The 117,992-nt window shown below is 46.3% G+C and overlaps 9 protein-coding genes across 24 annotated transcripts; 7 read left to right on the forward strand and 2 right to left on the reverse strand.

Annotated features, from left to right (window-relative positions):
* Nucleotides 1-6,914: 6,914 nt before the first annotated feature.
* tmod1 (tropomodulin 1) lies at nucleotides 6,915-20,496 on the reverse strand. Of its 3 annotated transcripts, none has more exons than XM_062478888.1 (11): nucleotides 20,145-20,496; nucleotides 16,081-16,340; nucleotides 14,658-14,814; nucleotides 14,229-14,345; nucleotides 12,138-12,227; nucleotides 11,867-11,997; nucleotides 11,234-11,317; nucleotides 10,973-11,116; nucleotides 10,586-10,730; nucleotides 9,242-9,341; nucleotides 6,915-8,553 (listed from the first exon to the last, which is right to left on the reverse strand). In XM_062478888.1, exons 2-11 carry the CDS (start codon nucleotides 16,201-16,203, stop codon nucleotides 8,535-8,537), a joined length of 1,110 nt encoding a protein of 369 aa, XP_062334872.1. In that variant the 5' UTR covers nucleotides 16,204-16,340; nucleotides 20,145-20,496; the 3' UTR covers nucleotides 6,915-8,534. The 3 variants fall into 3 exon arrangements, with proteins under 3 accessions (XP_062334872.1, XP_062334871.1, XP_062334873.1); XM_062478887.1 differs by having other exon boundaries at nucleotides 11,234-11,341; nucleotides 20,145-20,484; XM_062478889.1 differs by lacking the exon at nucleotides 9,242-9,341 and having other exon boundaries at nucleotides 11,234-11,341; nucleotides 20,145-20,482.
* Nucleotides 20,497-21,040: 544 nt separating this feature from the next.
* Nucleotides 21,041-33,052, reverse strand: tdrd7a (tudor domain containing 7 a). Its single transcript, XM_062478240.1, has 19 exons — nucleotides 32,926-33,052; nucleotides 32,272-32,480; nucleotides 31,639-31,783; nucleotides 31,268-31,541; nucleotides 30,991-31,064; nucleotides 30,524-30,768; nucleotides 29,456-30,427; nucleotides 28,980-29,143; nucleotides 28,513-28,708; nucleotides 27,929-28,040; nucleotides 26,561-26,769; nucleotides 26,188-26,322; nucleotides 25,991-26,074; nucleotides 25,519-25,653; nucleotides 24,294-24,398; nucleotides 23,645-24,001; nucleotides 23,105-23,292; nucleotides 22,657-22,817; nucleotides 21,041-21,569 (listed from the first exon to the last, which is right to left on the reverse strand). Exons 2-19 carry the CDS (start codon nucleotides 32,470-32,472, stop codon nucleotides 21,349-21,351), a joined length of 3,978 nt encoding a protein of 1,325 aa, XP_062334224.1. The 5' UTR covers nucleotides 32,473-32,480; nucleotides 32,926-33,052; the 3' UTR covers nucleotides 21,041-21,348.
* On the forward strand, nucleotides 31,630-38,080 carry gfi1b (growth factor independent 1B transcription repressor). Of its 2 annotated transcripts, none has more exons than XM_062478907.1 (7): nucleotides 31,630-31,813; nucleotides 34,608-34,707; nucleotides 35,139-35,315; nucleotides 35,481-35,704; nucleotides 35,952-36,089; nucleotides 36,449-36,614; nucleotides 37,381-38,080. In XM_062478907.1, exons 2-7 carry the CDS (start codon nucleotides 34,611-34,613, stop codon nucleotides 37,557-37,559), a joined length of 981 nt encoding a protein of 326 aa, XP_062334891.1. In that variant the 5' UTR covers nucleotides 31,630-31,813; nucleotides 34,608-34,610; the 3' UTR covers nucleotides 37,560-38,080. The 2 variants fall into 2 exon arrangements, with proteins under 2 accessions (XP_062334891.1, XP_062334890.1); XM_062478906.1 differs by lacking the exon at nucleotides 31,630-31,813 and adding an exon at nucleotides 33,900-34,222 and having other exon boundaries at nucleotides 37,381-38,079.
* Nucleotides 38,081-43,341: 5,261 nt separating this feature from the next.
* gtf3c5 (general transcription factor IIIC, polypeptide 5) lies at nucleotides 43,342-49,237 on the forward strand. 2 transcript variants are annotated; one of them, XM_062478851.1, is made up of 11 exons: nucleotides 43,342-43,931; nucleotides 44,391-44,589; nucleotides 44,751-44,946; nucleotides 45,311-45,509; nucleotides 45,716-45,820; nucleotides 45,971-46,085; nucleotides 46,361-46,441; nucleotides 46,666-46,739; nucleotides 47,635-47,717; nucleotides 48,201-48,343; nucleotides 49,080-49,237. In XM_062478851.1, the coding sequence occupies exons 1-11, from the start codon at nucleotides 43,713-43,715 to the stop codon at nucleotides 49,235-49,237; spliced, it is 1,572 nt and encodes a 523-aa protein (XP_062334835.1). In that variant the 5' UTR covers nucleotides 43,342-43,712. The 2 variants fall into 2 exon arrangements, with proteins under 2 accessions (XP_062334835.1, XP_062334837.1); XM_062478853.1 differs by having other exon boundaries at nucleotides 43,345-43,931; nucleotides 45,314-45,509.
* Nucleotides 49,238-49,927: 690 nt separating this feature from the next.
* On the forward strand, nucleotides 49,928-61,267 carry cel.2 (carboxyl ester lipase, tandem duplicate 2). 4 transcript variants are annotated; one of them, XR_009932221.1, is made up of 12 exons: nucleotides 49,928-50,004; nucleotides 51,426-51,573; nucleotides 51,663-51,782; nucleotides 51,886-52,083; nucleotides 52,251-52,381; nucleotides 53,491-53,598; nucleotides 54,039-54,153; nucleotides 54,302-54,488; nucleotides 54,709-54,912; nucleotides 55,293-55,502; nucleotides 55,752-56,014; nucleotides 61,235-61,267. XR_009932221.1 is itself a non-coding variant. In XM_062478848.1 (12 exons), exons 1-12 carry the CDS (start codon nucleotides 49,942-49,944, stop codon nucleotides 55,996-55,998), a joined length of 1,671 nt encoding a protein of 556 aa, XP_062334832.1. In that variant the 5' UTR covers nucleotides 49,928-49,941; the 3' UTR covers nucleotides 55,999-56,266. The 4 variants fall into 4 exon arrangements, 2 of the variants coding, with proteins under 2 accessions (XP_062334832.1, XP_062334831.1); XR_009932222.1 differs by lacking the exon at nucleotides 61,235-61,267 and adding an exon at nucleotides 56,078-56,266; XM_062478848.1 differs by lacking the exon at nucleotides 61,235-61,267 and having other exon boundaries at nucleotides 55,752-55,928; nucleotides 55,989-56,266.
* Nucleotides 57,466-61,209, forward strand: LOC134034394 (bile salt-activated lipase-like). Its single transcript, XM_062478948.1, has 11 exons — nucleotides 57,466-57,617; nucleotides 57,788-57,935; nucleotides 58,117-58,236; nucleotides 58,348-58,545; nucleotides 58,659-58,789; nucleotides 58,883-58,990; nucleotides 59,303-59,417; nucleotides 59,532-59,718; nucleotides 60,166-60,369; nucleotides 60,619-60,828; nucleotides 60,984-61,209. Exons 1-11 carry the CDS (start codon nucleotides 57,555-57,557, stop codon nucleotides 61,168-61,170), a joined length of 1,671 nt encoding a protein of 556 aa, XP_062334932.1. The 5' UTR covers nucleotides 57,466-57,554; the 3' UTR covers nucleotides 61,171-61,209.
* A 2,284-nt stretch (nucleotides 61,268-63,551) lies between the features above and the next one.
* On the forward strand, nucleotides 63,552-69,415 carry LOC134034342 (bile salt-activated lipase-like). The gene is made up of 11 exons (XM_062478849.1): nucleotides 63,552-63,708; nucleotides 64,396-64,543; nucleotides 65,222-65,341; nucleotides 65,456-65,653; nucleotides 65,858-65,988; nucleotides 66,082-66,189; nucleotides 66,275-66,389; nucleotides 67,066-67,252; nucleotides 67,631-67,834; nucleotides 68,081-68,290; nucleotides 69,046-69,415. The coding sequence occupies exons 1-11, from the start codon at nucleotides 63,646-63,648 to the stop codon at nucleotides 69,227-69,229; spliced, it is 1,668 nt and encodes a 555-aa protein (XP_062334833.1). The 5' UTR covers nucleotides 63,552-63,645; the 3' UTR covers nucleotides 69,230-69,415.
* Nucleotides 69,416-71,798: 2,383 nt separating this feature from the next.
* zgc:92275 (cholesterol 7-desaturase nvd) lies at nucleotides 71,799-82,772 on the forward strand. The gene is made up of 7 exons (XM_062478862.1): nucleotides 71,799-72,399; nucleotides 77,528-77,716; nucleotides 78,002-78,180; nucleotides 78,362-78,487; nucleotides 78,813-78,932; nucleotides 80,069-80,245; nucleotides 80,419-82,772. The coding sequence occupies exons 1-7, from the start codon at nucleotides 71,976-71,978 to the stop codon at nucleotides 80,578-80,580; spliced, it is 1,377 nt and encodes a 458-aa protein (XP_062334846.1). The 5' UTR covers nucleotides 71,799-71,975; the 3' UTR covers nucleotides 80,581-82,772.
* Nucleotides 82,773-86,913: 4,141 nt separating this feature from the next.
* On the forward strand, nucleotides 86,914-115,373 carry grin1a (glutamate receptor, ionotropic, N-methyl D-aspartate 1a). Of its 9 annotated transcripts, XM_062478825.1 has the most exons (23): nucleotides 86,914-87,605; nucleotides 89,821-89,955; nucleotides 91,141-91,317; nucleotides 94,145-94,207; nucleotides 94,923-95,020; nucleotides 95,412-95,533; nucleotides 96,707-96,881; nucleotides 97,115-97,259; nucleotides 97,494-97,580; nucleotides 98,095-98,230; nucleotides 99,082-99,209; nucleotides 99,851-100,015; nucleotides 100,822-100,940; nucleotides 101,534-101,646; nucleotides 101,998-102,146; nucleotides 102,424-102,581; nucleotides 103,169-103,330; nucleotides 103,586-103,695; nucleotides 104,000-104,145; nucleotides 104,459-104,515; nucleotides 107,737-107,763; nucleotides 108,737-108,847; nucleotides 113,010-115,373. In XM_062478825.1, the coding sequence occupies exons 1-23, from the start codon at nucleotides 87,357-87,359 to the stop codon at nucleotides 113,076-113,078; spliced, it is 2,901 nt and encodes a 966-aa protein (XP_062334809.1). In that variant the 5' UTR covers nucleotides 86,914-87,356; the 3' UTR covers nucleotides 113,079-115,373. The 9 variants fall into 9 exon arrangements, 8 of the variants coding, with proteins under 8 accessions (XP_062334809.1, XP_062334801.1, XP_062334803.1 ...); XR_009932220.1 differs by lacking the exons at nucleotides 104,459-104,515; nucleotides 113,010-115,373 and having other exon boundaries at nucleotides 86,915-87,605; nucleotides 98,095-98,238; nucleotides 99,078-99,209; nucleotides 107,737-108,481; nucleotides 108,638-108,850; XM_062478817.1 differs by lacking the exons at nucleotides 104,459-104,515; nucleotides 113,010-115,373 and having other exon boundaries at nucleotides 86,915-87,605; nucleotides 98,095-98,238; nucleotides 99,078-99,209; nucleotides 108,737-110,221.
* Nucleotides 115,374-117,992: the final 2,619 nt, after the last annotated feature.

Genomic DNA, 117,992 nt, shown 5'->3' on the forward strand with positions numbered 1-117,992 from the left:
CTGTCCCCCCCCTCCAAATCCCCTTCCCTGATATGAAAATACGTTTTTTCTTGTCTCTGTTGCCCCCGTTTTCATCTCTTAGCTCCCTCTGCCTATTCTCTCTTATTCTATCTGACAGTCCATCTCGCTCTCCTCCCCCTCTCTCCATCTCGCCCCCCCCCCCTCTCTCCATCTCGCTCTCCTCCCCCTCTCTCCATCTCGCTCCCCCCCCTCTCCATCTCGCTCTCCCCCTCTCTCCATATCGCTCCCCCCCCTCTCCATCTCGCTCTCCCCCTCTCTCCATATCGCACTCCCCCTCTCTCCATCTCGCTCTCCTCCCCCTCTCTCCATCTCGCTCCCCCCCTCTCCATCTCGCTCTCCCCCTCTCTCCATATCGCTCCCCCCCCTCTCCATCTCGCTCTCCCCCTCTCTCCATATCGCACTCCCCCTCTCTCCATCTCGCTCTCCCCCCCTCTCTCCATATCGCACTCCCCCTCTCTCCATCTCGCTCTCTCCCCCTCTCTCCATCTCGCTCCCCCCCCCTCTCCATCTCGCTCTCCCCCTCTCTCCATCTCGCTCTCCCCCCCTCTCTCCATCTCTCTCCCCCCCTCTCTCCATCTCGCTCTCTCCCCCCTCTCCATCTCGCTCCCCCCCCTCTCCATCTCGCTCCCCCCCCCTCTCCATCTCGCTCCCCCCCCTCTCTCCATCTCGCTCTCCCCCTCCCTCCTCCAATCCCTCCGTGTCACTGTCTTCGTCTCACCCACTCGTGTTTAGCTGCAGTTCTGTTTTTTTATGCTGATGAGACAAAAAGACTCACCACGCTAACAACATCACCAGGGGCTCCTCTATACCTCTCTCTCTTCTTCTATCTTTTTCTCTCCCGCTCTGTATCTTTGTCCTCTATCTTTGCTGATGGCCTCTGTCTTTTTCTTCCCTTCCTTCCATCCATCCTTCCCCTTCTTTGTAGGGAAGCACTCGTGCAGTCCAAAGGCCATCCCTCATCTTTCCCAGGCCCCCTCCCTCTTTCCCTCCGCCTCTCCTCTATTACCCTCACTCCATCTCCCTCCATCCTCACACAGCCAAAGGTTTGAGGTTGGACATCTCTTCCCCCTCCTTCTTCTTCTCCCCCTCCTTCTTCTTCTCCCCCTCCTTCTCCCCCTCCCTCGCTGAGTGTCTCTCATCCTCCCTCCCTCCCCCCCTCTCTCTGAGTGGGGCAGTCATGCACTCATGCCTGTGTTAGACCATCCTCATCCCTCTAACTGGCCTGCAAACTAGACAGCGCTCAGATTTTCTGAGGTTGTGTGCGAGATTTTATTCCGCAGTCTGCCCGACGACTAAAAAACCCACCTAAGACTGGAATTCTCTCCTCTCTCTCTTCAATTCCTCCGTTTCCTCTGTCCTCCCTAATTCTGTTCGTCCTTGTACAAGTTATTCCAGGCAGAATGAGGCATGCAGACGTGTCCTAGTATGTGCCAACAATTTCAGATCAGGCCTACAACTACCTCCTTTTCTAAGGTCTAACAGCTGACAGTCTGTCTCCTCATCATGCTGAATGCACCCTCTACCTCTTACAGTCTCTGACTTCTGTCCATCTTTCTGTACAATCTCTTTATCTCTGTCATGTGTACATCTCTTTATCTCTGTCATGTGTCCATATCTTTATCTCTGTCATGTGTCCATCTCTTTATCTCTGTCATGTGTCCATCTGTCTCACCACGTCAGTCTCAGACTCCGAGTTCACTTTCTTATATTTACATTTAGTCATTTAGCAGACGCTCTTATCCAGAGCGACTTACAGTAAGTACAGGGACATTCCCCCGAGGCAAGTAGGGTGAAGTGCCTTGCCCAAGGACACAACGTAATTTGGCACTGCCACTTTCTTCTTCTTCTTCCTAACACCTGTCCGTCTGTCTCTCTGTGTGCAGGTGGCCCCCCTGACGTGGGCAAGATGCTGGGAGGGGAGGAGAAGGAGGCAGACCCTGACGCAGAGAAGAAGGAGGAAGAGAGACAGGAGGCGCTTAGACAGCAGGAGGAGGAGAGGAAGGAAAAGTACGCCAAGATGGAGCTCGAGAGGGAAGGGATGAGGCAAGGCATCAGGGACAAGGTAAACAAGCACACAAACAACAACAATGTGGTAAACACAGAAGCAACGTGAGCAATAAAATAAATAAATGTTATTTTTTTAATTAAATGGTTCATGGTGGACCATGAATTCCCAAATCAAAAGTTAAGTGGCAGTATATTTTCGAAACATCTTTTAGGGCAGTTGAGCAGATTTATTGCCGATGTTCAGACAACGTTTCAAATAGAAAGTCTTTACAGTGAGGATTTAATAACTTAGCACGTTTCAAGACTAAATGTCGTTATTAAACCCTTGAAAACACGTGTCCCAGCTAAATACTTCTGCAGTGTGAACAAGCCTCTCCGCTCCACACGCGCTCCCCACCCCCCACATCCTCTGCAGGGGGAGCAGAAGCCTGTAGTACTACGTGCTTCAAACACAAACCCTTTCTTGGCTTCCTTCCAACATCGACTCTGGTTCCTCTCCCTTTGTAGCGATTTTCTTTTACTTTTTCCGTGTGGACGGTTTTATTTCAAACACAGCTATTTATACCCACAACTCTGGGCTACAAACAACTGAACACACAAAAAAGAGAAACTATTAATCTGAACCCAGGTGCGCTGCTCTGCTCAGGTCAAAGGAAACACTACGTTTCCCAGACTGCATTGCGGGGGACTTTGCCCCTCAGGTACTCTACGTGGCATGGGGCTGCAGCAGCCCGGTTGCTACGGTAGCAGAGCGGTGGTTGCTATGAAACCGGCACTCTGTGTGGATAAGAGAGGAGAAGCAGCTGGGGAATACAGGCCTGGTTTGAATTCTCAGGAAACACATCATCCTCTCATCCTCCTCTCCCTGGCAAAAGCAATAATCTGTCACCAGAGAGGTAGTAGGAGCCAGTCTATGGGGTAAACCAGTGCTCTGAAACTAAATCCTGAACGACAGAATCAAAATCAGAGTGGCTGAGGTTGGCACATCATTTGCTACACTACACTGTTCTCGTCAGCAAAATCTTTTTTTTTCTTCGTTCCATAAAAGCTTCGAGCTACCCATTCCCAAACCTTCCATCTCTCTATTCTTCCTCTAAAATAAGAATTCTGTTCATCTGTTCATTTTATCCTTCTGTGCATCCCCCTCTCTCCACTCCGCTTCCTGTAATCCTGCATACTCAACCACAGATTTCTTCCTCTTGTCTCTCCGTTCTTCTGTTCCACTTCTGCCATCATTCTACACCTCCCACCCCCACTCCCACCCCCACCCCCACCTCCCACCCCCACCTCCCACCCCCACCCCGCTGTACTGAGGTGAATTTCCTCTCTGTGGCTGTCATCGTGGCTCCATTACCACCTGACATGAGACATTCACGGCTGCTTTCTCAATCCAAGCATCGCATGCCCCGCTTTTTAGGAGGAAGAAGAAAAACATCTTTGTTGTGGCCCAAAAATATCTTAAAGGATGCGGAGGCGCTTGCAAAATATCTGTGCATCAATACGTCAACAGAAACTGCTTTGGGGGTTCAGATAGAGGAGGGACACAGTGAGTTAGAGAGATATGAAAAGAGATAGAGAGAGATGGGAGAAGAAGGAGGGAGGGAGCATTGGGTAAACCTAAAAAACAACCACAGAACCATAAAACGCTTGGGTGGGTCACACTTCAATAAATACTTACCTGAAGAAAGTCTTAACTATTGTTGAGAATGTCTGGGCAATGTGATCTTGTTATTTATATATGTTTATTTTACATTTACATTTTATATTCTAGTAAAATAAAGCATCCTTGGGTGTGAGAAAAGTGTTATACATAACTACAACCTGTTTCTTTCACATAGCATTCATTTTGTTCGTATCGCTTTGGTAAAATTGTAACAAATGTATCGTGTTGTTTGTACCGCTTTGGGTTAAATGAACAAAATGTAAAAAAAAAAAAAAAAAAAGGTTTCACACTTTCGTCGTGTCCTCCGTCTCTCCCGACAGTACGGCATTAAGAAGCGCGAGGTGGTGACCGAGGAGGCGGCCGTGGAGGAGGCCTCCGAGGGCAGCTTGACCCGCCCCAAGAAAGCTGTACCCGCCGGCTGCGGAGACGAAGAAGAAGAGGAGGAGAGCATCATGGATACAGTCATGAAGTACCTCCCGGGCCCCCTTCAAGACATGTTGAAGAAGTAGCCGAGCTAGGCTAACGCTAGACTAGACTAACGTTGGGCTAGGCTAGGCTAACATTGAGTTAGGCTAGGTTAGGCTGACGCGAGGCTAGGCTAATACAAACGTAATTTAGTGACCTTGGGAGGGCGCTAACGCTAACCTGTGGCACGGTGAAGCTAGAGTGTTTAATCCTTCTAGTCAAGAAGTTTTAGATTACGTTTTTGTCCTTCTGCAATGAGGCAGAGAAAAGATTAGCACCCCCTTGAAAAAGAACCTCCACCACCAAAACACCTAATTCAAGGCATCACTCCTTTGATTTGTAAATATTCTGGAGGTGGGGGAGGGGCAGGTAGAAAATGAGAAAAACTAGAATAAATAATCATTTAATCGTGTTGTCTGTCTTAATATCTGAGAAGAATAACTTGATAAGCCATATTTTATCTCCAAGGATCTTTGAGGAGTTCTCATATTCTTTACAATAAGGCTACATGTTTGTTGTCGTTTTCTTTGTCTATGATATTTATGTGAAAACCTTTTGCACACATGTAAAATGTGTAGTCTAAACACACACACACACACGTACACACATACGTACACATACACACACACATACACACACACTGTGTCAGAGCCCATGTTCTATTGTTAATGTCACCAAACTACCATGACGTAGGTCTAAAACAACATTTTATATTCCAATTCTGTGTACTTTCTGATGTCTGCATGATATTTGTCTAGTCCTGTCTGTTGTGAATACGTTCAATAACCCTTTCTTCTCTTAGTCACGCAAAAATTATAAGGCAATAATTCTGATTTTGAATGTGGTTCCACTATCATGGGTATGATGTAATCATAATAATGACAACGGCAATGAAAATTGTGTTGTATGCATTAAGGAATTTAATTTACAGGTTGCAGGGAGGGGGCGTCACATTATTGTGGCACACTTGTATACAGCTAGTATACAGTTTGAAAAAACAACAACTTCATGCTTCCATCGATGAACCGGAATATTCTACAAATTATACTTTACAATTTGCAGAAAAATTTAACAATAATTATTTAAAAGATACTTCGTGAAAAACAGTATTGACCCAACAGCTACATTTTCCATTGTATAAAGAGAGAAAGAGAGAAATTATTAGAGTTTTTTTCCAATCCCTGGACTGAAAATAGCTGTTGTTTTGACCACCAACTTTGCTAGCTTAGCTAAATAAAACTAAAAATTATAATATAAACAAAAAGAACCGTTTAAGAAGAGAATACTATGCTTGATAATTCTGTAACTCATTGACTGGTTGGTTAGTTGTGAGAATGTTGTGTTGGTTTTTACCAGAATGGAATGCTGATATAAGCAATAAAGGACCACCCTGTATGTTCTGCTTGAAAATAAAATTAAACAACTCGTTCACTGAAAATAATGTTTGTCATTTTTCGTTTTGGGTGGATCTCCACCCCCTGTAATATGTAAAACCGTTTTTACATATTACAGGGGGTGGAGAGAAACCGAAAGAAAGAGATTGAGAGAAAGGGACTGAGAGAGAAAGAGGAGGAGGGAGTTAAGCTTGTTGTTCTGCACTCTGATATTATTCAGACAGCAAAGCCATGTTCACACTGCATTTTTGTGTAATTGCCGTATCAGTATTACAACCTGTCTTGGTTGGGTATCCCTTGTAATAGATGCGTACTTTAATACAGCCTCATCCAAATTGATCCAAATTATTATTTTTAAATCCACCAAATGACGTTCTCAAAATATTTTCATGCAAAAGTTTGTTAGCAATGCTATTGGACGTAGTTTTGTTTGCGTAAAGAAAACAGATGTGTCCTCTCGGGGTATAAATGGTACTTAGTTTGACCTACTAGCTGATTCAGCATCTTCTGCAGACTTATAACCTAAATACCTGACAAAATACCTGGCATATGCCTGCCTGACTGGTTTGTTGACTGATCTAAGCTGGCTGGCTGATTGGATCACTGGTTTCCTGACTGGCTGGCATTGGTGCAAGCCCTCTGATTGTCCACTGGGAGTCAGTATGTCTGTAGTTTGACTTAGGAATCCCTTTTGACGTAGACACTTTCAAACATCTCCCTCATATATGGCCATGGCTGATTAGGATTGTCTCTATTCTCGGTCATAGACCTTTTTTTCGAAAATATTTTTTTCAACCTTTTCAAAACTTTTCTGTCTAAACGTTTTTTTCATACACACAGTGAAAGGAGAGGAGAGAGATGGAGAGGATAACAGAGTAGAGCAGAGTAGAGGAAAGTACAATACAATAAGTTCAGTTAAAAAATATTTTTCTATGTCTCTAAAAGTTTTTTTCCGAAACTTTATTTTCACACTCAACACGAAACAAACTTTTCCATGTATTTTTTGTACGTTTTTTTTTTACTTCTCAAAAACTTTTTTTTAATTGTTAAAAAAAACACGCAAAAATATTTGTTCAACCTTCAGAAAACTTTTTTGTACCCTTTTGAAAAAATGTTTTTTCAACATTTGAAACTTGTTTCGAAAATATTTTTGAAACCTTTTTTCACACACAGAGAAGCCTTAAAAAGAGTACATAAAAGCAGCACAGAGTACAAGAGTATAGTAGTATATAATAGAGTCTTCAAATACTAATCAATAATGACTCACCCATCTCTGCTGGGAACTGAGTCAATTTACATAATACCGTAGTAATAAAGATGTTGAGTAATCCCATAGAAATTAGCCAAGAAAAACAACACAGCCGTTGTCATTTCAAAACGTATTTATCAGGAACAAAATCAAAACAACATGACCATTATCTAAAAGAAACAATAGTCAAGCAAAGGCACAGAACAGCCACAACTGTAATGAGTACACATTACTCAAAGATAATATTTCTTTCATATTTGGCTGTTTTAGAAACTCCAACCATCCCTTTTTATTTTTTTATCAGGATTCCAAAGATGTTTTTTTGTTTTATGAATGGCTTAGTCATTCTCAGGCCTAAAATATCAGAACCCAGAAAGGACCACAAAACAAACCTTGCTGCTGTACACCTGCAAATACAGCAGACAACCAACACTGTTCACCACAACATCATACTGTAGAGGCAATACTGCCCCCTAATGGCACATTACAGAAGTACCATCATATGCAAGTGGAACCATGTATGTAGTAACAGTAGCACATTCCTAAACCTACCAATAGCCCTCTGCTGGGAGTAGCTGTTAGTAGGTCCTACCTCAGAATTACAGTGCTTACAAACAGTGTTAAATACAACAAACCTAACGCCACCAGCTAATGTGACATCTGTCTGTTGTGTTCAAACAAACCCACACACAGCAAGTTTCCGTGGCGGCCGAAAACGGACGTGCCGATTTTAAGACGCTGCCGGCTGTCAAACAACGTAGTGTCGAGGGAAGATCAGTAAACAACAACAAACAAACAACAACAAATAAATATATATTCTGTATCTCGGAGCTTCTGGAAGTTGCGGCGGTGGATACTTTTCACACCTAGGCCACTGGTACCAACGGGGTCTTTTATAAGCAAGTTCAGGACACAGCCACACTGCGACAAAGGTATTCTCGTTCTTCATGCACACATCTTTTTATAGAACCAGCTCCGAGGTGCCACGTATAACTGAAGACGACATTCAGGCGGCCGATAACTGTGGGGAAACTGTGAGAGGGACACCACTATACTTAAAGCCATTGTAGAGACTTATTTAGACGAACCAAGTCAAACTGCAAGGCATGCCCCAAGCCCTCAAGAGTTCTCCTACGACCTAGTCCTTTATCAAGCTTACTAAATAGATACTTGAAAGGTGTGTAGATCCGAAAACAGACTGGATGGGCACGGTGTTCGTAGAAGTTTCTGTTCAGTCCTGCAAAAGGGCTAAGTGTGTTATCACTACAGCACTGCCCAAATCTGCGTGTAGATCGGTGTCAATTTTGATGATTGTCAAAAGGGTCTGATGACTGGGTAGTAGTAAGTTGTAAGTAAGATGGAGAGTTCCTCTCAGCCTGTCAAATGGCAGAGCCGTTTTATTTTCTCCTATCCATATCATATTCAGATCTACACTCCTTCTCAGACATACAGTGCTTCACAGAATACTATAGTGTTATATGTAGTAAATAATTGGGCTACTTTCGTTTTAATATAATTAAATGTCAATCTTCCCTGTGCTTCCGGAGCTAATGTATGGTGTCTGGACGGTTAGACTAGGGGGTAGATTTTGGACTGGGCTGCAGAACTTTGCATTCTGGCCGGGGTCAACGCGGGTGCAAAGGCTCATGGGAAGGGGCGGGGGTAGGGCCGGGGCACCCTGGAAGAAGAGGGATGCTACATGTTTGTCCGACACTTGGGGAAGATGGGTCCTCCTTCAAGCCTTCTCTTTCTTACTGTGGTAGGAGAGAGAGGGAGAGAGAGATAGAGGGAGAAAGGGAGACAGAGAGGAGAGAATGAATAAAAAAGTAAAGGGAGAGAGAAAATATGTTAGACAAACATTTCCACTCCTTTACCATCATAAAAAACGTTGACAAGGCAATGAAAAGGAGCAGCGAATAGAAAACATCTGGAAGGGAAAAAAGTCAGCCATTTTCTTTTGCAAATAGGCAGTATGCAAGAAACAGGCAGGTTGAAGGTGGAAGAAGACCTCTGTTCAGCTATGAAGACTGCATGAGGAGAGTAACCTTGCAAGACAGCTGGATTCGCGAGTTCACGACCACTCAAGAATCCAAAGTGTTCCCGAACCACAGTGGGTTGAACCAATCAGCGTCCTGTGACGACCTATTAGCAGCCACAAGTGGTTGAAGTTCCTGCCCCTTTCCAAGCAGTTTCCAAGGACGACTTCCCAGATGGTTATGTTTAACAAATCAGGTTACCCTTCTGGCAACGGATGCGATAACAGAAGCACTGCAGAGAAGATGACGCACCAAGAAGAGGTGGGATTGGAGGGGGAGGGGGGGAGGAGCGGAGAGTGAAAAAAGCAGGCCTTGAGGAGAAGCAAGAACACTCCAAGGAATACGAGAAGGAGGAGGAAGAGGAGGAGGAGTGCTAAGGTTGGAGTGCTAACAGGTGGCTCTTTACTTGGACTTGGTCTTGAACTTTTTCCCGAAGGCCCTTTCCAGCTCTGGCACAGACAGAGTGAGGGTGAAGGTGCCGTCCGAGTCAGACCTGATGACCCGCGCTGCAACACAGCAGTGGCATACACATCAACACACACATCAACTCTCATAAAACACACACACACACACTGTATGGAGACACGTATGTACATGTACACGTATGTAAAAACACACAAACAATAAGCGACACACACAAACACACACTGACATATTCATATACACGATGAGACACAGTCCATGGAGTGGACACACACACATGCCCTGAGTGTCAGTGAGAACAGAAACACTTCTTCCGGCCGGAGCAGCCTTGTCCGGAGCAGCCTTGCCGGAGCAGACTTTCCGGTAGCAGCCTTGCCCAGAGCAGCCTTGCCCGGAGCAGCCTTGCCGGAGCAGCCTTGCCAGAGCAGCCTTGCCAGAGCAGACTTTCCGGTAGCAGCCTTGCCCAGAGCAGCCTAGCCCGGAGCAGCCTTGCCGGAGCAGCCTTGCCCAGAGCAGCATTGCCCGGAGCAGCCTTGCCAGAGCAGCCTTGCCGGAGCAGACTTTCCGGTAGCAGCCTTGCCCGGAGCAGCCGTGGCTGACCTGTCACTCATCCAGTGACGGAGACTTCCGTTAACTCCCTGGAATGACTCAGCTGCTCTAGCAGCTGTTATGGATCAAATACTTGGGTTCTACACACACACACACCGGTTCAACATTATTGATGTAATATTCCAGGAAGAGAATGAGGAGATGCCAAGACTGTGTTGTGATTGGCCGGGCTCATGTGCTGACTTGGGTCCATCAAAACAACAACCCTTCAGTACTGGTGGTATTAGGATAAATTAAACTACTACAACATAAGATTAACCCCAAAAAATTATATATATATAAAAAACAAACAAATACATGATTAGAACACAGTAGAATACAGTGTAGAACACAACGTAAATTCCACTAGGATTAAACACATAGTAGATTCCAGAAGAAGGTTGTTGTGTTCCTGGAGTACATCCAGCAGCCGGTCTTGGCAGAGAGTGCAGAGCAACACACATTTGGAGCTGTTTTCAAAGAGCTCTTTTATATGGTTCCTGAGCAACTGTTTTTACATGCTTGTGCGTGTGTGTGTGTGGATGTGTGTCTGTGGGTAGATGTTTGTGTGTGTGTGTGGATGTGTCTGTGGGTAGATGTGTGTGTATGTCTGTGTGTGTGGATGTGTGTGTGTGGGTGGATGTATGTGTGTGTGTGTGTGTGGATGTCTGTTTGTGTGTGGGGGTGGATGTGTGTGTGTGTGGGTGGATGTCTGTGTGTGTGTGTGTTTGTGACTGACCCAGGTCGTTGTTGCTCATCATGGCGTTGGAGCCCCGTAGACGGGGGCCCTGCTGGGTGAAGTGGTAGCCAAACTTCAGCAGGGTGGTGTTCTTCTCCAGCATGCTGGCTATATCCATCTCCACCTTGTTACCCAGCGGCTGGCTCTGGGAGGGGGGGGAGCGAAGAGGACGAGAGGAGAGGAAGGAGAGAGGGAGGTGAGGAAGGTGAGAGGGAGGAGAGGAAGGGAAGGGGAGGAAAGATGGAGAGAGAGGGCGGAATCATGTTACACAAATGACATTGTTATCGTGGTATTAACCAAAGCCAGCTCAAGAGTTGTTCAAGGTGACGTAGTCTGGAGCCTTGGATGTGTGTGTGTGTGTGTCTGTGAGAAAGATGGTTATGTTACCTGGTTGTCTATCTTCAGTTCCAGTAGGGTGGTGTTGGACTGTAGTGACTCTATTAGAGACAGCACACCAGTGCCTGTGATGAAGTTAGACTCCACGTTCAGACTCTTCAATGTGGTGTTCACCTTCAGCATGTCTGCCAAGGCCTGACACACACACACACACACACACGTACACACACACACGTACACACACACACACACATAGTAAGTAAGTAAGTAAAGAGAAAGAAAGAGAGAAAGAAAAGAATGAGTGATGCTCACGTAGGCCACGGGATCGTTGCTGCGGGTTCCTACGATGCTGAGACGTTCCACCATCGTGTTCTCCTTCAGAACCTCTGCGTACTCCTTCAGGGTGCGCACCGGAATGTTCTGGAGAACACAGAACAAAAGACAGCAGACCTTTTTATACATGCACGAAAAGTTCATTTGTTATGGGGAATCCCTAGAATATAGTTTTAAAATGTTTTTCCAGTCAACAAATGTCCCTGTACACAACTGTTACTCAGTGAAATTGTTGTGTGTTGCTTGGGTATTTGGCTTCAGAGTGTGTGTGTGTATATGTGCATGTGTATATGTGTGTGTGGTGTGTATTTGTCTGTGCATGTGTGTGTATACGTGCCTGTGTGTGGTGTGTGTGTGTGTATATGTGCGTGTGTGTGTGCGCGTGTGCATGTGTGTGTGTGTGTGTGTGTATATGTGCGTGTGTGTGTGTGTGTGTATATGTGCATGTGTGTGTGTGTGTGTGTGTGTGTACGGATGTGTGTGTGTGTGTGTGTATATGTGCATGTGTGTGTGTGTGTGTGTGTGTGTGTACGGGTGTGTGTGTGTGTGTGTGTATATGTGCATGTGTGTGTGTGTGTGTACGTGTGTGTGTGCCAGAGCAGTGGAGGGGACCTTGATGTTGTTGAGGTTGACCTCCACCAGGTCAGGGTCGTTCCTCTTCATCCTCAGCAGAGTGTGCTCCACGTCCGTGGAGTTGGGCTGCTCGTCTGGGACGGGCTTGTACTGGGCACACTGGATCACGCCTGGGTACATACACACACACACACACACACTGGTATATTACACTAGAATCGAACACTAGAATCGCTCACTAGAATTTAACAATAGAATCTAGCAGCATTGATGTAGGGTTAGGCTGCATCTCTGTGTGTGTGAGTCTTACTGTTGAGGCCCTGCTTGTTGACGATGTTGCTGCTGGCCAAAGCTTCGTAGTACTGCTGGTTACTCATCAGAGTGTGCATACCCAGGATCGCTGGAGGGGGAGGGAGGGGACAGGAAGGAGGGAGGAAGGAAGGATGGAGGGAAAGAGGGAGAGAGATGGAAGGAGAGAGAGGATGGAGGGAGGGAGGAAGGGAGAGAGAGAGAAAGAGGATGGCAGGAAGGAATGTGTGAATGATGAGAGGGGGTGGTGGGAGCGAGAGAGTAAGAGAGAGAGATGAAGAGATAAATAAAAAGAGAAAGAGAGAGAGGTGGAGAAGAAAAGAGAGAGAATATAAATCTTCAGTTTGGGGTGACGTTATCAACAGGGGGGAGTGGAGCGCTCCTCTGTGCCAACCAGCCTGGGTCCAGAACATGTTTACATGGTGCAGGCAGCACAGAGGACACACAGCTGTACCACTCACACTGTCACACACACACACACAGAGCAGTGTGTCATCTGGGGAGACGTCACACACACACACAGAGCAGTGTGCCATCTGGGGAGACGTCACACACACACACAGAGCAGTGTGTCATCTGGGGAGACGTCACACACACACACAGAGCAGTGTGTCATCTGGGGAGACGTCACACACACACAGAGCACGCTATCCCAGCATGCCTTGTGCTTCAGCGACAGCAGGCTACAACAGCTGCTCAGAGACAAGGCAGCAAGACTGCTGCTTTCTGCTACTTTCTGCTGCTTTCTGCTGTTTTCTGCTGCTTTCTGCTGTTTTCTGCCATGCATTGTTGTTACGTGGCTTTGGATAAAACAGTTTAACTAGAAACAAAATCAAACAATCAACTCTAGTAGAATCAAGCACGAGAAACAAACAATAAAATAAATGTAATCTAACAGAAGAATTCATCAGCAGAATGTACCAGTAAGTCAGATAACGTGGGCCTGTTTACTGATGTTAAACTATGGACCTGTGGAAGTCTGTGAAACTTCTCCCTGGTGTTTTTCCTGTTCTCCAGAATATTGCTATCCAACAGGATTTAGATGTGGGGGAACGCGAGGAGTAGTTGGTTAGACAGACAAATTAAAAAGTGTTATTTTTCCAGATGGATAAGAGCTGAGGAATAGTAGGTCAGAACAGGTTAGGACAGAGAGAGAGAAAGTGAGCAAAACAAAGGCCCGGGCTCTGGGCTGAAGGGTTTGTCTGTGATTGAGAATGTGAGGACAGGTCTCAAGACAAATGTAAACAGGTTCTTGTTTCTCAGCGCACTGAATCATCCAGGAGAGGATTTAGCTCGCTGTGCGGTAGCAACACAATTCTATTTCTGTTTCTCTCTCTCTCTCTCTCTCTCTCTCTCTCCCCCTCCCTCCCTCCCTCCCCCTCTCTCTCTCTCTCTCTCTCTCTCTCTCTCTCTCTCTCTCTCTCTCTCTCTCTCTCTCTCTCCCTCTCCCTCTCCCTCTCCCTCTCCCTCTCCCTCTCCCTCTCCCTCTCCCTCTCCCTCTCCCTCTCCCTCTCCCTCTCTCTCTCTCTCTCCCTCTCTCTCTCTCTCTCTCTCTCTCTCTCTCTCTCTCTCTCTCTCTCTCTACCTCTGTCCTCCCTCCCTTCACCTCCTCACTGCCATGAGCCAACAGTGACGGTCAGAGTCAAGGAGCGGTCTGTGATTCCTGTCTAAACACGAGCTCTAGTTCAGAACAGACAGTGAATCTCCTAACATGCTGAGCTGACAGACAGACAGAGCAGAGCAGAGCAGGCCAGAGCGGGGCAGAGCGGGACAGAGCGGGGAAGAGCAGGCCAGAGTGGGGCAGAGCGGGGCAGAGCGGGGTAGAGCAGAGCATGCAAGCTTGTGTTGTGTATACCCAGCTAGGCCAGAGGAGGGATGGAGAGGTGGTCTGGGGAAGAGGTGGAAACAATAAAAGGTGCTGATGATGATGGAGGGATGAAGGGCACAGGGAGGAGGAGTGGAGAAAGGGTGGAGGATTGTGGAGCGCTAGAGGAAGGGTTAGAGAGAGAGAGAAAGAGAGAGAGGGGGGTTAACGGTGTTCAAGTGAAAACGTTGTGATGATGTCGACAGGCGGGGAGGTTTCTGGTCGTACCTGCGATGTCGCAGAGCTCGGCATCGCTGGCGTTGGACAACGCTTCCTCCAGCTCTGGCTCCAAGGTCACGTTCTCCATGATGGGGTCAACCACCTTCTTAGGAACCCAGGCTTTACCTGGTGAACATACACACACATGTAAGGGGGCGTCAGGTGGCTGAGCGGTTAGGGAATCGGGTTAGTAATCAGAAGGTTGCCGGTTCGATTCCCGGCCGTGAAAAATGACGTTGTGTCCTTGATCAAGGCACTTCACCCTACTTGCAGTCTCTGCACCTCTCTGCAGCCTATAACCTTATCCCAGAGAAGGGCGGGAGAGAAGGAGACGAGTACAGAGACAGAACACACACACACATACAAAGACTCAGTCCCTCACACACACACACACTCACACACACACACACACACCCTCCTCCAGGAAGCGTACCCTACCTCTCTTCTCCCCGGTGAAGGGCACCAGGTCCTCCTGCTCGGGGTGCTCCTTGGCCTGCTTCTCCAGGTGGGCCAGCAGGTTGTCCCTCTGGAACAGGCCTGTGGGCGCCTTCTTAGTCTGGTCCTTCTGCCTCATACCGGCTGGCAACAGCGCATTCTGACCAGGGAGGGGGAGAAGTCTCATTGGGTAAGAAGAGATGCAGAATTGCCATTGGATAGGGTTTGGATTCGGAGGCTCCGAGATAGAAAGTGTGTGTGTGTGTTCTCTCTCTACTCTCAAACCAGCCCCCAAGCACAAAGACAAACACTTCCCAGACCCTGCCGAAGCTCTCAGCAGGTCCTGCACCAAAGCAGCAGTCCGCGATCACGTCCGCGCTGTACATTAACACTAACATCTTATCTCTGCTATCAGCACCTACAGCAACACAGCAGCTAACATGAACCATAGAGCAGAACACCACTATTTATACCTGCCTTATCAGTGGGCTCCTTTACTTCAGGACTGAAGGAGGGGGAGGAAGGACTGAGAAAGAGGCAGGCAGATAAGACAGGCAGACAGGGAGGCAGGCAGATAGACAGGCAGACTGGGAGGCAGGCAGGCAGATAGACAGGCAGACTGGGAGGCAGGCAGGAAGATAGACAGGCAGATAGACAGGCAGGCAGGCAGATAGACTGGCAGACTGGGAGGCAGGCAGGCAGATAGACAGGCAGACAGGGAGACAAGAGGCAGGGAGACAAGAGGCGGGGAGGCTAAGAGGCAGGGAGGCTAAGAGGCAGGGAGACAAGAGGCAGGGAGACAAGAGGCAGGGAGACAAGAGGCAGGGAGACAAGAGAGATAGAGAGGCAGAGCGGCAGAGGCCTAACCTCTTTATGATGGTCGTTAATCACACAGCCTATTACTGTGCCTGTCTGCACCTCTCCATATGACAGACGGCCCTGGAAACTAAGGAGGGCAATAGCTAAACACAGAGCCATGAATTAAACCTTTTGTACAGACAGGCCCTGGCCATGGTAGCCAGAGAGGCTAACTTGCTGCAGCCAAATCACTTGGATTAATGCGTAGGCTTTTATTTTGAAATGTATGTTGTCGTTTTGTAAAGCTTGTTACTTGCCCGCCTCCAGCCTACCGCCACATGCATGTAGGACACAGTCACCTACAACAGGTGGCAGGGAGCCACACACGTCCTCACAGACAGGTAACGTAGGAACCGATAAACTTTTTTTGTTTTGTTTATGTGGGTACCGCTCTGGATAAGAGCGTCTGCTAAATTACTAAATGTACCTGGAACCGGGCATTTTTTTATCGGTTACAATTTGGAACCGTGTTTCGGTTCCTGACCCCGTAGAGGCCTGGAGAGGCCCGTATAGGCCCGGAGAGGTGGAGAGGCCCGGAGAGGTCCGGAGAGGCGGAGGGTGAACTCACGTCGGGGTCGAGCTCCTGCAGCTCGTCCTCCAGCCTCAGCAGCTCGTCCTCAGTCAGCTTCTGAAGGAGCAGGTCTTCGTCCACGTCACGGTACTTCTCCATCTCCTTCCTGAACGCCGACATGGCCGCCAGCGATGTCCCCACCACGACCCCCGCTCTGGTGACACCACACCCCCTCCGGATGGACCGAAAAAAAAGTTTTACAAAATATATATACACTATGGAAGAGACGTGGCCTGGAGGGGTTGCTGGGAAAAAGTCTGCGGAGGAGAAAGAGAGTAGATAAATGAACACGTCTGGAAAGCTTGTGGGAAAAGGCAGATGAAAATGGAGCATTTGACTGCAGATCAAGAGGTCCCAGGTTGAAATTGTGATAAGATTAGCTAAATGAACACATATTTCACATTTTCGATGATTGGAACTCAGGATGCGTCACCATCCAGAGCTCTCAGACAGCAGCTAATATTGATTCTAACTAATGTTCTGACCGACAAGGATCCAATTAGCCCATGCAAGTTCTGGGCTGCTAAAATACCCCTCCCCCCCCCCCCCCCCCTCCCCTCACCAAAGAATATCCAGTCTTCAAAAACCAAGAGGTTTTTTTGCTCCTTGGCACAATTTGGCATGTTAGTATCTGGTGTTGCTAAAGCTTAATTTATACTTCGGTCGCGGACACTTTTGAAATGGTCGCCGACGGAAAAAAAAGTGTCGCTCAGGCAGCTGCATTTATACTTCGGAAAACAGTCGCCTGTGCTCAAGGTTTGCGTGACGTAAACAGAATCATTTTACCGTTACATTCATAGCTATGGTTACATTGTTAACGCTTTGTAGCCTAGGTGATCAATCAGAGAAACTGACAATTTTAATTTTTCACTATGTGACGACATCCGCGCCAGTAGAAATTTCTCCTGGTAGGCGACACTTCTAAGCGACGGTTAAAAGTGTCGACCGAGACGTCATTTCTGTCGGCGACCTTTTCAAAAGTGTCTGCGACCTAAGTATAAATTAAGCTTAAGCGTTAGTAAAACCATTAGGGGGGTAGAAAACAAAACAAAGCATGGTGGAGCGTGAGTCAGACAGGACACTTCAAAACAGAACCAAACATAGTCAAGAGCGTTACACAAATCAAGAGTAATGATGTTGGGAGGTAGAGCTGTCCGGGAATGCTGGGCCGTACGGGCAGCAGGGGTGATCACTTTGGAGGGCAGAGAGAACATTGTGTATTTTGAACATGGTGAATTAGTGGCAACGACTTTGATCTGGCGAAGCAAGAAAACAAGAAAAAAAAAAAGTGTGCGATGTTAACTGTGTGTCCGGGAAACGGGTAGGGCAGTAGGGGCTCTTTGGAGGTACGGCTTCCTGGAAGAGAGTTTGTAAAAATGACCCAGACTCAAGGTAAACTGTGACGGATGACTGCAGAACAATATCAGAGGGCAGCACTCTGCTAGCGGATGACTCACCCTGTTACGTAACAACTCCTAATTTAAGACTTTTTTTTCCTTTTATGTTCTTAGATTAAATGTCCCCCCCCCCATGCCTCCTCACAAATGCCTGTACAGTAGATGTCAACACCCTTTTCAAATCAAACCAAATGTTATCTGTATAGCCCTTTATACAAGTAATGTCACAGACGGCTTCACAAACACCCATGGAACTGCCTCTCAGCCAACCTAAACCCTCAAGGAATACAAGGAAAAACTCTCAGGAAAACTAATTTGAGAAAAGATGGAAGAAACCTTGGGAGGAGCAATTCAGTGAGGGATCCCCTCCTCCAGAGACGGTTGGTGAAAGAGAGGTGCAGAACACAGGCTAAACATAGTCACACATCAAGTCCTCAGCCTCTGCCTTTTAGATGTGACAGAAACTCAATTGGCTGGGGAGGAAAGCATTTTGTGGGAGTCAGGTGGCTGAGCGAGTCAGGTGGCTGAGCGGTTAGGGAATCGGGCTAGTAATCTGAAGGTTGCCAGTTCGATTCCCGGCCGTGCAAAATGACGTTGTGTCCTTGGGCAAGGCACTTCACCCTACTTGCCTCGGGGGAATGTCCCTGTACTTACTGTAAGTCGCTCTGGATAAGAGCGTCTGCTAAATGACTAAATGTAAATGTGTTTGGGGGGCCTGTGGTCATAGGACAGCGCAACACAGCTAATATGGGACCTCCCTCCAGCCCTCGACACCGGACTCCTAATGGTTTACTCAAAGTTTCAACCATTCCTTCTCTCCTAGCTTACGTCAGTAACAGTGGGCCAATGTACCAACTTCAGTTCAGGCTTCATTAGTATTAGCATTCGACCAGTCAAATTGGTGGCACACTGGACAAAATGTACACATTTTACTGTGCATTAATAAATATGCTTAAATATGCTTCATTAGTGACGGCTTACAACAGATATAACCAGTCTGCAATACAGCCGGCCGGCCAGACAGCGAGCAACCCAGTCAGCCAGCTATCTGGCGAGCATCGTGAGGGATGTGGGGGAGTTGAAGGTCTCTGGGTCGTACAGCTAAGCCCTAGCTGCCTGCTCTAACCCCCGGTGGGAAACAGCTGATGGTAGCAGTGCGCCTGTCTGTCAGTCTCTCCCCGAGAGAGGAGGGGAGGAGCGGAGGGGGAGAGGGGGAGGGAGAGAGGAGGGAGAGAGAGAGCGGAGGGAAAGAGAGGAGAAGAGAGGAGGGGAAGAGAGAGAGGAGGGGGAGAGAGTGAGGGAGAGAAAGAGAAGAGGGAGAGAAAGAGAGGAGGGAGAGAGAGGAGGAGAAGAGAGGAGGGGGAGAGAGAGAGGAGGGGGAGAGAGTGAGGGAGAGAGAGAGAAGAGGGAGAGAGAGAAAGAGAGGATGGGGAGAGAGAAGAGAGGGGGGGAGAGAGAGAGGAGGGGGAGAGAGTGAGGGAGAGAAAGAGAGGAGGGAGAGAGAGAAAGAGGGGAGGGGGAGAGAGGAGGGGGAGAGAGAAAGAGGGGAGGGGGAGAGGGGAGGGGGAGAGAGAGAGAAGCATGTGGGGGTGGAGGGGTGGTAGAAAGAGACAAATGTGTATTTATAGGTCTAGTCATTCTGCCAGATAGCTTCCTGCTGCTGCAAGAACTGAGGGTGAAGATGCAATGACAGCATCTCATTCAAATGTAATGCTCGAACATTAAGGCCCTTACGTGGGATATAGGATCTGTGATGAAACTGCTCCTGTACTAACCATGGTAGGTTATATTTACATCAAGTGAATGTGTCCGCCATTTTACATTGTCATTTAGCAGACGCTCTTATCCAGAGCGATTTACAGTAAGTACAGGGACATTCCCCCGAGGCAAGTAGGGTGAAGTGCATTGCCCAAGGACACAACGTCATTTGGCACGGCCGGCAATCGAACTGGCAACCTTCTGATTACTAGCCCGACTCCCTCACCACTCAGCCACCGGACTCCCTATTTTGACCAGATGTGGGTGTCTTGTTCAAACCCAAGCCACCACAGGTAAAATGACCTCTGCATCCTGTATTACAGTAAACGTGGACAGGACACTAAACCAGGTGGATGAAACCCTCAAGCCCAAAGGTCTACAACCACAAGACTACATGCATGGGTTTTGTAGCATCAGGAACATACTTCTTTTAGACGTGATAGTTCTGAAGGAGAAATATAAGTTTATAGGCCTTCCGGTCTGTGCGCGTAACGGCCTGACTAACGGGCCGGATTGTCTACATAATAAACTACCTCGTGTGGACGGGAGTTTACTATTGAACATTTTTATTTTCAAGCATATCATGTAGTGATTTTTAAAGTTAATTTAGCCAGTGCGCCTACACTTGGACTAGACTAAACAACTGCTACAATTCCAAGCAAACGCATCGCGGCTTAAATGGTGCATCACAAATGAGTAATACTACAAATGTTTTTAATTCTACTGTAGGCCTACCAGCAAAAATGTGAAATAAATCGTTTGCAGCCCTTGAGGAAAACACACGGGCCTACTTTCAAACTTGTAAAACACATCAACGGCCAAGGTTAGACGTGGCATTGTGAAATTAAACAAATGATGTCCATCGGTTTTGGTATTTTCGCTAACAGAATCAGTTTTTTCACTTACCTCCTTCACCGCTTATCCGAGTCTATTTATAGCCGACAGGAACCCGCTTAGTGACAGCCGAATACTTTGACCAGATATGGTTCCTTTTCTGACCGGTTGAGTCGCACGGAGGGGTCGCTAGAAAGCGAAGAATAAACTTATAAATACGGAACCTACTACACAAAACGGTCCATGACCGGGCCAAGTTGTCCAGAACCGTGAGCCCGACTTGAAATACTAGTTTCCCCTCAACTTGCCAATTCGTGGTTTACTGTCTCCACTCACTCTAAAGTCAACTCTCTGGTAGTCAACTCCCCCTCGCGCACAGACAGTCCACCCAAGTGATGTCACACTAGTAGGGCTCTAGATAGAGACGCGCGAACAAACCGCTCTTCCCACGCTTAACTGTGAAACAAAGTTTTCATAAAACTTTTTGTTCTTTTTATATAAGAGATTAAACAAATGTAGAACATGCAGCATGTACATGTCTTGAAGCATAAGTGATGAATAGTTGTACTTTTTATAGGCCTATAGGAAACTGAAATCGGAAATCTTCTGTAGAAAATGTGTAGGCCTAAACGTATTTTGAGACAGCGGGCAGCTTTGAATGTAAATTTCAGGACCAATTTATTTACCCCGTGCATCATCTTTTAGGTCTCAATCAACATGAATCTGTTTTAGCCATTTTTAGTTTGTGAGTAGTAAAATAAGTGGGTACAATGGCAAATACAACATGCATCAGACGTTAGGGGAAAAAAAAATAATCTATGAACACAAATAATTTAACTTAAATTCTATAATAATATATTGCAAAAAACAAACAAAAACCAGGCCAAACAGGCTTAACTTGTCTTCATGCATAGAACAAACGTAAGTGAAAGAACCTCAAGGGGAAGATGAGCAACGTTCCTGAAAGGTTTCCACGCACGCACGCACACACACACATAAACATGCATTAAAAATCTGCGGCATCATCACGATTACTTTTCAGAATGGCATTTTTGACCTCACTCGCTTTTTTCTCTCTTTTCACATAGCGACAGAAGTGCACTGTACCACCCCTCCCCCCTCCCTGCAAGCAATTATATTCAGCTACATCTTAAATCGCACCACAGACATAGCCCTTAGTGGACTTTGGCATCTACAAAAAAAATAAGGGCAACGTTGGGGTGTTCTGGGTAATTTAAGAGCTTTGAAAGCTGCGACCCTCCTCTCCTCCTGGCCACTAGGCGGCAGTAGTGAACTCCTCTGCAAAGTCAGCCATGATGTTGTGGACCCAAACATCGGCGTCGACCCGGGATGTGTCTACCAGGTACAGGGTCAGCTTCCTGTCCCAGGGCAGGGGAGCTTCCTGTACGGACTCCACTTGCGCCACCAGGGGACGCTTCTCCACGTGGTTACGGAACACGATGGAGGCTGCCTCGGACCAGGTGTGCTGGTCCACCCCTGGAAAGGGGAGGGAAAGGGGGAGGAGGAGAGAGGGGGAAGGGAGGAAGAAAAGGTAAAGATGGAGGAGAGGAAAGGAGAAAAAAAGGGAGAGAAAGAGGTTTAAAGACATGGAACAGAAACTAACTGCACAGTCCCTACCTGCCTCTTACATTTACATTTAGTCATTTAGCAGACGCTCTTATCCTCAGCGACTTACAGTAAGTACAGGGACATTCTCCCCGAGGCAAGTAGGGTGAAGTGCCTTGCCCAAGGACACAACGTCATTTTGCACAGCCGGGGAATCGCACCAGCAACCTTTGGATTACTAGCCCAATTCCCTAACCGCTCACCCATCTGACTCCCAACTGACTCAACTGCCTCTTCCGTCCCCAACTGCTCCTGCCCTGTCCCCAACTGCCCCTGCCCTGTCCCCAACTGCCCCTGCCCAGTCCCCAACTGCCCCTGCCCAGTCCCCAACTGCCTCTGCCCAGTCTCCAACTGCTCCTGCCCTGTCCCCAACTGCCCCTGCCCAGTCCCCAACTGCCCCTGCCCAGTCCCCAACTGCCTCTGCCCAGTCTCCAACTGCCCCTGCCCAGTCTCCAACTGCCCCTGCCCTGTCCCCAACTGCCCCTGCCCAGTCCCCAACTGCTCCTGCCCTGTCCCCAACTGCCCCTGCCCAGTCCCCAACTGCCCCTGCCCAGTCCCCAACTGCCCCTGCCCAGTCCCCAACTGCCCCTGCCCAGTCCCCAACTGCCCCTGCCCAGTCTCCAACTGCCCCTGCCCAGTCTCCAACTGCCCCTGCCCTGTCCCCAACTGCCCCTGCCCAGTCCCCAACTGCTCCTGCCCTGTCCCCAACTGCCCCTGCCCAGTCCCCAACTGCCCCTGCCCAGTCCCCAACTGCCTCTGCCCAGTCTCCAACTGCCCCTGCCCAGTCTCCAACTGCCCCTGCCCAGTCTCCAACTGCCCCTGCCCAGTCCCCAACTGCCTCTGCCCAGTCCCCAACTGCCCCTGCCCTGTCCCCAACTGCCCCTGCCCAGTCCCCAACTGCCCCTGCCCAGTCCCCAACTGCCCCTGCCCAGTCCCCAACTGCCCCTGCCGTACTCACCCGCCAGTTGTGCCGTTATGGCCTGGAAGGGCAGCTGTCTGAACTCCTCTATGAGTGTCCTCAGCAGGATGCAGCTCACCAGCTCATGCTTGCCGTAGTCCAGCTCGTACACAGACACCAGCCCGTTGGTCAGCATGCCCTTCACCAGCACACGGTGCCAGCTGGAGGCAAGAATGGGAGGATTATTATTGATTGAAATTATTCTTAATAAAAAAATAAATGTTAGAATAACAGGAATGGTGTCATCTCAGGTCTGTATTCGTTTTCAGGAAGATTTTTTAAATCTCCTGTTTCAAAATAAAGAATGTCTTCCAGGACTGCAACTATTTTTGTTTATTTTTTTTAAGGAATAATTTTAACTACAAAATGATATTCCATATTAAAATCAATTATATTACATTTCCAACATATTACGTACCCAGGGACCTTGACAACAGCTGTCGCTTACTTGTTCTCTACTTTGGCGGCGTAGACCTCCCCGACGCACACAGGCACCTCATCACCCTCCAGATTGTTGTAATAGAGGATCATCTCTCCCATCAGCACAACCAGCTTGAACATGTCCTGCCATGACTGCACCACAAAGTAGTCTGGGTGGCAGGCCACAGGTACAAACACATCCATGCTCTCATGTGCCTGGGGCGTAGAGGGTGGAGGGAGGGAGGGGCGAGGGAGAGAGAAATGGGGGAGGGAGAGAGCAGGGGGAGGGAGGGAGAGAGGGAGAAAGGGGGGAGGAAGAGATGGGGGAGGAAGAGAGAGGGATGAAAGAATCGAAAGAGAGAAATGAGGGGGATGATAATTAGATGAACTACTGTTAGAGGGAGGAATGAGTGAGAGCAATAACAATGTATTCATTTAAGACACTTTCCCCCCCCCCAAAGCCACGCAGAGGAGGATTTGAACCTGTGACATCTTGATATGCAGTCGAAAGCTCTAACCAGTGGAGAAGGAGAAGATTCGCAAAAAGAAACCCCTTCTGACACCTTACCTTTGGGAGCTCCATGAGAGGGGGAAGCGGGAGAGTCACCCCCCCAGCCAGGGGCTCCAGAGCGGGGTCGCTCCTCGTAGGCGTGCCCCCTGCTTCACTTTGGGCCTGTGGTGGGGACATTGGCTGGGCCAGGGGGCTGCCAACAGCGGTGCTCAGAGACAGCTGGCCCATCAAGTCTGAGAGGTCGAGGTGAGGGTCGGAGGTCGGCGGGGGGCTGGGGCGAGCGGGGCCCTGACTGGGGGGTTTCCAGAGACCGGCCAGCGCCATCTGGTGGTTCAGGCTGCAGGAGGGGGAGTGTGGGGCAGGCGTGTTGAAGAGCGACATGTGAACCACCCTGTTGGAGTCCACCTTGGAGATCTGGAGGAAGAGGAAAACCAAAATCAAATTGTACAAACTTACCTGCTGACCTTAAGTATAATGCATGTGTGCGTGTTGACATTTTTTACATTTAGTCATTTAGCAGACGCTCTTATCCAGAGCGACCTGCAGTAAGTACAGGGACATTCTCCCTGAGGCAAGTAGGGTGAAGTGCCTTGCCCAAGGACACGTCATTTAGCACGGACGGGAATCGAACCGGCAACCTTCTGATTAATAGCCCGATTCTCTAACCGCTCAGCCATCTGACTTGCTACCGTCATGTTGGTGTTACCGTCATGCTGCAGCTGATGGAGGGCAGGACAGCATTCTTCAGCCACACCACAGCCTCTTGGGTCCAGACGCTCGTTGGCACGTCTGCCAGACAGCACTTGATGGCCTGAGTATAGAGACAACACACACAGGGGGGATGACCAGCAGGTCATGGAGGAGGGGGGGGATGATGTCATACCTGGGGGGGATGACCAGCAGGTCGTGGAGGAGGGGGGGGATGATGTCATACCTGGGGGGGATGACCAGCAGGTCATGGAGGAGGGGGGGGATGATGTCATACCTGGGGGGGGATGATGTCATACCTGGGGGGGGATGACCAGCAGGTCGTGGAGGAGGGGGGGATGATGTCATACCTGGGGGGGAATGACCAGCAGGTCGTGGAGGAGGGGGGGGATGATGTCATACCTGGGGGGGGATGATGTCATACCTGGGGGGGGATGACCAGCAGGTCATGGAGGAGGGGGGGGATGATGTCATACCTGGGGGGGATGACCAGCAGGTCGTGGAGGAGGGGGGGATGATGTCATACCTGGGGGGGATGACCAGCAGGTCGTGGAGGAGGGGGGGATGATGTCATACCTGGGGGGGGATGACCAGCAGGTCGTGGAGGAGGGGGGGGATGATGTCATACCTGGGGGGGGATGATGTCATACCTGGGGGGGGATGACCAGCAGGTCGTAAAGGAGGGGGGGATGATGTCATACCTGGGGGGGGATGACCAGCAGGTCGTGGAGGAGGGGGGGAATGATGTCATACCTGGGGGGGATGACCAGCAGGTCGTGGAGGAGGGGGGGATGATGTCATACCTGGGGGGGGGATGATGTCATACCTGGGGGGGATGACCAGCAGGTCGTAAATGAGGGGGGGATGATGTCATACCTGGGGGGGGATGATGTCATACCTGGGGGGGATGACCAGCAGGTCGTAAAGGAGGGGGGGATGATGTCATACCTGGGGGGGATGACCAGCAGGTCGTGGAGGAGGGGGGGATGATGTCATACCTGGGGGGGATGACCAGCAGGTCGTGGAGGAGGGGGGGATGATGTCATACCTGGGGGGGATGACCAGCAGGTCATGGAGGAGGGGGGGGGATGATGTCATACCTGGGGGGGGATGATGTCATACCTGGGGGGGATGACCAGCAGGTCGTGGAGGAGGGGGGGATGATGTCATACCTGGGGGGGGATGACCAGCAGGTCGTGGAGGAGGGGGGGATGATGTCATACCTGGGGGGGGATGACCAGCAGGTCGTGGAGGAGGGGGGGAGGGATCTCTCTAAGCTCTGTGATCTCCACGGAGGCCGGAACTCCAAGGTCAATAAACAGGATGTCCATCACTTTGCTGCCGTGCAGCATGGTGATCTGAGACGGAAAGGTTACAATAAATGAAATTGTTATTGTTCACCTTCAAATACAGACCATTTCTTGACTGACCACAGAAAGTGTAAACTATGCACTTTGGAACAACTTATGTACTTTCTATATGCACTTTTGCTGTATCGCTTTGGATAAAAGCATCTGCTAATGAATAAAATATCTGATCAAATAAAAAAAAAGATCAAAATCTAAAATCCAATAAAAAGTCCATATTTAAATTGCATTCATTCAACAGATGCTTTGATCCAAAGCGCCGTGCTTTGTAGTGCACTGCAGGTTCAGCAGCAGATCAAGGGCTCTGATGACACGCAGCCTGTCTCACCTCCGCACGGGACCAGTTCCCTTGGTAACGAGCCAGACACACCTTCCCACTAAACGGCCGCGACACCAGGCACTCTGATGTCACCTAACACACACACAAGATACCCTCTTCAGTCAACATCTTCCCAAAGGCTTGGAGTATAGCGTAGAACCCCGCATGACGCCACCTGCCCAGGACCGATGCCCCGGCCCCGTTACCTGGGTGACGAAGAAGGCCTCTATCTTCTCCAGCAGCTCCTGGAGCTTGCGGCGCCCCCTGGAGGGCACCTGGCAGAACACGGTCCCATCGGTGTACACGTTGGTCACCAGCACATCCTCGAACGTTGTGGACTCCTGGTGATCAGGCACAGTACAGACAGGTCAGATCACCCTCCTGCTCCTCACTATATTTTTATTGGTTTCAACTTATGTTACACACATAGATAAAACACATTTAATAAAAAAATATAACTTTAAAAATAAAATATTAAACACATAGGGAGGGAAAAGATCCTCCAAATCCTTAAAAAAAAAAAAAACATTTTATGTATATCTTCCCCCCCCCCCCCCGAGATTGTGTGTGACCTCTGACCTGCAGCGTGCTGCTCATGGAGGTGTCGTGCAGCGCGTGCAGGCAGCAGGCGTTGATGTTGAGGTCCTGGTCCAGAGAGGTGTTGTACAGCACCACCAGGGGGAGCTCTTGCTCCGGGCGCTCCAGCACCTCCAGCAGCAGGATCTTCTCCAGAGTCAGGCTCTCCAGGGTCCTCACCACCACGGGAGACACGCCGAACGCTTCCACGCCTGACACACACACACACACACACACGGAGCATGTGAGGTTTGGGTGTGTGTACCAGCCAGTTTGCGGTGTGTTATGGTGAGGTGGTGGTGTGTGTGTGTGTGTGTGAGGATGAAGAGGTGTGTGTGTGTGTGTGTATGAGGATGAAGAGGTGTGTGTGTGTGTGTGTGTGTGTGAGGATGAAGAGGTGTGTGTGTGTGTGTGTGAGGATGAAGAGGTGTGTGTGTGTGTGTGAGGATGAAGAGGTGTGTGTGTGTGTGTGAGGATGAAGAGATGTGTGTGTGTGTGTGAGGATGAAGAGGTGTGTGTGTGTGTGTGAGGATGAAGAGGTGTGTGTGTGTGTGAGGATGAAGAGGTGTGTGTGTGTGTGTGTGTGAGGATGAAGAGGTGTGTGTGTGTGTGTGTGTGTGAGGATGAAGAGGTGTGTGTGTGTGTGTGTGTGAGGATGAAGAGGTGTGTGTGTGTGTGTGTGTGAGGATGAAGAGGTGTGTGTGTGTGTGTGTGTGTGTGAGGATGAAGAGGTGTGTGTGTGTGTGTGTGAGGATGAAGAGGTGTGTGTGTGTGTGTGTGTATGAGGATGAAGAGGTGTGTGTGTGTGTGTGTATGAGGATGAAGAGGTGTGTGTGTGTGTGAGGATGAAGAGGTGTGTGTGTGTGTGAGGATGAAGAGGTGTGTGTGTGTGTGAGGATGAAGAGGTGTGTGTGTGTGTGTGAGGATGAAGAGGTGTGTGTGTGTGTGTGTGTGTGTGTGAGGATGAAGAGGTGTGTGTGTGTGTGTGTGTGTGTGTGAGGATGAAGAGGTGTGTGTGTGTGTGTGTGTGAGGATGAAGAGGTGTGTGTGTGTGTGTGTGTGTGTGTGAGGATGAAGAGGTGTGTGTGTGTGTGTGTGTGAGGATGAAGAGGTGTGTGTGTGTGTGTGTGAGGATGAAGAGGTGTGTGTGTGTGTGTGTGAGGATGAAGAGGTGTGTGTGTGTGTGTGTGAGGATGAAGAGGTGTGTGTGTGTGTGTGAGGATGAAGAGGTGTGTGTGTGTGTGTGTGAGGATGAAGAGGTGTGTGTGTGTGTGTGTGTGTGTGAGGATGAAGAGGTGTGTGTGTGTGTGTGAGGATGAAGAGGTGTGTGTGTGTGTGTGAGGATGAAGAGGTGTGTGTGTGTGTGTGTACCAGCCAGTCTGCAGTTGGTGGCCTGGAGGGGCAGCTTGAGGAAGTCCTGCTGCAGCTCCATCAGCTGGGTCCTAAGGATCACCTCAGAGAAACCATGATCCACATAGTACACCTGGAGAGAGGGGAGAGAGACACCATGATCCACATAGTACACCTGGAGAGAGGGGAGAGAGACACCATGATCCACATAGTACACCTGGAGAGAGGGGAGGGAGACACCATGATCCACATAGTACACCTGGAGAGAGGGGAGGGAGACACCATGATCCACATAGTACACCTGGAGAGAGGGGAGGGAGACACCATGATCCACATAGTACACCTGGAGAGAGGGGAGGGAGACACCATGATCCACATAGTACACCTGGAGAGAGGGGAGGGAGACACCATGATCCACATAGTACACCTGGAGAGAGGGGAGGGAGACACAGAGAGGAAAGAGACACAGCGAGAGACGGAAAGTTACAGAAATACAGAGAGAGAGGCATAGAGGGAGAGGTGGAGGAAGAGATCTGATGCGAGCAGATGCAAGCTCAGTGTTCTGGACCAACATCAGGAAGGTCCACCTCTCCCAACGACCTCACCTTGACCTCATCCTTCTCCACCATGACCTCTGTGACCTGGACTCGGACCACCTCGTCCTCGTCTTCAACCCAGACGGTGGCCAGCTGGCCGGTAACGGGGGCCGGTACCGGGAGCTGGTTGCTGGCCTGTCTGTAGAACAGCTTCATGGCATCCTCCATGTCTTCCAGGGCCTGAGAGTAGCTCTCTCCTACATACCTGAAGAGACAGAAGGAGGGAGAGTTTTAAGGCCAGTTGAAGGCCCAACAAAATCACCAGTCAGCAGTTGTTGGTTTGTGTTTGTTTGGTGTAATATGACTGTTGGCATTTGACAGAGCAGTGTGAATGACAGTTGACAGTTATCTTTCTAAAACATTCTAAACCCAACAGTAGAATGTTTGGTGTCGGTTGGACATTGTTCAGGCTGTGGGAACAGGCCTTTACTGTTCTAGGGAGACAGAACACGTGTGTGTCTGCGTGTGCGTGTCACCTGAGCGTGACAGCGCTGGCGTCGCCGGTGTCCATCACCAGGACGGAGGGGAACAGCTCCCTGGGGGGCTCCAGGGGAGGCACCAGGGAGGGGCACACCGGAAGCCCGGACGGGGGGGGAGGGGACTTGGTGGTGGGCTGCATGCGGGGGCCGTACAGGATGGCCTGGGGAGGTTAGGCAGAGAGAGAGAGGGGGAGGAGAGAAGGGTACCATCGTATTACATTCTTATCTTTCTCCAGTGGCCTGCCTTGTTTTACTAGGGTTCCCCAATGACCTACCTTGTTCTAGTAGGGTTCTAGCTTGTTCTAGTAGGGTTCCCCAGTGTATTAGTTTGTCCTAGTATGGTTCTAATCTTGCTCTAACTTGATCCCCAGTATCATAACTTGTTCTTATTAGGTTCTGCCTTGTTCTAGCAGAGTTTTACAGTGTTCTACCTTGTTCTCGTAGGGTTCTACCTTGTTCTCGTAGGGTTCTACCTTGTTCTTGTTGTTGGGCATGGGGAACTCGACAGTGCAGATGTCCAGCAGGACCGAGAGGTTGTTCAGGACGCCTTCTGGGAAGGGCGTCTTGTAGGTCTCCAGGAACAGCGAGGAAAGAGCGTGGGCCCATAGGCCGTGGGGGTACTTAGACAGCAGCTCCTTCAGCTTGGAGCGCACATCCGCCGGCACGGACAACGCAGGGGGGAGCGGGCGGGAGGACAGGGGAGAGAGGGTCCGTAGGGGGGAGGGGGTGGTGGGGGAGGAGAGGGAAGAGTTACGCAGGGAGGAGGGGGTGGTGGTGGGGGAGGAGCAGGAGGTGTTACGCAGGGAGGAGGGGGTGGTGGTGGGGGAGGAGCAGGAGGTGTTACGCAGGGAGGAGGGGGTGGTGGTGGGGGAGGAGCAGGAGGTGTTACGCAGGGAGGAGGGGGTGGTGGTGGGGGAGGAGCAGGAGGTGTTACGCAGGGAGGAGGGGGTGGTGGTGGGGGAGGAGCAGGAGGTGTTACGCAGGGAGGAGGGGGTGGTGGTGGGGGAGGAGCAGGAGGTGTTACGCAGGGAGGAGGGGGTGGTGGTGGGGGAGGAGGACAGGGAAGAGTTGCGTAGGGAGGAGGGGGTGGAGAGGGAGGTGTTACGTAGAGAGGAGGGGGTGGTGGTGGGGGAGGAGAGGGGCTGGGCAAGAGGGGGGGACCCAACAGCCTTGATGTGGAGTGGGGGGGCTGGTCTGGCTGGGGAGGGGGCCACTATGGGTCTGGAGGGGGTGGGGGAGGCGAGGTCTGGGCTGCCATGTTTGGCTGTGAACGTGTAGCGGGGGTTGAAGGTCGGAATGAAGGTGATCTTGGCTGCAGCCGCTTTAGAGAAGTTAAAGCCAGGGTTGAATGGGGTGGAGGAGGAGGTAGAGGTGGAGGGTTTGGGCTTGGGGGTCGGGGGATAGACCAGTCGGTCCGCTCGGTTGGTGCTGCATGGCTTCTCCACCTGCAGGGACACCAAGAGAGGAGCAGGTCAGGGCGCTCAGGTGAGCCGTGAGTAACTGTGCGAATGAATGAGAGTGAATGTGTGCGTGCTACGCACCAAGCATACACTGGTCCATTTCTCCATGTCTATGAGGGCCTGTCCAGGCAGGTCCTGACAGAACATGTCTCTGTAGACCGAGGGCAGCTTGGACAGCCACAGACCGCTGCTGTACTTGGCCAGCAGCTGCTTCAGTCTGCCCTGAACCTGGGAGAGGTTGTACACACATCCCAGGGAGGGGCCCTGTCTGGAGGGAGGGATGGAGGAGGAAGGGGGGGTGGGCTTGGTGGAGGGAGCAGGCAGAGCTGGGGCAGACAGGGACAAAATGATTTTTTAACAGGATTCTGAAATGACTGCCAGTGGCCACTAGATGGAGACAAATGCCTATGCATCCTTTTTAAATCTGGCTGTGGGTTTGACACCAAAACAAAAAAACAAAATAGACGGAGTTGACCAAAAAATGTCTAGCTTGGGAAAAGCAGAGGACAAAAAACAAGTGTATGAGGTCAAAAGATGATGTTTCTCACCAGCATGATTCAGTATGTTGACAGTTAGCACAGGACCATTAACCTTGTGTTGTCTGGGAGCATAAATCACTCTCCTGGAAAGATTGGACACATACATGAAGACAGTTTAAAGCAGTTTTTCCTCAAATGTGGGGAAAATATGAGAGTAAATCATTAAAATATGGGTATAACTGCCTATTTATACAACACCAAAAAAGTGAGTGTTTTTATATGAAAACATGTTGATCTCTTAGGAATATCCTTCACAATGTGTGTGCCCTCCAGCCCCCCCTCTCACCTTTCATACGGCGTGGCCGCTTTCATCTGCACCGAGGCGGGGGCAGGGGTGGAGGCGTGGGCGGAGGGGGCCCTGTGCTGCAGAGGGGTGTTGGAGGTGAACCGGTTATCGTTCAGCCTGTAGTCCCCTCCGATGCTGCACCCTCCGTAGCCCCGGGGCCGAGTCTGCCTTGCCATGCCCCACCCAGGGTGACCCCGCTGGGCAGGCTGACGCAGGCGGGACTTGTCTGGATGGAGGAGAGGAGCCGGGGCGAGTCTTAGTATCCTCCTCGTTTCTCATTGAGCGCACCCAATCTATTTCTGGTGAGGCTTTTCCATCAAGCGCACCTTATCTGCGCCCACATTTAACAAGTTTTGGATCTCTTCACGTACCGCTGAACATGAACTGCGAGGAGAGATTGGACCTCATTCTGCAGTTCACCATCTGAGACCTTCCACACTTTTTGGAGCTTTTCTGCCTAGCAACAAGCTGGGCGATGTGGGCAGTTTCTTCACAAACCCCCGCAAAGCACATGACCTATAGGAAAGTTGGGAATGGAGATGGGAGGTAGGTAGGCGAACAGCATTACTTCATATTACCCATCCAACCTCTGTCTTGGTGGTGGAGCCAATAGCCCTAGTACAGAGCTACAGAGCTACATGTAGGTTTTCACACCCGATTCTCATATTTAGCTGGTTGATCAGGAAACTAGTATTGAATCTGGGCAAGTAAGTGTGGTTGGAGAAAAAAACCATAGGCTAGGAAGCTCTCCAGAACAGTGTTTTAGACCCCTGATCTAGAATAATGTGAGTAATTATCTTAGAACGTGAAGGGACAGAAGCAATATACTGTGCCAATCCTAGCAACCATTCTCATTAAAAAGTCTGAACTAGATGGAGAAAGTCCAACATCTCTTTCACTGAAAACTTAATGGTCAGTTACTAAAAATGATGTTGTTACATTGAGTAAGCGCTTGTAAATCACGATTGGTCAAGACTTGACAAGGCTTTAGAGCGATCACTGACCTCCCCCATTCGGTTCTCCAACCGCGCCACCGAGGGCATGGTTCGAAGGTAGGCCTCCAGGGACGGGTATCCCCTCTGCCTGTGCTGGATGAACTCGCCCGTTAATGACTTGAAGTCTGACTGTAGCCGCGTGATGGACACGCCGTTTTTATTGGACTGCAGAACTGCCCGTAACATTTTCTGGGTCATGTCTTCCGACATCCTGATGCCTGAACGAACAAACAGCGCAGACACGTCGGTTTCAAAGAGAACCGTTCTCCCGCATCCCACGTGCCAATTCGTTCATTCGTAAGATATGCTAGCTAACTTTCTCGGCCCTACCTTAAAAATACACTACGTTGAGTAACCAACCACAATGGACAACATTTGAATTTAGTTGCCCTCTAACTTAACTACTAACATAACAAGTTATTGGTAGCGATCCAACTATGAATCACTTGTGTTAAAGGGCACGGCTAACTTAGCTAGACTACAGTAGCTAGCTAGCTAACAAACAAACAAGAAGTAGGCCTACGGCTCTAGTTCACAGAATGGCTCGTTAATTTTATACAAATAAATATTGCTAATAGTAACTATTTCTCATATGTGCAATCGGAAAACAATACTTATACAGAGAGTTACACTGTATAGCAAAGAGGCCGTTAAAATATTTACCTTAATTTTATTTTGATTCCAATCGAATGGGCGTCAAATTCTTTTCAATCAGTCTAGGGCGGTCACGACACGACTCATGTTCAACTGATTTGACGTCGCAGCCACGCGCCTTAATTTGAGGTCATAGGGTGAAGCGTTGAAATTATCTGCTCAGATTTTTCATATGAAGTGGAAACGCCCGCAACCATTCCATGAACAAAACATGTGAGAAGCCATCAGACCATGACATTAATCTTGAATACAACAAATGACAGAATTGTTTTATTTTGTCATTATTTATTTTTTATGAAACTTAATCTGAATGAAAGAGACTAAATGAAGTCGCACCTTGGTCTAAATGTCATGGTTTGTTTTATAATCTGATTTCTGTGTATTGTCTACACAGCTATAAAAAAAAACATTAAAATAAATACTTTAATTTGCATTGAAATTCTTGCAAATTGAATTTGAATTCATGCAATTTCTGTGGACCAACCGACCGGCCGACAGAGCGTGCTATAGAGCTGTCAGACAAAATCTTTGCTTGGTGAGTTTATTTCATAAACTGGTTGACAGCAACTGACTGGATAAAATAGAGAACAGAGTAAACATTATTGTGTAAACACGTATAATCGCAAAGACTGGTTTGGTGTGTGCTTTTGGAGTTACTGAATTCGTTTAGCCTATTTAAATAGACACCAGATGTACTGCAACTTAATTTACACTACAGCTCAGACAATGTACTGTATCAGAGACTCAAAATCTTATAAATCAAACATTGCAAATTGCAAGCAGTGTAACTTTGGGATTTGCAATATTTCTCCCATCCATTTTGTTTGAATGCAGAAGAGAAGGAAACTTTAGGCATATACAGTAAAACGAATGGAACTGTTGCCTGCCAACCCGTCACACATCTTTGCAAGATGTCTTAGACCCACATAAACGAAAAGCCTTCTAATAAAACCTTAACCTGAATAAAACCTTCACGAGGCAGTAGACTAATCGCATTCGAGCTCCTGTCCTTTTCTATAGGCAAATTCACACCTGCGAGTTGGCTCTCTCATTGGCTGAAACCACAGTCAGATTCCAACGCAAAATTATCTGATTGTAAATCTGGGAGGGGAGCACAAGAAACAGAGCAACAAGTGCAAGGTTTAACAGAGGTTTGGATTCTGACTTATGCGAAAGGATTTTACGAAATATTACTTCTTTGAAAGAGTGGATTTTATTTTTGTGCAGATAAATTTTTTTCTCAATTGGCTGCAACTTCCTCGATATTTGATACTCACATAACCTAAATAGGATAAAACAAATAACGGTAAGAGGGCTCCATAACGAATTATTTCATAAAAGTGTTTTTCGATAGGTATTTCGATAAAACTCTGATTAAAAACTTAGCCTAGCCTAATGCTATTTTAACGAAAAGTTTAATGCATTATTTTCAGTTAGCCTACTCATGTGAAATCCTAATTGAGACTGACAAAGACAACTTGAACAGCTGAAAAAGTTGAAAAGCCTTAAATGCAATTGTTGGACCTTAATGTTAACCTTAGCCTATATTGTCTAACTTTAACCTACTTATAGGCTAATTGGACATTATTTATAACCTATATATGTAGATTGTTCCATGCAAAATGTAGATAGCCATTGTTGTTTGGTTTGTAAATATAATATATTTTATAAAAGACCGTTCTATTTTTTAGATCATGCCACGGTCCTTTTTGGTGAAAAACAAGAGGTGCGCTTCTTATAATGTGCACCGCTCCTATAACGACGCACCGGTGGAAACTTCACATTCTGAAAGTAAGATTGTTAAAACTTCAAGACCTGCTACACCTCTAGTAGCGTATCTAGTAGTATACAACGGAGTGGTGACTTTTAGATATTTTTGCATTTGTTAATTATTGATGATCATATTATTATTGACATTTGAAGCAAATTAAAATAAATTAGTTCGCCTGGTTTTTAACCTGGTGTCGGTGTCAGGGATTCTCATAATATAAGATCATCTTAGATGTTAAGATGATCGCATTGAAGTTTGCAACACTAGTTTATTCAGTTTGTGAACTTAAAACCAAGCATTTATGAGGAACCTTTACTATCCCCTGGTCATGAAAGGAGTGTAACATTGATTGACACTGCACAAACGAACTTTCCTCAAGCACCATCCAAACATCAAATGTAGGCCTAATCAATTACATGTTCCAATCCGGTTTCTTCTTGTGAATATCCAGAGGTCCCGTCAGAACCACAGAGCCCAGACCCTCCGGAGAGGCCTGAGGTGAGGGCCCAGTCTCCGCCAGACTCCTACACGTACATTAAACACGAAGAGGAGCTGGGGTTCCCGAGCCTGATTCACCCAGAACCAACCAGACCTCCTGTCACCCCCACACAGCCATTCTACATTTCTGGTGAGATACTTACGGTAGATAGAACGCAGCACATTATAAATGGAATTATGTGGAATCTAGTCAAATAAACGAAATACCGCAATTGCCTTTGACAGATGTGACATTGCTAAATGATGGGCGGATAAAACATCTTTGCTAATGTCTCTCCTCCCGGTGTGCCCTCAGAGCCCCATGTGGCAGACTTCCCTTCCTACTACAAGCCCACGTACGCCTGGGAGCCTACACCCTACAACCTCCGCCAGATGACCTTCACCCCCACCCTCCTGCAGCACTCCAGCTCCCTGTACGGGGCTCGAGTCAGCCACAGCCCAGAGCCCCGGCGGCAGACAGACTGCAGCACCCACTACTCCCCCACCTCCAACACCTACCACTGCATCACCTGTGACAAGGTATGCTGGGATACACCTGTGTTACCCAAGTTATATGTCTGCAGATTGAGCGTAATCGGATTTCACTGGAATCGAAAAACAGGTATAGAGCCGAGCATGTGAAATCACTGGATTTACATGAAGAGGAAGTGAAAAAAAAAAATAGAATCCATTTTTGTTTTTTGTTTTTTTGGGGGGCGGAGACAGGCAGGCGGCTTTATCAGGTTACGGATGAGTGATTAGGGGATGTCCCTGTGCTCTCCCGCAGGTGTTCTCTACCCCCCATGGCCTGGAGGTGCATGTGAGGCGTTCTCACAGTGGGATGAGACCGTTTGGGTGCAACATCTGCAGAAAGACCTTTGGCCACGCTGTCAGCCTAGAACAGCACATGAATGTCCATTCACAGGTACAAACACAACGCCTTGAACCAAGGGGCAAAGGTTTCATTATACCAAAACTATTATTACTATTAAGCTCTCCCTATTAAATTATCCCTACTATATGAAAACAGCAAATCTGTCCCCTCACTTTTTATGAAGGAAATTATATTTAACAACCGCATCCTCAGTTGTTGGAAAAAGCTGCCCCACCCATATTTAAAAACAAACTTATGGCCCTGCACCGAACCTGCAATATCTAGGGGCGTTGTTAATCCAAGCTGTTTTTATTTAGCTAGATGTGCAGAGTACACACTGTTACAAGTGCTTACACATTTTGGCACTAGCTGGGAATAAGGTTCCATGTCTTTATATTTATTTCACGTAGGAAAGGAGTTTTGAGTGCAAGATGTGTGGGAAGACATTCAAACGCTCGTCCACCCTCTCCACGCATCTACTCATCCACTCTGACACCCGCCCCTACCCCTGTCAGTACTGCGGCAAGAGGTTCCACCAGAAGTCAGACATGAAGAAACACACCTACATTCACACAGGTGAGGGATAGAGGAGCGCATCCGAAGAAGGTTCATCAAATCACATTTTATTTGTATAGCCCTTTTTACACGCATTATCACAGAGGGCTTCACACACGCCCATAGAACTGCACCTAAACCAGTATAAACCCTCAAGGAAGACAACTTATACTATTAACTTTTGGGAAGATACTCCCAGGATAACTCATAGAGAATTTTATTTTTTAAAACCTTTGGAGGGGGATCAATTCAGTGAGGGATCCCCACCTCCAGAGACTTCCTAAATGTTTCTCTTTGAGTTTGTTTTGGGATTTCCAGTGAAAGAACGCTGGCATGCCAAATCATGGTGTGCTAATAAACATAAATGTGTTTATGCCATGTCTTTGGTTGGTTCATCTCTATGTATTCCTTGTTATGCTCTCCAAGTGTTGTGAAGAGCCATTCTTTCTAAGAGCAATATAACTGCTGATAAATCAAAAAAAAAAATGTTTAAACAAATGTTTAAATAATTTGCATATCTGGTTTTCCTGCTTTGCCGAGTCCTCTGTGAAAGGAACTCTATGCAAGAACTGCACTGCTAGAATGACACTTCATAAATGCTCGACAAATCTGAACAATGGCATGATTCTTCCCTCATAATTTACAACACTGATATGGCGTACCTCCAGTTATCAGTAAGATGAGAAATGTAAACTACGGCTTGCAATGTAACAGGAGTCTAAAATGACTTTCTAGTTTGGGTGATTGATTCCATGGTGTAAGACAAGTTGTCTCTGTTCATCCGCAGGCGAAAAGCCCCACAAATGCCAGGTATGTGGCAAAGCCTTCAGTCAGAGCTCCAACCTCATCACACACAGCCGGAAGCACACAGGATTCAAGCCGTTTGGCTGTGAGATCTGCGCCAAGGGTTTCCAGCGCAAGGTGGACCTGCGCAGGCACCACGAGAGCCAGCACGGACTGAAGTGAAGAGGCCGGTGTCCGAGGATACAGGGGTGTAGGTTTGTTTTCAACTGTGGATGGGACAGCTATTTTTAACTGAGGATCAGACCATTAAATCTAATTGTTTTGATCAAATATCAGGGGGGCTAGATTTGTCCTTTTCAAACCTACGCCCCTGGAAGGATGAAATCTATGAAGTTAAAAGAGACATGGCGGAAACCCATAGTGACAGTGTTCTGTCCATTCAGAAGGCAAACACATATCATGAAGCTACTCTATAACGAATGTATAAGCATTTGCTCTTTGACCTTAACCCTCGTGCTGCCTTCGGGTCACATGACCCAAAGGTTCATAACGAACCATCGTTGTGTTTACCCAATTTTACCCAATACAAAAACAAATAAAAATAATTTTCTTTTAACCTTTGCAATGTGGGGGGTCTGAGACAGCCCAACGGTTAAAAGAAAATGCTTCACTTTGTCTTTGTATGCGGTAAATCTGTCGCAATACGACGGTGGGTCACAATGACTGATGGGTCAGAATGACCCGAAGATAACACAAGGGTTAAACATTAAAGAACAGAAGAAAGTTGTAAACCAACATAATTCTACAACCATTTGCATTGGTTGTAGGAATGATTACTTCAGGTTCTTGTGAAGTCTTGAATGTGCCTTTATGAAAGACAAAGAACACATGGATTTGTTACATAATTTATTGAAGAAGTTAAAACTTGTGTATGTAGTTGGGAGTAAAAAATAAAAGAGTGAGATTTTCTTATGAATGGTAATTTCATATTCCTCTCTTCACAATATTAACTATACCTTTATGGAAAAAGCAGAAAGTCAAGTGAAAATAGTCACAAGGTCAAACTGAAGCACAGCATTTGCTTAGTTAGATGAGATGACACAGTAAACATACTGTTTCTGTCTCTTTATTTGTGCTTCCTGTATGCTTGTTGACTTCCTGCCCAAGCAGGATATAAGGCTCTGACTGGATCTTTTTCAACGTTTTGTAGCCTCAGGCAGTTATCTCTGATATGACAAGACAGAGGCAGACTTCATTCAAATCTATACCTGGAACGCTGTCATGCAAATGCTAGGGCCTGTCAGTTTTTCAAACACCAAACTGGACTAGCAGTCGTGTGCAGACAATGTGTGGCCTCCTGGTCAAGGTATTTCTACATTGGGTGATATTCTAAACAGTACAATACATACAAGGATTTACTGTATCAGCAACAACGTACTGGACAAGAGGATGGAGTGCTTAAACATCTTGTCCTAACACCACCACGCCCGTCCATTCGGCCGGATTTACTTTGACAAACACATCGCACGTCTCACGAAAGCTCACCTCCTTCCTCAAACACCACAGTTAGGCCATTGAAGCTACTCCAGGCAAATCACATCATTACTTAGTTTAATCTGTCACATAGGGTACTGGTCTGTCGCAAACAGGATTTCGTAAGCCGAGGGAATGAAGGCCTTTTCATTTACCACTCGTCACTCGTGTGAAAGAATTCCTGATTTCAGTCACACTGTGTGCCGTTTAATAAATACATGGCACACGGTCAGAAGAGTAATGTCAAGTCGTCAGTTATGTTGTTCAGTATGGCTAATACTATACAACGTACGTTCTATAGCCTAATACGTGTGGCTTTTTTTCTCGATATTATTGTTGTTGAAATCAGTGTCTGTACATAGAATAGCACAGACAACGGGTCCACACTCAGTACAGTTAGTAAACAAATCTGGGGTGGCTATGCAAATTTATATTTCCCAGGCAACGGGGTCCGCTGTGCACTGGAACAGTTACCGCTGCATCCTGGTGCGAGGAGCAAATCAAAATCTTGCACAGGTGCAGCCAATGGGTGGTGGAGAAGAAGGGGAGGCGGGATTACCGTAACAGGACGTGGGTCCTGCAGCAAGGTGTGGTTCTGTCTCTGTTTAGCCCGGGGAAAAATGGGGGAGGACTGGGGACGAGGTTCAACCACCTGTATGAGACCGACTTCCCTCTCCCTCTCCCTCTCCCTCTCCCCCTCCCTCTCTCCCTCTCTCCCTCTCTCCCTCCCTCCCTCCCTCCCTCTCCCTCTCCCTCTCCCTCTCCCTCTCCCTCTCCCTCTCCCCCTCCCTCTTCCTCTCTCCCTCTCTCCCTCTCTCCCTCTCTCCCTCCCTCCCTCTCCCTCTCCCTCTCCCCCTCCCTCCCTCTCTCTCTCCCTCTCTCTCTCCCTCTCCCCCTCCCTCTCCCCCTCCCTCTCTCTCTCCCTCTCTCCCTCCCCTCCCTCCCTCCCTCCCTCCCTCCCTCTCCCTCTCTCTCTCTCTCTCTCTCTCTCTATCATAGCATGACACCTCTTCATGCTAATTTGCATCTCTTGCACCTCAGGGCATTTTGGTATCCTTCAAATTCAGTACAGCAGTAACACAGTTCACACAGGCAGTGTTAAATCTCAACATCAGTATAAACACAACCAGTTCAACAGAAATCTATGTTGGATTGAATAAAGACGGCATTAGCCTAGTGTTTGTTTAACTTAACTGGGTACGTCTATGGAAAATCAGAAAACATTTACAAATGGAATATGATTTGAGCGTCTATGGCAAACAGGATGAGGGATAACAACCTCAGAATGAGAAAAAAATACAAATGAAGCCGAATAAGCATTATGTTAAAGTCACAAAAACAACAGTTGAAATGCTTTATTGACTTTCGCTAGGCAGGACCAGTTTACAGCCGTGGCCAAAAGTATTGGGAGTGAGCGGGACGTACATTTTGTGTTTGCAAAGTTTGTTGGGCCTTGGCATAAAATGACTGCTAACATAATTTCAGTAAGTCATATCATCAGCACAGGGGAAAGTGTGAACTAGTTCTAGCCAGGTTAGATCACTCTATCATTCCGATTGGATTTTAAGAGCAGATTGACTGCTGTAAAAGAGGGGACTATTTGCATATATTGAACATTTTCGCCCCAAAAAACTGATAATATTCCCGTGTTCTATAGAAACATGTTATTATTATTTCTTTATTCCGGACACACAAAAAATGGTCCATGGCACAATACAAAACATAGCAAAATACAAGATACAACACATACAATAAGAAATTAATACAACAGTCAGAGTTCCACAATACACAAAAAGAATGTTCAGATATTAGAGTATAGACTAAAACGCCCATGGTTCCACAATCTTAAAGTGAACCTAACCACACTCATTGTACTTTTCCTCAAATACTGAACCAGCAAACTTTGCAAAACACAACATTTGTCTTTGCCAAAACTTATGGCCACGACTGTACGTAGATCCAATGACTGCCTCACCAGCAGACATTTCAACAAACACCCTGAAAGACAGAATAAAATCATAACATAAACACCCCCATTTTTCTCTAATCCAAACACACAACACACACACACACACACACACACACAGGCACACACACAGGCACAGGCATGCGAAAGATACATCATGGTTAAATTTGGCTTGCAAATGAGCTTTATGCAAAATAGCCCTGGTCTCTACTCAGATCTTGGGATTGTGGATGACTAGTCTGAAGCTGCAGAGGGAGCCTCTATGTCCCTTACTGGAACATCACAGCATTTTACTGGAAAATAATCACTCATCCTTCTCTGTTATGTTCCCGCTCTCTTCCTAGACTGGGGGAGTCGTCTGTAGTTGGGTCGGTCCACTGTGACTAAGCAGCGACAGTTTTAGGATGGTGCCCTACATGGTGCACTGTGTATTGATTGCAGAATCACATTCATACTTATTGGTTTGTTTCTTGTTTTTTTTCTCATCCCAGAAAAAAATCATGCATTGCCTAAACGTTTGCCTAAAAAGTTTACCAAAGCATGTATGTAATAATATGGAGTAGTGTAAGTGTAACTCACACTGGAGATTACTGAAAAAAAGAAGGATATGGTACAGGTAGGAGAACATTTGAGTATAAACCCCAGGAAGATGGAAAGCAACACTTGCTGATCCTAAACAGAAGATTTTCATTTACTTATAAATTGGTATATTCATACATATTGTCAAACCATGAATTTTAAGATGGTGAGAAACTGAAAGAGTACTGCAGTTGTTCTAAAGATGTAGTCATAACACTAAAATAAATTGCATCACATATATCAGTTATTATTGTATTTGATAAACTTAGGGAAAAGACTAACAGAGTTACAGCAGGTCTTGCTAGTCTGAAGCTTGGACACAGGAAGTGAGTCTCCAATCCCATATGAGAGCAGTTGGGTGGTGATACCACTTGATTGACAGTGACAGCGGCAGTGGACAGACTCTGGTGTGACAGCAGTTTTCTTAGTCACAGTCCTGAAGCTATCCACCATCCACATATGGCCATGTCTCCAACCGGCAAACAATCAGCTGGCATAGGCCAAGGCGGCTTTGAGGTACATTGACTCACAGAAAGAGGAAGTAGAAAGGAAGTAGAAAAGAAAGATAGAAATAGAATGAGGACGATGACAATGGATGTAAGTTTACACGATACAAGAGTGAAAAATAAGAGGGGCAGTGAGAGAGACGTGGGGGGGGGGGTGAAATCTGGGGCCAGAAGGCCGTGAGTGGCCGAGGGAACTGTACAGCGTGTGCGATAGCCTTATCATGGCCGCCCCACGCTGCGACGGTTGGAACACGCCAGTGACAAGTCAGGGAGGAGTGGACAGGCCTCCCACAGAGATAGCGCCCAACACAGACGTAATCTCAGAACACAGGGCTCCACTGCACGCAGAGAGAGAGAGGGAGAGAAAGAGAGAGAGATGGGGGGGGGAGAGTGGGGAAGAGAGAGAGTGGGAGAGAGAAAGAGAGAGAGGTTGAGAAAGAGAGAGGGAGGGAGGTAGATATATGGAAAGAGGGAGAGAAGAGGGAGAGAAAGACAGAGGTAGAGAAAGAGAGGGAGGGAGGGTGGGAGATATATGGAAAGAGGGACAGAGAGAGAGAGAGACAGAGAGAGAGAGAGAGAGAGAGAGAGAGAGAGAGAGAGAGAGAGAGAGAGAGAGAGAGAGAGAGAGAGAGAGAGAGAGAGAAAAGTAGGCCTATCTCATTGTCCGTGACACCTTCCCCACAGCACATGACAGATTGTCACTACTGTCATGCCCTCCATTGGTTTCCTCAACTCCCACAAAGCACAGAACTTCATAACACGACACAGGAAGTACTAACACCTTATCTGTCTGTGTTCTTGAAAAGCATTCAACTGTGGTTCTACCGGCTAGAAACAGCTGTCACGTGAAATATGCTAAAGTATGATTGAAGAGTAACCAAATGAGTTTCCCCTGCAGCACATCTTTTACAATGTCAGCAGAGAGCAATAAAATATAAACTGAGCACCTTAGTTTATCTTTCAGTTGACAAAGAATATGTAGCAAACTGTAACTACACTTGAGGAATCTCTTCCTCTGAGGGCTTGACTGTCTGTTGACTTATTGCAACAAGGGGATGCCAACCCCATCCACGAGACTCAAGAAGCTGACGACTCCTTTAGCAAATAAGGTAGCCTAAAACCCTGACGGAAGTACATTTGAGAAATGATGCTTTGGCCCCACCAAATCTCACTCCAAGGTTTTTTGAAAAGTTGGCAGCCCTGCCTTAATGTTTTGTGTCTTATCTTGAATCACGTTTCGCTGCTAATGCCAATGATTATACTTATTGTTGAATGAGTAGCCTAGTCTTTTCTAAAGACGATGTGATTGGTTTCTCATACCTCCTGCCGACAGTTATGTAAATTTAGGCCTCTAAATACGGGGAAGGCATCTGACTGGCCCAACTGCAAAAATAATACTTCCTGTAACATTGTTTGACTCTCTATTGCCGCTTTGTGGATAGACTGTATAACCATTTCAGTCGTGGTGCACCATTCATTCCCACCTTAACGCCGTAAAATGCCTAAAACTAAAAGAGAAAAAAAAACACTAGCCTACATTATTCTTTCCCGCAACATCGCGTACTGTACGTAACTTTAACTAAAACTGGATTTTAGGTAAGCGAGGATACAGGCTGACATGGAACAAGGATTGCGCGGAACCAAATGAATACATCGTTGGGTACTATCCGGACTTATTTTTCAATCGCAATACCATTCACCGCTGAACGCGCAGTTTTCCGATTATGGAGATAATTAGCCAGCTAGCTCATTTTCTGCAGAAAATATTTACGGTATCTGACTGAAAGTAAAATGGCAAATTCAAAAGACTTTAATCGAAATTTCACTTTGAAAGAGATCACTAACACGAGCCAGCAAGAGTCTAAGGATTTGGGTGAGGAAGTACCCGGTAGCTCAGCGACTTTTATAGTTCCTTCGGACAGTAAACTAGTCTCTGTGGAATATCCAGGCATCATCAGCAGTGTCGACATGATGTTGGAAACGGTTGGGGGCGAGAAAGCAGTGTCCAAGGTAAATATATTTTTTATGCACAAGAACAATAGAATTTAAAGCATAAATATGAACGTTTTTGTAATACAAATAGGGTTCAATACAAAAAACAGATCAGTACAGTCACTTCGTCTTCACTGTATGACGATACATAGCTAAAATAACTACATCAGCTACATGCTGTCACCTCTTTTTTGTTAACCCTCGTGCTGCCTTCGGGTCACATGACCCAAAGGTTCATAACGAACCATCGTTGTGTTTACCCAATTTTACCCAATACAAAAACAAATTAAAATAATTTTCTTTTAACCTTTGCAATGTGGGGGGTCTGAGACAGCCCAACGGTTAAAAGAAAATGCTTCACTTTGTCTTTGTATGCGGTAAATCTGTCGCAATACGACGGTGGGTCACAATGACTGATGGGTCAGAATGACCCGAAGATAACACAAGGGTTAACAGTTAGCACTTCTTTTTTCTCAGACCTATAGTGACCCCAACAGAAGACTAGAGCTGTGCTTTCGACCACGGGACCCTTTCTGTCACTGCCTTTGCGGCAACCGCTTTACCGCCACCAGCTTCCTTCTGAAAGTGCGGAAACGGGTTCGCAAAGGGAAACCCGACGATGTTCGAATCAACATGGAGCTACAGGGTGTCATAGGAACCACATACAAATTTCAAGGTTCAGTTTTCTCTAACCCTTATGTCTTTCCACCAGCCAAGGCTGTTGTTTTCAATGCATGTTGTTGCAGGCCAATGTTATTCTGATGTTACAGTTACAACATGTGTTTTGTTGCAGGCCAGTGTCTTTCTGAACATCTATAACAGGTATATCCGTTGCAGGTATGGCAGACTTCCAGTATCTGGCTGTGCATTCAGATCGAGGCAAACAGACATCCTTGTACAACACAATACTTCTACGTAAACCTGAGAATCAGGAGTACTTTGAGCAGGACGTGCCGCATTTCCTGCCTCCAGCCATCTTTTCTCGTGTGGACAACCCTGTGGATTACTGCTACCGGCCCGACACCCATCACAAGTGAGTGTGAGAGACCTCCGTAGGAACTAGGGCCAGGGGGAGGCACCACAATCACTCTCTCAAGATGGCCAAGGTGGAAAAGTGTGCTTAAGGACTTCCAATGAGTGTCAATGTAATACGGTTTTGGTGCCTGGTACAGTAATACTGTGCTGCTCCAATAGGTGGCACCATATATGTCTAATTGAGCTGGCCGTAGCTCAGGGGATAGGAAATGTCATCCACCAATCGTGGTTCGATCCCCAACTCCTCCTGACCATGTGTCAATGTGTCCTTGAGCAAGACATTGAACCTTTTTTTTCTAAAGCAAAACAGCGGAAGAACAAGATGTGAAGTGAGTGAACCTTGGTGTTTCTTTGTTGCTCAGCAGATTAGGTTTCTCTCAGCCAGTGTTCTCCAGGGAGAATCTGATTGGTCTGAATCGTGCCCGTCGGCCTCACAACGCCATCTTTATCTCTTTTGACGATGGCGAAGTGCCCTTGGAGCCAGTGGAGGCAGCACGGGCCAACTGGGATCGGATCTGTCAGAACCCGAGCGACCGGAAGGCAGAGGAGGACTTGAAGAAGGTCAGTTTGTGTTTGACTGATGTGTCCAACTTTCTCCTTTACCCCGTGTCTAATGTGCAACCTTTTCTGGTGAATTGAGATATGGAATTTCAGTTCAAGGGGCAAGGGATGTGCCAAAAGAAACACATGTTATGTAATTGTACACACACTGCTGAAGTTTTCCCACTCTTCTTATTTTATCTTATCCAAAACCAAACTGGCAATAGTTGTTTGAGAAACGTCCCATCTGGTCCAGGAACGCCGTCAAGGCCAACCTAGACATCCACCCTGAGAAGCTAAAGCAGCTCCTGCCTGTTTTGGCCTACTACATGGTGAGTAAACCATCCACAGGTTCAGAATCAATCAAGTTCAATGAAATGATCCGGTCATCAGAAAGGGATTCCTCACCAGGAAGTGAGCGAGTGAGCTGGAGCTGAACAAGGTTTCTCCCTGTTTGTAAGGCGAGCTGTGTTGCCTCCCAGGTCACAGGTCCCTGGAGGAGTTTGTGGGTGAGGCTGGGTTATGACCCCCGCAAGATCCCTGAAGCCAAGAAGTACCAGGTGCTGGACTTCAGGATCCGCTGCAGTAGTAAGCATGGTGAGGACTGGCAAGAGGTTGAGTCTAGCAGGTTCTGGCCTGGTTGTCCACTGGGTCAAGGGTGGAACTGCCCATCTCTTCGTCCAACTGGAGCGTACTTTGACACTGGCACAAGTGTGCCGACACAAGACTTATTCCAAGGCCAGCTGCTAGGGGCAACAACCAGCCCAAATACTGCTGACAAACCTCTAAATATCCCACCTGTATCAATATGTTGATATTAATTAGGTTTTCATGTAGGTTAAACATCTGTTTTCTTCTGTGGTTGTGTTCAGGATATTCTGTGAATGAAATCCCGGTGAAACCCAAGAGAAGCACTCTCAACTACACTCTTCCTAACACGTTCAACAAAGCAGGTCAGAGACTCCAGCCCTGTTTGTTTAAAGTTTAAATTTAAATGTGTTTGCCATTTGTTAGGAGTACAACTACATCAGAGATCTTAGTTCTGCTCCACTTGGCTGTTTCCTAGTGGTCTGACCACCTGTAGGACCCACACATTCTAAAATCCTCCCTTTTTTTAAACTGTTTTTGTAGTGTGAATGTTTGAATCTACCGATAAGTGATTGTGCTTTCCCACCAGTTCCCCAGCCAGTGAACGTGATGGAACTCAGTCAGAAGCCCTCCTCCAGCAGGCTCCCTCAGTATCAGCTGCAGGTGGGTGCAGTGGGGGGGTCGACCATAGATATATATAAAGGGTAGATGTCTCGTCCGCATTGCCGGACAACGGAGTCTAGAACGTCCGCACATGGCGGCCATCTTGTTACAGTCAACTCGCTCACCCATCACATTGTGTTGGTGCTACATGTACTTTTTAAATGACCATAACTTGCTAAATTTTCCACCGATTTTTAAACGGTTTGGTTTGTTATCAACGTCAGAGATGTCGTTATGCCACTGCATACTTATGAATAATTATGTTATTTTTTTACAAATAGAATAGAAGTATGCAGTGGCATAACGACATCTCTGACGTTGATAACAAACCAAACCGGTTGAAAATTGAGCAAGTTATGGTCATTTAAAAAGTACATGTAGCACCAACACAATGTTATGGGTGAGCGAGTTGACTGTAGCAAGATGGCCACCATGTGCGGACGTTCTAGACTCCGCCGTAAGACATCTAGTCTTTATATATATCTATGGGGTCGACCATGTAGAGACATGGTCGCCCGACCATGTAGAGACAGAAATGACATGCCGTCGTGTAAATAAGATAAATAACATAAGGCCATTTAGTTTGTTTAATAAAAGAGCAAGTTATAGACCTGTTTTATAGGAAACGTAACCTTAAATGACTTATTTTGTGATCTGGCGCTATATAAAAAAATAAATATTTATTTTGACAAATAAATTATTATTAACTTGACCTTCCAGGGGGGGGTGCCGTTGGGGGTGCGGGGCGGGGCGCCCCCCTAATATAATGGTAGGGGAAACACTGGGGTGTCCTGTACTCTTAACCTCACTGTGTGAACTCACGCCAGACACAGACTGTGTAGACTTTACATATCACCAGATGCTGAGCTGCCACTGATGTCTGCCTTTTGTCCAGGAATCGTCCTACATATTCCAAGAAGGGACCCTGCCCCCCTACAGGCAAATGTTTTACCAGCTCTGTGACCTGAATGTGGAGAAGTATGAACTATGTTATGTATATACACATATAGCATCTCTCTCGTGCATAAACCGCAAATTACTTTCTGACTGGCGATATTTCAAGGAAATTATGCATCGATAGATTTACGAAAAATGTCCCGAAATGTTTGTGTCGGACGTCGTTGCGCCGCCCACGATGTGTGTTGTGTTTGTCCCTGCTCAGAATCAGGAAGGTGATGTGGTGTGTTTGTCCCTGCTCAGAATCAGGAAGGTGATGTGTTTGTCCCTGTTCAGAATCAGGAAGTTGTTGTGGTGTGTTTGTCCCTGCTCAGAATCAGAAAGGTGATGTGGTGTGTTTGTCCCTGCTCAGAATCAGGAAGGTGATGTGGTGTGTTTGTCCCTGCTCAGAATCAGGAAGGTGATGTGGTGTGTTTGTCCCTGCTCAGAATCAGGAAGGTGATGTGGTGTGTTTGTCCCTGCTCAGAATCAGGAAGGTGATGTGTTGTGTTTGTCCCTGCTCAGAATCAGGAAGGTGATTCAACGTAACGACGGCAAGGAAGAGACGTGCGACGAGAGGGACGGTTGGTGCGTGCCTCGCACCACCGACGACCTCAGGAACATCATGTCCTCCCTGATCAAGCAGGCTGTCCGGGACCAGAGACCGGGTGAGAGAGCCACTCTCACATCACCATTACATTTACATTTAGTCATTTAGCAGACGCTCTTATCCAGAGCGACTTACAGTAAGTACAGGGACATTCCCCCCGAGGCAAGTAGGGTGAAGTGCCTTGCCCAAGGACACAACGTCAGTTGGCATGACCGGGAATCGAACTGGCAACCTTCGGATTACTAGCCCGATTCCCTCACCGCTCAGCCACCTGACTCACCGCTCAGCCACCTGACTCACCTGACTCACCGCTCAGCCACCTGACTCACCACTCAGCCACCTGACTCACCTGACTCACCGCTCAGCCACCTGACTCACCGCTCAGCCACCTGACTCACCGCTCAGCCACCTGACTCACCTGACTCACCGCTCAGCCACCTGACTCACCTGACTCACCGCTCAGCCACCTGACTCCCAGCCAAACCCAGAGCCCCACTGTCGGATCAAACTGTCTCGCATCTTTGTTCACTGAATATTATCACAACCAACAATTGGTTTTCGGTGAAAGTGGCTAGTCCTCTAGAGTCTCCCTCGGTAGCCATCACGGCTCCTCCCCCTGCCTGTCGTCCTGGCAACAGAGCAGCAGACAGGGAGACATTGGACGGATTGTGCGTTTGTTGTTTTTCTATAGTATTTAATCTACATTATGGTCTTTGGTACAACCGTTGCATTGTACGTGTAATAAGTGATGTCCTAGTTATTCTTGATGTACTCATATCGTTCTGTTTCTCCAGTTGCAAAAGGCCCTCAGAGACCCAAACGCTCCGTGGCTCAACGGAGAGCAACAGAGAGCGACGATGAGGAGGAAGAGGATGGAGATGAGGAGGAGGAATACCATCCGTCTGAGGGAAGTGACAACGAGATGGTGACAGAGATGCTTGATTATATGTGATGTATTTTTTTTTTTACATTAAACTAAATAAAAGTAAAAAAATTAATAAAAAAAAGTGTGAAAGCCTTTTTACTTCATGAATTATAGGTACAAAATTCAAGTAAATTGTTTATTACTGCAAGACACAGACCTGTATCCTGAACGGGTACCGTGTGAGTTCAGAGCATGTCATTCTGGCCCAACTGATTATTCCACACGCCTAAGACTGACGTGTGCGGTGGTCAGCAAAAATATTATCTCCTTTATACAAGTAGTTCACACCCATGGGATCCACCAACCAGGAAGCGACCTCTGGCGTGCCGTGCCGTGATTGGCAGATCAGGGGACACAGGGGAGGTGGGAGATAATTCTGAGGCCTAACTACATACTGTTTCATCCTGTGGTTTTCTACTTGCTTTAAAATAGATTGCCTTTTAGCAAACCTATTTTATAGGGCATTTTACATAACATTACCTTATTTATACCTTATTTGATTGTATCATAACATTTCCCCTTGATGTAAACATGCAAACCATAGTACCATGGTAAAATGGAGCCAGTTCAGAAAATTCAACCTTCACATGAGGGAAGGGAAAGAGACATATGGTGACAACAGGCTGGTTGTTACGTAAAGCCTATCCAGGTTGGTCCTATAGGAGGTGGCTAATGTATATATAAGCCTGTAGAGACACCTCTTCCCTACTGGAAGTTTCTGGGTGGTCGTCATGGACACTTTTGGGATTTTGGTTACTGTCGCTCTGTTCCTTGGGACTGCCTCAGCGGCCTCGGTGAGTGGTCATCCTGATTTTCTTAAGATGGCTGATTTGATTGGAATAGAGAAACAAAGTATTTATGATCGTCAATCCTACATCTTGATACACAAACACAGCCACAGACCAATTGTGCAGTTGTTCAATGTTTATACATAGTTCACACATACATACACCCACCTTTTCTATCGTGACGGAGGAACAGAAAGAATCTTTGAAAATACTTTTATTCTGTTATTTTACTGTTATTTTAAATGATCTGTTCAAGTTATAATACTTGGGTGATTTATATAAATGTATTATAAATAGTAATATGTAATAACCACCTGATAATTCACACACATTAAATGATGTGCTTTGAGTTAACAGTATTTGCTCAGCAGAGTTATTTAACTGCTTCCTGCAGTCATTACATTCATAGTAGGTATTAGTCTTTTCATTGTTAAAAAGTGAATTCAGTCAGTAAGAAAATAAGATATAATGTCTCACAGAATAAAACTAAATGGCGAAGATGTGGCAAAGTCACCATCTTTTACCCACTGGGAGTTTTGGATTCCTTTGTCAGTGAGGTGCTGGAACAGTGTGAACCAATCAGCTGTTCCCTCTCTATACAACTCCACTCTGGGTGAATAACAAGAAGGAGAGCTTGCGTAAATGGAAAGTAGCCTATAATGACCGTCTTAGAATACTCCTTAACCCTCGTGCTGCCTTCAGGTCACATGACCCAAAGGTTCATAACGAACCACCGTTGTGTTTACCCAATTTTACCCAATACAAAAACAAATAAAAATAATTTTCTTTTAACCATTGCAATGTGGGGGGTCTGAGACAGCCCAACAGTTAAAAGAAAATGCTTCACTTTGTTTTTGTAGGAGGTAAATTTGTCGCAATACGACGGTGGGTCACAATGACTGATGGGTCAGAATGACCCGAAGATAACACAAGGGTTAAGAAACCCAGCAGTACTAGAGCCAGTGAGCTGTTCTGTAATATGGGTCTAACCACAGAGCCAGTGAGCTGTTCTGTAATATGGGTCTAACCCCCTTCATGGCCTTGCTGAGGAACCTTACTTTTAAGTTTATGAGTCAGCTGGACCGCTCTACAAATTTTATAATTGATCTGATGACAGACCCTGGCCGTAGCTCTGTCAAGTACACCTCTAAGATCTGGGAACACTGGCATGACTGCCTTTTTTTTAGCCCTTCTTGCCTTGTATATTTCTATGTAATGAATTGTTTGTATGTATTATTTTTTACCATGTGGGCATTGAGCCTGTAATAAAGTTTATATATATATATATATAACACCTCTCAAACGAAAACCCCTACTCTCTATATGATACTGTTGATTCAAAACTAAACATTCACATACTATGGGTTATGCATATCTTTAAAGTCTCACCTGACCCTTTATATACCTTTATTATTATATACGTGCAGCTGGGCGTGGTGTACACAGAGGGAGGCATGGTAAAGGGGAAGAGCCTTGACGTTGGACTGTTTCGCTGGGTGGACGAGTTCAGAGGAATCCCCTTTGCCGATCAACCTGGGAGATTTGAGAAGCCCAAACGTCACCCTGGCTGGGACGGTGGGTAGAAAGATCAGTACTACTCAATATTCAGTCATGCAGATTTAACAAGATGGCGTCTGAATGCCACTCCCTGTGTCTCTCTGCAGGCATTCTCAAGGCAACTGAGTTCATGCCCAGGTGTCTTCAGGTGAATCTGATGCAAACTGAAACCCGCGGCAGTGAGAATTGTCTCTACCTGAACATATGGGTTCCTCATGGACGTTCAGGTAATCACAGTGACATACACAGCTTTGAATTGTGGTTATGATATAATTTTTGTGTAAAACATTCATGGCTGAACTGATTGCTGTATTCATTCTATCTTGCTAGTGTCCACTGATCTGCCAGTCATGGTGTGGATCTATGGAGGTGGCTTCCTGGTTGGTGGATCCATGGGTGCTAACTTCCTGGACAACTACCTGTATGACGGAAGAGAGATTGCAGACAGGGGCAACGTTATCGTGGTGACTGTGGCCTACCGAGTGGGTACTCTCGGGTTCCTCAGCTCTGGAGACGCCAGCGGACCTGGTATGTGTTTTCAGACGGAGCTTCTTTAGCTTCGGGACATTCATTTTAGTCGTTTCTCTTTTAGAAACGTAATCCAGTACGCTGGGTAGGGTTTCCTGTGTGGAGTTTAAGCATCCTATGTGAACAACAATGTCGTTTTAACCACAGAGATGTCTGTCTACCGACAGGGAACTATGGGCTGTGGGACCAGCATGCTGCCATTTCTTGGGTGCACAGGAACATCCGTAACTTTGGAGGAGACCCCGACAACATCACCCTCTTTGGAGAATCTGCCGGTGGAGCTAGTGTCAGCTTCCAGGTATGGAGCTTCAACTGACATATCATTGTGTTGTACACCTGAGTGTTACTGATCATATTAACATTGATGAAATCCTTACATCAATTCCCAATCTGTGGTCCGCTAGCGTAATACAGGTGGGCCGCTCAACCAAAGAAAACAATATAAAAAATGAATAAATATCAAAATATTTATACATACTGTTGGTAAATGATTATGAACATTCTTACCCTTTTTTTAAATTAAATTGAGCCTTTAGTTCATCATGACCGAAACACCAATAGTTACGGTGAGCACGTTGACGGTGGCCGAACTGACATTTCCGCCGTAACTTGCATACGCCCACTTCAATTCACTATGCACGCATCACTTCCTCATATTGCTCAAGCCGGATCGACAACTTCCGGTGGTGAGCAGTTATGTTAGTTCTCATACACAAAATGCAGTTCTGTTAAGGAGTTCAGGTTGCCTTCCCAAAATGACAATCAACGATGTACATAGGAGTCTATGTTTCTACCTAAGCTAGCTGGCTAACAATTTTTGGCTACATTATCTGATTGTCAGCTTGCATGCTAGTCGTTAATGTTAACACATAAATAATTGGTCTGTCACCAACCTTGCGATTAACAGACAACCCTCTCTACCCCCTGAGCCACAGGCGCCTCTAAGCCACAGCTGCCCCCACAATATGAGTGTAAGTTTAAGAGAGCAAATAGGCCTAGCTAAGGGTTAACAACCTGTTTTGGTCATTACAAGTCACGTTTCTGACTTCACCGAAAGCTACAGTATAGACCTGACCAAATGTTTTCCCTGTCCTGTGCATGTAGCCAATATAGCAGTTTGCTATTGTTCTATGGAACTACAGGAATGGTGGCAGTTACGCAGAATACATCTTTACAATGTGTGCTTACTGTGGCGCTGATAGACACTTTGTCTTCTTCGATCGCTCTAATAAATGTTGCCGTGAAAGCGATTTGTTTGGCTCCCGTGGTGTTGTTAAGCATGTGTGATAAGCGCGAATGAAGTGAACGGATGTGTTGGGCGTCCGCAAAAATATTTGAGCTATGAATGTGGGCCGCAAAGTGGAAAAGAGGGAATGGCTGCCTTACATAGAATGTTTCCTTTGCTAGATGTTGACTCCACACAACAAGGGTCTGTTCAAAAGGGTCATCAGCCAGAGTGGAGTTGCCGTCTGTCCCTGGGCCGTCAACAGGAACCCTCGTGCTCTGGCTGAGCAGGTACGTAATGGGATTTCCTTCATCCCGGTCTGCCTGAATTATAAGGGCCGGGTTTCCCAGATTCGTTAAGAAGCTCTTAACGCTATGAGCTTCTTAGGAGCGTTCTAAGAGCGTTCTAGAGCGTTCTTAGAACGTTCCTAAGAAGCTCTTAGCGTTAAGAGCTTCTTAACGAATCTGGGAAACCCTGCCAAGGTCTCATTATAAGGTCTGATGTTCAACTGCTTTCACATTGCTTGTCTCAGGGAGACAAGGTGGCTGAGCGGTTAGGGAATCGGGCTAGTAATCTGAAGGTTGCCAGTTCGATTCCCGGCAATGTAAAATGACGTGTCCTTGGGCAAGGCACTTCACCCTACTTGCCTCGGGGGAATGTCCCTGTACTTACTGTAAGTCGCTCTGGATAAGAGCGTCTGCTAAATGACTAAATGTAAATGTCTCACCAGATTGCTACAAAGGTGAACTGCCCAACTGATGACACGATGATGGCTTGCCTGAAGATGACTGACGCTGCCACCCTCACCCTTGCAGGCTCCTTAGGCTTGAAAGGATCTGCCTCTGGTTAGTATTCATCGAGGAATAACGCGGATAATTTTATTTTTTTCCCATCAATTTATCTTGTCAAAACACTTCCCTTTGCTTGTGTTTCCACATGACTCTGCTTAGTCTTGCAGCATCTGATGAAAGTTTAACTCTCTTCCTCCGACAGCACCCATTGTGTACAACCTGGCCCTCGCAGGAGTGATAGACGGAGACTTCCTCCCTGATGATCCAGCCAACCTGTTCCACAATGCTGCTGATATTGACTACATTGGTGGGGTCAACGACATGGATGGTCACCTCTTTGCTGGCATGGACATCGGCTCCATCAACCAGCCCCTGCAGGACACCCCCGTGTAAGTGGCACTGTGAAGATTGTTCCTGGTATCTCCTCCTTCTACTATATATTTGCAGAAAGAATGTGAACGACCGTCAACCAGCCCTTGCAGGAGACACCAGTGTGAGAGATCTGTTGGGTTTGGCCAGCCAGAATGTCAGTACAGATGAATAAAGTGGAAATGTGTTTTGGTTATTAGGTGTGATACAAAATCGGGAAATTCTCTCCTGTGCTTCCAGGGAGGATGTGAAGACGCTCCTGGGTGCCCTCACTAAGGAGAAGGGACAGGCTGCTGTGGACAGTGCTTTCAACCTGTACACCTTGAACTGGGGCAACAAGCCCAGCAGGGAGTCGATCAAGAGGGCCGTGGTGGAAATCGAGACGGACTACATCTTCGTGGTGCCTACCCAGGTGTCTCTCTACCTGCACGCATCCAATGCCAAGTGAGACCCAGACATTTTTACAGTTTACCTTATTTACTATACAGCCTTTAAATGCATTTGAATTCCCTAATATCCCAGCTCTATAAAGCCTCTAAGTGTATTTAATAAGTAATTTCATATCTCCTTTTTTTTATTTCCCCATAATGTTTCCAGAGCAAAGTGAGGCCAAGGGCTGCCCTAAAGGCTCAGTCTCTGTTAATCTAATTTACCCAGATCCTCCAGCGAGTGCATTTCAGAGGAATTGATGAGAAACTCAATTATAGCGTTTGCTGAATCAGATCTTCAGATTCTCGTCGAACCTCCCTTTCCTGCCTCTACTCCCCTGTTATTCCATCCCTCTCCATGCTGTGTTCCCCCCCTCTCTCCCTGCCCTCCTGCAGGACTGCTCGCACCTACTCCTATGTGCTCTCTGAGCCCAGCCGTATGGCTGGCCTGGGAAAACCTTACCCAAGCTGGATGGGGGCAGACCACGCCGATGACCTGCAGTACGTGTTCGGCAAGCCCTTCACAACGCCTCTCGGATATTGGCCCAGATACCGCGACTTATCCAGATACATGATCGCCTACTGGACTAACTTTGCCCAGACCGGGTAAAGCCCTGCCTTCATTTGCCACTCAACAGTGCACAGTGAGATATGCAATCCGTTGCTTTTACAATTAGCACTACTAGTTTACCATTTTCAATTGCATGCAGTATTATCCCAACAGGCCACATCCTTTAGAGAAGTTGTGCAAATTAAACAACATCCTCACAATTGTGATTTTTTTTCTTACGCTTTGACATGCCTGCTTCATGATCACTATCATTAATTATACTACTCTACCTTTCACTCTCTCAGAAACCCCAACAAGGGGGAGTCCAAGGTACCAGTGACCTGGCCAGCTTTCACCAGCACTGGGCACCAATATCTGGATATCCACTCTAAGATGGATAGACACTACGTGAAGCAGAAGTTGAGGATGCGCCATGTCCACTGGTGGTCCAGCATTTACCCCCGCCTGCCCACAGTCCAGACCTCAGAGTAGATCACAGAGTGCAGAGATCCTTAATACCAAAGTCTCCCCACAGTCCAGACCTCAGAGTAGATCACAGAGTGCAGAGGTCAACCTCAATACCAAAGTCTCCCCACAGTCCAGACCTCAGAATAGATTACAGAGTGCCGAGGTCATCCTCAATGCCCAACAGACGAAGCATCAAGATGTTTAAAAAGCGACCTACTTTGGTTGTTATATTTGTGCCGTCATCCTCTGAAGCTACATGTATTTGCCAATCCATGGCATGAAGATCAACTATGATGTAACTAACACAACATACAAAATAAATAGTTGTATTGATGTGAATGTCAATTTTTCGGACTTTTCGTAGTGTTGTTATTAAGTTGTCAGAGTGTATTTCTGGGTTTTAAATTACATGATTCTCTTCAACAGTGGTAACTTGACAAGACAAAGGAAGTATCTAACTAAAACTATTACAGTATATTTCTTTCAGTTAACTACTATACTGTAACACACATACAAGTGTTTTATTTTTAAAAGCTGTAATTATATATATATAATTTAAAAAGTAATCTAAGGAACTCCCCTTTACATGAAAAAAAAGATGTACACTGCCGACACCGAGTAAGAAACGTCATTCTTGCATCGGAAAACCTTGCCACATTCAAACGTTTCCTTATTGGTTACCTCAAGTGCACCTTGAATGTTTGTATTGGGTCTGTGTTGTTGACCCAAACCTGCTGTGACCACATTGAAACATGCTGTTGCTTTCCCAGGCGAATCTAATAGAACAAAAATGTTCTGTGAATGAAATAAAAAGACTACCCCTTCACTGGTAGCCATGGCAGCTTAAACTGCCACTTCACGTCTGTGTAATACAACTACACACCTACTGAACCCTGGAGCAGAAACTTAGACCACCCAAGGCATACATAGCAGGCACTTGAAGGCCTGAAAAAGTCCTAGTCTGTGTGTTGCCATTCCTGACCCAAACAGTGTTTCTCATTATTTGAACCAAGCAGTGTTGGCCTATCCTTTGATCCAAGGCCGTAGCCATGGAGTCAACATAGGGGGGGACGAAATCTGCTACCACCGGTATCAGTAATACTAGTAGTTATAAAATGGCAATTTTAACATTTAGTTATGAATATGATTCAATTTTTTATGATTATTTCAGACAGCATGCGTGGTTGCCTGTTGTACCGTAGCACATTTATATTTTATTTATATTTTGATATCAATAGATATTGGGGGGGACATTTTGACCAGATTTGAACCCCCCCCCCAATATATTTTATGATTATGGCCCACCTTTGTCCCACTCTGTCCCAGCTCCTGTATGTGATTTGGATGAACTGTGCATTATTTATTTGTTATTTATCATTGTAGATGGATTTAAGAGATAAAACATGTCATATTCTAGGCTTTGTGATGAACCCATAAACCCTGTACAAACCAATCTGTCAAATGAGACACAACACCTTGTGTTGTTTTACTAAACAGAATGCTTGGAAATTTTGAATTCAGCCACATCTCTTTCTTGAAGCAACTTATGTCAAAAAAAAATAACAGATTAATGGGTGGAGCCTGGCACATAAAAAGAGTTTGGGCAGCTGTGTGGTTACAGGTGTTCCTGGTTGGCCATCATGAAGACACTGGAGATCCTGACCGCTGTAGCTCTCTTCCTGGGGGCCACCTCAGCAGCTTCGGTGAGCTTCCCTTCCCATTCAGATATTAAAATATTTGACAACGTTTTTTGGTAATTTACAGAGAAGGCATAGACATAACAAATATATTCTTTTTATTCAATGCTGTTTCGGAGCACAGTTTAGTATATTTTGTGGCATAAATATGCCTGTGCTTGACTCTCCATGTGTAGCTGGGAGTGGTGACCACAGAGGGAGGTAGGGTGCAGGGCAAGAACCATAAAGTTGGACTCTTCCGATCCATGGACGTGTTCAAGGGAATACCCTTTGGGGACCCGCCGGGGGTATTTGAGAAACCCAAACCACATCCTGGCTGGGATGGTGGGTACACAGATCGGCAAACTTCCAGAATAATTTTACTTTCTTAATATTCTCTGATGCAAATGTAATGCTGACTGGACAATAAAATAAGATATATAATAAAAATGAGAAAACATGACGTTTGTTCTTCAGCTAGTCCAGTCTCAGGTGTTGCTATTGATATCCTTGCATCTTCCCACAGGCATTCTCAAGGCGACTGAGTACGCGCCCAGGTGTCTCCAGGTGAATTTGCTCCAGAGTGACACTCGAGGCAGCGTGAACTGTCTTTACCTAAACATCTGGGTCCCTCATGGCTCAAAAGGTAAGACGTAGGGACACACTAACACGGACACAGTGATGTAGATTTCATGTCGTATTCACGTTATAGCTTTGTAAGAAAATGTTATTGGAAGCATCCCTCCTCTCTTGCTAGTGTCCTTCGGTATGCCAGTCATGGTGTGGATCTATGGAGGTGGCTTCCTGGTTGGTGGATCCATGGGTGCTAACTTCCTGGACAACTACCTGTATGACGGAGAGGAGATTGCAGACAGGGGCAATGTTATCGTGGTGACCCTGAACTATCGAGTGGGTATCCTGGGGTTCCTCAGCTCTGGAGACGCCAGCGGACCTGGTATGTTTCAGACAGGGCTGGCTTGGCTCCAGGGCATTCATTTCCTCAGTGTGTTCAAAGCCTGTGGCATATTCAAGCAACGCTGTCGTTTATAAATGTTTTTCTATCGACAGGGAACTATGGGCTTTGGGACCAGCATGCTGCCATTTCTTGGGTGCACAGGAACATCCGTAACTTTGGAGGAGACCCCGACAACATCACCCTCTTTGGAGAATCTGCCGGTGGAGCTAGTGTCAGCTTCCAGGTGTGGAGCTTCATCAACTATATTAGTCTTACTGAACCTGTGTTTATCTGATCCAAGTAGCACTGGGGAAATTCTTGTGTTTCCTTTGCACAGATGGTTTCTCCCCACAACAAGGGGCTGATCAAAAGAGCCATCAGCCAGAGTGGTGTTTCAGTCTGTCCCTGGGCCGTCAACAGGAACCCTCGTGCTCTGGCTGAGCAGGTACGCTGTCTTTTCATGCCATGTTCTCACTACGCTGTGTTTTTATACGGATCTGTGTTCTTACTGGTCTCACGAATACAAACATACCCAAAACGTGAGCTTTTCTCAACTTTGAGTCTGTGTTACACTGAGCAAAGTCCTGCGGATATTCTGAAACCTTACACAATCAGTCGTTCTTGTACTTACTGTAAGGATTGCATTGAAATGCACCACACTGTTTGTACTGGTGAGGAACTGGTGGAACCTGCCATCCTGCACAATTAGACAGCGCGAGTAGACGTCCAACTAATTATTTTTACTTCATCTCTCAAGGTTGCTCAGAGAGTGGCCTGCCCAACTGATGACCAGATGATGGCTTGCCTGAGGATGACTGACCCTGTGACCCTAACCCTTGCTGCACACCTCAACATACAAGGATCACCCTCCAGTGAGTATTCATTGAGGACGATGACACTGTTCTGACTGATGCACATCAATTTATGTCAGGTTTCCCCTAATATCTGAAGATAAAGCCTAATTATTTTAAAACCTCCTCCACCAGATCCCATTGTGCAGAACCTGGCCCTCGCAGGAGTGATAGACGGAGACTTCCTCCCTGATGATCCAGCCAATCTGTTCCACAATGCTGCCGATATTGACTACATTGGTGGGGTCAACGACATGGATGGTCACCTCTTTGCTGGCATGGACATCGGCTCCATCAACCAGCCCCTGCAGGACACCCCCGTGTAAGTGGCACTGTGAAGATTGTTCCTGGTATCTCCTCCTTCTATTATAGCTTTGCAGAAAGGATGTGAAGGACCTCCTAGGTGCGTTCACCAATGATTAGGATTAGCCTTGGTTTTGTACAAAGAACGACTGCCAAAGGCTTTTTTTGCTCACAGAACTTAACCCTCGTGCTGCCTTCGGGTCACATGACCCAAAGGTTCATAACGAACCATCGTTGTGTTTACCCAATTTTACCCAATACAAAAACAAATTAAAATAATTTTCTTTTAACCTTTGCAATGTGGGGGGTCTGAGACAGCCCAACGGTTAAAAGAAAATGCTTCACTTTGTCTTTGTATGTGGTAAATCTGTCGCAATACGACGGTGGGTCACAATGACTGATGGGTCAGAATGACCCGAAGATAACACAAGGGTTAACAGAACTGCTTCTCTTCTTCTTGTTTCAGGGAGGATGTGAAGACCCTCCTGGGTGCCCTCACTAAGGAGAAGGGACAGGCTGCTGTGGACAGCTCTTTCAGGCTGTACACCTTGAACTGGGGCAACAAGCCCAGCCAGGAGTCGATCAAAAAGACTGTGGTGGAAATCGAGACAGACTACATCTTCTTGGTGCCTACCCAGGTGTCTCTCTACCTGCACGCATCCAATGCCACGTGAGACCCAGACATTCTTACAGTTGATGTTATTTACTGTACAGCCTCTACATGCATTTGAATTCCCTAACATCCCAGCTTATTGAATTTCGCAATAAGACATTTTATGAATTTGTACCAAGTCGTAAAAAAAACATGACAACATGATTCGGGTCTTTATCAACCTTTTCTTACAATACTCACTCTCTTCTTTCCAATTCCATCCCTCTCCATGCTGTGTTCCCCCCCTCTCTCCCTGCCCTCCTGCAGGACTGCTCACACCTACTCCTATGTGCTCTCTGAGCCCAGCCGTATGGCTGGTTTGCTCAAGCCTTACCCAAGCTGGATGGGGGCAGACCACGCTGATGACCTGCAGTACGTGTTCGGCAAGCCCTTCACAACGCCTCTTGCCTACTGGCCCAAATACCGCGACTTGTCCAGATACATGATCGCCTACTGGACTAACTTCGCCCAGACTGGGTATATCCGTGCCACCACATACCTACATACTGAACACTGACAGATAACCATTAAGATCCAAATACATCAACATTTTACTGCACATCTCACCAATCTATATGATTAGGCTGATTGTGCTCTTAATATCATCCCTATTTGCCTTTTACATTCCCCAGGGACCCTAACAAGGGGGAGTCCAAGGTACCAGTGACCTGGCCAGTGTTCACCAGCGCTGGGGACCCCTATCTGGAGATCCACTCTAACATGAATAAAAACTACGTGAAGCAGAAGTTGAGGTTGCGCCATGTCCACTGGTGGTCCAGCATTTACCCCAGCCTGCCCACAGTCCAGACCTCAGAGTAGATCACAGGAACATCCTCAATACCCTAGCCTCCCCACAGTCCAGACCTCAGAGTAGATCACAGAGGTCATCCTCAATACCCAACAGACAAAACATCAAGATTTTTGAAAAGGATGGATGCACGGATGCACTCATCGGTTTTGTCACACCTGTAATGTATTCCTGAAATGTTTTATTCTTAGATCAATGAGCCACATAAGGATCGAACATAATGGTTACTAGGACATGAGTGACAAAATAAGTGGATGTATTAAACTTGATCTATATTTTATCTTTTGGTATTAGGCTACAATGTTGTCACTGGGTTGTCGTGTGTTTTTGGGGTTGGTGAGAGATGATGGTAACACAATTCTAATCAGTGGTTAGAAGAAACAAATAAAGAAGTATCAATCTAAGGAAGACGGCTACCTAATGATTAAATATTTATTTTCATGTAAAAATTCACTGTTGGGTATGGGAATCTCACGTCATACTTTTGATAAAACTTTAGAACCCAGGTTGGACACTTACTGGACATGCAATTCATATAATTATCTAAACGAACAAGAAAAAGTAGGAAATGGCTTGAGATAAATTAAGATCCTTTGTATTTAACAATGATTGCCAAATACAGCACCTTCTTATATTAGGCTGCCTTAGCCTACCCACAATGATGGTTTACAATGCAGGGCTATCAAGTCTCACCCACGCATTTCAACCATTTCTCACGCTCCCACACAACTTTTGATAAAACTTGAGAGCTCTGACAACGTACTTAGGCCTATAGTATTGTTTAAGACCGGTGTGTGCAAAAAAGTGACTTCCTGCCAAAAACGGATTTCCATCCACGATAAAGTTATTCAAACTGGTAAAAACAAAAACATGATTGGTTATGCTAATCTAGGGAACGGACTGATTTGCTTCCATAGTTAACCTAATGCAGTGACAAGAATAGTCGCAAAGATGTATTTTTATATAGTGTAGTTTCCATGTAGGCCTAAACATTATTCATACCCAAAAATATCGGAAACAATAGCCTATTGCTTAGGCGGCCTGCGCTATAAAATGCAAACACTTCTGCCACAATTGTAAGTAAGATATTCGCTTATAGGCAGGCAGAAACGTAAACGTTTCACTAAGACATAAGACATTTGCTTTGATTTTGAAGTCACTGTCACATGACATGCCCATCCCATCAGTTAAGTTAGCATTTGGGGTAGCCATTCTACACACATGGCCTATAGTGAAAGTTTTAAGTTACTTAATGTTTTACTTTTTATTTCATTTTCCATAGTTAAAGCACTCTCCATAGTCAATTATAGTAAGGTCCATAAAAAAAGTTAGCTCTCTTTCGCTTGAACATGGAAGGTTAGGGCAGATGGAACTGTTTAAAAATAGTGACACCACTTGGATGGCCTAGCTACAAAAGTGCATCTAATAGGCTACCTGTCTCACTTTGTTTAGGCTTACAATAACGACCGTTTTCTATCTGTACGAAGCTGCTCAATTAACAGTTCATCGATCATAACTGTCAACTGTTTAGCCTCAGTTTGATATTTTGGCCACCCACTGCATCTTGCTGCATGTTGGCAGGTTTCATCTTCACAACCCTTTTTAATGAAGCTCTCCAGAGTGCTAACATCATAACTGCTAATACCAGCCAGTTAGCCTAGCTCTTGCAGTTTAGTCAGAGAATAGACTAGATCTGACGTGATCAACCCTTTCTTCACTTCTTTCTTACCATAACTCCCCAATCCCCACATCAAAAATGAGCCCCTCATTGAGAAAAAACTAGACAAAATGAAATGCCAAACTACACGCCAAAAAATAGTATTTTCTTTGTAATAAAAATGTATTTTTATCTTCTGATAACTCAAGTGCACCTTGAATAATGTTTGTATTGGATAAGAGCTGATAACACAGAAACATGCTGTAGCTTTCCCACAAAATCGGGGGGAAAAGCAAATCAATAAAACCAATGTTCTCCTGATCTGAACTAGTAGCCTAACCTTGACTGCTGAATCATTTAACCTGGAGCGCAAACCCACTCCTAACCATCTACAACAGACAGAATAGGCACTTCAAAGCCTGACGTAGCCTACTCAGTGTTACTCAATGTCTAGCCCTTTCTGATACCAGTAGTCCCTACACTCTCTCCATCTTCTGTCATTATACTGCGTAGGGCAATTTGTAAACTTAAATGTACTTTCCTAAAGATGGCTTTTGGAAACAACACCTGACGTGTGATTTTATAAACCATATAAAATAAATGTATTTGAATAGCTGATTGTTGAAAATGATTGTTTTATAACACAGCAACAGTGGACACCTTGAAACGTTGTTTACCACTGAAGGACATAACACTATCAAGGCATTTTGGCAGCAGAAAGGAAATTATATAACAAAAAAACTAAAAATAACTTGAATTATGGGTGGAGCCTGGCACATAAAAAGAGTTTGTGCAGCTGTGTGACTACATGTGTTCCTAGTTCTTCATCATGAAGACACTGGAGATCCTGACCGCTGTAGCTCTCTTCCTGGGAGCCACCTCAGCAACTTCGGTGAGTTCTTTATCATTTGAAAATTTACAATTTACTATCAGAATATTAAAATGACTTGATCATATCCACTTCAGGAAAATTTACCCGTGCTTCGCGACTTTGCAACAGGCTCTGGAACCAATCGTCACTCCTAATGCCTAGACCTCACAGCCAATCAGAGGCAGAGTGGGGAGAGGTTGACAGACCCAGTTTACATCATCTAGTAGAAACAATTTTAATACAATATTAAAAATGATGTCTTGAATGTGTTAGGTTTACAGTAAGTGATGCTTTTGACTTATAGAAAATAAAGTAGTTCAACACAGGTAATCCCGTTTGTTTAATTGTTTATGCTGTATGCTATACAAAAAATGTCTTTATGGTTAAAATAACATGACATTGTTAACAAGAGCACAAATTCTACATAGATCTAGCCTCTTAATTTTGCTCTCAAAGTGCACCAGATTGATGCATTTAACTTTAAAATGTAATACATTTTCTCACGGGGGTGCATGCCCCCGGACTCCCCTAGAGGGTCGGGGGTTCGCCGTATCCTTCTCACCTTTTTTACATCTGACCTGTTTGCATGCCTGTACATAGGAAAAGTTATAATATTAATATTGAACAATTTACAATCACTTATAAACAACTGCATCTCCATCTTGCATATATTTTACCTTTATATACCTCGCTTGACCCCATGTGTAGCTGGGAGTGGTGACCACAGAGGGAGGTAGGGTGCAGGGCAAGAACCATAATGTCGGACTCTTCCGATCCATGGACGTGTTCAAGGGAATACCCTTTGGGGACCAGCCGGGGCTATTTGAGAAACCCAAACCACATCCTGGCTGGGATGGTGGGTACACAGATCGGCAGCATTTGTCCCCAATAGTGATGGGTCGTTCGCGAATGTGCCAGCTCTTGTAGGTGAAAGTCGGGAGCTGGCTCGCATATCTGAAGAGCCGACTCAATTTAAAAAAATATAGCCTATAGAAATTAAATGATTAGGCCTATGTAATAATGAAATAATGAATGATTTTAATTGTATTTAAAATAATTGACTAATTCAAAGAACAAAAAAAGAATTATATAGGCCTAAAGGCGCAAACACATTCATTTCGACTGTCTTATCATCCTCACATTCTGTTCCTGTCAATCATACACGCGGTGTCAAACAATTATACTGCATGAGGGAGGGCCGAGCCAACTCACACACTCACACACACACACACAGTCAGACGAGTAGTCGAAACTCGGAGGAGAGCCATAACAAATCAATGCATTTTTAAAGACATTGTGGTTAAGGTAGAGTATGATTTAATTTAATAATTTAGTTAGAATTGTTTTCACACCTATCATAGTCAAATTCATAGTTAAAACATTAATTTTTTTAAGAGCCGTTTGGGAGCCAAAAGAGTCGGCTCATTTCAGTGAGTCAAACGAGCCGGCTCATGAAAAAGAACCTGAATGTCTATCACTAGTCCCCAAGTCTATTTCCGGGTGTCTGAACATGTTTCCTTGGTTACCTTCACAGGCATTCTCAAGGCGAATAAGTACGCATCAAGATGCCTCCAGGTGAATTTGATCCAAACTGACACTCGTGGCAGTTTGGACTGTCTTTACCTGAACATCTGGGTTCCTCATGGGCGTAAAGGTAAACACATGGAATTACAATTACACACTGTGTTTTCTCCTATCATATACTATATATTTTTTTTTTATGTTTAGGAAAGTAATTGAAATGGAAGTGTATCTTTTTTCCTGCTAGTGTCCTCTGGTCTGCCGGTCATGGTGTGGATCTATGGAGGTGCCTTCCTGGTTGGTGGATCCATGGGTGCTAACTTCCTGGACAACTACCTGTATGACGGAGAGGAGATTGCAGACAGGGGCAACGTTATCGTAGTGACCCTGAACTACCGAGTGGGTACTCTCGGGTTCCTCAGCTCTGGAGACGCCAGCGGACCTGGTATGTGTTTTCAGACGGAGCTTCCTTAGCTTCGGGACATTCATTTCCTCAGTGTGTTCAAATCAGTAATTGTATAGTTTCTTTGTGTTTCATTTTTGTTGCTCCTCTATTAGAAGCTCAATTCAATACACTGTGTACCAATACCACAGCCTATGTAGCCAACATTGTTTTTGACCATAGACTTAACTGTCTGTCTACCGACAGGGAACTATGGGCTGTGGGACCAGCATGCTGCCATTTCTTGGGTGCACAGGAACATCCGTAACTTTGGAGGAGACCCCGACAACATCACCCTCTTTGGAGAATCTGCCGGTGGAGCTAGTGTCAGCTTCCAGGTGTGGAGCTTCATCAACTATATTAGTCTTACTGAACCTGTGTTTATCTGATCCAAGTAGCACTGGGGAAATTCTTGTGTTTCCTTTGCACAGATGGTTTCTCCCCACAACAAGGGGCTGATCAAAAGAGCCATCAGCCAGAGTGGTGTTTCAGTCTGTCCCTGGGCCGTCAACAGGAACCCTCGTGCTCTGGCTGAAAAGGTACGCGCTCTCCTCCTGTCAGGTCATCCTTCCAGATAAAGACAGTAAGAGCCGACGTTAACCTTGTTCATTCATGTCTCTCCAGATTGCTCGGAAGACGGGCTGCCCAACTGACGACCAGATGATGGCTTGCCTGAGGACGATTGAACCTGCGATCCTCAGCCTTGCAGGTGCCCTGAACCCTGAAGGATCACCCACCAGTGAGTGTTGACTGAGGATGATAACACTGATCTTGTCTGACGATTCCAGCGTCATGTCAGGTTTCCCCATTTCAGAGAATTTAATGTGAGCTATACTCAGTGGCATTTTAGACTCTTTTTAGGGGTGCTCAAGCACCCTAATTTTCATCTCAGCACCCCCAAAAACAAGGAATTATTATGATCTTACATACGTTTTAGTGCTCTAACGTAAGAGTTTGGAAACGTGTCTGTTAGTGGCAGATGACAAACAATTACAGGTTCAAAGGGCTTTAAACACGTTTAATATCCAGTGTCGCCATGCACCTTTAAGGTTGGTAGTCTGCTGGTAAAACCAAAGGAGAAGTAGGTAGTTAATTTCATGGCGCAGATTAAGAACACAAGTCACATTCTCATTGGGGGCTGAGCCCCCCTAAAGGTCTGATCCTAGAATGGAGTCAGATGGCTGAGTGGTTAGGGAATCGGGCTAGTAATCAGAAGGTTGCTAGTTCGATTCCCGGCTATGCAAACCAAATGACGTTGTGTCCTTGGGCAAGGCACTTCACCCTACTTGCCTCGGGGGGAATGTCACTGTACTTACTGTAGGTCGCTCTGGATAATGACTAAATGTAAATGTAGAATCGCCCCTGGCTATACCCATTGTGTACTGGTGTCTCCTTCCTTTCTCCTTCTTCACTAGACCCAGTCGTGAACAACATGGCCCTCGCAGCAGTGATAGACGGAGACTTCCTCCCTGATGATCCAGCCAACCTGTTCCACAATGCTGCCGATATTGACTACATTGGTGGGGCCAACGACATGGATGGTCACCTCTTCAGTGGTGTTGATGTTCCTTCCGTCAACCAGCCCCTGCATCACACCTCTGTGTAAGTGGCACTGGGATGACTGTTCCTCAGCTGGGAACCTCATTTTATATCACCTAATTCTATGTACAATTTTTTTGTCAGTCCCCATTGAGGCAGTAACTACAGAGCCCTATGTTGCATTACTTGGGCTAAAACATTTTAAATGTATGAACCTAAACGTTAAATATGCAGTTATACTTTTTTTTCAAGTCAATACTGAGTCTCGGTAAGGTGGTATGTTTAACTGGCCTTATTTAATATAATATAAACCGTTTTCCTCCCTGCACTCCTATTAGTGCAGAAAGTTACAAGGCTCTGGATGCTTAGGTTTTAACACAAAGAACCGGTCACTTTCCTTTGTCAGCTTACAGCACTTACACAACTCTCTTCTTGTTTCAGGGAGGATATGAAGGCCCTTCTGGGAGCCCTCACCAAGAGGAAGGGACAGGCTGCTCTGGACCATGCCATCAGCCTGTACACCGAGGGGTGGGCCGCCAAGCCCAGCCAGCAGACCGTCAAGATGGCCGTGGTGGAAATCGAGACGGATTACATGTTCCTGGTGCCTACCCAAGAGGCTCTTTACCTGCACGCCTCCAATGCCAAGTACAGTTTGACTTACTTCCTGTGCATTTTAGAGGCATCTTATATCCCAGGGGTTATGCTCTTCCAGTAATTCCCTAGTTTACTGAATTATAAGAAGTACAAGAATATATGAAAAATCTATTGATTTGTACTAAACGTAATCTAGACCATAGCTGTAGGATACCTGTACCTCATCTCTTTGCCTTATTCTCTCCTTCCATCCCTCTGCATGCTGTGTTCCCCCCCTCTCTCCCTGCCCTCCTTCAGGACTGCTCACACCTACTCCTACTTGCTCGCTGAGCCTAACCGTATGGCTGGTTTGCTCAAGCCTTACCCAAGCTGGATGGGGGCAGACCACGCTGATGACCTGCAGTTCGTGTTCGGCAAGCCCTTCACAACGCCTCTTGCCTACTGGCCCAAATACCGCGACTTGTCCAGACACATGATCGCCTACTGGACTAACTTCGCCCAGACTGGGTAAAGCCCTACAACTGCATATCACCTACTTAACGCTGTGGAAGAAATTGTTGTCTGTCCTCACTAGAACGTGTGCGACTATCTGGTCCGGTTCTGGGTGTATAAGTGTTAGACAGCGCCAGCTGATTGGAGAGTCAACATACACCTACACAAGAATAATTACCGGTCAAAACACACTGTGGAATTAGCAATGTCTCTCTGAGGCATGAAGGTCAGAATTCATAGAGAATAGATGAAACAAAGATTACATACAGCCAACAGGTGCTCGTTATTTAATCCGGGGGATACTTCATCACGAACACGACAGCCACTGCAGATTATCTCCACGACAGCCACAGTATTTTAGGACGGCTTACCGTTATCCGGACTCGTAAGCTAGGCCTAGAAGTGTAATGGTTCTCTCATCTCCACCCAGCACCTAGAAAGCTGCCCCTCAGCCTGTATAATGTATTTTAGAGCTGACTAATGCAACTGTTCAATACAGGACTGTCATTGATACACAATATGGATTAAACATAAGTACACACATACTGTATATGAACAAGAAAAAATGTAGTGCAGATGAACAGATAAGGCAATAGCTGATCTACTGATTGTGATCAACATAAGCGCATAGAAAATTATTGATTTCTTCCACAGTGGACACTCAGATCACCCACAAGTAGCTTTTATACTGTATATATTTTTTTAATATTATATTATTGTGATGGCTCAACATATTTCACCCTTCCCCAACTGCCTTTTCTCCCTCCCAGGGATCCTAACCAGGGGGAGTCCAAGGTGCCAGTTTACTGGCCAGAGTTCAGCAGAGGGGACCAGTACCTGGAAATCCGATCTAAAATCAACAAGAACAACATCAAGCAGAGGTTGAGAGTGAACCATGTTCACTGGTGGTCTGGCATCTTCCCCAGCCTCCCCACAGTCAAGACCTCAGAGTAGAGGTAGCATCACTATGCAGCCCTACGTTGTTCACTGCCTGTGTGATGTCATCAACGCTATCTTGTCTGATTCTAAGCAGCACATCATGATTTTCAGATGTATTACTCAGAAGTTCACATCAAGCCAAACACTTTTGTATTTCGAGAACGTTAGTTTGCAACAGAATAAATGGGGTTTATCATGCAATCCATATCGTCTCTCTTTTTCACACATATTATTAATGAGAAGATAAACGTAAGTTATTTCTACAGCCTTTAAATATTCCGTTTAGGTCCATCTAACTGTAGTTCTTACAATACGCCACCAGATGTCGCTGTAGATCTGATGATAACATAAACGTTGACAGTCACATCAATAAGCACGTCTGATTCCAGTTTCGCTTAAGCCTACTTTTGATCTTTTTTAGTGAGTAGTAGTTGAATATTTTTTAAGTGTTGGAAAAAGGATGTCACAATCACCAATCCCCACAAGGCAATGACCACATCCTGATGTGGTCATTGCCAACCGCAATTACAAAATCAAACACTCGCCCCTAAACCATTTAACTTGTGCTCAAAATCAAACAATGCTTTCAGATCATAAACACAGCAAATCAATATATAAACACTATGGAGCACTCATTAGACCCAACACAAACACATTGAGAACACAGCATCCAGGGAATGTAGTTACATGTAAAGACACATTTGTTTAAAGATGTAAAGAACATTTATTTTGGATTTTGAAACACTGGATTTATGTGTTTCAACACGCATTGACACTTTCCTGATGTATGACTATGTTAGGGAGTCAGGGGGCTGAGCGGTGAGGGAATCGGGCTAGTTAGCCGAAGGTTGCCAGTTCGATTCCCGGTCATGCCAACTGACGTTGTGTCCTTGGGCAAGGCACTTCACCCTACTTGCCTCGGGGGAATGTCCCTGTACTTACTGTAAGTCACTCTGGATAAGAGCGTCTGCTAAATGACTAAATGTAATGTTAAGCCTGTTCTCTTTCACCAACCGTCTCTGGAGGAGGGAATCCCTCATTGAATCACCCCTCACAAGGTTTCTTCCATTTTTTCTTCTCTAGTGAGTTTTTCCTTGTCTTCCTTGAGGGTTTAGGTTGGCTGAGGGGCAGTTCTATGGGCATATGTGAAGCCCTCTGTGACATTGCTTGTAAAAAAGGGCTATACAAATACTGTAAATTTCCTTTTCACACAATGTCTGAAACCTGACACTCAAACACCAGAACCACACCTCAAATCTGCAAAACCATACGCACATTTTTGGCCTTTGACTCAGTTTTCAATTTCATTGAAACACTTTTTGCAAAACACAACACACAATTCTCGTAACACACAAAATTCTAACAGGAAACATCTTGATTTCCTTTTTCAAACACAACCAATCAAAATGCCCCACTAATTCATCAGTGCCTCACACTAACTCCTCACATGTGCAAACACTCATTGCTTTACTCAACACCAACCAATCATGGCTTTAGAATAGGCCTATAAATAGCCTAATTTGAGTCGATTTACAGTGCTGGGTATAATTTGTCTGCTAAACTGCATAAATGTAAATTATAACAGGTATGTAACAATCTACTGTAATGTACACATGTTCTAATGTACTAATGTACACATAATAGCTGTTTCAGCACAACACACGGTATACTATACACATACATATATTTTAGCACCCATGCATCCATTGACTGCAGTGCACTGCATGATTGGTCACAGTCTGGTGGATTATTGTATCATGTTGTGCAACAGTACAGTGACTGTAAGAAAACATTTTGACAATATTGAAGAAAATAGTATATATTACTGTATGCTACAGTTCATGGAACACACACACACACCATTCCGTAATCACCTTTTTCAAAATTTGGTTTGGTTTCTGTCCTGCTACACTTTCTTTCGTACTGTGTAATACTGTATTCACAACCACAAATGCTTACAGTAAAAAAATAAGTTTGGTTTCAATCTTGTTTTCGTGTTTACCACAAATTTTTCATCATCTTTGCCATTTACTTTCAATCTTGTACAGAAATGTACATAGGAGCTCATGAAGGAAGAGCTTCAGGTTTTGAATAACTGTGTGTATATGATATATCCAAAAATGTAATATACCGGTAATGGTAAAAGTGTTTGCAACATGAGACAAATGTTTACTTTTGAAACGTGTTTGTGATATTTTAACCATCATTAGAAATAAGTGTGAACAATTTTGAGTCATTGTGTTTTACAGATGACAACTGTGTTGTAGTTGTGTTTACTGTTTGCTGCCTGTGTTTACCATTTTGCAGCCTAAGTGCATCACAGTGCAAAAGGATAAGAATGTGTTAAGAGTTTTGCCAAAAGAGTGTCTGATTCGACAAATGGGTTTAGGCCACTGAACATTTGAATCAGAGAATGGGATTTAGTGTATTAGCAATTGTGAAAAACTGTAAATAGCTGTTGAAATGGCTGGGTTTGGATTTGCCTATAGGCCCCTTCTCACCTTGGAGGCGTGGCTCAATAGTGGCGCATGCTGTTTCCCCGACGCAATGACTCCCAGGTTCATATGGTTGCCACCCTTGACGAATAAAAACATAACACAAACCTAGCTAACCAGCAGCGCCACAAGCGGACCGTGACCCATCACAAATAGCCGTATTCAGACAGGCTACTCTGACAGTGACACCGCCACTGCGACACGCTTTGAACGGACAGGACAGCGTTGTGGAGAGTGGATCAGGAATTTTGCCCGAGCGGGAGAGGATGGAGAGCCCCAATATTTCCTCCGGCAAGGTGGCAGCGATTATCGGAATAAGCATGGGCGCACTGCTGATAATGCACGTGAGAGATCCGTTGGACTGGATAGGCGGTGGGTACCCGGAGGTATGGAGGAAAACTGGACTAGTAGGCGCACCTGCCCGGGCTGTGGTGTGCATCATCGCAGGGGTTTTACTTCTCGCAATGGGCTGGCTGTATAGACTCCTGTTTTCTCCTCTTGAGCTACTCAGAACGCCGGATGAGGTCGGGTACATAGCCGAGGATGGCCGTTCCCGCGCTCAAGCTGCTAACCAAGTGCGTCGGAGACGGAAAACTGGAGAATTGCCACCGGTGTATCCTAACGGCTGGTATCGAGTTCTGGATTCTCACATGTTGGAACGTGGGGATGTGAAAAACATAACAGTGTTAGGTATGAGACAATTAACACTTTCTCTGGTTATTCATTATTGTCCTATGACCCTGGCTCCAGCTAGACCCATAAGCAGTTTATCCTTAAATAATTCTGAATCTGACATTTGAGAAAGATCACGCCGAGGAATAAGCTGCGAGGCACTCGATAAAAATACCTCTTCAGTCTGTTTTATAACAGGACGGTTGTACGAGGTCAGTCCAATATCGCGCAGTTGGTGGGGGTTAAAGATGCTGACGCTGACTGGACACGCTCGAGCCCTTATTTTGTCGCCTGTGTCAACCAGTTTCTTGCATGCGGCAACAACTTCAGCAAATCAGGCGACGCTGCTTCTATAGGCTGCATACGTTTAAAACTTTATTCTGCGTCAGTTATAATTTACATTTAGCTGATTTTACTTTCTTAGGTGGTCTGCAGTGTTTTGATTGTCACCAGTGTAGCGCTTGGGATAGAACACCCTAGGAGGGTTGTAGAGAATGCATGGTCATTGTAGTCATGACATGGGTTTTCAAATTGCACTTGCCCTTGACGAGGTCAAAACCGTTGTAATAACTGGGCAAAAACAATGTGCGTATTACTGTAATCAGACACTATTATCTTTGGCGTCTTACTGTCCATAACCTGCGACCTTCTGATCTGTAGTCGAATGCTCTATCCACTCACGCACTCTCCCTTCTGAACTTCGTACTGATCAATGTAAGTTCCCAGCCAATGTATAAGGAGCGCGTTGATCTGCAGCCAAGCCGAGGTTCCAGATTAATCCTATTGTTTTTGAAGGTCCTAGTTTTGTTGTGAGACTTTGGGCGTTTTGTCATTGTTAAGGTAGTCTTCGACAGTTTGCGTTGAGCAGCCTGGAAACGCTTCGGTTTATTGTTGCATTGTGACTTGAGAACTAACAGAGAGTGTTTGTCCCAGTGTTTGGTTGTCTGATGCCATGGAAACAAGTAGTTATTGTTACACTGCTAGTTCCTCAGTAATTGCTTAAGATTCTAGAAGTTTGTAGAAGTTTTTCTATGACGAACATCGTCATTTCAGGCAGTAGTCCTTGAAACAAAACATTTATTTTATAGAAAAAGAAAATGGCATTTTAAGATGGATATTAACTTCCAGCTACAGTAGGCCTATGTGTTCTGTGCAGGGAGACTGCTGTCAATAGGCCTATATGCTGACTTCTGAATGATTCAGCAATACAGTAAACTACACCCACTTACGAATGATCAAAAACATCTACTAAATGAATAGAAACGTAAATGAAAGCTCAATGAAGAGAGCTTGCTGTTAGAACAGGTTTTGTAACCCTATTTACATTTACATTTAGTCATTTAACAGACGCTCTTATCCAGAGCGACTTACAGTAAGTACAGGGACATTTCCCCCGAGGCAAGTAAGGTGAAGTGCCTTGCCCAAGGACACAATGTCACAACTGCACAACACACAACTGCTCTGTTCCTTGCTCTGCCTCCTGCCATGTGTAGCTTTGCTAAATGATGGCTGTGAATTCCCTCATGTTGTCTACCTCACATTGTTATTTGGTGTAAACACAAGGGAGACCAAACTACACAGAGGTAAAATATTTTGGACATAGAACCTTTTGAAATAAAATATGTGGAAGATGGCCTGATCAACTGCCTTTTCCAATATGCCTCGAGGGAAACACGTACAAGCTTTGGCATATTTCCAAAAGAAACATTTAAAGTTACTGTACTTATACAGGTTGTAACCACATTATTTAAATTAATTAACTTGATTACTATTCTTTGTATCTTTTTTCAGTTATATTTTGTGAATTAATTACAATTTTAGTTGCAGTATGACTTTCCTACATGATGATTCATGCAGGAAATGTCTAAACAGTTGTTCCTCTTTTTTCTGTGGTTGCTATTTCAGTGTGGAGCTATTAGGTTACAACAGCCTTTCCCAATACAATATATAGTCAATAGGTGCGTTCGACTTCATGCAGCGCCGGCGGCGCCAATAGCCGGCTGCAGCCGGGCTGCAGGCGACGCCGGCGCTGCATGAATGGAAGATGAATGATTCAATGAAAAAAAAAAAAAATTATGCGAACAACCAATCAGAACACCGATTTTCACAGCACCTGCACAGTAGCCTATCAGTAGGCCGCACAAACATTTGGAGCACGCCCACCCTCTGTGACCAGGTCCGTACAACCACACCACAGTGTAAACCAAACCTAGCATCCTCGGACACAAAGCATTAGTAACATAAAAACTAAGTTAGTTGTGTGTCAAGCGTTAAGATAAACAGAAACTTCTTCCAGACACACTGGAGCCTCTACATGTATTACGTAATGACATGCTGTCAGAACAATACATGGTGCTTCTGACACATGTTGGAACCAGGTACAGTACATGTAATTTTCTGCCAAGATTGTAATGAGAAAGACGGGTAGAGCCAGTCACACGCACTTTCAACGTTATCAGATTTTGTGGTCAAATATGAATTATGACTGCCACTGCATCTGTATGTTGGCTGTGAAAAGTAATGCTCAGACAAAACCTAAGTTTGATTGATAGTTTCTCACCCCATATTACTTTATGGGGCTTTTTATTCTGCTCCTCATAGATTCTCACTCATCTAATTTTCCCTCAGTCTCTCTCTTCCCGTCTGTGCCAATTTGTCCACCCACCAATAAGTGCCTGTCCTAGTTTCTGTTGACCCGACCCAAATCAAAATGTGCAGTGTTCTGCATCGCTCGCATAGCTTTGAGTTCTGAAGTAAACAAACACAGTCCATGCCGGAACATCCAGCCCAGCCAGATCTTCTACACATCACAGCATCTAACGACACTCTGCTTAATCTCGCTGCCTCGGTCGTGACATGTCTGTAATGCACACTCTCTGTTCCGTCTGTAGCTGGTGTCATCCCAAGTGTCTAAGGGTTTAACCGGGAGTTGCTTGGCCCAGTGTGGCCAGGTTTGTCCCATCTGAACTATAGTGACGGGCAGGGCTAATCTGAGAGTAATCTAAGCCCTACGGGGTCATTCAGCCACGGCCAGATAGGCTGAGGCTTGAGGCTTCGGTCTTTGGCCACAGCTTTCCTCAGGGACTCCATCTGACCGACTATCACACTGAAAAGGGGCTTATGGACTACGTGCCACACATACCCTTATCGCCTGAATAAGTCAAGGGAGTCAGGTGGCTGAGTGGTTAGAGAATCAGGCTAGTAATCAGAAGGTCGCTGGTTCGATTCCCGGTCATGCAAAATGACGTTGTGTCCTTGGGCAAGGCACTTCACCCTACTTGCCGTCTAGCGTCTGCTAAATGACTAAATGTAAATGTAAGTCAGGTCGGTTCCTGAGAAAGGAACACGCTTCACAGCCTGCGTGGAGAAAAGGGCCGTTTTGTGTGACGTTGAGATTTTTTCTAAACTATTTGTATCTCTTAAACCTTTTGTATCTTAAAAAAAGCTTTAATAAACACTCCACCTTTCAAATTGATAGTATACAAACTGAAAGCTGTTAGGCGCCACTGATCTGGAGACTTGAACAGTGGGGACACACAGTGGGGACACACAGAACTGCAGGGTTGTTCGATCGAGACTGTGATAATCACACATTGTACAGATCTGTACTCACATACAGAGTTGTAGTCAAGACCACCTAAACCGAGACCAAGTCATGACCAAGACCAAGCCCAGAGTGTATCGAGACCAAGACAAGAGCAAGGCAGGGCCAGACCGGGTCAAGACCAAGAGCAAGGCAGGGCCAGACCGGATCAAGACCAAGACCACTCAAAATAGACAAGCAGTAGGGTTTGACTAGGTAAAAAGTTAGATTGGATCTGTAACTGTGTAATTGAACAAAAAATGTGCACTCTTAAAGTAGTGCCGTGGGCTTATGGACAGTCAAAACAGCCTTTAAAAAAAAAACACTTTTCTCAGAGGCGCATATGGCTTGTAGGCCTACTCGGTCTCTACTTTCACTCTCTCACCCAAGTAAAGGAGCGCGGTACCGCGGCATTTAACTTAAGTCTAACATTATTAAGTGGGGAGAGGTATGCAGCTGACATGAGTTAACATTGATGTAACATAACTTTAATCGTCATTAGCTACATAGCTTTACGTGGCCTGGCTCGTTATCACAAACAAAATCTGGCAAGCAACTGACACTAATGCGACCTGAAACATACAGTATGTTAGGCCTAGGTTACATGACACCTATTTAGCGAGTATTAGCTATAGGCTACCTCTTTGTGTAATGGGGGAAAAGATTTCTTTAGAGTTTTGGTACAGAGGCAGATTGCAAACGGTAGTTAGCTAGCTTTGCTAGCCTTATGCATAGCTTACCTTTTTTTCATGTTTTCTTTCTAAATGCCGGTAAAAGTTTGATGTAGGCCTAGTCCCAGTCGTCTCAGTGAGCGTCTCTTTAAAAGTGTTTAAAAGTGTGTTTTCTTTTGGATGTTATTGTAAACTCTTTGTGGTTCAGGTAACCAAATATAATTATAGCTGATTTGGCCAACATCTTTAGACAGCCACTGTTTCACCTATCTTCCTCATTCACTTTTGGGGTGCGAGGGGTGATGGGTAATTTCAAATGAGAAATTAGTTAGTTATTGGTTGCATTTGAAGCGTGACATTTTACGTCCAATAACAGTAATGACATTAACAAATAAATTCAACAATGCACAAGCAATTTAGTGATATTCCTGCAGTTGTGGTCTTGACCGGTCTTGAAATAAAATCCCGAGTCCTTTTTGTCCGAGACCGAGACAAGACCGAGTAAAAATGCAGTCTATTCCGAGACGAGAACGATACCTTCAAAATGTGGTCTCGAGACCGGTTTCGAGTAACTACAAATTGGTCAAAGTCTTTTAACCCTCGTGCTGCCTTCGGGTCACATGACCCAAAGGTTCATAACGAACCATCGTTGTGTTTACCCAATTTTACCCAATACAAAAACAAATAAAAATAATTTTCTTTTAACCTTCGCAATGTGGGGGGTCTGAGACAGCCCAACGGTTAAAAGAAAATGCTTCACTTTGTTTTTGTATGCAGTAAAGTTGTCGCAATACGACGGTGGGTCACAATGACTGATGGGTCAGAACGACCCGAAGATAACACAAGGGTTAAATCCTTACCCCCACCCCCCCTCCTTGGTTTGTCTTCGTAGGCGAGCAGGTTGCCGTGTTTCGGGGTGAGGACGGCAAGGCCTATGTGGTAGACGCCTACTGTCCCCACCTGGGTGCCAACTTGGCCGTGGGAGGGCGGGTGGTCGGGGAGTGCATCGAGTGCCCCTTCCATGGCTGGCAGTTCCGTGGGGAGGATGGGAAATGTGTGAGGATCCCCTACGCAGAGAAAGGTTGGTGACAAAAACATAATTAGTCAGTTTGAAACAGGGAACGTCTATAACCTGACTGGAAACTGTTTGGAAAAGGGCATGCACTTACCCAGAAAAAATACCAGACAGGTGATTGGATGAACCATCTGTCCATCACCGTCTATCGGTTGTGGAGAAACCGCAATGAACCTTTTAGAAAACTGAAAATATTTCCCCAAGGATTTATTTTTTGACAGAATTTATTTTTTTGACACCATATCATACTTGAATGATTCTTGTTTTTTGCCCCCGATGCCGTAACCCCAGTGCCTGAGTTTGCCAAGGTGCGGTGCTGGCCCAGCCAAGAGACCAACGGACAGGTTCTGGTCTGGTTCCACTGTGATGGGGAGCAGCCCGAGTGGGTGGTGCCGGAGCAGGGGGAGATCGCTCGGGGGGAGTGGGTCTACCGAGGGCGCACCGAACACTTCATCAACGCACACATAGAGGTGTGTCTCCAAACCTGACTGTGTGAATATGCAGTTGGTTGACGTGTGTGTTGAAGGTTATTCATGTGCTGTGTTGATTCTCTGTTGGCTGTGTGTGTGTGTGTGTGTGTGAGTGTGTGTGTGTGTGTGTGTGTGTGTGTGAGTGTGTGTATGTGTGTGTGTGTGTGACGGTCCCCTTCAGGAAATACCTGAGAATGCAGCAGATATAGCCCACCTGGCTCACCTGCACACGCCAGGTATTGTGAGTGGCGTGGACCTGCGCTACACCAACAGCAAGACCTGGGAGTTTGTTCGTCATGACTGGAAGGTTAGCTCTGAGGGTCACTAACCCTAGGGAGTCAGGTGGCTGAGCGGTTAGGGAATCGGGCTAGTAATCTGAAGGTTGCCAGTTCGATTCCCGGCCGTGCCAAATGACGTTGTGTCCTTGGGCAAGGCACTTCACCCTACTTGCCTCGGGGGGAATGTCCCTGTACTTACTGTAAGTCGCTCTGGATAAGAGTGTCTGGTAAATGTAATGTAACCCTAACCCTATTTTTTGTCCACACAAAAACAGTAATACATTTTGAAGTCTTGCAAAATGTTGCTGTTTGCGCCTGTGTGTGTGCGTGTGCATGTGTGTGTGTGTGGTACAGGTGCAGTGGGAACCTGAGGTCGAGCCGAACAAGCACTGCTCCCAGATGCTGGTGAAGCACGCTCTGACTGTGTTTGGACGCCACTGGCCTCTGCTGGACGTGGATGTAGTAGCCAGACAGGTACGGACAGACAGACAGATACACACAAACACAGAGAGACGACAGACAAGCATGCAGACAGACAAGCTCTCAGGCAGACAGACAGACAGACAGACAGACACAAACACAGAGAGACAGACAAGCATGCAGACAGACAAGCTCTCAGGCAGACAGATAGACAGACAGACAGACACAAACACAGAGAGACGACAGACAAGCATGCAGACAGACAAGCTCTCAGGCAGACAGACAGACAGACAGACAGACACAAACACAGAGAGACAGACAAGCATGCAGACAGACAAGCTCTCAGGCAGACAGACAGACAGACGGATACACACAGAGAGACAAGCATGCAGACAGACAGACAGACAGACAGACAGACAAGAATGCTGGCAGGCAACTCATAAACAAGTTAATATATTTTGGAATATACAAAATACATCAAAGACCAGTAGAACAAAAGAACAAAACGAAGAACAAAATGTGATAAAAAAGCGAAGATACTCAACCAACCCTTACACTGCACAAGCCATCACCGTCAGCCATCGTCCACTGGCAGTGGCAGGCACGGGCACAGAGTGCCAAGTCCGATCATGGATTTACCCTCTCTACGTCTACTGAAATACATCAGCCCCCTGAAGAACAGCCAGACTATTCACACTGGTTTGCTCGCCCTCCTCTTCTCCCGACTATATTTGGGATTTGTGGACATGTTTGCCTCCAGACTAGCTGTCCCAGCCACCATGGTGATGCAGAAGTAGCTCTTTGGTATGTGCAGACAAGACAGGGGCCCTATAACTCTGGCTGCCACAGACTTGCTTCGTGTTATCTCCATAGAGACACAGTTTAACTCCCAGTAGCATGTTATCAGAGCTCCCAGCTTGGTTTCAGTGGCGACAGGACAGCAGAAGTAGCAAAGGAGACATCTCTGGTCTTAACAGAAGTACCTTCACCAGGGCCCTCACAGAAGTGCCTTCACCAGGGCCCTAACAGAAGCTGTGTCATTGTCATACAAATCCTTTCATGTGAAAGCCATCTATGACATCAGCACATCTACAGAGCTCTCAGCTAGGTTTCAGTGGTGACGGTAAGTCATTGTGATATGAATCCTGCCACGCTGAGGCCATCTGTGTCATGTGTTTCATGTGCTCCAGGTGGGGCCTGGAGTGGTCTTCCTGCTCTTCGACCACAGTTTCCTGGGGAGGGGGGTGATCATGCACTGCGTGACCCCCGTGGAGCCCCTCCTGCAGTGTGTGTCTCACACCATCTTCTACCAGAAGAACATCCCTCCCCTGGTTCCCAAGTTCATCCTCAGGGCAGAGTGCATTCAGGTACCAGGTGTGGGTTGGGGTGGGGGGGGGGGTGGTGGTGTGGCTACAGGTGTGAGATACACTAATAGCAAAAGTAAAGATGAATTCCTTGAGGGTTTACATTGGTTTAGGTGCAGTTCTGTAGACGTATGTGTAGCCTGAATGAATAAAAATTGATTCGTTTTGTGTTTCAGTTTGAGCGGGACGTGATGATCTGGAACAACAAGACGTACATCTCCAAGCCCCTGCTGGTCAAGGAGGACTCTTCCATCCAGAAGCACCGACGCTGGTTCAGCCAGTTCTACAGCGACAACAGTCCCCGGCTGCGCTTCCAGCATGACACCCTCGACTTCTGACCTCCCTCACACAGGGGGGAGGAGGAGGAGGAGTCACCAGAGATGGAAGAAGAGGAAGAGGAGGAGGTGATTAAGAGTCATCAGAGATCTCTGACGGAGGAAACGGGAAATCATCAACTTGGTGCAAGAAAACTCCCACTCATCTCCCAGAAATACTTTTTCCAGCTGTCTTAATCAGGAGAGATAGGAGACCTGCCCAGAAATCAGTCAGATGGGACTCTGGTCTTTGACCAGACACCCACCCCCCCTCCCCACCCACCCCGTTCCCCGCCTCCTTCAGTTAAGTGCCTAGCGACCCTGCGAAGCTGTAGGATGTTATTTAGTGGGACCCCACTTCCTGTTTCTCTTTTGAGGTCACTTTCAAGAACATTTGTTTCATACGTTTAACTATGAAGACCTACTGTAATAATGATCAAATCAAGCAATAGGATCCACTGCACCAGAATTGCCTAGCCCAATGTGGACACGGGGACAGCTTAGATTGTGGATGCACTGTGTGTGTGAGTTACGAACTGAATGATGTAGAACTACATGATTATATATCTGTTGTGAATTATACTAGCAGGTGCAGTGTCTAGTATAAAACCGTCCATATTTCTAAGGTTATTAATCTATGTTTGCTGTACTGTATGATAGACAGTTTTATTTTTACATATAAAACTCATCTTTTCCGTTGGGGCTTTAGTTTGGTATCCATTCTGGCATCTTAAAAAATGGTCAGTTGGATAGCACTTGCATAAACCACTGAGTCCTGTTACTTAATCAACTCAAACATGCGAAAAACCTAGATGTTCAAGGGAGTGCTCCCCAATAGCATAAAACGTGAATGGTTGACCAAACCTGGCAACCAGCTCCGAGCCTCAGGCACTACCACAGGCACTTTGGGTTTCCAGGTGTGTGCCTCAGACCTGAGTGGCTGCTTGACCTTGCCTGCTGATTGTAGCTCCAGGTAATTGTAAACCCAGGTAGACTGACTCACATTGTTTCCTGCTCAGCCTGTGCTGCCTTGCTTAGTGTCACAATGACCCGAAGGTTGACAACAACCCATCGGTGTGTTAGGACAACTTTACCCAATACAAAAACACATAAAAAGCATTTTCTTTTAACTTTCTTTTAATTTTTATTTTCGTCTGTCTGAGACAGCCCGACGGTTAAAAGAAAATGCTTCACTTTATTTTTGTATTAGGTAAAGTTGTTGCAACACGACGGTGGGTCACAATGACTGAAGGGTTACAATGACCTGAAGGTAACACAAGGGTTAAGGATGGATGCAAAGCAGTGAGCCTGTTAGGGCATGTGTAGCGCGATGCCCTTCATGTGAAATAGTTGCCAATGATTTCAGAGAATTGTGTCACTGTTCGCACAGACACAGTATGGACAGGTATGAGATTAGTTTACACATTACGATAATAACCGAGCAACACCATTTTAACAGTTACTTGCTCGAACTCTCTTAAGTAATTGTTCTGCAAGGTTTGTAGCTTTTTCATTCTCAGTGAAATTAAGAAGGGATGGAAGGTAGTCTTTTTTTCATTTTTAAAAATTGTTTTATTGTTATGAAAACATGGCTAATTTTGTAGCTCAGCTGTTCTTGGTAGCCTGCACTGTGCAGAATATTAACTGTGACTATGCACTCAGATTTAGCCTCAGTGTGAGAGATCTATAATGTGACTAAAATGTAACCTGTCGATATGGATTACATTTCTCTTGAGTTTCTGAACCACATATTGCTGTGAGATTGCACTGGCATGATCTTCCTGCTGGCACGGCTAAACCTTGCAGGTCTATGCATGACACTGGTATGCACAGGTTGATAGGGTTGAAAGTACTGTGTATAACCTGACTAACTTTCTAGGTGGCAATGGTATGGATAGTGGAAACTCTATACCTGCTGTGTCACTGTGTGGTTCTGATCATGGGACATACTAATAAGGACCTCAGCGTGAGGGCACAGGACTGTGTGGGGGACTGTGGGGGGAAGTGACTGATTAGATCCACCTTTCATGGTTCATTATCCCAATAGGTGGTTGATGAAAAAGGGGTGTTGGCTAATGTGCAAAAGCACAATGTTCTCTTGGATATTTTTAGAGACCCTCCCTTTTCATGATCTCAAAAGATTATTTTTGTTACTGTATCATGCAGTGAGAGGTGTTGATTTGCATCTGCTGAATAAATCAACTCTGGTTTACTGACTTGCTGTGTGTGTGTGTGTGTGTTTTATGTGTGTGTGTTTTATGTGTGTGTGTCTGTTTTCAAGTGTGTCTGTAATGTGTGTGCTCATTGTGCTTCTGGGATAGGTGCATGTTTGTGTAACACAGAACTAGTCACATATCTATCCTTATCTGTGAAAGTGTTTATCTAAGTTTAGAGCCAGTTACAGAGAAAGGCGTTTCAACAAGCCTTTTCTACTTCCCCCTTTGAATCGAGATTCGGCCGCAGTCGTTGCCTTCACCCTCGATAGGAGCTTTACACCCACGGGAGTGCTGGAGCTCTTCTTCCCGTCTTTCAACAACATGGATGAAGCGGATGGCCTTGTGGCCGCACAGGCAGGGAGCGTCGTGACTGAGGAGAAGTTTCCGTCTGTTGTCAGACAGAAGTTTTCCGGGCCGCTGGGCGCGCTCGAACCAGAACGAGGACAGGATGACTCAGCAAAACAGCTCCCGCTCCTCGCTCTGCCCGGACAGGACCCGTGTTGGCATGGCGACGCCGCCGCCACGCTCGCCCAGACAGACGGGCCTGGCCAAGGGACATCTGTTCAACCAGAGCTGGAGTTAGACAACACGGACCAGCCTTGTTTAGAGGGAGGCGTCAGGGGTGAGAGCAGCAGCCTGCAGGGGGAAGAGTGCCCCATCTGCACCGAACCGTACGACGTCGAGTGCGGGCGCTGCATGGTGCTGTTGAACTGCGACCATGCCCTGTGCCGCGGCTGCCTAGCCGGCATCCTGAAGCGTACGGCCGACCCTAACACGGTGCAGTGCCCCCTGTGCCGACAGAAAACCCCCATCCTTCACTGGGAGATCCAGAGGATGCAGGAAGAAATCGTGTACTGCAGTAGCGTCCACGGCCCAGGCCAGATGGAAGAGGACTCCCTGACTGAACCAGAGAGCGCCCCAAGGCTCTGCCCGGGCCTGGAGCAGAGGCTGCTGTCTCATATGGGCCCGGTCAGGCTGTGTGGATGCTGCCTGCGTCCTCCTGGGCTGGTGAACAAATAGCCTAATTAGAGGGTCTTTTCTAAAGCGATCGTTTTGTCATGTGAGTCTTTTTTCAACGTGACATTTTGCAGTGATGTTCCAAATGTTTCGGATTGAATGTCCTTTTGTAAATATACCTTCATAGAAAAATGGGACTTCAGTGGATGTTGGTTAAATGACACACACAATGACACTGTACAGTTACACATGAGAGGTGAGAGGTTTAGGCTGGCATGCAGCCTGTCCACTACAATACAACTCACGTCTGCCTGAGGAGACCAAGGTCGGGCTCAGGAATAAACCTGTTTGTCATTGTTACATCCCAGCGCTGAAATTCTTCTGACCTACATTTCAGTCCAGCAATAGCTACTGTGTATCCTTAGCTACCGTACTGCAGTCCAGCATGGCCCTCTCCTCTGTGCTTAACGTGTATTGGCTGCAGTTCTGTGAGATACAATCCTCGAACATCGTCCTGTAGGCCAGATTGCATTTCTACTCATGACGAGGGACCACACTGGCTGTGTGTGCTTCCTGTTTCATTCTAGATTAATCATCCTCGCCGGTTCAGTACTCAGCACTGTGAATGCTTCACTTGGTCAAGGAGAAGGGATGTGAGGGAAGAGATGCACCTCCATAATTTATCCAGCGACTACATTCTTCACGAACAGTACTACTCCACCCACGCGCTGTGAAGATTTTGAGTATTTTTACATGTCAACATTTACTGACAGCAGCTCTCAACCTGCTACCGTGGGTGAAGTATTTCAGCATAAGTAGAGGTAGTGTGTTTTCAGCTATGCTTTTCACAACAAATTTAGTAATTACCTCGTCAACACACCATCCCTGGATTCTCTTCAAGAAAGTTAGAACTGCAGGAATTCTGATTGAATACAGTAATGTGTGCAAATAAAATCATGGCTGCTATACAAATACCAGCTACTAGACTAGGTGATACGGTGTGTGGGAGTGAAGTGTGACACATGCAAAGACTCTCTCTTTCTCTCTCTCTCACACTCTCTCTCTCTCTCTCTCTCTCTCTCTCTCTCTCTCTCTCTCTCTCTGTCTGTCTAAAATCTCTCTCTTTCTAATCTCTATATACCTTCCTCTGTGTGGGTGGTATGTGAGTGCATGTGAATATGCACGTCTGAGGGGGAGGATTGTGTGTAAGTGCGAATATTTGTGTGTGTATGTGTGTGTATGTGTGTGTATGTGTGTGCGTGGCCACATGTGTCCGTGTGATACTTCTGCATCTGTTTGTGTGTGTGTGTGTGTGTGTGCTCTTTGGCAGTGACTATTGTTACATAACGGCTGCATTGCTAGCTGGCCAAGCTGTATTGATGTGTTAAGGACTACATCGCTGTATATCAAATGGCCCTGTCACTGCTAGCTCTCCCTCTTTGTAAGTGGTGCTCGTTAGACTGTCTTTCACACATATACACACGCACTGTCCTGCAACATTTGAGCTCGCACACTTCAAGTACATACACTCAATTATTGTACTCTAGGTTGGAAGGAAATATTAGATTGAATACTAACATTTTGAAATGCAACGATGGAGTGATGCTTGGTATCTTCATGTTAGGCCGACTAGATCTGAATGTTCATCACGCAACATAAAGCAATTCACGAATCCATAAACTATGTCGTCTATTTCAGGAAACATGGGAGTATCTGTTCCCTCTCTGTTCTGTGTGTGATTAATAATTCAGTAAACTCGACTATTCCATCATTTTGCGCCCTAATTTACGATGCAAATTTCTCCAGAAATCAAGGCGCAGATGTGACTCTCACAATGTATACAACATCCAGGGCACAGGGATTATTTACTCCTCAATTCAATATGACTCGATAATCGATCACATTAAGATAAAACATTATAAACAATGGACCTTTGGTGCCTTTGATAATATGACGTTTCATATCTACAGCCGCCAGACGATTATATGTTTTCCTTCACATTTACCTTTTAAATGTCTATAAATCTGCTACAGTGAATTATTTCGAAATCAAATGGCCCTCACATTTCTCCTCAAACTATAAAAGGTTCTCTTGTAACAAGCTGTCACGCAGACTAGGCCCTGCGCATTCACGTCTGTCTGTATGACTTTCAGAGAGACAAGGGCCTGTTTCCTTGGTAACCAGGATAGTTGATTTTTTCCCAACAGTGTGTGGCTCTTCAGATAATCCCGTACCCCCTGTGGTTACTGGACACTTGGTTCTATCACTTCAAATGGAGCTACAATATTCCACAACCAGTCGAAGTGTCATTAGCTTTGCGTCAATAAAAAGGTTAAACTACGAGGCGTGATTATTGGCTTTTTATTTGGTGGGGAGTTGCGCAATAATTGTTAAAGGCAGGGTAGGTAAGTTTTGCGAAACTAGATATTTTAGCTTTTGTTTGACACAATTCAAATCAAAATATCCCACCCCTCCCTTCAAAACCACTCCCACAAAACTACAGTAACGCGCATTGAGTGCAGGGGCAGGGAATGCGCAGGTGGGTAGGTAGACGGACAGGTAGCCCTAATCATTAGTCAGGGTACGGCTCAATGATTGGTTGGGTTTATCACAGTCTTGCGACACCCACAGATGTCGGATTGATTCCATATAACCGTCAAACCTTTATATGAATTGGTTGCTATATCAATAGGCCTATGTGAAGTTTATTTCAGAAAATATGAAAAAAGTGCTTCTCAACAATATTGCCTACCCTGCCTTAAATTGTCTGGTAATTCACTTCATCGTTTAGAATAATGAGGATGTCGTCAACATTAGGAACTGCTTGCAAGTGAAACGGCAGACCTCGCACGTTCAGCCTCCGTGTTGGAATGACAAGGCTGTTGGTTAAGCTTCAAAGGTCTAAAACAGCTTTAGAGTCCGGCTTCGCCTGAACACATACAATAATATGCCCTATCATATTGATATATCCAGAAGCACAAGGCATCTAAAAATGAAACTATCCAAATTTGTTTATTCAATCCTCCCATCATCGTATTTTACTATTCGTCTGTTACAGAGAGGCTGTATACATGGCCCATTCATTTTAATGATATACTTCCTTTAATTAAACGTAATGCTTATTCTAGCAGCAGCACGCCAACGCGGAATGAGGGTACAGTGGATGCGCGCTCCACAGCGCGCGGGCACAGCTGTCAGCACCAAGGACAGCACGCTCAGCTCCGAGCCTCGCGTCAGTGTGAACACTTCAGAGCGGAGCCGCATATCCAGCCCACACAGGAACGAAGAGCGTGTATACAGCACAAAGGGAACCGCTACAGAGCTCGGGAAATTGTCTAATTTATTTTTCATCCACTGTTACTTAATCTTCAGATTGAGAAAACTGCAATGGAGGAGAACGTGAGCTAGCCTATCATTGTTATGCAAACAGCGGTTGGGGAGTCCTAATGACTAGATGCACATTCCTCCGCAGTGCACATAAATCTTCTGTCAAGAATTTCTACTCTTTATAGGCTACGGTGGCGTTGTGATTTCAATCGAGTCGTGCCACCTAAAAGCCGGTCAAGCCGACCCGCCAACAGGGAGAAAAACTACCGGGATCCGCTGTACGGTGTGGTCGTTCACACGATGCGTCTGTTTCTGCTGGCGGTGCTTTTCTCGTGCTCCTGTGCGCGGGCCGGATGTGAGCCAAAGATAGTTAACATCGGTGCCGTCTTGAGTCAGAAAAGGTACGAGCAGGTGTTTAAGGATGCGGTGACTCAAGCAAACCAGATATATGGGAGAGACAAATTCAAGCTGACCGCCATCTCCGTAACTCACAAACCCAATGCCATTCAGATGGCACTCTCCGTCTGTGAAGACCTCATCTCCAGCCAGGTAGGTTTTCGCATGAAAGAAAGTGTCACCACAGTGCTGGAGAGCTGAGATAGCCAACACACTTGCCATTTAGGTAGCGCATGATCCATATTCAGAAATTGCTGAGAAAGACCAGCAATATCCTACAGTAGATATGCTGCATAGGCTATCCAGACAAAAAAAAATACGAGTGGAGATATAGTGTAAATTCCGCATGAACAGAAGCGACGTAGCCTTTGGTGCAAATTCTCACTTGTGATTCAACAGAAGTGACGTGGGTTAAAGGCAGAAACGGTCGATATTGACCACTGCATTCGTATTGGTATTAGACGTAGGCCTACAAAATAGTTCCCAATAGATTTAAATGTGTTCATGCCATGCCTTTCAAATTGCAGTTAGTTGAATTTTCACACGCTTTAGCCTTAAGCTATAGACTAAAACCCAATGAGACGCTTATGAAAAAGTTCGTTGCGCAGCAGAACATCGAGCCTGTCTCCAGGCCAGCCGTCAAAACAAATCGGGTCAAATTACATGATTAAACCATCATTCACACAATTGGGTCATTAAGCTATTTCATGTGTTTTATCCAATATAACATCATGAATGATTTTGATAAACTAAGGCTATTTTGATACAAACAGAGCTAAATAGGCCACAGTTCGTGTCGGATTGCGGTTGAAAGGGCAGCCTCACTGTAAAAAGAACACAGCTGCCGATCCACTGAACTGTAAATGAAGTAACGAACAGCGAAATGAATGACGCACAATTCAGAACGAACGATTTTACTGCAGCGGTCCACTTTCCTCCCGCTCATGTCATGTGACCAAATATTGCCAAAGGTAGGTCTAGGTGCGAAAAGGGCGTCAACATTTAATCCTTGAGCACTAAACATAGCCTACTCTCTAAACAAGGTATTTTAACACTCACAGACAAAATGTAAGAGCGCTTATCCACCAAATAATGGTAGGCCAAATTAAGATGAGCATGAATTTATACTTGACCCTACGCAGCTGAGATAAAATTACTGGCATTTAATATCTTAGGTGTTGCCCTGAGACCATCTACAAAGGCGACCTCACGCAAAGGGTAGATTATTATGATTTTTTTATTTGGCTACACATGCTTCATAAATGATGTATAAGGAAGCAGGCAACTGTAAAGACGTTAAAACACGGTAACAGTTGGTTAAAAGCCTCGTCCTCATCTTTCATTGAAACACACACACACACACACACACACAAACAGCATGTTTGTCTCTTTGGATGACATCGTGTGCAACATGAACGCATTATTACTTTACTTACATATCTTTGCCCCAGCACACACTCCCTGAATACAGCGGACACACCGTCATCCATTAGCAGAGGGGGTCAGATGGCTGAGCGGTTAGGGAATCGGACTATTAATCAGAAGGTTGCCGGTTTGATTCCCGGCCGTGCAAAATGACGTTGTGTCCTTGGGCAAGGCACTTCACCCTACTTGCCTCGGGGGAATGTCCCTGTACTTACTGTAAGTCGCTCTGGATAAAAGCGTCTGCTAAATGTAAATGTGGCAGAGAGCCTCAGAGCCACCTTCTCATAGCTTGAGATGTTGTTTACCCCCTCCTGCCCAGTGAGATGTATCATCGACTGCGCGAGGGGATGGATGTTTAGCCTTGTGTGTTGTAATGTGACGGTCTTGGCTCCGAGGAGAGGGTTATCACTGAGAAGGGAGGTCCGTGGCAGATGGATGTGTGGATGCCTGGGAGCATTCTGTGGATGAGTGACCTCGTTTCAGACCCAACCATATTGCCTTCACATACAGTATGAGGCTGTTGCACCATGAGCACACAGCCAGGCCGGTTTCTGGCCTCAACATTGGATCTCAAAGACAATTCTCAAGGATGAGACACAACATTGTATTTATAATAGGCGCAATTATCACAGGCTATAATGATAATTCAGTGTTTATACTCCAGCAGTTTAGCCTAGGACAAGACCTCAGAGACTTAAGAGATTAAGTTAGCTACACGTTAATTCTCAATAGAATATAAAGTTGTATTGTATCGTGGAATGCTCGCAGCAATAGAATAAACTACTATACAGTGATATGTGAAAGTGTGGAACATTCTCAAAGGAAGACAGTTCCTCAGTTGTACTCGGTTGTAGATCGATTGCGCTTGATTGCCTTGTGATTTGCTCACCAAGCTCCCTGGCAGGAGGTGAGCCGGCTGTAACTGTTCCCCTCATGTCTGCAGGTGTACGCCATCCTGGTGAGCCACCCTCCCCAGTCCAACGACCACCTGACCCCCACCCCTGTGTCCTACACCGCTGGGTTCTACCGCATCCCTGTGGTGGGGCTCACCACCCGCATGTCCATCTACTCTGACAAGGTGAGGGAGGGAGGGGGGGGGGCGGGGGAGGGAAGGGAGAGAGGGAGGGAGGAGGAGGGAGGGGTGTGGAGGAGGGAGGGAGGTGGAGGAGGGAGGGAGGAGGGAGGTGGAGGAGGGAGGGAGGAGGAGGGAGGTGGAGGAGGGAGGGAGGGAGGAGGAGGGTGGAGGAGGGAGGAGGGAGCGCGGTGGAGGAGGGAGGGAGGTGGAGGAGGGAGGGAGGGGGGTGTAGGAGGGAGGGAGCGCGGTGAAGGAGGGAGGGAGGGAGGAGGGAGGGGGGTGGACGAGGGAGGGGGGTGGAAGAGGGAGGGAGGTGGAGGAGGGAGGGAGGGAGAGAGGGAGGGGGGTGGAGGAGGGAGGGAGCGCGGTGGAGGAGGGAGGGGGGTGGAGGAGGGAGGGAGGGAGGTGGAGGAGGGAGGGAAGTGGAGGAGGGAGGGAGGGAGGGGGAGGAGGAGGGAGGGGGGTGGAGGAGGGAGGGGGGTCAAGGAGGGAGGGAGCGCGGTGGAGGTGGGAGGGGGGTGGAGGAGGGAGGGAGGGATGGAGGGAGAGGGAGGGAGGGGGGTGGAGGAGGGAGGGGGGTGCAGGAGGGAGGGTGGGAGGTGGAGGAGGGAGGGTGGGAGATGGAGGAGGGAGGGAGGGAGAGGGAGGGGGGTGGAGGAGGGAGGGAGGGAGCGGGAGGAGGAGGGAGGGGGTGAGGGAGGGAGGGAGGGGGAGGCGGGGGAGGGAGAAAGGGAGGGAGGGAGAGAAGAGATGAAGGGGAAAGCGGGAGGGAAGAGAGGGAGGAAAATAGAGGATGGGAAAGAGGGATGGAGGGACACAGACAGTAGGAAAGATTAAGAGGTCTTTTGGAGATAGCCGCTATTGATTTAACGTGCTAAGTTAACGGGCATCACGACAGCCATAATTAGATTGTCTTCTGCTATAAAATGAATCATAAAAGAGAAGGAAATGTGTTTGAATACCTTCCTGCCTTGCATGAGCAGTGACTGTGACAGCACAATAAACTCTTTACTCAATAGAAACTAATAAGACTAGAAATCCAGAGGCTTATGTTCACATTTAGCTTTCATAAATGTAAACGTTTTTTGTAATGGCAAACCACGAAAGGGACGGCCTGTCAGTCCTGGGCGTATATCCTGCCTTCTCGTTCTCCCTTCCTCTGACCTTTGACCTCCCTCCGACCCCCAGAGCATCCACCTGTCCTTCCTACGCACCGTCCCACCCTACTCCCACCAGGCCCACGTCTGGTTCGACATGATGCGCGAGTTCCGCTGGAACCACATCATCCTCATCGTCAGCGACGACCACGAGGGGCGGGCCGCCCAGAAGAGGCTGGAGACACTCCTGGAAGAGAGAGAGACGAAGGTGAGACGCTCCGACACACAGGACCTTCCGGGGTGTGAGTGTGTGTGTGTAGCCGCTGGACACAGAGGTCCTCTACGTATCTACGGGTAGATGTTTTCCGTTCTGTTCTGTGTGGACACATCTTTCTCACCCTTGTGTAAACGTTGGCTAACATTCTTAAGGCATCAACAGCGTCTAATGTGGTCTAATCTGACAGAAGTTTGTACGTTTCTTTACTCATCTCATGTTGCTTTTCACCATAGTCAAATTCTCCTGTGTTAATTCACAATGGGAGACCAAATAGAGGACTTAATCTGGGGCTTTGCAAAACATCAATGACTCCTATACATGTACAGTTCGATCACACCATGGCCATCTGTACGTAAAAACGTGAAGCGACGGGAGTTCAGCCCTCGTTTCCTCACCCTGATGGACACCGCTCACGGATTGTTTACGCACAGATGGATGACGTGCTATGTTTACTAGTTTAGCATGTTTCTCTACTTTAGTGAACTAGATGCCCGGGGTTTTCTTTTCGTGCACTTTGGGATTATGTAATTCAAGACTCTGTGTTGCAGCACGTGAAGCCAGATATCACCCGGGTTACGCATCCAGTTTGAGTTCAGCTCTGAGCCACGTTGGGTGGATCCAAGGTCAGTGAAATGTGCTGATCCACCCAAAACCAGAAAGAGGTTGGGAATGTTTTTCTCCCGTGAGGAGTTGAAACAGAACGATTAACACACAGTTAATGAGCCTAGTTCACCTGGGGATGAAGACAAGGGTGTTTTATACAGAGGTGTTGGTTCCCTTAAGGGATTTTTGATGTAATTGCGCGAGTAAGAGAACCGAGTCTCGAGTAATTTAATTAGCGGGTGATGAAAAATTTAATGTGACGCAAGGCCATGATAACTCATGCTGGCGGACAACGGTATGAACCAAGGATATTTTCACTCATCAATCACACATCGAAGATTAATGTGGCGTGGCTGAGTATAGCTGTGTTTAATGCATGGTCATATGATTGATAATCCTAATGGCTTTGCTGACGCCGAATGGTCTCTGAGGTATTTGATAAACACACTGTAGATTATTCTGCAAAAACCGGTTGAATAAGCCTGTAGTCTTGACAGTCTCCTAGGACAGGAACTCAATGTGGTTCTGTAATGAGATGCCATCTCTTTGATAGTAAAAAAAAATAACTTTGCGGAATACATCGCCCAATATGACAGTTAGCAGCTGTAACAACTAATTTGTAGAGGTTTGTAAAAAAAGATGGCTTTTTGTTGCTAATTATTCGATTCTGCCACATGCTCTTTTCATATTCCCACTTGGTGTAAAAGTAGACTTAATAACATGCCTCTTTTCAAGATGGGATCTATACAGGAGAGTGACGTGGGGTCACTGCTTGCAGTGGATTTTGTCAGAATAAAAACAGGAGCAACACATCATGCAGTATTCATGCCCGAGTGAGGAGGTAAAAATAGAGCACTCAAAGAGACTCGTTTGCATTTACATTTAGCAGACGCTCTTATCCAGAGCGACTTACAGTGAGTACAAAGACATTCCCCCCGAGGCAAGTAGGGTGAAGTGCCTTGCCCAAGGACACAACCTCATTTGGCACCCCCGGGGAATCGAACTGGCAACCTTCAGATTACTAGCCCGCTTCCCTAACCGCTCAGCCACCTGACTCCCACTTTTGGGAGACAAAGAGAACGAGGTTCACATCAGGAGTGTCACAGAGAACCAAGTATAAAACAAAGACGTTTGGAAAGAGGGAAATAATACCCCCAAAAATGATTTGGGTCATTTTGTCCCAAGATGTTTTACTGCGTATCCAAAACTATAGTCGCATTAATGTGTTTGCTGCAATCTCACAGTGATTCATGGGTGTGATTCATGGTCTCTGACCTTATCCCAAACACATCAGCACACAGAGTCAGTCTGAGTGTAATGATGCAACTCTGATCGCACCCACCTCAGATTAGATCTGGGCACAACGGACCTTTAATCCCGTCAGTGAAGCGTGAACACACGGGCTTTGAGTGCGATTTGTCTTGGGTTTACTGGTCGGTCGTTTTAATGGACTCATTGCAGGGTCGGTGTAGCATTTGGGGAGAGGAGAGTTGTAGACCCACACTTGGCAGTTGGTGCTGAGCTGAGAGGCAGGACATTGAGGCAGAGAGAAGCAGCTCTGTGAAGCAGAAAGGAGAAGCCGGTTCTCACTTCAAAATGGCTCCTCGTCACAGGCAGGACAGTCCCTTGTGACCCTTCTCGTAGCTCACAGGAGCTGAGCCGAATTCAAAATGGTGTAGTTGGCAACACTTATTTTAATGATGGAGAGCGTCCTGCTTTCGCCTGTTGTTCTGTATTCTGCACCGAACACCTCTCGTTATTCGCTGTGGAAGGACTTGAGGGTGTGAAGGTGTTTGAAGGTTGGTAAAATGCTCGGCTCAAAGATGACTCAGGAAGTAAACATAGTTGGTTCAGGAAGTAAACAGAGTTGGTTCAGGAAGTAAACAGAGTTGGTTCAGGAAGTAAACAGAGTTGGTTCAGGAAGTAAACAGAGTTGGTTCAAGAAGTAAACAGAGTTGGTTCAGGAAGTAAACAGAGTTGGTTCAGGAAGTTAACATAGTTGGTTCAGGAAGTAAACGCAGTTGGTTCAGGAAGTAAACAGAGTTGTGTTCAATCGTTGGCAGTCTTTGATGTCCCCTTGCAAGCCTCATTTTGAGATCCCCAATTTGAAGCAGAAAAGTGGAGATTTGTTGGAATGCTTTACTGCCCTCCATTTTCAACTGTTTATAATATTCTTCTGTGTCTGCATATTTTCTCTGTGCACATTACTCATCAGAATAAAAAAAGGAACTATGAAAACCTCGACCAACTGTCCTTTGACAACAAGCGAGGACCTAAGGTATACTTGCATGGTCAATGCACGCCGCCCACCAACTTTCCAAACGTAGCAACTAGTATCCAGCCAACCAATCACCAGCCAACCCAGAAATGCCCCTCTCTTGGTAGCACGTGTTTTTTTCTTTTTCGGCATTTTCCTATGATTTCAATGAAGAATGGTTTTGTTATGGAAAGAACTATAATTTTCGCAACAACAAAAAAAAAACGTTCAAATGAACAGCGTTCCACTTTTAGCATTTTATTTTTTTTCTTCCTTCAGTAACAGGAGTGCATGTTCTCAGGACAACACACACACCAAAAAAAAAAAAACTGTTTGCAAGAACCGTTAGTGTGGGACAAAAATACTTTCCCAGAAACTCCTCCTTCCTGTTCTACCTAGATTTCAACCGTTTTTGCTTGAGGGGAAAAGGACCCCCCTCACTCCCCTTCACCGTTTTTAGTTCCTGGTTGCATTGACCTTGTTCTCCTCCCTACCTAACGTGCACGTTCTTCTTTGGAGCCTTGATAACCCTCAGTTTGCATGCGAAAAATGCAAAAGTTCCCCCCCCAAGCTTTTTTTTTTAGTTGAGCCGATTTCCTTGGATCGTATTCCTTTTTGTCCCATCTTCCTTTTTCAACCAAAAGCATCCAAATCCGAGCAGAGCAGGTAAAGCGGGAGCAGGGTTCTGAGGTCGGGGTAAGTAGCTGGCTTGACTTATTTTGTGCCCCAATCACAGGCAGAGAAAGTCCTCCAGTTCAGCCAGGAGACTAACTTAACTGCCCTGCTGCTGGAGGCTAAAGAGCTGGAGGCCCGAGTCATCATCCTCTCCGCCAGGTAAGAGCCATCTACTGTCCACCAATCATGTCAGGACTGGGTGGCTGGCCACCAATCAACACAGGCTTGGGGGGTGATAGTCCCACCTCTTCACATCGAGGCTGCTTTGAACTGCAGTCCATCAGACATTAGTTTGTTCTTTCTCCATTATCTAAATGTATCTTAATAATTCCTCACCCATTTATTCATTTTGTTCCTTTTTAGGGTGGCTTAGGTGTAGGTATATGGGCGCATGTGAATCCCGGTGCCGTTAAAAGTTCTGTGATGTTCAAAGGGCGGCAAAAATAAAATTAGATTTTACTCTATTGTAACCGAATTGACAGCATGTCACAGGGTTTAAGGTACGCAAACCCAGCCAGCTGAGTTCGAAAATAATACTTCTGTGTTCCAGCGAAGAGGACGCTGCGTCTGTTTACAAGGCGGCCCGCTTCCTCAACATGACGGGGTCCGGTTACGTGTGGCTGGTGGGAGAACGAGAGATGTCCGGTAAAGCCCTGAGCGAGGCGCCAGACGGTACGTACGACCGTTACCCAGCAGGCACTGGGAAAAGACCTCCGAACGTTGATCTTGTGTACTGGTCGTTCTGCTCTCCCATGACACGTAGGATTAGGAAGGCTGGTTATCTCTGAGGAAGATTCCTAGTCAAGTTGTTTGTATTGTTTGTTAAATGTTTAGCGTTTAAACATTTAAGCATTTGACATGTTTAAAGGTTTAAATGAGTCACATAACATATTCCACAATCCTCATCTTTCGTCAACTTTGTGCTTCCTTACTGACAAGCTGTAGCCTACAGCAGCGGTTCATATTTTCAAACCCATGTAAATGTTTGCATATTAACATCAGATTGCCCGTAGCTACACTGCATTCATTGTTTTATTTTGAAAAATTAATAGCTTGGTTCTCATGAGTTTATGAAGGGTGTTTTGCAACCCCCACTTTGAAGTGTAACTGAAATAGAATGGTAAGCAAAAACCTTTCTCTCTGTTTCTGGAAATGCGAAACAAGTTTCACGTAACTATGTCACTCAATGTTCACAAAATGTTCGCGTCTTCCCTAGGCACTTAAGCACTTCCAACCCCCTCGAGGAACTCCATGTCGTGTCTGTCCGAGCACCTGGTCCAGTCTCCACATTCATCACCCGTGGCTTCCATGACAAGTCCGCAATACGTTTGGACCCGTTTGCAATAGAGAAACTTAGCTGAAGTTGGATCGATGCTGTAAATTTGCATATCAATTCTAATAGGTTTGATGTGTGTTAGTTTGATCCCACGCACACAGCATTTTGCCTGTTTTCTTCCCAACTTGGTCCCTTAGATGGGGGGTTATAGAATTGAATATATCCAACTTCAAGGGACTCTTGAATGCCGGGCAAAGTCAACTAAGAACTATGTCAAGATATGGATCCATTACTATCTGAAATCGTTTACTATTTTCATAATAGAGATCATGTCCAAATTAATAAATCCGGATCTCTTGATATCCCAGTCAAAACAAGTAAACAAACAAAAACACACAACGTCATCAAGCGACTCAAAGCGTGGCTTGGATCTTAGCTCAGACTTTAGCTCACGGTTGCTAACCTCGAGACCCTATAAGTTTTCCACTGCAAAAGGCTCCTGAATGTTTGTGTTCAGGCTGGTCACTGATTGGCTGTTTCTCGCCCCGCCCCCCCGTTGGCGTGAGCAGGTCTCATCGGCCTCCAGCTCATCAACGGAAAGAACGAGTCGGCGCATATCACCGACGCCGTGGCCGTGGTGGCGCAGTCCATCCAGGAGCTGTTCGAGAAGGAGAACATCACGGAGCCCCCCAGGGGATGCGTCGGAAACACAAACATCTGGAAAACGGGGCCTCTGTTTAAGCGGTGGGTGAGGCCTGGCCTGAACGCACATACACACACACACACATGCACACACACACACACACACACACACACAGAAGCTTACACACACACTCTGTTTCGCACTCCCTGTTTCTCTATGATTCAATCTTTCTCCAACTCTCTTTATTGCTCTGTGTCTCTCTGACTCAATCTTTCTCTCTCCCTTATCCCCACCTCTCTCAAATCTAAATGTCATCTCTATATCTGTGACTCAGGGTTCTGATGTCATCAAAATACCCAGAAGGCCTCACAGGACGCGTGGAGTTCAACGACGACGGAGACAGGAAGTTTGCCCACTACAGTATCCTCAACTACCAGAAGACTCGACTTGTTCAAGTTGGCATCTACAACGGAACACAGGTCAACGGACAAACAGTCTTCTACCTCTCACAGTAATGTGCTGTCTAGCCTGGTGCCCGGTCAGTCACACCTTCAGTCACTAATGAACAGTAAACGTGTAAATGTTGAAAGTGACCAATCAGGTGAAACACGCAGTGGACAGCGGCAGTTAGCCACCTGAAGCTGCAGGGTGTCGAACGTTCCTTTTCACAAACGCTGTCAGCGCTCCGCTAACGTGTTTCTGCGGCCCTGCAGGTGGTCATGAATAATCAGAGGAAGATCATCTGGCCGGGCGGAGAGACTGAGAAGCCACGGGGCTTCCAGATGTCGACCAGACTAAAGGTACATTTACATTTAGTCATTTAGCAGACGCTCTTATCCAGAGCGACTTACAGTAAGTACAGGGACATTCCCCCGAGGCAAGTAGGGTGAAGTGCCTTGCCCAAAGACACAATGTCAGTTGGCACGGCTGAGAATCGAACTGGCAACCTTCGGATTACTAGCCCGATTCCCTCACCGCTCAGCCACCTGACTCCCGGTACCACCCGCTGCCCCATTCGCTCCATATGACGTTCTGTCACCTTGTTTACTTGGTAATTTATTTAATTTTTTTAAGATGTATTTGTATTTTTTGTAGTATTTCTGACCTGTGTTTGTGCTGAGGGTGTGTTTTTTGCTGTGTGTGTGTGTGTGTATGTGCGCTGAGAGTGTGTGTGTGGCTGTGCTGTGCTGTGTTTGGGCCGGGTCAAGGGGTGTCAGGGAATCGGATTCTCCGAAGACCCTCATCGCAGAACGTGCTTGAATTCCCGCCACGTCACAGACAGGGAATCCATCTTTCTCCTCCCATCTGTTACAGATAGTCACCATACACCAGGAGCCCTTTGTGTATGTGAAACCAACTATGCAGGATGGTACCTGTAGTGAAGAAAAAGCACTTAATGGAGTAACTATTAAAAAGGTGATCTGCACTGGACCTAATGAGACCATCCCAGGTAACACAACAGGGACGTTTATGATATCACTGTGCTTTGACTACACTCTCCAAACACCAACTGGAGATGCATACATATATATGCAGTAGGTATCTATATATGTATGCATGTAGTTGAGTGTGTCATGAGTGATGGTTGGCCCATTGGTGTGTGTCCATGCTTGTGTGTGTGTGTGTGACCATGCTTGTGGGTGTGTGTGTGACCATGCTTGTGGGTGTGTCCATGCTTGTGGGTGTGTGTGTGACCATGCTTGTGGGTGTGTGTGTGTGTCCATGCTTGTGGGTGTGGGTGTGTCCATGCTTGTGGGTGTGTGTGTGTCCATGCTTGTGGGTGTGTCCATGCTTGTGGGTGTGTGTGTGTCCATGCTTGTGGGTGTGTGTGTGACCATGCTTGTGGGTGTGTGTGTGACCATGCTTGTGGGTGTGACCATGCTTGTGGGTGTGTGTGTGTCCATGCTTGTGGGTGTGTGTGTGACCATGCTTGTGTGTGTGTGTGTGTCCATGCTTGTGGGTGTGTGTGTGACCATGCTTCTGTGTGTGTGTGTGACCATGCTTGTGTGTGTGACCATCAAGCGTACCATCGGCATACCGCTCGTGGCTGCTTCTGTATTTGCAAAACAGTGTGAGCATGTGTTGGTGTGTGTTTAGCAAGCAGTGGACATGACATATCCTGTGTGTTTGTGTGTGTGTGTGTGTAAATGTTTGGGTGTTGTTGGCTGGTTGTGAAAATGTGTGTGTGTCTGTGGTGTGGTGTTTGTGATACTAGGGGATATTTCAAACATATCAACAATTTAAAAAAAGTTTTTCATCTAGAGTGATTGTAACTTGTAATCTTTGCTGTTTGGGTTACAGGACGCCCAATCGTTCCCCAGTGTTGTTTTGGTTTCTGTGTGGATCTCCTCATCAAGCTGGCTGGAGACATGAACTTCACCTACGAGGTGCACCTAGTGGCTGATGGGAAATTCGGAACGCAGGAGCGGGTCAGTTTATTTTGGAAATGGAAGAGATCCTATTTTCTGCATTACTAACACTAAGTTGGCCAAAACAGTTGTAATCTCCCTACAAAAGTCAATAAAAGCATGTTTTGAATGTTGACAAATATTTCGGATGAAATGCCGTGAGATGATTACAGCATTGCAGATTATTATTGTCTAATATATATCCCATTTATTTATTTATTTTATTATTGTCTAACCATATCCCATTTATTAACTGTCTATACAATATCTGACCCTTTGACCGGATGAGTTATGGAGCCAAGCTGCTGTAAACGCAGTCGTCGGAAGCTCCCGACTGTCCTATGTTCAGTCCCACAGGGCACCAGGGCCCCTCAGGGACAGTGCTGCTGAACCCCTGGTGTTCCTCACCTGACATGGCCGAACAAACAGCCCCGAACCGAACGGAGCTTTTCTGTCAAACAGGATTCCAAACCAGAATCCCCGACCCCAGAACAGAAAACACCTTTCAGTTTGTGTGCATTTGTTCTTGGTCAGAGGGCCTTCCCGAGTCGGGGTCTCTTGGGGTTAACTCCGAACATGGGAGGAGTTAACCGGGAAAGATCCTGTCGGCTGTGTAAGCCTTGGGCCTGGTCGTTTGACCCGGCTGTGTCTCCTGAATGCAGGTGAACAACAGCAACAAGAAGGAGTGGAATGGGATGATGGGGGAGCTGCTGGGAGGCCTTGCAGACATGATCGTAGCCCCGCTGACTATAAACAACGAACGAGCCCAATACATCGAATTCTCCAAACCTTTTAAGTACCAAGGCCTGACTATCCTAGTTAAAAAGGTACGTGCCTACTTCACCTTCTCCCTTTATAACCCATTACAGACAACCTTGTGCAGTAGTCCTGGTGTGGGGGTTCCCCAGTGCTAGGATCTGCGATTTATACACTACAAAAATCAAATTTAAGTGCAGTAATATTAGTTAACAACAAGTAAATTGGGCTGCCTGTACAGTGAGAAAATGTCAGTTGATATGATTTCTTAAAACAATGTGTCATTCACTTCAAATCTGAAAAACAAGATGATCACACTTGGAGTTAGATGTAGAGTTCCTGCAGAGTAGGGTGTAGCTGAGAGAGCTAGCGTTGGTGTAGCTGAGAGAGCTAGTGTTGGTGTATCTGAGAGAGCTAGCTTTGGTGTAGGTGAGAGAGAGCTAGCGTTGGTGTAGCTAAGAGAGCTAGCGTTGGTGTAGATGAGAGAGCTAGCGTTGTTGTAGCTGAGAGAGCTAGCGCTGGTGTAGCTGAGAGAGCTAGCGTTGGTGTAGCTGAGAGATCCAGCGTTGGTGTAGCTGAGAGAGACCTAGCGTTGGTGTAGCTAAGAGAGAGCTAGCGTTGGTGTAGCTGAGAGAGACCTAGCGTTGGTGTAGCTGAGAGAGAGCTAGCGTTGGTGTAGCTGAGAGAGAGCTAGCGTTGGTGTAGCTGAGAGAGAGCTAGCGTTGGTGTAGCTGAGAGAGCTAGCTTTGGTGTAGCTAAGAGAGAGCTAGCGTTGGTGTAGCTAAGAGAGAGCTAGCGTTGGTGTAGCTGAGAGAGCTAGCTTTGGTGTAGCTGAGAGAGCTAGCGGTGGTGTGACCATCCGTACCGTGTGTTGCAGGAAATCCCTCGCAGTACTCTGGACTCGTTCATGCAGCCGTTCCAGAGCACACTGTGGCTGCTGGTGGGTCTGTCGGTGCATGTGGTGGCGGTGATGCTTTACCTACTAGACCGGTTCAGGTACAAGGGGAATGTGTGTGTGTGTGTCCGTGTGTCCGTGTGTGTGTGTGTTAGAGCTCAGATGGGTTTTGTTGGGTCAGTGTGTACAGTAGGCTGCTGAAGGCATCGGATCTTCCCCGGGCGTGGATGGAGAGAGAGGCGGAGGTGAAGACAGGCTCTGGTCATTCCACAGCCCTGTCGCTGTACCCTCTCTGTGCTTGTTGCTCTGTCTGTGACTGTTGTTCTCTTTCTTACTGTCGCTCTCTCCCCCTATCGCTGTCAGGCTCTCTGTTGCTCTCTCTCTCTGTCTGTGTGTGGTGTGGTTGGTCCTCAATTTACGTTTACATTACATTTAGTCATTTAGCAGATGCTCTTATCCAGAGCGACTTACAGTAAGTACAGGGACATTCCTTCGAAGCAAGAAGGGTGACGTGCCTTGCTCAAGGACACAACGTCATTTGGCATGGCCGTGAATCGAACCGGCAACCTTCAGATTCATAGCCCAAATCCCTAACGGCTCAGCCATCTGACCGCTCGTGTCGACTCTCTCCCTGCCTGAGGTGGCCGTGTCACGGCTCTCTGTCCTCTCTGTCTCCTGCTCCCCCTCTCTCCAGCCCATTTGGAAGGTTCAAAGTGAACAGTGAAGAAGAAGAAGAAGACGCCCTCACCTTGTCGTCCGCTATGTGGTTCTCCTGGGGAGTGTTGCTCAACTCTGGGATAGGAGAAGGTACGGTGTACAGCGCTACGCAACAAAACACCAACAAGAAGACTTCTAACACATTAGCTTAGTTTAGCTTAGTTTATCTTAGCTTAGTTTAGCATAGGTTAGGTTAGCTTAGCTTAGTTTATCTTAGTTTAGCGTAGGTTATCTTAGTTTAGCGTAGGTTAGCTTAGTTTAGCTTAGTTTAGCTTAGTTTAGCGTAGGTTAGCTTAGTTTAGCTTAGTTTATCTTAGTTTAGCGTAGGTTAGCTTAGTTTAGCGTAGGTTAGCTTAGTTTAGCATAGGTTAGCTTAGTTTAGCTTAGTTTAGCTTAGCAACGGCATGTATGAAAACACTTCCTGGGTTTCGTTCTCCGCAGGCGCGCCGCGCAGCTTCTCAGCGAGAATCCTGGGCATGGTGTGGGCCGGCTTCGCCATGATCATAGTGGCATCCTACACAGCCAACCTGGCTGCCTTCCTGGTGCTGGACCGGCCTGAGGAGCGCATCACCGGCATCAACGACCCGAGGGTCAGCTCACACACACACACACGTACACACACACACGTACACACTCACGCATAAACACATACACAAGGGGGTCAGTTCCAAACCTGCCCGGTGTTCAATGTGCTGTGGAACTGGAGCTCTTGTGACCGGACTGCCGTAACCGTAGCGACGACACCCTTTCACATGGCGTTAAGCTCGCTCATCGGCAGTACGGATATTCTTGTTTTCTGTGTGGAAAAATGTGTGAGAGTCGCGTTGTTAACCACACCCTGCTCCCTCCCTCCCTCCCTCCCTCCAGCTGAGAAACCCATCAGACAAGTTCATCTACGCCACGGTGAAGCAGAGCTCCGTGGACATCTACTTCCGGCGGCAGGTGGAACTCAGCACCATGTACCGCCACATGGAGAAGCACAACTATGAGTCTGCCGCCGAGGCCATCCAGGCCGTACGAGACAAGTACGTGACGGCCGGGCCGGGCCGACCGGGTGGAGGGTCGGCCGGCTGGTCACGGTAGCCAGGCTCAGACAGGGTCAGTTCAGCCAGAACCCGGGAGGGGATTTGGACCTCCGGACCACAGGGAAGCCCCAGGCCTTACTGTGGGTTCAGCCCTCTGGTCCAGGCCCACCGGTCCAGCCAAGCCAGTGCCAGGCCCAGAGCAGGGGTAGATGTGAGGGTAGGGGGCGCCGGTGCCGCCGGGCTCGAAGAGCTAACGTTGAGCTGAGGAGTTCAACTTTTTCAGGTTATACCCAGGCGAGCGTCTTTGAGAGAGAGAGTGGTGGGAATCCAATGGGGGACGCCCCCTTCGTCCGTCCGGCATTGGATTTCATTGGGGTCTAAAGCGTCCGCGGACGTGGCTGGTAACACTGACTCACACCCACGTGCTGGTGTGTCACAGGGAGGGGGGGTTTGGGGGGGGAAAGCCGTAATTGTGTTTGTTTATCACTGTACTGTTGCACTGTAACCCCCTCCTCCTCCCTCCTCCCTTCCTGCCTACTCCCTTCCTGCCTCCTCCTCCTGCCTCCCTCCCTCCCTCCCATCCACAGCAAGCTGCATGCTTTCATCTGGGACTCTGCGGTGCTGGAGTTTGAAGCCTCGCAGAAGTGCGACCTTGTGACCACGGGAGAGCTGTTTTTCCGTTCGGGCTTTGGCATAGGCATGCGCAAGGACAGCCCCTGGAAACAGAACGTGTCCCTGGCCATTCTCAGGTCTGTCCCAGCCAAAGCTGCGTTCGTCTTTCAACTCTTTTTTTTCCCCCAGCCATCCAAAATAAAACACATCGCCTCGTGTGAGCTCTGTCTCTCTCGGTATCTCCCCTCTGTCTGTCTGTCCAGCTATCTGTCTTTGTCTGTTTCACGTGTGTCAGTTGCATTCTGGGATGGAGCGACTCGCATGTGTCTTCCTGCCAGGTCGATGTATAACACTCTCACTTTCTCCCCACTATCCCCCCCGACCCCCTGCAGTTCCCATGAGAACGGCTTCATGGAAGACCTAGACAAAACCTGGGTGAGATACCAGGAGTGTGACTCAAGGAGCAATGCCCCAGCCACACTCACCTTTGAGAACATGGCAGGTATGGTCCCACTCTCAGGCCTAGAGAAACCCTAAAAGTGATTGGACAAAAACTGCAGTGGTAAGGTACTGTAGCTTTTTTTTGTCCAATACCTTTAGTTTTTCGGTTGTTTTTTTGTGTGTTTTTGACGTGACGTGGCGGTGGTCGTGGCGTGTGTCTGGTGGATTTACGGAGCAGGTGGAGACGCCTGCACGCGCCCGCTGATCCGACGCGAGCCCGTACGGGGGTCAGTGGGCGTGGCCGAGTTGAGGGACGGCCACTCACGGGGCGCCCTTTGTCTGTGCGTGTCTCCGTCTCCCTGCAGGAGTCTTCATGCTGGTGGCCGGAGGCATCGCAGCAGGGATCTTCCTCATCTTTATCGAGATCGCCTACAAGCGCCATAAAGACGCCCGCAGGAAGCAGATGCAGCTGGCCTTTGCGGCTGTCAACGTCTGGAGGAAGAACCTGCAGGTAGAACCTCCGTCGCAGCCCACCTCCACACACGCACACACCCAGGGAGGAGAGCCCGAGGCGGGCCAGGAGAGGCTGAGTGAACCCCTCTTTCTCTCTCTCAGCCCCTTCCCTCCAGGTGTACAACTCCACCCACCCACCCTTTTTTTCAATTTTTGGCACTGCGGGAACCCAGTTTTCTTGTGAATCACTGTCCCACGAACAGTGAACCCCCACACACGCTACATCACGTAGGTGTCATCCCCTCCCAACCTTAGGGTCCTACAGGTCCCTGAGGGGCCACGTCGCCCATGTCTCTTGTCTGTGCCTGCAGGACAGCAAGGACGCTCCAGGGAGCCAGTCGCTGGGGCCGGCCGGGACCCCCTCGTTAGTACGTAAACCTAGCAGAGCCGCCTCCACCCCTCGCCGCTAGAATTAAGACCCAGCTGAAGGGGTTTTGTGGACAGGCATGAGCCAGCAGAGCCCAGCTGCCACTGTCATGCTTTGTACGCTTCCTAAGCCCGACTGTGCAGCTAATGCTGACCAGCTGTCTCTACTACGAGCCACGCTCAACCTTCTCATTGAATAGAGCCATGTGCTAACAGAAACATGGAACCACTTCCAGAAATACAGGCGTTTTAACCCAACTATCAGTGTACCTGCCTGGAAGCAAAGCACTATAAATGTCAATGTTTTTGATGTGCATTACTATATCTCTTCAACACCTCCCCCCCTCCCTCCGTGCTGACCCCCTCATGTGTGATAAGGACCATGAGAGCATAATCACTGGGAGATTCTGCGTGTCAGGGACTCCTTTCAAAACAGTGGCCTCTTAAAACCCAACCTGAAAACCATCCGGGCCACACTTGACTTAGGCGCTCCACCCGTCCCTCAACGGAGAACACGATTTGCCGTCAAACTCCAACATCTTCCGCAGCGAAGCGTTGGCAGTCCTTCACCCTGCCCCCATTCACCCCCCCTCCCCTCCCCCTTCCACCTCCCCCTGCCCGATTGCCCACAATGCTGTTCAAGGCTCTTGCAACACTGTGGCATGGGTTCATCCGGGAGGGGGTGTAGGGGAGGGCGGATGCATACACACACACACACAACCACACACAGACTGGCAGGCAGCGGGCCCTGTGAGTCTGTGATGTTGCTTCGGAGGCAGCCGCCTCTGCCCGGTAACCGCCCGGTAACCGCCCGGTAACCGCCCGGTAACCGCCCGGTAACGGGTCTTTGGTCTTCGTCATCCCTGGGAGGAAACCAGGGCCTCTCCTGTGTGGTGTCAGCAAATCGATGTCCTTCTCCGTCAGAGCGTCTGACTCGCCGTGGCCCTCACGCCCGTGTGTGTGTCTGTCTGGATGGACACACCTACAGCAGACACATACGATTGGCTGACGGTGTGCGGGGGCGGGGTTGGGGGCGGGGCCAGGGGAGACTCACTGGGGAAGGACGAGGCTGTGTACAGCTGTGGGCCCTGCTAACCCAGAGCAGGACTCCAGATGGAGGTTTTTTCCAGAGTTGAGGGCCGCACCGCTGCACTAAGATGGCTCCAGCCATGCGCATGATCCTCCTTAGCATCTTTCAAAGCAGGCCCGGAAGGCTACGGAAGGGAATCTTTTATTCTTTACACAAAACGCTGAAACAGCCCTTATTGCCTTATTGAGACTCATTCAGAACATGGAGACGGCGAAGAGAATGGGTTATCTGACACAAAGCTATGCTTGCATTACGTAAACATTTTAGATCAAACTCATGCCTCCGTGATATTGTTATATCAATTTTTTTTTTCCCACATGAAAGGCTGTATTGAATCGGAGAGCTATTCCAGAGCTTTGTGGCTGATCTGAAGCAGGGTTTAAAAACGACAGTTTATGTAGCCTGTTCCTTCCTCAGTGACATTCACGAGCAGGTGTCTGTGTGTCGTGGCATCATTCCAACTGCTTGTGTGTGTGTGTGTGTGTGTACACTTTGTGTGTATACACACTTCTGAAGGTAGCTGGGTGTAGCTAGCCAACTCCACAGGATGTGTACTTCTGAATAACCGCTTCTAGCTGGTTCTGCCTAGAGCTTCCCCTATGATTAAGAACTACATTACCCAACATGCCACCTTCCGTCGCTTCTAACACATAGCTTGCCAAGAGATCTTTGAGGTGCATGGATGTTTGGTGCTCTGAATCTGTCCACACCCCCCCCCCCTTACAGCATCTCTCTTAACAGTTAAGTTGTCCCCTTAAGGGGGGCGGGGCTTATTCAGAAGTGCACTTCCTGTAGGTGGAGGGAAAAATGTGGAAGAACCAGTGATGACGACTACGATTCTCATTGATGGTGTGATGATGCACTACAGTGGCTGCTGTTTCCTGTTGGGGACAGGAAGCTGCCACATACATGACATATCCAGTGTGACGCTTTCTGGGGGCCCATCTTGCTTTGCATGGCCAGGACTGCAGACGCAGCACCTCACCAGTGCTCTGATTGGCTGATTTCCCGTGAGGAGAAGCGACGCACAGATTAAGGGGAAAAGACCATAGGAAAGACACACAAAATATGTAAATAAACAACAAAAAAATCAGTGTTGAATTGCATTGATTTTTAAATTTATTCTTTATGCTTTTATAATAGATAAGACAATCCCGTTTGTGGAATATGACCACAGGGTGGCTTTGGAACATTTTCTAACAATCTACCCTCTTTTAACAGGAAAAACGTTTTTCTTTCCTGCTCAGTAGAGAGTGTTGCCATGTTCTTCTTCAACCCTCTCTGCAAATCACCCTCCAACCATCTCTAACGCCAGATAACAGACAGTCACCTCTTAATGCCACGCCATCAAGAGTGTGAAACGGTCTGGGTTTCTAAAGCAGGGCCCAGAACTTTGGAAGGGGCTCAGTCACGTGACCCGACAACAGGGTGCTGGCCTAGGGATGAACGTGACCTTGTTTGTTTGGTGTTTCTTATCATCCACTTCTTCCCCCCCCCCCAAGACCTCCCCATCTATGTCCCCCTTTTTCTGCATGTTATGAAATTCACACCACACCTGCCCTTGTTAGAAAGGCCTCCCTAATCCCTCATTACGACCCCCTGCCGAACCTCACACTACTGTGAGGCCCTCTTAACTGTCTTAAACCCTGGCTTGGAAAACATCACCATTATCGTGACAACTTTGATTGTACATTAGCCTCCACCTCACGATAACGTCCATTAGATTAGTGCATCTCATTCTAATGCGACCTTTCGTGCAAAACAGTAGTCTGGAACAAAACAGGCATTAGCAGAACTAGCCTACAATCCTGGCATGTGAGGTGAATTTCCGTTATACCAGACCCCAAGGTATAACAATTAAAATGGCTTTAGTTGATTAATTAATCTCTTACTTATCTGTTGTTGTTATGTTAACAAATTGGTATGCATTTAAGTGGCTCCCCTTCCTTCTCAAAGCTTGAATATGTTTTTTACAATCGCCTGGCTTTGGATGTCGATGTTTCTGTTGCTAGCTTTGATACTCGCTCTTTTGGTTACCTTCGCTTTTCGGCTTAAGGATCTTAAAGTTTTAACGATCTTAAAAGCTGAGTGGATGGATGTTTATTTACTTTTCTTTTCTCCTCCCCTACGCAGCCCTCTTCCTCTCTAGAGACACAAGATGTAAGAGTACCTTAATACAAGCTTTCTGCACACTAACACCCCAGTCATGTGCTCAGTCATGTAGAGACATGGGAGTAGCTGTCAGGTACATGGATGGAAAGAGGGAGGGTGGTGACTTTGACTTTGGTGACCTGTAATGTTGTAAGGACATGGCCAGAAAACCTGTGTTTGACAAAAGTTCAAGGGGAAATGCCTTTTTTGTTTTATGTGATTTTGTAGATCTTGGGATTGGGGGTTGAAACTTTATCATGTTTATCGCTAGCACTCCGGATATTTGATATGTTTATCTGGTTAAGCTTATTTTTTCCCCCAAATGGGATTGTAATGTCTCTGGGGCATAGAGGTTTAGAGGTTGAAAATGTCTACGGTTGAAACTTTAATGGATGTGTGTGTGTGTGTGTGTGTGTTGGATGAGGTGACCGGCTCAGACAGAGTAGCACAGGCATCGCTCACACACGTTTCTGATGGTCATCCCCCAAAACCATTCCAATGCATTCCAGTAGGGGGCATGTACAATTATGGGCTGTTTGGATGTGTCAGCACCGGGATAGGGATACCCCATCTTGTTTACTCTGATTCTCATGACTGTGATAAGGCAGAGTATAGACATAGGGTCCATAGCGTACGGCAGGTTGTACATGCTATACTCCTCTACCCTCCTCCTATAGAGTGTTTAACCCAGGATAGTGGATAAGGGAAGAAGGAACACGGGGGGAGGGTTTAGAGAGAGAGAGAGAGAGAGAGAGAGAGAGAGAGAGAGAGAGAGAGAGAGAGAGAGAGAGAGAGAGAGAGAGAGAGAGAGAGAGAGAGAGAGAGAGAGAGAGAGAGAGAGAGAGAGAGAGAGAGAGAGAGAGAGAGAGAGAGAGAGAGAGAGAGAGAGAGAGAGAGAGAGAGAGAGAGAGGGTGAGGCTGAAACCAAAGTGTCACTCCCCCCCGAGAACACAAATAATGTTTCTACATATATTTATTTTAGGATAGGAAAAGTGGTAGAGCAGACCCTGAGCCCAAACAGAAAGCCTCTTTTAGGTCCATCAGTACCAACCTGGCCTCCAGCATCAAGAGACGTAGGTCCTCCAAAGATACGGTAAGAACATGAAGAAGAAACAACAGCTTCTCCTCCTCCTCCTCCCTTTTCTCTCTTTCTCTCCCTCTGTCTCCCTCCCTATCGTCTCTCTCTCTACAGCCTCTCTTCACCCTCTGTCTCCTCCTCTGCCATACCCATCTCTGGAGTACGAGAGTTCTTCATCCCTCTCTCGCTCATCCTCCGTGGCTTGGCGGCCGCGCTCACGTGTCTGTCAGTCAGCCATCGCGCAGCCATCCAGATGCCATCTGTAGGTGGTCGCCCCCTGCAGGACAGTAGGAGCAGTGCAGGAGACAGGTCAGGCCAATGACAGGGCCCTGGGGGAGGTTGCATGGGGGCTCTGGAGCAGCAGCTGTTGGCTGGGCCGGGCCGGGCTGGGTTTGGGGGCTGGATGGGATTAGAGGCACTGGTTCTGGAGTAAAGGACCGATAAAGCAGGACTGTCTGTGTTGTTTTGGCTGCTTTTCTTCCCTGCCACGTGATTTCCGATGTGGTTACCTACTTTTGTTTCCTCTGTGACGTTGTGATGTGCGTGTGTGTGTGTGTGTGTTTATTTGTGTTTTGTTCTCTTGTCCCTTTGATTGCTTTGATCCATCTTCTTCCACTGAAATCCTGCGCTTCCCTGGTTGTTGTTTTCAGCTTTTGTTAGTTTGGTTTGGATGTCAAAGCATGCACCAAACGTTTAATCCTTCGCAAACATTTTTGAAGATGGCAATGATGACTGGAGTCGGTCAACTCTTCTGAAGATACACTAACGTCTAACTATACCTACAGACCGTTTATTTCAGGATCACCCCTCGCCCCCTTGGAGTGGTTTAACTCTCTAGACTTCTTTTGCTTTGTCTCGTTTTGTTTGTTGTGTCGCAAAATTGCATTGTCTGACAGACGAGAACAAGCTTTATTTTGATGTCCTCATCGCGTCAAATGTGCATGTCTTGAAAGGGTTTTATTTTTAGGTGGACGACATCCCAGATCGTTCTCCTGTCGCCTTCCTCACGCTGTCTTTCTAGGCTCGAGAACCTTAGAAGCATCGTTCCCACCCTCCGCAAGAGCAGCAAACTCTCATTGTGTCGGCAGCAAAGTTGTGAGCCACCAGAAAAGAAAACATGAACATTAAAAAACATTGATAGGCACATCCAGAACTATTTCTGTAAATGTGTTTTCTGTGAAGGCCTCCTTTGCTGCCGCACAATGCAAGCGTGAGGGTTTTAGAAAATGCTTCTCAGCTCTCCAGTCTCCTCCACAGGCGAGAAGTGCTCTGCCTCACCAATAAAGATCTCGGCTCAGCTCGTCACGTCGCTGGCTACATCAGTGACCAAATCTCAGCTGTGTTGGAAAAGCCAGCTACCAGGACTACAATTAGCTACAAGGCTAATTCACTTGTTCACTCGTTCTTTTTTTTGGGGGGGACAAAGTTGTGTTGTGTGTCTTTTTCTTTTTTGGTTGACTATTCCCCTGCTCTTGTGTCTACTGTAGCCTATATTCTGTGGATGTTCTCAAACTGAACTAAATCGGTACTGCACCTATTGCGAGTCCTGCTCTGTCCTGGAAGGTATTCACGAAAAGAAGCTTGAGATCAATTTCACTGATGCGTCTGTCAGAGGTGTAGGATTCTAGTTCGAGGGTCTCGAACACAAAAACCAGAGAGACCGCAGAGATCCTAGCGGATGACGCAAGGACTATCTTAACGACAGATGCACCATCCTCAGTCTTTGACCATTATTTTAATTTTATATAAGTGTTTCCTTCTTTTATATTGATGGATATCAATGGACTTTGACTGTCGCCGTCCCTCACCCACATGCCTCACCGCTCCTCTCTCCCTCTTCCAGCATGCACCTCACTGTTCCTGTCCTCAGTGGTAGAACATAACAGTAGAAGTAGACTTGGTAGACTTTTTTGTTTAGAGTCGCATTTTAAGTGCCGTTTTGTTTAGAGTCGCATTTTAAGTGCCGTAGTTATTTGTTAAGAGTGACGACGATAAGTGAAGTGTCTCTCTTTAGAAGTTCCACCTGCTCCCATTCCACCTGCTCCCATGGCAACGCTCAGAGTACCTTGCGGAGGCCTAAACAGGGGGGTTTAAGCCTTTTGATGATGCAACACTTAAGTCTAAGTGATGAACAGGACAACCTCTGTAACTGACGATGAAAGGTCACCAGTATTGATTCGCTGCAGACGCTGCCCCGAGGTCACTTAGCATGGTCGTTTCATCATAAGAACTTATGAAGCTCCATTGAATTGAATGCTGGAGTAAAGCATAAGCACAGCCTAAAATGAGAGACACAATCTTACCTCGTATTCTTCCATTTGAGATCTTGCTTTCTTATTATCAGGCTAAATTTATTTGATGAGAAATCATAAATGGGATTTGTTTTATTTGAAGAGTTAAAGGTATGTGGATTAAGTGACAGATTGGAATGTGTTTAAATTATCTCAGATTTCTCTGAAAGCTTAGCTCAATTCAAGGAGAATTGTTTTTCACACTAAGTTGTGAATGTTTTCCAACTAACAAGAGTGTGAATTAGAATCCAGACAAAGTAAGTTGGATTCTGATTGACGTGTTGGAAAGCTCTTTAAAGACTACAGTGGAGAGCATGCAGGAAAATAATATTTTCTAGTACCCTCGGAAGAAAGTATGTCGCAATGTCTAATAATTTAGACCTTGCAAGATCAGCGCATTACCGTGTTTACAATGGATCGGGAACGTATCCAAGGAGACGGTCGTGGTTTCGCGACACCGCTGCCCTATTCCTTTGCCACGGTAACCATCCTCAGCATTGTAAACCACGGTAACTGCCACGGTACCCAAGGCATCGCACACAATCGGTGAAACGTTAGGTAACACAATACCAAAGTCCTGGTTGCCATAGTAACCACGCACCTGCATGGGGTTGGGTGGTGTTTGTTTTTGTTTTGGCCACCCAGCACTGTAGATGCAGAGTAAAGAAGCACTTTGCTTGACAAAAGCACAGTGTAAATCAGGACTGGGAGTAAGAGTCCGACTGCAAAGCACTTTGAAACAGTCATCATGACTGCAATATTGGGGCTCAATCCTAATTGATCCTCTAAGCTGCTAAAATGAGTTATGTACATGCTAATGGATTTGGGTAAAATAAGATATCGATTTTACCCACTGAGGTAAATGATTGCCCTGCAGTCTTGTGAGGGAAGATTGCCTCGGCTGGTTCAAATGTGCTTGACTCTCAGGACCTACTCCACGCTAGGTGTGTAACCCACTTCAGGCAGAACAGACAGGCACTGTGTGGTTTTATATTCAGCATCTCAACCAACCAACCAGCCAGCCTTCGCAGTCTGCACCTCAGTTCCCTCTCTCTGCCTGGGGAGGGTTACAGAAGAGCTCTGCTTCTGTCATTTCCCCCCTGAAATGGATCAGAGCTGTTCCCTTTTGCTTTTCATAAGAGGTAAGACATAAACGGATCCCAGGCCTCGGTGTAAGCGAGTGACATTTTCTTTCTGTTTTCTCTCCTTTCCCTGTTCTCTCTGTTTCTGTTCTCTCCTCTCCCTGTTCTCTCTGTTTCTGTTCTCTCCTCTCCCTGTTCTCTCTGTTTCTGTTCTCTCCTCTCCCTGTTCTCTCTGTTTCTGTTCTCTCCTCTCGCTGTTCTCTCCTCTCCCTGTTCTCTCTGTTTCTGTTCTCTCCTCTCCCTGTTCTCTCCTCTCCCTGTTCTCTCCTCTCCCTGTTCTCTCCTCTCCCTGTTCTCTCTGTTTCTGTTCTCTCCTCTCTCTGTTCTCTCCTCTCCCTGTTCTCTCTGTTTCTGTTCTCTCCTCTCCCTGTTTTCTCTGTTTCTGTTCTCTCCTCTCCCTGTTCTCTCTGTTTCTGTTCTCTCCTCTCCCTGTTCTCTCTGTTTCTGTTCTCTCCTCTCTCTGTTCTCTCCTCTCTCTGTTCTCTCCTCTCTCTGTTCTCTCCTCTCCCTGTTCTCTCCTCTCTGTTCTCTCCTCTCTCTGTTCTCTCCTCTCTCTGTTCTCTCCTCTCCCTGTTCTCTCTGTTTCTGTTCTCTCCTCTCCCTGTTCTCTCCTCTCCCTGTTCTCTCCTCTCTCTGTTCTCTCCTCTCTGTTCTCTCCTCTCTGTTCTCTCCTCTCCCTGTTCTCTCCTCTCCCTGTTCTCTCCTCTTTCTGTTCTCTCCTCTCCCTATTCTCCGCTCCTGCAGCAGTACCCACCCACAGACATCACGGGCCAGCTCAACTTGTCAGACCCGTCTGTCAGCACTGTGGTGTGAGAGGAAGGAGAGAGAGAGAGGGGGAAGGAGAGAGAGAGAGATTCGCTCTTCAGAAAGAGAGGAAGAACGCGGTTGGGGAGACGGAGGGAGGTCATCTCCCAGCTCCCCTCTTTGTGTGGCAGTCGTGGCTCTGCTGAGGATCTGGACAGACTGCCTCTCCTTAAAAGAACTGGTTTACTCTTTTTGCACCTTTTTCAAGCTGGAACTAGTATGGCTAAAGGTAGTTCTAGTGTTCCAAGCATAACACACAGTGACACACTTATTTTACTGATATTTTCACTTTTTCTTCTGTATTTGTACTCTGCAAACTTAAGCTTAAATGATCTAGATTTGGTCTTATAGCAGACTTACTGCTGACATTATGATGTATGATTTTACCACTTCTTGGTTATATCTAGCAACATTGAAAATGTTCCTGTTTTAGACAAGCTGTTAATTAGGTGACTTCTGCGGACAAACAGTTTTGTTGCAGGTGCTTTACATATCATGCTTTAACCTTATATTCAGAAACTAGAAACCAGAAGTATTATTATCAATTTCTCAACTGCAATGTACAGTAAGACAATATAGGAAAATGGGATGAATATCATCTTTAAGGAGCACTTTTTAATAACCATACAGTATGTTAACTCCTATAGATTTACCTTTGTTATTCCCTAGCTGAGAAAGATTTATTAGCGAGGGTATGGATTTGCGTGACTATATAATCCCCAAGCAACAATAGATATGGAAACATGCATGTTTTTGTAAATGCATAAGATCAGATGAGACTTTAATTGATGCATATTCTCTGTTGTGTTTAAACTGGCAATGCAGTTCCTGAGACTCCTGCTGTCTCTCTGGCCAGTTGTTGCCACATTGTGAGCTTCGATGACAGTATATCATTTAAAACTTTAAGTCTTTTATAATTGTTTGACAAACGCATGTTTGTTAGGTACACTACAGATGACATCCAGCAACTCCTTCACTCACTTCATAACTGTCTGGTTAAAACATTTAGCTTTGTCTGTGTGTATTCGTAAATGGCCAAATTCCAGTACCTTTATCATTGGTTCGTAAAATTTCTTAACTGAATCTGAGTGTTATCCTGAGTGTTCGCGATTGTAAATCTTTTGATTAGACCAGGCTCCTGTGAGACCCGCCCATAGTTGTTGCCATGAGAACATCCTCTGTCTCCCTCTCTTCTCTCTCAGTCTTTCTCATTTCCAGTCTGAAAGGGTTGCATCAGGGGGCCTAGTTTTTCACCCAACCAGCACTTGGTCTTTCATGCAAAACCTCCTCCCAGTGCAGCGAAAGGACATCCTGTCACTGACTTTGAGATATTTTACATGAAGGAAGCCAAGTGTATTGATAACTCAGTTTAACTTGCAGTCCTGGTGAGGGCTGTTAAGTTTTGTACACGTGTCTTGGTTAGTTGCAAAAACTGGCCTTTTCCCAAGCACTGGAGTTGAGAAACATCTTCTGCCTGTGGAGAGACTGCCATTCTCCCCTCTGGCAAGGCGTTCCACTGTCCTGTGCCCCCAAGAGGCATTGCCATACTAACGTACTGTACTGTTCAAAGTACTGTTCCCTTCAAGCTTGACTGGCACATGAATATTCAGAACCACCAATTCCAAGCCTTCATGAATTTCTTTCAAAGGAACATGTTTATAGTAAGGTTTAGAGTGGTTGAAGTTAGCTACTTTACAAGTGTCTCATACAAATGAATTTACTTTTTTTAATTTTTTAATTTTTGTAAAGTGACCCAATAATTTGTTGGAATGCTTGATTTATAAGTTATAGCATTATATTGGAGAACCAGACACCGTTTTGTGTAAAAAAAAAAAAAAGAAAAAACCCCACTAAAGCAGAGTTTAGTTCATGAATGTGAAATATTATTATTATTATTATTTGCACTGTTGCTTCTGGTAGTGTTCTCATTCTGGTCTATGCATGGTGAATAGTGTCCTTTTATCTGTATTGGTTCAGCTTTTTGGATGCTTTATGATTAAGGAACATGGTAAAAGGTTGAATTCATACAAAACATACAGAAATTTGCCACATAAATTTTAATCTGATATTTGTGTTTGGGATAGGGGAAATTGTATTGCACTTGTATAGTTAATTAGCCTATATATATATGTCGAATACCAATTTATCTTATTCCTAAACACAAATACACAAAGATATTTGTATTTTATCTCCTCAATTCTTATTAAGATGGCAAAACAATAGGTTTTCTTTCAGAGTAAATTATCGTATTTATACAAATGTACCTGTAAATAAATACCTACAGTATTGTACAAAGCAACCAAATTCCGTTATTTATTTTATGGAAGTTTATCACTGAAGACTGAATTGGAGGCTACGTTTGGGTACGCTTTACGTGGTGCATCGTACATGCCAGGTGGGTACATAACTCACCGAAAGCCAATAAGAACGCATGCTTGAAAGTGACTGTGCGGTCTGAAAACTAAATCGAATGTACTCGATTGTCTCAATGACAAATTGGCATTACGTTGTGGACCAATGATGTTAAATCTCGTGCGCAGGTAGCCTTGTTTATCTGGCTATGGGTGTGGTTTATATCCAGAGTGTTTTCTCGTTTGTTGTCCGAGGAATCGTGTTGGGATTAATTAAAGTTCAAAGCAAAGGCGCAGGTAGCTCCACCTGTTGTTTGGAATAAATTACAAGAGAAACTCAGTGACACAGCAGAGCTAGTGATGTAGCGAATTGGCTCAGAATACATTTAAAAGGAAGTGTCCGGTAAAACTAAATGAATATTGTTCCACTGTACTATGTTAGTAACGGTCGCCAGTTACTTTTAAGACTAAAGCTAAACTGCGTCAAAGTCCCAATACAATTCCTCTAAAGAAGCGTCCTCTGAGACAGATTGCCAACTGGCGTTTTATCCAGCTTTTTGGTGAGTTGTCTAGCATACTTCAGAAACACATGTTAGACCCAGGTGTGTTTGTTTTCAAATGTGCGTTGAGCAGATTTTTTTTATAACTGAGGATGGGGCCGTTAAATATGATTTTCAAAATCAAAATTGTGTCTGTGTGTGGGGGGAGGGGAGGATTAGCCGTTTTCAAAATGTATGATTAAACCTATGCCCGTGGTTAGTCCTACTCAAAAGTTATGAAGCAAAACTGGTAAGGTGAGTACGCCTATGTTTTCTTTTTAGTCTGTCCTGAGTCTGAGAGAGACAGATCCAGTCTCTCATGTGATGGTCGAGTCAGAGCCATGGATCATCGTGGGCAGTACATGGGAAGCCCCCGGTCATCGCTCTCCGCTCCACTGGATGAAACTATGGTGCGGTGACTGCGGTCCCACCATGCCACCACTAGAAGATGCGTCCCTGGAAGACGGACGACGGAGGAACTCCGCCGGTCTGGAAGAGATCTTCCGTTGCTCTCTCCGGTTCCTCTTCTTGGCGACCATCGTCACATTGGCTCTTGTGGTCATGGCCTTGCTCTTGCTGTGGAACTACCAGTGCATCATGGTATGGCACATGTGCCGAGAGGAGGAGCACACTGGCTTCCCTAAGATGGAAGGGCCCCACTAAGCGCGGAAGGCTGAGTCTCCTGTCAGTCTGTGGAGGAGACATCTGCTCTGCACGCACTGCCTCTCACGTGCCAGTTATTGTAAAGCTACTGAGGTTATCTCGGTTTTGATAGTTTTGATTTAGTTTATTGCTTGACATCCATGGTGCTCTGAAAGGAATGTTATATTTTACCCTACCCAATAAGCCTACCTATTTAGTTTCCTAAATAGGTAGGCTTATTCTACTTTTTATTAATTTTGGAGGATTGTATTCTCAGACACTTTTATTCTTTTGTTACATATTCAACATTAACACCTCTGCCTTTTAAAAATTGATTTATACCATGGGATTATGGAAAATTATATAAATGGATAATTATTTTGTTATTAGGCCTATATGTTTTAATGTGTGGTCAGTCAGTTGATAAATAAATGAAGGGTTTGACTTTTTCTGATGTTTGTAGTCTGTGACTTGCCACAAAAGGGAAACATTGTCCATGAATATATCTGGTCTTTTCAATTAGTTATATCGTCTTCTCTTCAACGTTGTAAAGGTCAAGTAGAATTGTCATGAGAACGGTTTGACCTTTAGGTGTCTTCTTTAACAAAATGCTCTAAGTAATAAAACCAGGGCTCTCAAGTCTCACGCATTTGCCGGGAGACTCACGCATTTAAACCATTTCTCAACTATATTCAATTAATGGACGAGGCGCAGGCATAGGCCTAGTGAGGGAAGATGTCTGCAGAGTTGATAGTTGTCTCGAGTTATGCAGTTAAATGTCACATTACAAAACATTAACCTGCATGATAAAACTGTAGCGTGGTTAACAACAAAGGCCAAGATCTACGACGAGACGTGCTTTGTCTGCAAAAAATAGACTTAACGCTTACTTCTGCTCAACTTGCGGTCCCTTCTCGAGGCTGTCTATCATTTCAGGTCTTATAATAAATAAATAACTGAAATGCCTTCCGGATATAGTGAAAATGTTCTCACACTTCTCAAAGCTTCATCCTTATAAGACTTGAGGGTTTCATATATGAGTGTGTAAATGCGTTTCACATGCGTCTGCGAGCATTTCTTATGTAGGCCTATGTGTATGTATGTTTTCAGTTGTATGAATGCGTGTGTTCACGAGTGAATGTCAATGCATTTCATATGCGAGCATTTCACATTTGTGGATGTGAGTTTTCAGTAGTATGAATGTGTGCGTTTCATATGTGAATGTGTTTCATATGTGTTTGTGTGAGGATCAGTCTGAATTATTTCCTAAACGGCTCCTCATACTTGCAGAGCCAAACACATCCAGTTACATTTACATTACATTTAGCAGACGCTCTTATCCAGAGCGATTTACAGTAAGTACAGGGACATTCCCCCGAGGCAAGTAGGTT

This window comes from Osmerus eperlanus, chromosome 14 (genome assembly GCF_963692335.1).
Source record: "Osmerus eperlanus chromosome 14, fOsmEpe2.1, whole genome shotgun sequence".
NCBI lineage: Eukaryota > Metazoa > Chordata > Actinopteri > Osmeriformes > Osmeridae > Osmerus > Osmerus eperlanus.

Bases quoted from the DNA above. Each gene is read 5' to 3' on its own strand.
- tmod1 (XM_062478887.1), bottom strand. From the start codon at position 16,203: ATGTCGGCGTTCAGGAAGGAGATGGAGAAGTACCGTGACGTGGACGAA. The intron at 14,346-14,657 runs GTAGGGTACGCT...TATGTTCACCAG, and splicing joins CTTCACCGGGGAGAAGAGAG to GTAAAGCCTGGGTTCCTAAG. The intron at 11,998-12,137 runs GTAAGACTCACA...GTATGTACCCAG, and splicing joins CAACAAGCAGGGCCTCAACA to GCGTGATCCAGTGTGCCCAG.
- tdrd7a (XM_062478240.1), bottom strand. From the start codon at position 32,472: ATGTCGGAAGACATGACCCAGAAAATGTTACGGGCAGTTCTGCAGTCC. The intron at 26,075-26,187 runs GTAACGGGGCCG...TGTGTGTGTTAG, and splicing joins AGGCCTTCTTCGTCACCCAG to GTGACATCAGAGTGCCTGGT. The intron at 24,002-24,293 runs GTAACACCAACA...CTCTTCCTCCAG, and splicing joins CCATCAGCTGCAGCATGACG to ATCTCCAAGGTGGACTCCAA.
- gfi1b (XM_062478907.1), top strand. From the start codon at position 34,611: ATGCCACGGTCCTTTTTGGTGAAAAACAAGAGGTGCGCTTCTTATAAT. The intron at 36,090-36,448 runs GTACAAACACAA...TATTTCACGTAG, and splicing joins ACATGAATGTCCATTCACAG to GAAAGGAGTTTTGAGTGCAA. The intron at 36,615-37,380 runs GTGAGGGATAGA...GTTCATCCGCAG, and splicing joins ACACACCTACATTCACACAG to GCGAAAAGCCCCACAAATGC.
- gtf3c5 (XM_062478851.1), top strand. From the start codon at position 43,713: ATGGCAAATTCAAAAGACTTTAATCGAAATTTCACTTTGAAAGAGATC. The intron at 46,086-46,360 runs GTGAGGACTGGC...GGTTGTGTTCAG, and splicing joins CCGCTGCAGTAGTAAGCATG to GATATTCTGTGAATGAAATC. The intron at 48,344-49,079 runs GTGAGAGAGCCA...CTGTTTCTCCAG, and splicing joins TGTCCGGGACCAGAGACCGG to TTGCAAAAGGCCCTCAGAGA.
- cel.2 (XM_062478847.1), top strand. From the start codon at position 49,942: ATGGACACTTTTGGGATTTTGGTTACTGTCGCTCTGTTCCTTGGGACT. The intron at 51,574-51,662 runs GTGGGTAGAAAG...GTCTCTCTGCAG, and splicing joins ACGTCACCCTGGCTGGGACG to GCATTCTCAAGGCAACTGAG. The intron at 52,084-52,250 runs GTATGTGTTTTC...GTCTACCGACAG, and splicing joins TGGAGACGCCAGCGGACCTG to GGAACTATGGGCTGTGGGAC.
- LOC134034394 (XM_062478948.1), top strand. From the start codon at position 57,555: ATGAAGACACTGGAGATCCTGACCGCTGTAGCTCTCTTCCTGGGGGCC. The intron at 58,546-58,658 runs GTATGTTTCAGA...TTCTATCGACAG, and splicing joins TGGAGACGCCAGCGGACCTG to GGAACTATGGGCTTTGGGAC. The intron at 59,719-60,165 runs GTAAGTGGCACT...TTCTTGTTTCAG, and splicing joins CCCCTGCAGGACACCCCCGT to GGAGGATGTGAAGACCCTCC.
- LOC134034342 (XM_062478849.1), top strand. From the start codon at position 63,646: ATGAAGACACTGGAGATCCTGACCGCTGTAGCTCTCTTCCTGGGAGCC. The intron at 65,654-65,857 runs GTATGTGTTTTC...GTCTACCGACAG, and splicing joins TGGAGACGCCAGCGGACCTG to GGAACTATGGGCTGTGGGAC. The intron at 67,835-68,080 runs GTACAGTTTGAC...GCCCTCCTTCAG, and splicing joins CTGCACGCCTCCAATGCCAA to GACTGCTCACACCTACTCCT.
- zgc:92275 (XM_062478862.1), top strand. From the start codon at position 71,976: ATGGAGAGCCCCAATATTTCCTCCGGCAAGGTGGCAGCGATTATCGGA. The intron at 78,181-78,361 runs GTGTGTCTCCAA...GGTCCCCTTCAG, and splicing joins TCATCAACGCACACATAGAG to GAAATACCTGAGAATGCAGC. The intron at 78,488-78,812 runs GTTAGCTCTGAG...TGTGTGGTACAG, and splicing joins TTGTTCGTCATGACTGGAAG to GTGCAGTGGGAACCTGAGGT.
- grin1a (XM_062478825.1), top strand. From the start codon at position 87,357: ATGCGTCTGTTTCTGCTGGCGGTGCTTTTCTCGTGCTCCTGTGCGCGG. The intron at 95,534-96,706 runs GTACGTACGACC...TGGCGTGAGCAG, and splicing joins CCTGAGCGAGGCGCCAGACG to GTCTCATCGGCCTCCAGCTC. The intron at 108,848-113,009 runs GTAAGAACATGA...CCGCTCCTGCAG, and splicing joins GTAGGTCCTCCAAAGATACG to CAGTACCCACCCACAGACAT.